The sequence below is a fragment of the Strigops habroptila genome, chromosome 2, assembly GCF_004027225.2.
Source record: "Strigops habroptila isolate Jane chromosome 2, bStrHab1.2.pri, whole genome shotgun sequence".
Lineage (NCBI taxonomy): Eukaryota > Metazoa > Chordata > Aves > Psittaciformes > Psittacidae > Strigops > Strigops habroptila.
In genome coordinates, this window is record NC_044278.2 from 102,455,601 (window position 1) to 102,599,779 (window position 144,179).

Sequence of the window (144,179 nt, forward strand, 5' to 3'; positions counted from 1 at the left end):
AGCTCCACAACTTCTGTGTTGCTGCAGATTTCAGAAAGGGTGCTCTCCCTTCTCACAGAGTAGCACAATTTACATCAACGGTAAAATCTCTCTTTGAAGGGAGGAGACCTTCTGAGGGAATTATTGTATCCACTGTGTGAGATAGGGAAAAAGAGAAGGATGATATGTGTGCTGTGCCTGTCTCTTCAGGACTGTCTCAAGTTTGTCTGTAAATGAGATGCTCCTTTGATGCATGTGTTTGCATTCTCAAGTAGATGCCAAAAATACTTTGCAGACTTGACAGATAATCCAATGTAAAGCATGCTCAGAAGCAGACTGAATGCCTGATGAAGGCTGCTAATACAAAATCATAACAAATGTTTCCATCTCCCTGAAAAGCAAAGTCAAAGAAATATTAAAGATGCCAGTAATATATTTATATAAAAAAATAAAAATCTAAACCACAAACATACACATGAAGATGCAATGCCTGAGGCTGAAAATCACCATTCCTGGCATCATGAAACCTACCAGAATATAATTCAGCTTTTTCTTATATTATCTGAGTATATTTGTCAGGAATGAATACAACATTCTAGTGCTCTTCTGAGACTGGCTTTTTCTGCAGACCCCTGGTGGCTCCAGAAACTGCTGTCAGTGGGATCTTTGCCTGGGAAGCATCACAGGTCCCATCTCTGCCACAGCTTGCCATTTAGCTCTCCTGGCTCCTTATACACTACTAGGATCATGAAACGAGTCTTCTCCAGTCTGCATTTGTGACACTGATCTTTGTGTCCTGTCATTTGAATTTTTCAGATTTTTATTAGCACTGATGCATATTTAACAGAAGAAGAGGTGTGGTGTTTTAGAAAGATGCTCAAATAGTAACTGATACCTGTAGCAAGTGACAAAACTCTTTGGAAATATACTTAATGCATAGTATATACGCATAAAATGCGTCAAATTAGGAAGAAGTGAAAGCCACAGCAAGGTGTTCTGGTTAGCATAGCATTCCAAAAAAAAAAAAAAAAAAGAAGAGGATGGAGAACTCTAAACCAGGTTCTTTTGCAATGAGCTATTTATGTGTGTTAAAATACAAGGGAAAAATCAGGAGCTCAGTGGGTCAGAAGAGAAACCTGGCTGGTTTGGGTTGTGTTAGTCCCAAATATGTGAGTAGGATGTCCCCAGGAGGATGGCAATGCAGCTTCACTCATCACAGCATCTCGCTAAAAGCACAGTGACATGAGAGTTGGAGGAATTCAGGCCAAGCAAAACACTAAGAAATTAGTCTAAATTATTGGGTTTTCACTTCAGTGATGAGGGTCTTCACCCCAGTGTCCCTCCAGACCAGCGTCAAAACCAGTCTGTGCAGTGGAGCAGACCTAGGGGGGGAAATAACTTGCAAGTGTGATATTTCTGGTGGAAAGATACCTAAAATCATAATAAAACTGTTAGAAGATTAGAAAGCTAGCTGCAAGAAAAGATAGGGACCTCTGGTGTTTGTCAAAATAACAGTGAACATACCCTTGCTAATGCTGAGGACTAGACAGAAATGGTTGGTGGCTAAATGTCTTGTTTATCAACAAGTATCTCACTGTTCTTCAACTCATGACCATAAAGAGAAGGAAAAAGCAGCTTCGCTGCTGCACTGTGAGAGGGACAAGCATAGACGCTGCCTGGAAGAGGGCAGAAGGAATGGGTGAGCAACTGTGGTGGGTTGACCCTGGCTGGACACCAGGTGCCCACCAAAGCTGCTTTACCACTGCCCTCCTCAGCTGGATGGGGGAGAGAAAATATAACAAAAAGATATTGGGCTGAGACAAGGGCAGGGAGAGATCACTCAGCAGTTACTGTCACAGTAATTCGACTCGGGGGAATTATAGTTTCATTTATTATCGGTCAAATCAGAGTAGGAAAATGAGAAAAATAAAACCCAAACTTGCCACCACTCCGTTCTTCCTGGGGAATTTTCATTTCCTCCTCCCACCCAGAAGCACAGGGGTCAGGGAATGAGAGTTGCAGTCAGTTCATCATGCATTGTCTCTGCCACTCCTTCCTCCTCAGGGAAGGAATCCTCACACTCTTCCCTTGTTCCAGCATGGGGTCCCTCCCACAGAACTCAGTCCTCCCTGAACTTCTTCAATGTGAGTCTTTCCCATGGGCTGCAGTTTTTCATGAACTGCTCCAGTGTGGGTCCCTTCCATGGGCTGCAGTCCTTCAGGAACAGACTGATCCAGCATGGGTCCCCTGTGGGTTTACAGTATTCTTTGGGCATCCCCCTGCTTTGGCATGGGGCCATCCCTGGGCTGCAGGTGAATATCTGCTCCACTGTGACCTCCATGGTTGCAGAGGAACAGCCTGCCTCACCATGGTCTGCACCACGTGCTGCAGGGGAATCTCTGTTCCAGTGTTGTTTCTCTCACATACTCTCACTCCTCTCTCCAACTGCAATTGTTCTCATGCAGTAACTTTTTCCCCTTCTTGAATACGTTATCCCAGAGGCCCTACCACCACCACTTGATTGCCTTAGCCTTGGCCAGCAGCAGGTCCATCTTGGAGTCAGCTGGCATTGGCTCTATCGGACATGGTGGAAACTTCTAGCAGCTTCTTACAGAAGCCACCCCTGTAGCCCTCTGCTACCAAAACCTTGCCACACAAACCCAATACAGCAATGTCATACCCAAAGGTGTGCATACCCGCCTGCTTGAGCAGAACATCTCCTTGCTGAACCACCTGCATGATGAGCCAAGGTTCTAGGTGGTGGCTGTCTTGGTACTCTAAGTAAAGAGAGCTTGAAATTCCACCAATAGTCTTCACAGCAACAGTAGGTGAACCTGTAAAGGTCCAGGTCTTAACTCATCAAGATAAGGTCTAGCAAAATCAGTAGATGAGTACTAATAATGAAAATTAAATAATGAATATTATTATTCAAAATGTAATAATAATGAAAGCCAAACACCATATATTTCTGAGGCTTTCCTCATGATTTTTCATTGCTTCAGGTTGGCAGCGTTAGCCAGCTTCACAACTGCCAAAAGTTGTTTTTTCCAGAGCTTTCATGTCTTAAAGTTTCTCTTTCATTATAGCTTTACAATATCCCTCCACAAAAAAATGCCGACCAGCACAAACCTCCCTTTTTCAAGCTGGCCATTGCTCACCAATATTCTCCATGTGCCCATCATCACTTTCAGATGAAAACTGGCACTTTGGTAAATTGGACAGTGAGAGAAAAGCAACCGTCAGTTTTCTCCCATTGGAATTTATGGGTTATGCTTTCTTGCAGAAAAAAAACAATGCTCTGAAGAGTTTAGTGGCAAATGAAAATACAATTAAATAAGTTAAATCAAATTAATTAAATTTAATTGAATTTAAATTACCACGTTCCTTACAGTTTCAACAAATACTATATTTACTATTGAAAATTTTAGAGTAAAAATGTGGTAACAATCACGAGGAATTCTTCTTTAGTCATGAAAAAATGTCCCCAGCAAAGTCTCATAGAATAGTTCAGGACAGAGTGGCACATCTTTCATTAGAATTAAAAACCAACAAAGGACACAGTGAACACCCAAACACTTGAAATTTTAAACAAAAATATAACCCATTCATATGACATTTTGAAAAATACAGTGCATTTGGAAAAAATAAAAGATTTTCATAAAATTGTTGTTGTTCACAATGCATATCCCATTTGTTTCTCATTTCTCAGACCATCTTATTGTACCTGCTCTGTGACCGTTCCTTTCTATTTCTTCACATCAGCTTCTGGGCAGCAGGGCATGGTGAATGGCTCCTGCCATTTGTACACCTCTCAGCCTCCAAACAGGATCAGTGCTGAGGGACTGTGGGTCTTTACAAGGGGAAAACCTATCACATCTGTACCTCCTTGTTTCAAATTCAATTTTATTTCTTAAATTTAACCACATCTTCAGGTTCCCGGTCAAATGTGCTTTGAAGTCAGTGGAAGAACTGCCATTGCTTCCAGTGGCTTTTAGATATCTATCACCTTGCAATGCTTTCCAGTGTTTTGTTGTTGTGCACGCTTTAATGGATTTGTTTTGTGCTGTTCTCCACGCCAGCATGAGCAATAAGGTTTAGGAGTCTCTCCTCCTTCCCCTCCATGGTGTATCTTCACAAAGCTTGATTTTGCATTCTGACATGAGGGGGTCCCTGGAGCGGAGCCCAGCCCAGCCATCCTCCCCATGTCCTGAAAGTGCCAACAGCAACAGCAGCAGCTGCTGAGCACTTTAGGGGTCTCCAGACAAGGGGAAGTCTTGTGTGACTAAATCCAAGGTAGGAGCTCATGTCAGGTGATCCATCTTGCTTAGGATGTGTTTACACTAGTGTTTTTGTATAGAGCAATGGCGTTATTTTGCAGTGAACACTTGACCATCTCCTCGTACCACGCTTGGGCTTGGTCGACAGAACAGTTGTGTGTGAGCCAGGTGCCTTTTAGAGAACAGCAAAACAGGAAGCTCTGCCCAAGAAGCACATCAAGTGGGCTACAACCTGCAGATGTGGACCCGAGGATCTGAACCAGTTACTGACTCCTCGAGAAGCAAGAAAGCAGAGGCGCAGTGGAGATGTTTGATCCAGGGGACCACTCCAAAGCTCATTCAGAAGATAGCCCTTTGTCTGAAAATGAACGTAGAAGAAGGGGTTGCAGCACCAGAGGCTTCAGGCTACACACCTGCCCCTAGTACTCTGCATTACTGCTGGAGTGGGCACAGCCGCAGAAGAAGGGCACTCAACCATGGGGACAAGCACATCTTCTCTGTAGCCAAGCCATCCAAATTCAGCATGCTCAGTCTGTGACTCCTTTCCAAGTTATTGAGTGGACAGAAAGCTGAGCTACAATGGAAGAACAATGCATCTAAAACCTAAATACTGTTCTTTCAACTCCTAATAAGTGTCCAGGATTTGACTTTGCTGAACAGGGATCTGAGGCTCTAAATTCATGTTTCTCTGCTGGGAAATCAGTGACAACCATGAGTGTGACTTGCACAACGCGCATATCATTCCTGGAGCAGAGGAAGACACAGCCAGTGCATGGCCTTTCCCCTTCTACCTGCACATTTGTGGTTATTTCCTGGAAGGTCACTTTTCTGAAGATTGACCTCCAAAAGAAGAGTGTGAAGCAGAGAACATGCTCACCGCTATGTGCCATGGTTCTCCTAGAGGACAATTGCCCTGCAAACTGTGCACAATCTAGCATTTCTTCCACCACAGGAAGCTAAATAAATCCCAGAGAAAGAATTATGAGATGCCTCAGTCACGTTTGCTACCTCCCCATCCGTGAGAAAGCAGTGACCTGGAAGTAGGAAAGCGCATAAACAACTGAAGTTCCATTTCCATGTTAAGTCCAATACAATTCAATCTACCTTACTATACAGACTTGGTAAAATAAATAGTGTTTTTGCCTCTGATGACACTAGGAGTAAGAGAAGGCCCTGAATTTACAGGGTTTACATTGGCTGACATTTTAAAGGCTTTGCCTATTAATTTTATCATTAGAATAGAATGAACAGCTTTGTGAGAGCTAAGGACACAAGTGCAATGTAATTAATTATTACAATTAATAAAAAGAAGAGTTGTCTTTCTATAGCACAAGAAAAAACTCGACACAAACATATTCTTGAGCTTTTTTTCTGCATATGAAACTGTCTCGAAGCTGGTTTTGTCTGCTCTCTAGATTGCTCATAAAAATGCCTTTCTCAAGCAGTGATCATTCATGGTTTCACAATAGACATGAAGGTCACTATTAGAATCAAGAAATTAAAACATCCAAATTTTTCTTTTGCCATTAACTTCAAATATGGAACAAAAAAGGTCTTTATTTCCATCAATAATAGATAAGGGTCAAAGGCTGCACATTAAAATCCCCTCCATTAGACACAGTCAATTGAATTTTGAAGTTCGGTTTTCTATTCCGGAGTCTTGGTTGGGAACTCAATATAAGAAGAAGTCACATTTCCTGGAAAAAAAAAAAAAATGCCTGGGGGCAAAGGGACCTGCTGATGAGTGTTCACACGGCTCTGGGCTATGGCAGCAATACGGACCGGGTTCTGACTCCTAGCTCTAAGGAGGCAGTGATGGATGATGTCCCAGTGTGAAGGCTGAGCAGTGATAAATGAGGCAGCCACACTAAGGACACTCAGGGCAGCATGGTAGGTTTACAACACATCATACAACAACGCTAGCTGCTGCTTTGATGGACAAAACTCATGGAGACTGGAGGGGAAATATCAGCTGTCTGTGATAAGGCCTTGGGAAGGTCTGAAAGGACACCTTTGCTGGCACTTCTGTTGGGAGAGCAGGAACAGCCATTTGATGGGTAAAGGCAGCTTGTGCCTCTGCTCCATGGATGACCATAGAGAGGCTATGGGCAAAGAACACTGAGAAACATGGGAGAGAAAGCCTCTCAGGTATTTTGAGTCTTGGACTCAGGCAGGCAGGTAAGGTGAGACATCTGGGACCTTGCTCCTGGACTTTGAAAAGAGACTGATGCCAAACAGGTGGGAAAAAAATTCAGAGGTAAACTGAGTGTTCATGTTTGCATCAGTCCTTTGAGGGGATTTTCCATGTTGAAGATATGGGCCCTCAAGCCTGGGTGAGAGGACAGTGGCCAGCGGGTACATCTCTAGTCACTGGGGGACCTGTCTCTGTGACCTGCAGCTCTGCAAAAGCAGCCAGGCCCAGAGCTGGGACTGGGAGGTGATGTGGGCAGTGGGAGGCAGGAGGGAAAGAGGTGCTGAAGCGGACTGAGGTGAAACCAAAGTAGCAGCCCTTTGCTATTGCCACGCATGCTATTGCCCATGCCAATGTTCAATACAACTAATCTGATGTTCATCTAGATGCAAAAGTACCACAGTCTAATGAGGAACATATTACAATAATTGTCGAACTACCCAAACATGTGTGACATATGTGACTACACATGGTTAAATAACAGCAAGTTGGACATTTCTGAGAAAAATACATTTTTCTGCCCATGTTTGATGCAATATTTTTATTCACTGTGAAGCTGTACCATGTTCTTTGGAGAAAGGACTCGGAGGAAGGAAAAGAAGCAGTGTTATTACGTCTTTGCTCTTTCTATTAGCTATCACCTCATTTTGCCCCAGGCTTTTAAGGAACACATTTTGGACATGCTCAGTAAACTTTGCAGGGTTGAACAACTCTTACTTGCTGAACTTAACTCTGTCTCAGGGCCAAATAGGACCACCCTGGGATACAAGTTCAAAGAGGCTCATTCATGTCTGTGAACTCACTGCTGCATCCAAGGAGGACCAGGTAGAGAATGGATTGGGCAAGAGCTGGGCAGGAGTGGATGGCTGGGAGGAGTACACTGAGCCAGCAATGGTGTGGAGGCGGAACTGAATGTACGGTGGAGATGTGAGGGCAATGAGCTGGTACATGGGACAGCCTGAACGGCTACAGAGTCTGGATCAGAGAGTCCAGGACTTAGCCAGAAAGGCTGGAGAGGAGCCTGTGATGGAGACATTGTCACTAGCCTGGGACAATGACTGACAAGAGGCTTGAAAAGAGGCAAAATGGGGGAAAAATGGCCAAAATATGAATTGGGATGGTAAGGAGAAGTGGGATGAGGAGGATGGTCAGAAACAGACAAGAGCAGAAGAGCCTTATATCCTACCATAGAAGGGAATTCCTGCTCCTTCATTGTGCAAAAGGCACACATTGAAGTGTAAAGCCACCATGAACTCTGAGCATGCCTTAGTACCCTGGGCTCTCATGTATGTACCGCAGAGCTCTCTCTGTGCAAACCAGGGGAAAAAGAAGCATATTTCAGACCATGAATTGCTAAATTGCAATTCGTTGCAAACATTACCCTACGGCTGCTGAAGCTGAATGCAGAGGAATAAGAAACCTGGATCCTGTCCCAGGAAGGGTATGTTTGGTCTGATGCGAACAAACATGTTTGCATTGAGCTGGACCTCAAAAACACAACAGGATAGAAAAACAGTCCCCACACACAAGGACATTAGCCTGCTTGATTCAAGACCAAGATGTAAGGAATGCCAAAAGGGCATTTATAGCAGCAGCTTTGCAAGGCCATGAGACCTCAGAGCTATGGCTGTTGGTCATTGCGTGCATCCCGTTCCGCATCTGTCCTGCTGTGGGTTTCTTGACCTGCCTCTACTGTAACCTTGCAGTGTACCTCTCTGTGTAACCCTGCAGTGTCTGCCATCAAGCTGGACATTTTTTCCCCAAAATATTCAGACTGGCTTTGTAGTTTTCCTTTCTTTTTCCCTTATATTTTGAGAGGCACTAAGGTCTCCTGTGGCATGTTTCCTTCTGATCAGCACCACTGCAGTGAAGCATGCACCTGCAAACTCCCTTTTTTGTGTTCTGGGGAGTTAGTTCAGGTTCCCCGACAAGACTGTCTTTGCTGGTTCAGGATGCTCTTAAGGTTCAGAATGAGGTAGAGATCACTGCTGCATCTCATCTCTATGACAAGTAACACAGAGAGCTCCAGGCTTCTGTGAACAATACGTACAGCTCCCAGAAATTATGTCTGTAATAATAAATCTGGGTTTGTCTTTTTTGTTTCTGCTGTGTTTTATACAATAGTGGCCACCTTTTCCAACTCTGCAATCTGGACACCACACAACATGTTACTGTTGTTTCTTAGCCCAAGATGAAAACACTGTGTAACTCAGAACTGTAGGAACTGAGACTAAGAAGAAATAGGCACCATGACACATTCATCAAGTCTGCCAAACCTGGCAAATGATGAAGTTCACTGTTTCATTTGCTGCTGCTGTCAGATCAGCCTGTTCCATTTGCTATGCTGATCTGGAAGAAAGTAACCCAGATGAGGATGTCCTGTCCCCTCTCAGACTCACTGCACAGGGCTCTTCCTCCAACCTTGTGTCCTTATCTTTGTCCTCTCTGCTCCTTTTCATGTGGTCCCTCCTTCCTGTTACCTTGGACCCCAGGCCTGTGGTTGTAGATTCTTCTGCTTTTCATCTATATGACAAGTCCAGCTCTAACCATCACTCAGCCTCTGAATGAAGTCTGGTTTTTTTCTCCACTTTTCTATCTTTACTCTTCACTTTGTTTTTCCTGCTGTGCTCTAAAAAATATTCAGCTCTTGTTTCATAAAGAAATAAACTGACACATAAAATTAAAAAGCACAACTATTACTGCTTTCACCTTCCCAAGTGAAACAACCCCCAAATTTCCATATTCTGTTGAATGAGTAACAGTGAAAACTGAACCTGGATGAAAACTCCTAGTAACCATTTTCTGTCATAAAGACTGCTTTGTCAAAATCAAAATGTGTCCAAGGAAGATAGTAGATAACTAGAAAATTTACAATTAGAAGAAGTTGCTTTGGTTTGTCCTGACTACATTATTCCATACTAATAATATTGTAAAATATTCCATTTTGATAAAGTCAAAATATAATGGTTTGATGTTTTTATTCCAGTACTGGTGCTATTGTAGCACATATATTTTACAATTACCTGACAAATTATTATAATGCTTTCACTTTACTGAAGTCAAATGAATTGTAAAATTAAAATGTACTGAATTACCGAAGCAAAATCTTTCCTAAATCACACTTTTTAAAATACAAATGCGCATTCAGCGAGACATTCAAAGTGCTGGTTTTGTGTTTGGATATAGTTCAATATGAAATGTTAACCAGTAACATGCGTTTTCTACCAGATTCACTAAATCTGTTTAAATCAGTGTAAACTGATTTCAGGCAAGCTGTTTTGTCAATGAGGAGGCTAAGCTAACACACAGAAAGGAGATGTCTCCAAAGCCTGCAAAGCTGAAACATGAGTGGTCAAAACACATCGTGCTTCCACTGCTCTACCACATATTTGCCTTCTTGACTTAAAAGTAGAAGCCTTTATAGTCAAACCCTTATTTACATGCCCTTAAACAAAGAACCTGTTTGAACAGCACATCTGGGAGTGACGGTACATTTGAGGGGTTTTCATCTATCCTGCAAACACTCACCTGGAGCAACAGGAAAGCCAAGCGTTGAGACGTTTGTTCAGCCGGTGTCTACCACAACATGTGGATTTGTGGCAATAATTAACAAAGCCAAACTAGCAAAGAACAGAATCAAAGCTCTATGGAAGCTAACAGAACATTTCTGACTTCCATAGGATTATGAGAAAAGATCCAAACCATGATTTTAATGTTCATAACCCCTTGTGGCTCAGTAGGAAGACATTAATGTACTATGAACATTAAAACCCCCTAATTTTCCAGACAAGCATTGTGTATCGCTTCTCTGATCAAGATAACATTTGTCCAAGTCTGTCTGTATGAAGCAAAATGAACTCATTAGCTAGTGAGATGGAAAGTCTAGGGAGGAGCCATGGGCAAATTACTATTGAATTTCTTATTCGTGGGATAACCAAACAGAGATTGCCTGCAATATTCTTTGCTCCATGTGACCTGTGAATGGAGATGATGTAGTATTTTTCCTTTTTTATCTCACAGCCTATGATGCCAGCCTGTCTTATGCACTGACTTCACATTTTAGCCCTGCACAGGTATATATCGCTTTGATGAGATGCTCACAGCCCTGTAACCTCTTCTTGCGACCTCATCCAAAGAGTTGATCTGTGACTGAACCCCCTACATTTGCTCACCTGTATCTGCCTTGGCACAGTGGAAGCAAAAAAACGCTGTTTTCTGTAACAAAAAAGCACATCCTTTCCTTCCCAATAAAGTAATAAAATATCTCGTGAGAAACTTGTCAATGGCCCAGTGAAAGTTCCTCTGTCCTCCTTTTCCAGTCTAGCTACCATGAGCAGAAATATTTAACACTGAGGCTTTGACTCCAATCAAATGCATAGGTGTCAGGGTCAGACCTTCACTGACTCTTCGTCACATTCTGGGAGCCCTATAAGAGAGCAGTTACTGTCCATGCCCTGTAGACCCAAACAGTAGGGACAGCATGAGCATTTGGCTATTTCTTTCAGAAACCTGTAGGAGTTGCTGTTCCTTTCCATGCCTCTTGGAAACAGTCCATCCACCTTAGTTCATACCTGGCCCTCAAACATTACAGCAGAGAAAATGCACTGCCCAGCAGACCTGTCTACCCTAGAGCTTCAGCAGCAGTGTCTTAGCTGTGCCACTGCTGCCATTCAGCTAGGATGCTAGTTAGGATACTCAAGAGAAAGGTGAAAGGACCATCCTTACGATGCTCATTTCCACCAGACTTTGGTTCCACAATATTTTCCTTTCTTTAATGTAGAGTTGTGACAGGACATGAAATACTCGGCAGCTGGAAGGTCTATTTCTCCCTGTTGTCGAGCTGTGACTCTCAGCGCACTATAAATTGCTGAAGATGTTGCCTTCTTGAATCTTATATCCTTCTTCTTGCTGATGGATGTGAGGATAAGTATAATACCTCATTGTCTGCAGTCCTACATGATACAGGCGCTTGCTCACTACTGTACTTTGGCTGGATTGTCTCCTCATGCGTAAGATTAATATACACACTGCCGTTATCAGAAGGAAACTTGTTTATACTCTTAACATTTTAAGTGACAAAGTTGTTAAAATGTTTGGGTTTCAGGTTTTTATTTTTTTAATGGAACTTCAACTTGTGAATCTAACATTTTGGGAGAAAGCTCAAATTGTTAAGGAATCAGCAGGACACATCACCGAGCTACAATAGGTTCACTTTCATGTGGATGCTGTAGCAGGCAAGCCTTCATGGAAAAACTCTGAATGTGAATTTAGCTAGTTTTGGATAAAGACGCCTTTCAGCGTCAATAAACACCATGAATGCAGCCACGGTAGAGTTACAACTTAATGAGATGAGGGGAAGTGCACAGGGTCAGGCCTCATCTCCCGGCCTCTGTCATGCTAATCAGCTGGGCAGCCTGCAGCTGAAAAACTGCTGGAATTTTTATTTGCATTTCATTTAGTTGGAAGGAAATTGACCCAGATGGTCCACAAAGGCAATAGAAGGCTGGCAAGCAGTCTAGTGCTGCACACTTTTCCGAGGGGCTGCACTTGTCCGCCCGTCCCTCTTGGAGCCCAAAACATAAAAGATTAAAACAGCGTAAGGGAATTGATTTCATGATTTTTAGATAATTTCCCTAAGATTTCAGAAAAGACCTAAAAACCCTAATTTAATCAGCCAGGAGCTCAATAGTAATTAAAGGGAAGAAAAGCTGAGATAATGAAAGAGGTGGTAGGGATTTTTGCTGTTGCTGGTGGGAACCTTTCTTAATTAGAAAAAGTCTAAAATCTAAATGATGTTAATGACGACAAGCATGAACATTTATTGCAAAGACACTGTATCCTTGGTCAGCTTAGATGATTGATTGCCAAATCTGATAAACTTCCTTAGAAAAAGCTAAAATGATTTGTTCTGCATTTGTCCCAGCTAAATATTTCCATGTGTTTGCTCAAATGAACAATATTGGTATCACACTTATATTCGTTTGGCCAAAGCTTAGATATTTGCAGAAGTGATGTGTAATTCCACCCCATCTGCTCATGGTTTCACCTATTTTGCTTTGAAAGCTCAGCTAAAACTCTAATAAAAATACAGGCTCTTCAGATTCCACCTATTTTTGCATTGTAATCTTAGAGATTACAACATTTCAAATCAAGTGCAGTAGACTTATGGTGGGCCAGCTGATGGCATATCTACTTAATTGGAAGATAGAAAACATAACTGTAATCACATTATATAAAGTCTTTCATAATGTCAAACTTTCAGCCATAAATTACCATGGCACCCCACAAGTGCATGGAGCTGGAGTAAATGGTCAGGGATCCCTTATCTGCCAGTTGCAGCCGCCAAAGTGCTGCTCTTTACCTCCACCCTGCCCTGAAAGCGTGGAACCGACAGGCCTTTCATTTCTACCAGCATCACCCTAGTCAGGGTGAAGCTTCATCTCCTTATATCAATCAGCTGTCTTCCTAGATAGTTCTGTTGCCTCAAACAGCAGTGTGATAACTCCTCTGGTCTGGATAGCTATTGAACACATGCAAACAAGTCCTCCCAGTGCAAGTCTTGGGGAATTAAACCCAGCAACTTCAACGGAATTGCTTCCAATTTCCACATGTATAAAAGTGCGTGGAAATCTGGATTGACTCCCTTGGATAAATGGGCTCACACAGGCTTTTGTTTTCATGACAGGAATTCTGTCTTTGGGGAAATGTGATAAAAAGAGCCTGAGGTAGCCACAAAGCCACACAACAGTGTGGGCACTCTGACAGCTCGTGCATAAACGGAAAGATCTGGGGTTTTTCAGCTCCTTGTGGTGCTCTGAGGACTTGTAGTTGTTTCAACTTGTGGCAGCTCAGCTGCTAAGCAGCTGTGTGAGTACACCACCAAGCTGACCCAAACATACCACCCGGATCCTGCTACAAGCTAGACAGAGGCCTGGTCTTTGTCTTGTAAGAACTCAGCCATGAGTTATCTCAAGGATTGTTCCTTCTGATGGTTATGACAGTCACACTTGAGCTTTGATGTTAAAAACCTTACATAAAGAACTTGTCCACAGTTCTCTATGCAAAGCAAACTGGGATAATTTATATTTCCAGCACCGTCAGAAGTCCCAGACTTCTCCTAATGTCACTGTTAGAAGTTCAGTAGCTAAGAAAGAATGGAAGAAAGATAGGAAGACAATAATCCAATTTTTTTGATCTGGTAGTGGCCTCTTTAGTAGCCCAGAGCAATATTTAGGAGAAACATTTATAACGGACCCAAGATTTCTGTGGTTCAGAAGACCAAATACTCAAGATGTAACACCTTAAAATTGTGCCTGAGAACCATAAGGCAGCGTGCATAGCCACTGTCCACACCGAAGGTGTCTGAAAGAGCTTTTGGCACTGCAAGTCCTTGAATTATCATCTCTGAAAGACAGTAAGAGATCAGCAGTTCCAATGTAGTTTCCAATACCCCTGCTTGCCCTCCACTGCAGGAAGGAAAGATGCTGACTGTGGACAATACCTGTGTCATGGGGATTGAGCACACTATGAAGGAGTGGTCTTGGTTTTCTTGAATGAACAAGCTGGTTAAGAAACCATACATGCATGGTTCTCCCTTTGCATGCATCCTTCTATCTACTTCGGAGCCTGAAGGTGAGACGACTTGATAGAAAATACAGAAAGTTGAAGCATTCACCTGTTGCAGTAACTACATGAAACCTTAAAGCACATGAGAAGCCCCTGTGGAAGTTTAAAACAGCTCTTTCCAGGGGGGGAAGCAATGGCTTCATTGCAGGTTGCTGCCTTGGAAATAGCAGCCGACTCAGCAATGAAAATGAGTTAAGAACTTAGAGATGGACATTCAGCATCACTTGTGCAAACTTACTTGCAGATATGGGTGTTTCTGTTTCCTCTGGAGTCTTCTCAGCGCAGATACAATCCAACTTTGTAACTGAATAGAGGCTCAGTGCTAGAACTGAATGTGACAGGCCCTGGTGTTAAGGCAGTGCTTAAGCTACATTTCGACTAGTGCCTGAAATCCACATATAAAACCAAAATTGCCTCCTCTTCATACCAACAAGGCAGAAGATACAAATTTGAGGCAAACTTGGAGCTTTTTGATTGCAGCTGTACCACTGCTGACCCAGTGCTGTGCCATCTGCAGTGTGGGTGACATGCTCACCACAAAGTTGTCCATTTTATCTTTCAGTGTTGCACGAAATCTCCTTGTTGCCACTGTCTGTCTGGGGTAGCTGTGGTCTGTAAATGGTCTGAATTCAAATCAGCATATATGAGGGCAGCAGCAGGCTGGGCCTCATGAGTCCCACTCATAAGCCCTGAAAGATGTTTACAGCCACATCAGGGCAGATGATGGACAGAGCTGGCTCTCTGGCCCATCATGCTCATGAAGCTCATGCTGGAGGAGTTTGGATGAGCAAAGTAAACACGGAAGTTAAAATCTGGAAAAAAAAAACCACCAAACCCAAAAAACCCCACATGTGAAAACCAGCAATTTCTTTAGAAATCATTCAGTGTGGTTAAAAAGGCTTACTACCTTCTTGGCATGCATTTCAGCAGCTATCGCTAACAAGGATTACCAGAGCATAAGCTGTAACTGCTAGAGGAAATAGAAAGACTCATTTCAAAGTATGAAGTGTAGCCCTCAGAAGAACAGTTAGGAATAAAACTAAGAGCTGTCAGATAAACTAGATGCAGTTCTGGGAATGGTGAGTCCAGTTGGCTCTCACTGCAGGCCCTTGGGTGCTGCTGGTTTCTCAGATAGTCTGTTTCAAAGCATTTTCATGTCCTCACCACATTTTCCTTGAAGACTACAAAAGCCAAAATTTGTTGCTTATGCTGAAATCTTGAGAAGGTCTCAGGCAAAACAGGAAATGTTTATTCAAATATCTGGCAAGGAAACCTACAGTCTGAACTGGACCGTGGCTAACTGCCTCCCTGCTCAGCTCTGGTCCATGCTGTGCTGGGGCTCAGCCTGGGACCTGAATGTCTGGGAAGGTACAGGAAAAACAGGGAGTCCAGAGGAGAACAAAGGAGTATGACAGTAAGCCCAGAAGTGTAACATACCATGAAAGAATAGGGGTTGCTCTAATGTGTGCCAGGGAGTTCCTGATAATGTTTTTCAAATATGCCAAGAGCTGCTGCAAAGAAGGAGCAAAATGCTTTTCATGCCCAAATAGGACAAGAAATAACGTATTTAGGTGCAGTGAGAAGGTTCCAGTAAGGCACTAGAAATACTTGCTAATGGTATGGACAGTGAAGGAGTGGAGCTGTGCTAAAGAAGTATGTGTTGTCTATCATGGGAAATCTTTAGGAACAGCTTGGAGAAACCTCTGTCTGACAGGCAAGGGTGATCATGTCTTGTGGCAATGGTATCGACTAGGAGATCGCTTGAAAACCTCTCCAGCATTATTCTGATACTTTGCTTTTTTGTAACCTTTCAGAGTGAATCTACTTTTATGACTTAAGCTCTCTAGGCTCTCTAGATAGTTTTGGTTTGATTATGTAGAGTCACCTTACGCCACATGTCTGCACTTGTTCACCCCTTTAAAAAACACAATAGCGTCAAAGATGGGGGTATGGTATGTGGACACAACTCAGCTAAACATAATAGGTTTGTAAATTCTTGTCCTAAGTCTGAATTCAATCTTTGTGAACCCAACAGAAAAATTGTCATACAATTAGTAGACTAAAGGGAAATAATTCCAGAAAGCTAAATGATTTTAACAGAAGAAAAATCATGCTACAGAACTCCGTAATTTAGCTTAAAATTCAACAGAAAGTTAATTCATTAATAAAGTCACTCAAGCTTGACTAATAACAGCCTGAGCCAGAAAATCTAGCAATTTAAAGTAAACCTTTGGTTGCAAGCATAACTTGATGCATATGATGCCAGCTGCAGAAATTGCCATTTCAAACCTCGCTCTAGTTGGCACAATGGGAACAAATAGCTCTCAGCTGCAGGTGAAGCCTACCAGACCTTTCTCCTCAATCTCTGTATAGAGTCAGTTCTTCTTAAAAAACAGCCATTAAATTATCGCCATTGTCTTGGGGGAATGGTGATTGATGCCTCTTCTTTTATGCTAACTCAGCTTGTCTCTCTGCTCTAAATGGCCTTGTCTTTGGCGTGGATGTTGGTAGTACATCATTAGGTTTTGGTACGCGTCGTGCCGCTCTCTGCTCGCAGCTTGGCAAACAAGGCTGTCAGACATGGCCGTTCAGAGGATTAATACAGCTCTCCTGAACTCCTGAATACAGAGAGCCACGGGGTCCCACCTGTTGGGGCTCCAACAGGGTGCTGTGCAGGGAGCGCCTTCCTCCTGTGAATGCTAAGGTGGCAAGGTAAAGTGCTTCTGTGGTATCTGTTGGGCTTCATCCCAGCTGCTGCAGATGGGATGGGAGGATGTGCATGGGGGAGTGGGAGCAACAGGAATTCCCACGGTGGCAGCAGAACCCACAAAAATCATTTCAGGTGCTTATGTTGGTATTTAAGTACAGTTGATTTGCTGTTGCACTGAAAATGAGAGATACTCCCTCATGTGTTTGTAAACTGCAAAGGATGGCCCTTTTTTGTACACAGCTGTACACAGCTGATCACTGTTCATAGACATACAACCGTATACCTCTGGAGAGGAACCAGAAAGAGAAGTGAAAACATGGAGAAAGAGAAAGCTCTAAGAAAGAGCTGAAAGTCTGTTCTGCTAACACTGGTACAAGCCTACCGCGAGCCCAGAGACACTGGGGGTGCAGTTATCCCTGCGGCTGCAGCCACGGCCACTAGAGTCCCGTGTGCTGTTTGCCATGCTGAGTCCACTGGGAAGCTCTGCATGGTTTCAGAGGTAGCCCTCACCTTTCTGCTGTCAGAGCAGAGAGGTGGCTGCTATGGCCAAGAGGCACTTCCCATCATGCTGGCCTGGGCTGGGGAGCCAGGAGCCAGACCTGCAGCGCTGCAGTTTTGATGAAGGGGGTTAGCAGTCTGAGCTATGGCTCCACCCTAAATGAGTCATTTTGCTGGGTCTTTCTGCAGAGCAGGAGTAACCGTGGGACACTCACCACGTGACTTCTGAAATAAAATGAGCATTTCTAAAGGGCTGTGGGATGCTTCGACAAGGACACTGGGAGGGAAAAGGTAGGAGCATTTGAAGATACTTTTCCTGTGGGAAAAGTCTTTCTTCTCAAGGCTATAAAATGGGAGAGGAAAGAGCCAGGTTTTACATCTCTCTGGTTGCCCCACATAGCATCACCCTTCATTTCACTGGTCCTCTTCCCCCCCCTTCCTCCCTTGCCTATTTTGGGTGCAAGTTTAAGCACCTACTCTAGTGGAAGGTGTCCCTGACTGTGGCAGGGGGTTAGAACTAGATAGTCTTTAAGATTCCTTCTAACCCAAACCATTCTATGATTCTATGATTCTTCAAGCAGGGAAAGTTTCCTGCCATGTGTTTGAATTGGCATAACATGTCTCTAGTGCCGACTGTGGTTTGTCAGAGTAAAGTGAACTTTAAATGTTTTATTTTTTCCTTTCTGCCCCTCAAACAGCCATAGTTCGAATTAGCTGTAATCTTCACAGCTTGTAGACTTCAAACTCCCAAGTAAAGACAGCAAGTAGTAAAATAAATAGATACATCAAAATTGTTATCTTAAATGGATGGAAAAAGCTTTGTAGGTATACATCCTACCTGAGGAGTGTGTAAGGATTATCCATGCCATGTATTTCAGAGGTGGGTGACCTGAGCTCAGGGGTTGTTACTCACTTGAATATTTTTAAGCCTCTGCCTTGGGAGGCAGCCTATATGTGCTGTGGCTACCAGAGCACTGGCAGGCTTCACAGGGGCAAAACGTCCCACACTGGGAGCCTTGTTTGAACCAAGCCTACTCACTGGACTAGTGAGATTACTGTGGTATTCATGGTATAACATAACCCTCTTTATTTAGTGCATAATATGGTTTACATTTAACTAATTTTATATTCTTTCTCATTTTCTTTTTAGAATGAAGAAAGTGTATTTCTATTCTATTTCACTAGAATGAAGAGAATGTATTTCTCCCGTACATTGAGCATTGAATGCGGTTCATGTCTCTGCATCTCAAGAAGGATGTAGTAAATTCAGAAGATATAGAAAAAGGCAATGAAAATGACTGTGGGGTGAAGTGGCCACTTTATGTGGAGACACTAAAAAGACTCAGTTTAGAGGAGGGAAGGCTGAGGGGATATATTCACGAAACTATGAAGGTGATGAGTAAGGGGAACATGGAACTGTTGTTGGGAAATCCCTTAACACAAATCCCTCAACACAGGCACTGGAGAGCACTCTGGAAACTCTGAGACGCAGAGTTTAAAACAGACACAGGACAGTGCCGCAAAGGTGAACGGTATCAACAGGTTCACAAGGGGATTAGACACATCTGTGGACAGCAGCATGACGAGGTGGTACTCAGGAGCCTATGAAGGTACCTCACACTAACGTGCCATCACTACCCATCACTCTCCCTCACAGCAGCTCCTACTGCTACCAATACAGAGTCAGGCAGCTGGGGACCACTGCTCTGACCCAGCAGAGTGTTTCTCAAGCTCACCTTCTGAAGTTTCTGTCCCAACAGCTTCTTGCTCTCCCCAGAGCCCAAAGAAAGCTCTCTCTGCAAAGGGACCACCATGGGCTGGCAGGAAAGGGGAGCGTGCCGTGGACTAGATGGTTTCCACATCTCTGAATGTGGTCCTGGAGTTACTTTTGTTCTGCTTTGGTGGCCGGGAACAATACCCCTTTAACAGAGACACTGTTTTAGAGGGGATGTTTACAGCCAACTCCAAACAGATTTTTGCAAATATTTTCCCAAATACAAAATAATCAGTCTGCTTTGGTGGCATTCAACTCCTTCTTCATCTGATTCCTTTCCAAAGATGTGAGGGGAATATGGTCTGCTAGGATGTTCATGGACATAGAGCCTCTGGCAAACATGCTCCTCCATGAAGGGTCACAGTAGGAAAGGATCATCTGGTAAATCTTCAAAGCTCCAGGAATTGCCCAATTGGACATTAGGAAAAAAGTGTCTCTAAGTTACCAATTATGTCCCAGTCACAAAAACATACAAAAAAAAGCATCTTAGGAATGCACAGAGCAATAGACAGGGAGTCTGCGGACAATACAGACACTGCCCAACTGCTGAGCAAATCGCTACAGGTGAGTAATAAATAAGACAAAATCCATTTACAGATGATTTTTCAAACAAAAAAAAGTCAAACAAACTGGCCTTGGTTGGGAGTCCTGTTCTAGCTTATAGAATCTCAATTTTGTACAAAATTGAAATCATAGAAAATAATGGCTCAAAAGGCTGGTTTAGATCTGGGTTGTTTGCCTGTTTGTTTTTCCTTAAGTTTGCAATTGCTTCTTTTGAATGAACACTATGCCCTTGGAAGATGTCAGACTGACCTTTCTGGGAACTACAGAATTCATCCAAAAGCTAAAGAAACTTCTATTCTTTCACTTTTTTCCAGTCAGCCTTTCTATAAGATGACATTCTGCCACTACCCAAAGCCAAAGGCTTTCCATGTGTTGTTTTCCATGTTCTTCTCCTCTACATCTTTTAGGCAGCTAGATCTGTAAAATAATAATAATGTGAACCTAGAAATAGAAGTAGGAGCTACTCTTTTAGAGACCTACTGCTAGATGAAGAAAATTTTACCTGTTCCTGAGCTTTCTTTTGACCATTTAAACTATTAGTGATTCCTGTGTGAGCTGCTGTGTATCCTGAGTTCATTCATTTCATGGATTAAAGCGCTTGGTTTGCTCTGGTTCTGCATCAGATCAGAGCTGGATGCAGTCTGCTAGAAGCACCTGAGAAAGTATTTTAACTACTTCATTGCTGCTCCAAGTGGACCAAGAGCAGATAGCTGTGTTTGGGAATGAAGAGGAGAAAGGGTGGGCTGAGCAGGAATCTGAACTTTTGCTGAGCAGGAATCTGAACATGGCAGTAGCCCACTTCTCTCCACTCATTCCTTCTGCTGTCTTCCCACCACCGTGTCTTTGGATTCTGCTCTGCCTTAGCATCTCTTCATAGTTGCTCATGCCTGAAAACAGCTCTAAAGATTCAAGTGGGTGAGATGTGAGAAATGAATGGTCAGGTCTCCGGAAAAGAAAATCAGCTTCTCCAGATCCTGTGGGGGTATACCCCAAGAGCCACCCACTTCAGGCTCCAGCTGATTTCTTCAGCAATAAGGATCACCCACATTTCTAAAATGCATTCATCCCATGCCCATCCTGCTTGTAAGTCCTTCTGTGTGCAGGGTGATGTGCAAGCTGGATGTGTGAGCCACCCCTGCTCCTGGGAGTGGGAATGTCAGTGAGCCACTGGAATGGCTGCAAGGAGGTTTGCATCCACTATTTGGCACAACATTCAGATAGCGAAAAGACTCCATCCCAATGCCTGACTCAGGTGTCCAGGACTACCTGAGAGGCCACTGCAGTTGCCAACACATGGGCCATGAGCATCACAGCTCTGCTCTGGCTGCTGGTGCTCAGACCTCCATGCCCAGAGCCCCCATGCCCAGGAAAGTAGCTAGAAATGGAGTTTAATGAGAAGATGGGACAGACTGCAGTGACCAGCCCTTTTTATTCTCTTTCCCTTTGTTTTCCCACACTTGTTTCCCCAAAGAACCTCCATCCCTCTCTGTCCCCACCTGTAGTCCTTCCCTTACAGGTCCTGCAATAAGTTTTGTGCAATCCCAAAATGTTTCCACCCCTCATCCCATACTGAGACCCACCCCCCTGTAGGCACTGACCCCCTCAGTCCATAGCATAAGCAGGGATGCTCTCTATTCTGGGCTGATACCCCCAAACCATGCCCTGCCTGTGATAGCCCTGGGAAGGGCAGGTTTTCTCAACTAGGTTACCTTGGTTTTCTCCAGTTAGGTTTTGGGAGTTCCTGCATGTCATCACTGTTCCTCTGTGCTTCTTTGTGATCCCAGACATGAGCCTTCAGTCACATAACACATAAAACAGGGGAAGTTAAGGTTAGATATAAGGAAGAAGTTCCTTACTGTGAGATTGGTGAGGCACTGGAACAGGTTGCCCAAAGAAGTGGTGAATGCTCCATCTCTGTCAGTGTTCAGGGCCAGGTTGGACAGAGCCTTGGGCGACATGGTCTAGAGTGAGGCATCCCTGCTCATGGCAGGGGGGTTAGAACTAGATAATCTTAAGGTCCTTTCCAACTCCAACTATTCTGTGATTTTATAACCTAACACCTCTAGGCAGCTGAATCCCACCCCTAATGTCAGTCATGAAAATGATAGTTTCTGGAAAGCTGTGCCAAGATACTTGGATTGTGCATGGTCATTTTTATTGAAATTATAAACTTGTAGATCTTCTCAAGGCAGGTTGTTGTTTTTGAAGATCTGTGTGGCCTATCATTTGTCTAAAACTTACTTTCATATTTGTAATTTATTTTTCTTTCACTCCACTCTTCCTGTTGTAAATAAGCCATGAAACTCAGCCAGGCAGACAAGGTGACCAGCCCACTCCAGCCTCACACAGGGGTATTCCAAAGGCAAGCCAGAGACCTTGGCATTTGCTCTTGTCTACATCCCCACAGGGCAGGACCTGCCTCCCTCGTCAACCTGGACTGCCTCTGGCATTACAAACAGTATCTCTCTTTCTTCTCACAGCATCAGTTGGGTCAGCCTCATGCAGAAACATGTCTTGGTCCAAGACTGTACTCTTTACTAGGGGTAAATGAAACCCCCAGGTTTCAAGCTTTTGATGTCTGAGTCATAGTTGAAAACTAAATTAAGACTTCAACCTTTGTTTTTTATCTAAAGGCCTTGGGTTTCATGCCATGTTACCAGGAAGAGTGAACACTAGTTCTGAAATTTGGTCTTCAAACACAGAAGACGGTTATTTCTTGACATGTAAAAGCTGATTGCTTCTCTTTCCCTGATAGTGCAGTTGACCATGAGCATGCCAAGAGTCCAGTGTAAAGCTGCAAACCTCATCCCAGCCTGTCCATCTGCTACAGAGATTTAAATAATATTTATCTACCTCTGAACTTTGCTATGCCCTGTTGAACGGATGACGTGGAGCAAGAAAAAAACCATCAGTGGGACTGTCTCAAAGCTTCAACTTTTTTGTCCTCATTTAAGAGAGGGAAAGCTGTGATGAATCCCTTCAATGGTCTTGAAAAAACTGGACAAAACTGCCACTCCAGCTATAGCCCACACTTCAAATGGCCGTGAGATGGCCTTTTCTGAATGTTACATAGTTCAAGGAGGCAGTGAAGTGCTCAGTGGAAGATTTTGTATGGGAACTTTAACTTCCCATTCCATTTGACTTTTGGTCTTTAAAATACAGGTCAAATCAATGAATTTAATGAAGGCCGTGGAACACAAAGGCTTTGCCTTGCATTTTGACCTAGATAAAGGAGAGTCAGTCCAGGTCAAAAGGCTTTAGCAGCACTTTAAGTGGTTAGTACACAAATGTGACAGAGTGTTTAGACTCTCGGAGACTTGCAAGACCCAGTGACAAGCCGTTAAAAGTATTTGAAATAGCTGCTTGAATGAACTTTGATAAGGTACCGCTATTGTCTTCTATTGTCTCTTTCTTCTCATACCAAAACACCCCCAAAAGAACAAGAGTCAATGAATGTATAATGCAGTCCCACTTTTACTGGATTTGAGGCTTCTTTCGGCCCTTTGGACTTTTTTTGTGAACTGTTTATGCCATTTTCATTCATTTCCCCACATTAAGCCTTTCTCAGATGCTAGTGATTAATGTGACTTGTCAGCAAGAGCTTTTAAAGTGCAATGATACTTTCAGAAGCTATAATATGTCAATTGAACCTAAGATTAAGAACAAATTAATAGTAAATTTACTCTTACTGAACCTTCTTGCGAAATGGAGCTACCATATGTGGAGGTGGTGGTGAGACTTTCCAGCTCCCACACCACAGATCAGACATCTGATGCAAAACTAGCTCAGAGCAGCAGACCTGTATATTAAATTCTGGATTCATACCTTTCCTCTCACTGGGATTAAATAGCCCAGTTAAACCATCAAGCACTTAGCACACATTCACATACTTTACGTAGGCATCTAAATTTGGTGGTTGAAATCAGCTTGTTGGTAAAGGTAAGTTTCTATTATCAGCAATAAACATATTTTAATGGTGGAAATCATACTGTCAGAAAGCTCACGATGGTAAGATCTGCCAGAAAGCAAATCTCCATTTAAATACATAATTATTCTCCATTACCAGAAAGCATTTGTCTAAGGAAAACTGGTAAAATGTGTAACAGTTCATTATGCAGGACCAAATTTGTCTAGAAAGACCAAAATCCTAGTTAATTTGTGCAAGGCAGAAAGGTTCAGTTTTGTTTTGCTTTTCAATTTTGTTGTAAAAAGTCTGCTTCTTGAAAGCTTTCCAGGCCAGAGATCAGGTTCCTCCTTTATAATGGGAGCTATTAATGCCTGAAATGGGCCACTCTAAAGAACCACATGTCCGTTTCACATGGTTTGATAGCTCCAAGATTTTGCTCACTGTGCTTTTGGGACTTTTCTCAGTATTCTCTATAGTGAGATTTTTATTGTATTTTACTCTTTTGTCTGGTTTTTGTGTTCGAAATTTTTCCCTTATTCATTGACCAGCAACTTTCTGTCACCCATCTTTGACTTTTCTTCTTACATCTGCATTAAAGCTGTCATTTACTTCTGCTTTTTCCCCTCTCTCCATATTTGACAGCAAAAGCCTTCATCAGCTTTTATCCCTTTTTGTTCACATTATGACATAACCTGCGCAAAGTGGCACAGCTCCCCAATTCTTGTATATAAAATTTGCAACATTTTTTGAGACGGGTCAATGCCCATTTTTGGGATCCTTTTCTTTATCTGAGTACCGTGTTAAAACTTTTTGCAGATGTGAGCTATTCAGGAGCAGCCTGCGGCTGCATGCAGAGATGGGGAAAAGAAGAAAAGGCCTTCCTATTTTGTGATTGCCATAGTAACTCAAACATTGCCAGGGTGTTTGTCGGTTTGGTAGGGCACAGCCAGGGAATTTTATTTCCTGTGCAATCAAGCCCTCTACTGGAGATCATGGCTTGTATGACACAGGGTTACAGAGAGGACAGTGGGCTTGTTAGGCCTGGGATTAAGCATTTTGCTTTAAAATAATACCCATTTGTATCCATTTTGTTCAACATAACAACAGCTGCTGGCCTTGGGATGACAGGCTTGCCTTTTTAACCGGAGTCTGGTATGACATTTATGAATGAGGCAGACTCCATTCATTTTCACTTTGAATTCACATTGCTTATTTTTGGTTGTTTGACTCTTTTTTGTTGCTAAAGCATGTGGTTATACTCAACATTGTTCCTGCAATTATATTCATGGTTTATGACAGGGTAAAATCCAGCTTTATTTGGGGCGTCAAATTATCATTTTCATCTGGGGGCAAACGGGTTAAAAAAGAAAGGAGAAAGAAGCAAAGAAAACATCTGAGGTCAGTATAGTGGAAACTTTTTATTAGATTAATATATAGAGATGGAGAAAGACACTTTCAGGCATACGAGCTTTTCTTCAAGCCTGAAACAAGAGCCACAGACTTCAGGTTGAGAAGGCTTCCGTCTCCCTTCTGGGTCAGAAGAAGGACTTGCTGCTCCAGGAGTTTCCCATGTTTCCAGGCTGTGGCAAATAACTGCTCCCTGCAAAATGTGCTTTGTGTGCACCCACCCCAGGCCATCCTTTAGCCATGGCTGCTGCTACTCCAAAGCACCTCAGCTTTCACCTGACCATGGCTTGACTGAGTGGCAATGGCTCTGCTGTCCTCGGCTCCTGATCATCTTCTGCAATAGGGCCCAGCAGAGGACTGGAGACAGATGCGCTGATGCAGGCGTGAGAAGGGAAGTAACAGCTTATAGAGAGGCTCCTTCAGTCTATCAGTTTCAAAGAGAGTTCAATTTTCTGCTTCTCCATGGTCATGCCTGCTGATAACCTTAGTGAAAGGACTGACTCGGGCAAGCAATAATGATGAGGATGAGGGACAAACTTCATCCCTTCATCCCTCATCCCCCCATAAAGAGCCTATTGTATTGCTTTGCATTTTTAACTTGAAGCAAGTAAAAAAGTGAGTCCCACGTTGAACCTGGCAGCAAGAAGCATGGTCCTGGGTAGCAAGAGGAGCTCTGCAGCTCATGGCTTTGGGCCTGATGAGTGTCAAGCAAGCACAGGACATTCCTGTTTCAGTCAGGCAGCAATTGCACTCCTGCCTGAGATAACACAAAGGAGCAAGGCCAGCATGAATCACACCTAGGGCTGCAGTTTGCTACCATAGCTCTGAGAATGGAAGATCATTGGCCCTCCTTCCCCATCCCCATCCTCACACAGCCAGTCCTGAGGCCAGGGCTGTCCTGGAGTCTCCAAGGAACTCAGGACACAGGCATAAGTCCCATGTTCCCACCAGCTCCCCTCCTGACTTTCCTGCTCCTGCAGTAGGACTTTGAGAGACCCCCAGAACTACTTTGATGAAACAATCCAATCTAGGACTCCACATTCACTGGGGACATCCAGGTCCATTTAAATACTAGCCAAAGTACTTAAAATCTGGTACATTTGGAAGGCTGTAAGGGAAGTCTCACTTCTATAAAGCCTGAGGTAGAATTTGGCTTTTCTTCTTCCTGTGGTATTTCCTAGAGAAGACAGTCACCCTGATCTCTCTCCCACACTGAAGCTCATACTATGAGCTTCCCCAGCCCAGGAGAGCAGCACGGAGCAGCGTGGTGCAGGTGACCTCCTGTAGTGCCTCGCAGCTGCCTGGAGAAGCAGCAAGATGGGGTGGGAGCAAGGAGAGTGCTCCTGGCAACAGAGGCACAGCAAAGACCTGGAGCTCAGTATCAGATCCTGCCTGAAGGACAAAAGCTGCCTCACGCAGCATCAGGTCATTAAAAAAGCTCCCTCCCTCCCTCTCTCTCTTCCCCTGCCCTCAAGGTCCAAACTCTTCATTCCTAAGTCATAAGAGAGGTTTCAAGTTAGACAGGAATGGAAAGCTTCCTTTAGTGCTGGTGACTGAGGGAACAAAGAGAAGAACCACTTTGATGATACCAGAGGGGCTTTGGTCTGCCTTAGACACATGAACTGCTGGGAAATGCTTAATTCGTCATGCACTCCACCTTATAAACCTGGCATTTGTGTAAACCAGACCTGCCTCAACCCTGTGTCCTAATACCTTCAGGGTCCAGCTCCTGGCTTGCCAGTGACATGTAGGAAAAGCCAATAAAGAATGCAGTTATCTTTCTATCAACTTTGGAAATAAAATAAAATAATTTGCTTTCATACAGACAATACTCAAAACCATCATTAACTAAACCTGGTGGTTCAAAGAGGGATTTTTGCTGCAAGTAATATGCTGTTAATCAATTTGGAGTCTGGTTTGTTTTGCTTTTTCATGCCATAGTGGATTCACAGCTGTGGTATTGGTGGGCAATGTCCCATATTGCCACATGGATTCAGCCTTAGCCAGGCTGGAGTGCAATGACAGCCATGAACCATTTGAGCTGTTTGACCACGGAAAGCCTGCACAGAGCTGGTGTAGCCCACCAATTGACAACAGCCTCTGCAGTTACTTACTCAGCCAAGCCCCAGGAAAGGCAGCACCCTGTGCCGAGGGAGCTCACCAGCTCACCCCATGGCCCTGCCATGCTCCTCTCAGGCACTTGCAAGTCACACTCTAAGAAGCAGAATGGAGTTTGGGATCACTGGCCACACTGAGTTCATAGATAACACACTGCAAAAATCTCCTTGGTCACATTTACTGAAGATCAGCCTTTTTTCCCTCTCTGAAATAAATGAATTAAGCTGATGCGGAATGAAGAGAAAAGAAAATCACATACATGAGAATGATGGAGTGGCTAGTCTTCTTAAGTCTCTATGATGTTCCACGAAGCACTTTTACTTTCAGATTGAAAAGGTTAAGATTAACATTCATCTATCATCTCCCTGAAACAAACAGAATTGTAGCCCATGACTGTTTCCCTGGTGGTATTTAAAAGGGGTGTAAATGTGGCACTGAGGGACATGGTTTAGTGGTGGACATGGTAGTGTTAGGTTTATGGTTGGACTCGATCATCTTAAAGGTCTTTTCCAACCTAAATGATTCTTTGATTCTGTGATTCTTTAAACATGGTTAAGGACCTTGATCCAGATCATTCAGGTCACAATACCTTAGGAGAAGCCTGAGCATGCAGGACTCATTAACCCATGGAAGATATTCCTCGAGGCCAGCTCTCCTCTGTGCTGCCCCCTCGCTGTGTGCACAGAGGTGGCAAAGCTAATGTGGGGACTTCTGAAGTGGTTGCACAACATGGGCACCTCTTCTGTATGTACTACACAGCTGGTGGGTGGCTCTGCACAAAGCTGTGTTGGGCTGGATTGCAGCAACCTTGCATCCCTTGCCCATTGCATGGGCTTGCTTGCTCAAGAACCAAATCACACGAATGTAGAAACTATATGCAACACAAAATATGGTTCAGATGTGAATCACATCCTCCTGCTCCATGCAAGAGCCCTATTGCCACGCACAGGCAGCTGGCTTGGAGCAGGCATGGCTGGTCACTCTGCTCTGGGACTGGATGGAGCAGCGGTCCATGACCTGCCTTTTCAGTGCCCACGGCCATGCAAAGCAATACTGGAACCAACTGTACCTAAGAGCATCACACACAATAAGGAAGAAGCATCTGGAAATACCACCAAGTTCACAAGTCTGTCTGAGGGCAGGAGCTCTCCATCCTGAAATCCTAATACTGCCCTGCAATCTCCAAAAGTCTCATATGCAACCCAGACTTTCCTTAATAACACAAAGCTGTCTATATCCTGCATTCTTGTGAATTCTCTCTCTACTTTGCCAATAAATCAGTTTTACCTTTTCATCTCTCTCTTCCTCTATCCCAAACATACAACCCTACTGGGAGAGCCACTATTTAGAAAATGAACTTCATCATGCTATCATAATTAACATTACTGTATTCTTTAAATTCTTCTCTGTTTCCACCACCAGGAATTATTCCTCTCCCCTTACAGCAGGTAAAAAACTTTAGGGGGTTGGCTTGCTTTTATGATGTCTATTGTCTACATACAGTGAAATCAGTCTTATTGTTATCAATAGAAGCTGCACCTATAATAAATCATCACAATATGATAATGTAATGTTATGATGCTCATTCATAACTCCTTGGAGATAATCAGAAGCCATCTGGACATGGCCCTGGACAACCAGTAGGTGACCCTACTTGAGGAGGAAGGTTGGCCCAGGTGACCTCCAGAGATGCCTTCCAACTTCAACCCCTCTGTAATGCTAAGTTGAATGCTGGCCATTAAAATATTGCTAAAATCTCACTGTGACATTGGTACACTACAGTAAACAGTTTTCAGAAAGTGAAGATAGCAAGAATCAATGAAGGATGTTGAGATTGAAGGATAAGAGTGACAATGAAACAGCTTAACTTCTAATTTTCACCAGCATGAGTTCACAGGAACTCTTCTGGTGTCTATGGATTTGCACAGATGTAAGAAGGAACCCGGACCAAGTCCTGTAGTTCTGTTATAAGGTGTTTTAAAGGTCAATCAATACAGCAATACACGAAAATCCATTGTTGTAGAAGACTTCGCTTGCAAGCCATATCACTTCTTGCCTACTTACTTTCAGAAGAATGTAATTTCAGCCTCCCCCCTAGGCACTTATTTTATAAGTTTTATATGCCCTATGGTTTGGCGGGATCGTCATCTTTCCTGTGAGTCATGATTCACTGGGCAACAGTGGGTGCTGGGCTCTGGCCTCACCCTTCTTACAGAGTAGGAATTGGGATGGTAGGGGTATACGTTTGCCTTTAGGTTAGAAATATTAAAACCCAGAGGGTGGTGGCCTTTGAAATAGGGAGGTAATATGTCTTTTATATCTATAAATTCTGAAATTTACTCTCCCAAATAAACTCCCAAATTTACTTACACAAAATACCTCCTCAGTTCCCAGAAACAAGTGTCAGGAAAATCTTATTAAAATAGTGCACCACATGCTGCAATCTGCTTCTAGGGAGAACACTGATGTGGCTCAGAGCTTGTCTTCAAGGTGTGCACTTCTAAAACGCCAGTGGAATCTCAATCTTCTTCACTACAGCTGTCATGTGAAAGTTATTACGTGACACCTAAAACACACAGATATACAGAGAAAATCAGTAGACTGCTATTTTGTCGTACAAATTTTGAGCTTAACAGAGCTTAGAAGTTACTTCCATATTTTTATTCTTTGCAGAGAGAAGGCTGCAGTGGGATTTAACTAAACCTCAGTACAATTCTTCACTGTGTTATTGCCTCACCAGGTACTTTAACATGATACAAATAAAAAAAGCCAAATAAAACCTGCAGCCAGCTCCTCCCCAGTAAGGTACACCGTGTACAGGTTTATTGCAGCTGCTGATGGAGAAAGATGCTCAGGCCAGATGCCTACCAGCACAGGAGAGCGGAGGAAAGAGCCTGTGCTAGCCATGGCATGTCTGTAGCTGGCTGTGGCCTGGGAAGGGTTAAACGCTTTGTGGTGAGGTGGGACAAACTTCACTTAAACTCAATTCTGTGGCCAGCCCGATTGTTTTGACACCTGCACTATGTGAGGGATGGCATGGTCTCCTTTGTGACACATAATGGCACATCTTCATTATTGTTCTAATACTCTGCAGAAAAAAAAAGGGAAAAAAAAATCCCTAATCTTTCTGTGGTGCCAGTGACTGTAACAATGCCGGGACGTTTTCTTTTCCTCCTTGCTCTCTCTTTCCCTTAACCCGCTATTGTTGCCATAGCCACGATGGTGCAGTACTGCTGGTTCGGGGAAGTTTCTGTACTGTACCGCCCTGAGCTTATTGTTTAAATCTTTATTATTCAACTGTTCTGAAGATTTACATTTTTAATGGCTCATTTATGTAATCCCATAAATAAAGTAGCAGAAAAGCATCCCACACAAATGAGTGAATTGGGGTTTGAAAAAAGCTGCTGAAGCAGGTCACTCAGGGTCTCAGCTGCGGGGCCTTGATTGGTATCAGCGATATAACCACTGTGGCAATGGACTTAAGACCACCCAGTCAGCCCCAAAATGGTGCATTACCAGGGAATAGTGGAATGGTGCTATAGTTCAATCTCCCCTATTTAGCAGGGAGCAGAGTTCTGCTGCAAAAACCATTTCAGGCTCAGACTCATTTACCTTATTGCTTTGACAGCTGCACCTCTCCCGCCGTAAAGTTTAGATGATTAGCTTTTCCCTCCTAGCAGCTGATGGCGATAGGTCTTTTTTTTTCTTAACCAGTATATTCCTGGGGCTGATAAATTCCCTCTAAAGAGGCTGTGAATTCAAGCACCTGCCCAAAGAATTTGTTTTACAAACTGAGCACTGAGATATGTTCTAACAATTCACTTTAAAGCTTCTCCCCAGTGTTACCCTTGCCAGCTCCCTCCCCACACACACAATCCTTCGGGAACTGTAAATCCTTGGAGAAGGGTGAGTGCCTCCGTAGCTGCAGCCATGCTTATGGAAGTTGGGGAAGATACTCTGTTTCCGGTCAGTTCTCACCCTTCAAAGTTGGTTTTTCGTTGTTAACTCCAAGAGCAGCCCCTTTGCCATGGTGCATCTCAGGGACTCTGTCTTGGGACATCCACCGCATCTCCCAAAGGCATCCTGCTCCTGAGGACAGGTACCAGCGGCCAGCCGTGTGCCCCACACCTTGTACCCACTACTCCACTAAGCCAGAAACCCACCTAACCCCGGTCTTGTCTCTCTGGGTCAGTGCCACCCTGGCATGGCATTGCCTCCGCCAAGCTAGTGTCGCCCAGAGCACCGGCAGCTTGCCTGGGGCTGCCCTGCTTTAGAGGCTGCAGCCAGACAGATGTGAGCTGGCAGCGCCAGGCTGGGGGACTCCACAGACACAACTGTGAAGAGCTGGTCCTCAGCACGAGCCCTCATCACCCGGACTGCTTGGGGCTTCATGGGCACTTGGGCCTCAGCAAGATGGGGTAGCTGGGGCAGAGGGGCAAGTGGTGCTGTTTGAAAAAGGAACACAGGACTGGCTGCTCCTTCTCCTCACCCCCAGGAGGTCTTCTGGGGATCCCAGTTAGAGCAGCACATTTGGAGAACAGTTTGCCCTCCTATAAAATGGGAAGTGGATGCAGCTGCAGAGCGGGAGCTTGGTGACGGCACAAGCCGAGACCCCAGCATTGTGAACGCCTACCCTGGGAGCCAGCAGTGGCTCGTCCCTGCCAGTTCCCACCTCCCAGATGGTGCTGACAGGTAGCAAGGGCAACAGCCTTTCGCCGCCACAAGACAGCCAGGATAGGTCCTCACAGCGCTGCTCCCATGCACCTTCCCTTATCTTGGAGAGCTGTGGCAGCACACGGCCACGGAGGCAGCCCCATCCGTCCTTCCCAGCTCTTCCAAGGCTGCCAGGACAAGCTCTGGCCAAGGCACCAGTTGACAGAGACAATAACCATGCAGTCATAACCAAAATGATGCAACCTGCAGCCATAACCCAAACTGTGATCCGCTGTTACCGAGACACATGGATGCTGCCTTCTCCGTGCACACATATTTTAAGTGCAAAGGAACAACGCATTTCCCCTAATTGAAAAGCAAACAGCTTTTTATGGGGGTACATCAGCATGAAGCTCTGCCAGCAGATACACTGCAGCAGTGCACAGACGAGGGGTAGCTGGACAATAGCCCTTCCTCAGTTTACCTGCTGGATCTCGTTCTGCCCGGCTGCATGGAGTGGAGTCAAAGGAAGCTGCTCGGAGGCAGGGAGCAGGCAGCAAAACAAAGGCAGGGAGAATACCAGCCAGCCCAAAGGAACAGTGGGGAAGCTGGTAATTGGGCCGTGTGTGTTTGGCTTTCGCCAGGCTAGCAGGTTTGTTTTTCCCAGGCTGGAGCCTACGCTGAAAGAGACACGAAATTATTAAAGACCTAACCTAGAAAGGAGAAAAAAGGAGAAAAAGTTGGCAGCAGCGGCTGGAGGTGAATCTCAAGTAATGAGAGCACGGTGGGGGCTCTCTGCTCCCCCCCGAGGGTGGAGGTGCCTGGGAAATCATTTTCAACGGGCAAAGAAAAATGAAGTATAAGTAAAATCCATTCCTGTGGACGTTTATTGCTAGTTTAACTCATTTCTCAGACAGCGGGGAGCCTCCCGGGCAGGATGTGATAGGTCCTGCTATGGAAAGGTAGAGCTGTGGCTTCCTGGTCCCTTTGTTGTTGCAAGAAGATTCCCGCAAGGATCCAAGCCCAAATGGGACCCACTGGCGAGGCAGAGCCAGAGCCGCTCTCGGAAGGGATTCCCCCATGGTGGGGCTGATCTTCGGTCCTTTCACCAGGCTGGCATTGCAAGGAGCTGTACGTCTGCCTGTAGGTCTGTAGTGCTTCTTGCAGGCAGGATGTACACAGGGCAGACCAAAAGCTGCGGTAGTGCAGCACTGAGCTGAGCTGCTTCCCCCTGCTCTGCCCAAACACACTGCTAATGCCAGGTGTTAGCGTGGAGGACTGCCGTGTATTTGCAAAGCACACTACAGATATAAAATCTTCAATAAGGTAACCAACCATAAGGTTGGTGATAGGAGGGAAAACATTTGCAGCCCCTTTCCCTTTTAGTTCAGGGTGAACCTGTACCGAGTGTCATGGTCTTCATCTGCAAGATGGACAGGCAGTTGAGGGCTGTGGAAAGCAGTACCCAAATCATGAGTCGCAGGATAAAAATAGGACTGGTGGGAGCTGCTGGTGATCCCACATTGCTCTTCTGGCTTCAGTCCCCCTTTAACCTACATGTTAGTGCTCAATGAAGACAGAGTGAGGTGCTTAGCTGGGGCACCAGCTGACGGCAGCACAACTTCACTGATTCATACCAGATGATGGTACCACTGACATGGTACCAGCCACTTTCCTGGCAGACTATGCTTTCTCCCCTCGATCTATTTAATGAGAACAGTCTCAGGTGTTTGATGCGAAGGAGGTCTTTGCAGCAGCCAGCACCTTGCTGGGGTCCTCAGGGAGGGAGATGCAGGGCCAGACCATGGGAAACTTCACCTGCCTCTCCTTGAGGCATCCCTCAGGTTAGTAAATCAAGACCAGGAGAGAAAGGAAATAAGTGTCAAACTCTTTTCTATACAAAACATTCCATCCTCCAAGGACTTGGCAAGTCCCTTTTCTGCATGGAAGGCTCAGAGGGACACTAATCACCCAGCAATAGCTGGATGAGCACTAGAAACTGAACCAGCAATGCCATGAAATCCCAGCCACATTACCTCTCTGCTGCTTTAGCAACACAGTGGATTACACTGAAGAGTGATGTTTTAATTTTAACTTTGCTTACCTTGCTTTTGGCTTTTGCTATTACTCTGGTGTCTGTTAACATGGTAGAGAGAGAAAACTGTATTTGCATATAATATACAGAATTAAGACAAAGCAATGGCTCACATAAAGTCCTGGTTTCCTTCATGCATTATACTCCTTTCTTAATATTCTTATTATTGAACTTAAGCGATGGCTCATTACCAGGAACGCTGTCACTGTTGTTCCTGATGGATTGCTGGCACTTTTCTCTCTCTGAGACATTTTGAATGACTAGCGTTGGGCAAACCTTCCCATCCTCATGGGATGTTTTAAAAGACACAGCCTTTCCTCTCCAGGAAAGGCTGGAGAACTCAGAAGACAGAGTCTCAAGCAGAATTTCCATCCGCATTTCCCAAAACCAGACTTTGGTTGTATTTACACAGGTGATATTAAGCTGTGTGCAATACTGCTCCTGTAGCACTTTCTGCAGTCTTTCCCCAGGAAAACACAGACAGCCTGGCTGGGCCATGGGCTTCATGGCCAGTAGAGGACCAGGGGCACACTTGGCAAGAGGGAGAAGTGAGATGACACCACTTCAGCTGCCAAATGCCCAAGCAAACACCAGGACACATTCCTGCACTCTCCCTTTCATACCATGATCCTACGTTCATGCTCCTCTTTCAGATCCCCCAAGCAGGACCTTTGCAGCGGCCAATCCACTGGATCTGCGACCACGCAGGCACAATCCAAGGAATGATCTCCACAAAGTGAACTTTACTAAACATACAATTTAAAAGGAATCAGTGGTTAAGTAGCTACAGCATGGGTTAGTTTTTCTTTATTATTCTAATTACTGCACGTTTGTGATGAGCGCCTGAGTCAACTCTACATAGTTCCAGGGCTTGTGCCTTTAGCCTTAAAGCTGACAAACATTAAGGATCTTTGCCATCTCACTACAGACCTGAGATGGGTCAGGACCGATGAGGGAGCAGGGAAGACTCTGATTGTGCTGCATCTGCCACCCAAGGGAACAGGAACTGTGTGCGATGGGGTAGCCATGGTTCCTCCTATCAAAGCCGAACCAGTGCGGGTGGGAGGGTGGCAGAGAGCAGCAGGATTTCCTTTTCACTTGCTAGCAAGAGTCTTCTTTGGCTCTCCAGATTGTACTTTCAGACTTAGAGTCTAATTAAAACCTCAATTACACTGGTTTTCTACTGCGGTCTAGACAGCCTTTTCTCAACCACACCATTAAAGATGCCATTGCCTTCACTTTCTGACAAAGTTTTGCTTTTTGCATTTGTGACTATCGTGTCATATCCTTGTAGCACTCTTTTTGTGACCATGTTCCAGCCTGTGATGACACTGAGATGGCAGAACATGAGTCTGTTTGTTTGCCATACTTAATACCTTAACAGTGCTTCACATGATGCAGAATGCCTGAAGTTATCAAAATGAGGCTGTGTTGTGATTTTCTTAAAGCATCCCTATGTATCTATGCTGGGTATTCCTACATCTCAAACCCCCATTCACAGAGAAGCTAAGTCCCAATTCTGCCGTGCTCACTGCCAAGACCGCAGCAGCCATGGCTTGTCCACATCCACAGTCAAAGCTCATGGCAGTGATACCCACCAGGTCTAGAGGCCACAGGGCTGCACAAGTCAGTGGGATCTTACCAAACATGGCCACATTAGGAAAAAAGCTGATGGCCATCTGCAGAGCTGCCAAGAGGACAGAAGGTGGGTAAGAAACACAACCTACAGTGCTTATGAGCATGCAAAACCTACTCTTTACGGGTATATCCAGGGAAATGAGAAAACCTACAAGGAAATTGTAGATAGGGAACTGAACTCTTTTCTAGAGACACCAGCATAAGAGGGGACTGTATCCCCTCTCCAGGGCACCACACCACTTCTCACACAATGTTATTGCAGTCAGCCTTATGTGATTGCAATACAAAGGATATGGGATGGTCTCAGGAGTACTACACAGAACTCGCACCATTCCTTAGCCTGAACTATTTGGCTCACTGTTCCACCCGTAACACAAGGCTCAGCATTTTGGGTAGTGGTGAATATTGTATGAACAGCAATTTAGTGTAAAAATAGCATATTCTTGCTTTCCCTTAAAAACAACAACAACACAAAAAAAGTTGCATACAGATGGAGATTCAATGTTTTGAGATTCAACATAGAGGCACCCTTCTAGCCTGAGAGTTACTAAACCCACATTTGGTAAATTTAGAGTCTAAGCAATACTGAACCAATGTAAAATAAATAAGGAAGACACATCACAGTGTTCACTTGAGACTTTGAGAGGCTTCAAAATATTTGGCATAAAAGTATTTGATTTTTTTTTTCTGTTTTAAAGACCACTGTATCTGGAAATGACAGTGTGAATATATATAGTTTACAAATTTTTAAGGCTTTGTCTTTTTAATGGGAGCTATGCCTTCTGACATTTACTCTTGATTATTTCCTACTGTCACTAAAACAAAGAGTGCATATTAATGCAGACAAGAGTTTCATTCATAGATTGTAAGCTACAACAGGATTATTTGCAAGTGCAAAGATCACTCGCATGAATAAAGATCTGGTGGATCAGTGATTCTACTGATAAAATGAATAAAATCCTTCTCTAAACACAGTCCAAATATGTTTTCTTGCTACTTAACCAAGCAAGTCTACTTTTGTGTTGCTCCAGTCTAATTAACTGAAAGCACATAATTATTAATGAGAGCTCTGATAGGGCAGAAGAGGAAACATGCTCCTTGGTGATCAACTTGCAGCCACCACACAAAACCCAGTTCTGTTTGTGCAGGAAAAGCAACCCCCTCCTGCTACATTATTCCATTGATCCACAAACATTTACATCTCCTTTGTTAACTAGTTTGCTGTAGAAATTTCATAATCACTAAGGAACGCTCTTACAACTGCACCTCAGAAACCTTCTGTTTTAGACTGGATCAGTCTAAAAATCAGGGTCTACTTTTGCCTTTAGGTTGTGTTATACGTGATATCTGCTGGGCTTTTCTTGGATGTTCATGATTCATTGTAAATAATTCAAATTGGATTTACAAAAGAGGCTGTACAATGAATGCGAGAACTGCATGTTACTGTTATCACTGACAGTCAAAACCAATACAAGTATTTAATAAAGCCTAATCACAAAATGTTTTCTCCTCCTTTTTCATGTTGTTTTGTGATCTATATTCAGTATCAGGTTGATGAAAATGAACATCGTTGAGGATTTCTGTTCGATATAATAATAAAGTTTAATTAACAAGTTCTGGCTATGGCAACAGAATAGCCTCCCCTGAATAAACTGTTATCTGTACAATGCGCACTGAAAATAAACAAAGACAACATTAGTAGTTCACAGATAAACAAGAAACACCTTTGAAGTATCATTGCAGCAACATTAACATAAGGTGCATCCCCCCCAATGTGAGTAACTAGGTTGCAATGCACTACTATGGGAACCTGAGACCAAGAACACACTATTTATGCCTTTATTTACTTTAACGACTAGGCACCTTAACAAGTAACAAGTGTTCAGAGTCACAGCAGGCAAAAACATTTTGAAAAGTCACGTTCAAGCTTTAGTTTCAGGGTTTAACCCCTATCTGTAAGATACCTTATAAACGTGATGCTGGTGCTGCACAGTATGAACAACTGCAGACGTAACGCAAACCTGGATTTATGCACCCATTTTTTAATTAAAAATAGTGATCAGCAGGTGAACATTTGCCTTAAGAACAGTTAATGAGCAGCGGGTTGTTTTTATTATGTACACTTGTAAAATACAGAATCAATCAATGTAAGATAAGGAATTCACATATGTTCTCGAAGTCAGAAAAAAGCAGAATTAGATCTGAACCACTACTACCACCACTAATTAAGACAGGCTTTCTCCGGCTATCTGGTTTAGGTCATGTCAGATCCTCTAGTTAAGCAATTCTAGGATCTCTCTAGCAGCCATGCAGACTAATGTTGAAAGCGTACTCTACTCACTTTCCCTATCTGAAAGCCTGACTCAAATCAATGTAGAATCAACAGCAGCACTTACCCCTAAAGGGGTGTTTGAAGGCCTGAGTGTGGAAAGCCCTCAGGACATTGTATTATCACAAGCCAAACCAGCAAGAATTCATGGGGATTTGTTGTGGAATACCTCCAGTCCTGATCCTGACCAATGGTGAGATGAACTCTGCTGCAAAGCCACATCTATCCTGCTACTGCAGCAGAGCCCAGCCACTATTATAGTGCTGTCCTTCCAAAAAGGATTATTAGGAACACAACCAGTGTCCAGGAAAATAAGGACTACAAACAACATCTGTTTATTTAAACCAAAGATAGTCCCACATTCTCCAAAGGTACTACTTTTTCATTGATCACAATTAAATCGTTGGAAATTTCTGAACAGCTGGGACTTCTATTCTAGTGCTATGGTTCCTGCAGGGGAATAGAGGAACTGTCCATAACTCCTCACGGAACTGTAAAAATATCCCACTTTGTTGGATATGCTGACCCTGGCAGCCACTGGTGGGCTCAGCACCACTTTAATTACCTTCCCGTTACTCAGAAGAGTAATTCCCAGCTCACGCATCAAAATCCAGCCCCAGCAGATCTCCACTTTGGTCTCCCCGTCTCCTAGCTAACGTGATCTTTCCAAGAGACAGAAAGTACAGCAAGAAGCGACAAGCCTATAGGTGGCACTCTTGCCCTGACACAGCACTGAAGGACCACGAAGCGCAGGTCCTCCTTTCCCTCAGAGGCAGCCCATTTCAGTGAAGAAACCCATTAAAAGCATTAATTCCACAAAGCACTTTTAATGAACATTTTCACTTTTATTGTCCATACACTTAAAACCGGAAACCTATGTTCAAAACAACTGCTTTTGAGAATACTGAAATACAAAATATTTCACATGGAAGTTTGTTATTGGAACACAAACAGAAGTGAGACATAGAATACGCTGATGTGTATTATATGTGCTCCAAGTCACAAGTTTAAGAACTGTACCACTACAGAATTGTCACACAGGCTTGGAACGTGAGCATTTGACTGTTTTTAAGTATCACCTCTGCACTTCTAGTATTACACATTTACTTGGAAACTTCTAGCAGTGAACAGAGAACATGATAATTTTGACTTCAAGGTTTGTTTTGAAAGCACCATGACAACAGACTGTTCAAACTATTTCCTTACAGAGGGAAGTCTAAACAGAGAATTATTGCAGTTATGGCTTTTTATTGGTAAGGTTTACTATCTTTGACAGGTTTGTGAATATACAATAACAAGCAAATCAGTATTTCGTGGTAGTTCCTCTGGAAAGCAAAACAAGCATTGCCCATTTTAAATTTGTTCTTTTTGTACTACAGAAAGCAAATTCTTATATTCTATACAAAATCCATGTGCTTTGCCAGGCACTGACCAGCTCTCCCTTCTTCTAGATTATGTAAAACTAAACTAACTCAAACAGGCAAAACTTCTTCATTGGTTAGCAGCAAAGAAGTTCTGCCAGCTGTGCACAATAAATAGATTTCTGCTCACTTTAAATTTATTTCCAAAGGGTGACATGACTAAATGAGTTGTATCAGACAGTGACACACGTATCATGCTCCATCACCAAGACCCTAAGCTTAGTCAGAAGGGGAAAGAGGAATGAAGCAAAGGGAAAGGAATGTCTGCTCTAAAACAATCGAAAGATTTATGCTGCACTTTGCTTTTCTCTTACAGATCTCAAGGAAGTTTTCTAAAGCTACCTCAAGGTTACTTCTCACACAAACATCTCGGTTCAAAATGCAATTTTGAACAGCATCTTTTCCTGAAAAACTGACACATCCCTGCAGTCTGACACTTAATGATATTCCTGGCTTCTAACAACACATATTCATCACTCTCCTCATCGCTTGCTTGATCGCTTTTCGTGCTTATCCTTTGTGTGCTGGTTCCTGTTTTGGTGCCTTGGAGGAGAGTAGCTGACTCTCCTTCTGGACTGAAAGCTGGGTGTGTAGGGGTGAATTCTGCGTTTCTTTGGTTTTTCTTCTCTCCTGCTTTTGTTTGGCTCAGGCTCTTTACTGTCTTCCTTTTGCTCACGTTCTTGGTCTTGTTCTTTTTGAGATGGTAATGTATTTTTGATGGTATTAATAAGAAATCTTTTATTTGTACCAGCAAGAGGACATTTCAACCTGTAAAGACATTTAAAAGTGATCAAGACAAGATAAAACGATCATGAAACAAGTCTGAGATTTTAACTTCAATATTTTTAAGACAGGTTCGTGCTTTTGGCTTTCCTTGCATGCCACCTAGTGTAAACTCTCAGTACAGAAAGATATGCTCAAGGTAGTCTCCATTCTCCTTTTATCTTACCCTTTATAGAATGAAAATTATTCTACTTCAACACAGTAAAATCCACATGAATTTCACAAGGTAGTGTGTGCAGGGGGAAGCAGAGGACAGCGATATATTTTAAGGTTGATGGTGCTTAACTTAGATATTCAGGAATCAAATATTTAGTATCATATTCTAAGTCAAATTGGAATGGTTTATAAGAACATAATCTACTAAAGTCAGCATTATCTAACAAATTGAGATATTCAGAAAGTAAAAGATATACTTGCATTAAGAACCCAAACAGCTGTAGCAATAAAACATATATATAAGGCATACAAATTTTAACTTGTATCTGGCAACCACCAAATGTTTTCTTTCTTTTGCTTACACAGAAAAGATACTTAGCCAACTATTTTCCAATGTTTCCAGCTTTTGCACATAGTTTATCATCTATTTCCAGCAAACAAGTATTGTATATTTCATTTATCTTGTTGGTATCCGCTGTAATTATTCCAAATTCACAATCTCTTAAAGAATGGAATGAGAAAAAACAAGTTTGAAGATATTCCTGCATTAAGCAGAAGTCACTCTGAAGACTTTGTTTTTGGTGGGAAGCACCGTGGTGTTTGTCTTCAGAACACTTTTGAGTTTTGGAGAAGTTACAGATTACTCTAAAAAAGCAGAGCAGTTTCAGATCACAGTGCCACTTACTGGATCCACTATGGAGTCAATGAATCCTAACACCACAACGTTAGGATCATCTATTCTACCTGAATATTCTGTTCAAGTGTAGAAACTATACCATGATCGTTTAAAAACCTTTGACACCTCTGAATAATCAGAGGTATCGGACCAAGAAGAAAAGTGTAACAAAGATCACATCTGATTATTTCACATACTTCATGACTTTTAACTGACATGGCATTTACAGTGGGATTTTGCTTCAGGTCTGCCTACTAAGTATCACTGATAAGTTCTTTAAGGATTTAGGACTAGAACAATCATGAGAGTAATTTTAGAAGTATACATTAAGCAGCCACAGTATCTTATTTTCGCTAAGTATGTCCTGACACATTTCCACAGCACAGCTAGAGTCTTCTAAGCTTTCTGCATATAAATCTACACTGGTTTGCTCCAATCCTAGTTAAAAAACAAAACAAAACAAAACCCCAACCATTAAAGAATTTCTAGATCCGCATCTAGTATAGCTGTTTTGTAAATTTGGGAGACAGTGTTTATCCATTAACTGTATCACTGAGTGAAAATACAAGACTAACATATGTCAGTATAACAGGCTTTCTATTTCAAGCTACATCACCTATGAACATGGTGCTGAACATGCCATGGCCCAGGTTACACTCAAGGCATACCACAGAACAGCCAACATTTAAGTCCTCCATATGTCTTACACCAACATTGAACTGTTGTATCTCAACATTTCCTACCAAGGAGGGCAGCCTTCTCTAGGCTGCATCCAGGCAAAAAACTATTTCGCATTTGTCCCCTTCCTCTTGCTTTTTCTTAAGAGCTAATGCATTGATTAAGCACTAAATATATAGCACCAGAATGAGACAATCTGCCCTAAATAAATTCACCTTGCTGAAGTATTTATTTCTTTCTGGCACTATGAGTGCTGCCTGAGTTATATTAAGAATGAAAACTGATGAGAAATGCAGGGCTTCAGCGTCAGCTAAAAGATGTCATTAGTTCACCATCCTACAGCGACAAAAGTGAGCCACCGGGCTTTCACAGAGCAGCAGTAAGTTATGGCACTGAAGAGAATTATTAGTCCTTGATTTTAGTGACCTCAAACTTTAACAAAGCAAATTCTGCCTTTAACTCTTACAGGAAACAAGATGCATAGCACATGCTACATTACACATGCACAAAAGCCCATAATCTTTACATATATCCATGGCATACATGGAGCTGTGAAGATTAAAAGTGAATGGTATTAATCCACTGATATCTTTGACAGCATTTCTAATAGTGAGAAAACTGACCTCCCTGAAGACAAGCCTTTGGCTTGCTGTAGGTCTGATTCTGCAACACTCAATTCAATGACAGCTTTGCCCTCAGTGTAAGTTTTGAAGGGCTGGGAGGCAAGCTGAGCCTATGCAAGGTGGAGCGTGATACTGCTAACTAGTAAACAGTGCCACAGATCAGATTTTAAAGCTTTTATTAAACAATCAAACAAACAAACAAAAAAAAAGACAACAAACCCAAACATGTTAAAAGAACATTACAGTTCCAAACTGAAGCATGCCTGAAGCAGGGCTGCAGGAGGAACCAAAGCAAGCATGCAACCTGCCATTCTTGAGCAGTCTGGTCTGCAAAAACAGACTCCAGTTCTGTAGCACTGTATTCACTCAATGTAAGGGTTTGTTTGTTGCTTTGCATGCTCCAATAAGGTAAACCAAGCTATTCTTACCCACAGAACCCTGTCCCCCTCTACAGGCAAGTACCACACACCCAAAAATCTCTCCACTGTGCAATGACAAAGAGCCAATACCACATTTTGAGCAAGAAAAAGAGATTAAATTCATTATTGCCAACATAGGTCAAATCTTAACTCTACTTTTGATATTTTAAGCCAACTTCTGTGCAATAATACAGAATTTCCAGCCAAGACTTGTCATCGAGTACAGCACTGCAGTTCAGCACAGAAGTGTACTATGCAAGCTCTTAACAGTGAAACATGCTGACACCGTTTAAGAAACCAGAATGCCATGCGCCAGTCTTTTTCTCTGCTGAGTAACTGGACGTATCAGACAGGATTGGCACAGCCAGCCTCAGCATACACAGTAAATCACATCTTTCCAGGGAAGATACAGTACTTAACAGAAGAGTGACTTAAGGCAAAAGAAAAAAACCAGGCACCTAGGAGTTGTTTTGCCAAACCAACTTATCTAGGCTGTTACCCCTTCACAAGGGATCTCATAAAACAGGATGCCTGGAGGGACACTGCAAGCTTTTATGTACGGTCTTGGTAGCTAGATACAACTGGCAGGACTTTGGATGGGAACTTGTGCTCTGATCACAAGATTTTAACACATTTACTTGCAATCTCTGTCTGTACCCTGTTTCTCCTCCTCTTTACATTCAAATGAAAGCGATGTAGGGGAACCACACTGCAGTGTTTCTGCACAGTCATGCAACACCCATTCAAAGACAAGATGCAACACAGCATTTTGCAGTTCAGTGCCCTTAAAACACAATGCAAATCTTCATTATTTTGCATTCTGTACTACCTCTAACAAACAGATTTGGTATTGAACAGAAAGCTATCTATAGGAATGAAAGCAATTGTAGGATTGCTTTACAAGAAATAGAGTTAAAAATAATTTAATGCTTCCACAGTTTATCTTCTTTTTGTAGTTTCATCCGTTCTTTCAATGGAGAGCTGAACAAACCATCCCAAAATATCCTGTTTTCCATATCTTATTTTAGGTAAGCTTTTCAAGTAAGCCAAGAAGACTGCATTCAGTTCAGCCTTCACTTTCTTGCTACCAGCATCTTTGAAGATCAGACCTGTACACTGGAGGAAAAATAACAACTAAAAAAGCCTCTAGAACTTTTCCACAAAATAGCTTTTGTGGCATTTCAACTGCCTTTTTCAATTAAAGCAGAACAACCCCTTAAAACAGGACCTAACTCCACTGTTATGGGGAAGCTTATAAATTACGTACATAGGACCAACAAAACCACTTAAAGAAAGCTGAGCTTTTAGCTTCATTTTACCTAGACACAAAAATAGAAAACCCCAAATATCCTTTAGCTTTATTTCATCTGTGCCCAATACTATCTGATGAATGAAGGATAAATTTATCTAACCATTTCAAGTGTTTTTACACTATTTGTCCACAACTTCCCACCTGGATCCAGCTGGCCCTTCAAATGTTAACTTCCAGACAGCTGTTCTCATGTCTTTTCTCATCCCAGCAGTTCTAGCATCACAGCAGCATCACTGAGACTCAGCCACAGATTCTGCTCTCTTTTGCTCAATATTTCTGGCATGAAGACACCTTCAGAAGAGAATCCTCTCATCCTCTTCTCTTACACCTTTTCTTGTTTGTGATTAGTTCCACTAATGCTTGAACCAGATACACCAGCAGCAAAATCTACGTCATGCAGATATCATAAGGATGTAGGAGATCTCCAATGAGAATCACTATGGCCAGAGTACATACAAAAGGAGCACTGCAGGAACTAGAAATACTGCAGTGCTGAGAGCAAGAATCTTGAGGACATCCAAGGAACAAGTCAACACTCAAGAGTCAATAATGCGAAACCCGCAAATGAGAATACCCAGTATTTCTTGGATTAATTTGCCCAGGACCTAGATACTACCAACGTGGGCAGTCCTGATAGCATGGTGGCCAGAAAGACAAGATTCTTAACCAACTCAGACTTCAATACTGACAGTTGCTCCATGGCCAGAGAGTCTCAGATAACTTCCCCTCCTGCATAAGCTCTTTCCTGCGATCACCACCAACCTCCCTGTTTGGGACAAGCCTTTCTTCTACCAACATCTAACCCCTACAGGTTGCAGCACCTACCCTTGTCATCTACAGCACTTATAAGACAATGTAACACTAGTAAAACAAGCCCAAACTGGAAGAAATACTAGCAACACTGGCCCATATTTCAAGGTTGAGTCTTTGTGTCAGAGGCTGTGGGCTACAGGATGACTGCTTGGTACATTTTTCCTGCACCTGTCAGCTATGCTAGCTTGATGCTTGCGGTTTACGCTTATACAGCAGCTGACTATCCATCTCACATGAGGACCCAGCAAAAAGTTAGGTAGGTGTGCTTGGGGAACCTTCTTCAAACAGTGCACTTGAGCTATGGAGAGCTAATCACTCTGGATGGCAACAGAGCAGTGTCTTGAACTTGAAAGCAGTCCCAAAACAGTGTTCAGAGGCTTGCTGACTAGGGTTTTGCTGCCATCAGCACCCACCAGGAGACACTACTCCTTTGTAATGGTATGCACAATATAGATCCCCCCCAGGAATGCCACCTCCCCTCATACCACCCTTTAACCAATTCCTGTCAAATGCCACTGACTCCAGAAATGTATTTCCCAGTATTCAACAGCTGCTGGAGAGCAACATAAACTGGAATCAGAGAAGTACGAGCAGTAGCAGCCTCTGCTTCTCCTTACCCAAAGACAGGTGGCAGAACAAATCTTTTCTTCACAGGCCGAGTTGCTTCAACTATCCAGTATCAATGCAGGACTGATGGCCTTACACTAGATGTCTCCAGGGTTTGTGCATCTCTTCTCCAGGACTCCTCTGACAAAGGGCTGAGGAAATCCCAGAAGTCCTCACGAAACACACCTGTAAGCATTTTGAGTTTGGCAAGGAAGGAAGGTTTTGCGATTTACCTGTTAAGTCTGTGCTTTTAGACAAGTTGGTGATGACCTATGGCCACATACACCAGCTGTACGCTAGCCTATGCCAAACTCTATGGCAGCAGATCCGTGACAAATGGGATTACTACCAGTCTAAGGATAAATTTAGGGAGGAAAAGCTCCCTGGAGGAGCATCATATAAAAAAATCCCCACCATCTGAGTGCAGGATATCCTGAGCTGCAGACTGCCCGAAGCTGGAATTGTACCTTGAGGAAGTACTGCTACCTTACTGTAGTTTTCTTGCTGCAATTCCTAGGCACTGGGTATCGACTACTGAAGGAGACAAGGCACTGCAGAGAGGGATCCTCTGTTTCACCCAGTATGGCTATCCTCATGTTCCTCTGCAGTTACAAGGATCCTTACTTCAACAGTTTCAGTTTAGGATACCACCACACCAACCCTTACGTCAACTGTCTTCCTCTGCCTGAAGCCTTCTTAACTATCCTCTCCTCCACCTTTAACACAAGCCTGGCATAGCCAGACATTATTTCATTCTAGTGGAATCTGCAGCTGTTCTGAAGAATAGGTCACCCTTATCTATCCCCTCCTCTGGCAGGTCTTGGGCATCAGGCTTTAGCAAACTGCATGTTTGCTACCCCAAGCTGACCATTACTCTTTTACAGACAAGGAATAACAAGTAGCCAAAGCCAGGAATAGAAGCCCATACATACTCCTGGCAGGTATTCCAGATTGCACAAGGGGCAGCAAAGTTGCACAGGGACATTTGGTTATTTCCCAGTAGAAATCTTTAGTCTCCATACCTGGAATTAACTTGCAAATTCATAGTAACCGGATGCATGCAACACTTCACAGTGCTAATTCTCTGCACTGGTTTACCTGGCCATTTGGCAAAGCTGACAGGGCAAAAGAACGCTGTGTCAGTATAGCTATAGCCACCCTGGGGAATTAAACCAGTCGAAGTACTTTAACATAAAGGGTATAAACCCTAGCAGAAATACTGGGTAAAATATACAAAAACACCCCAAAATTTGTTTAGAAAACAAAGGATTCACTTTTTTCAGCAGGACACTATTTTGTTGTCTTCAGAGCTACTAAAACAAACATAACTAAGAAACCAGCTGAGAACTTCGTTAACAGTGCGGGGTTATCTCAGGTTGGTGGAGAAAGCCAAACCTTATCTACAAATGAGTTTAATATAGTCAACTGGTGCATTACTTGCACGGACATCCCTAGGTCCAATAGTTTCTTATCAAAGTTATATAAATTATTTTAAGATGAATGACCATTCTCAGCATGTTATTACTTCTTTAATTACTATTACATGCATTACATTCCATGATAATCCAGAGGTAAAAACTGAAATACTGCACTGAAGAATTAATACTGAATTTCACGTAAGATTTAAATACTGTGATTCTTTTCCGACTGGCTACACAAATTAGCCCCTGGGTTATTGGATTATATTTTGAGTTCATTTTTTGCTGCAATTTACAGGTGGATTCTCTGCTAGAGGATCATTTCTTTTTTTCATTGTATTAAGGGTTTAGATTTCTTTGTCAGGCTGTGAATTCAGGCTAAAATTCCTTTAACTTAAACAGAATCTAACCTAGTAACATGTGGCCAGCATGTACATGCACACTGAAGCTACTCGGTATTTTCAAAACTCACAAGGTTCCAATCCAACCATCACAATTCCATCAATGCTATCACAGAAGCTATTATAGAAGCTATTCCCAGTTTTCCAGTTGCTTTGACTTCAAACACATTCAGTCAAGTAATTTAACGCAGGCAGAATTTACTCGAACTTCCTTCTTATCTGGACTCAAATTTTTGCCCAGACAAATTAATACCTGGATGAAGACAAATTATTTAAACATGAAGCACATTAAAGGAAAGAGACTTCTGTCACACGTTAAATGTAAGACTTATTCTGGCATTGGTCATAGCATTCATTTCCTCTTGGCACAACTTACCAACCCATAGCTCCCATTGTCTCAGCTCTGGTTCTCCCACGTTTTGCTTCTTTAAGTAACTCTTCCACAGCCTTCCTAAACACAAGGCGAAAAAAAAGTCACCACTTGCAGAACACAAGAACTTGCCACTTATGCACTTATGTAAATAAAGTGGAAAGCTGCTTCACTGTCATGAATTAAGCAATAAAGAAGCTACCAAAATAATCTTGATTTTTTTGTTAAGATAATTCACATTCCTATGCACTAAGATTAAAAGAAATGTTATGACATATTACAAGCAATTAAAAACTGTTGCAAATACAACAGTTGCAATACTAATTGAAGAGCAGAAATAAAGTGTATAAAACTGATGTACTACACTGAAAAGCAAGTCCCTACCACTTCACCTCAGGAATGCTCTTCCCTGCTGTCACTTCCCTCAGGTTTTTCCTGAAGTCCCTCAACCATAGCAGGCCTATATTGAGCACAGCTCACCACCACCAGTAGAACAGCAAGCAGTCAGATGATAATAAAATCACTGCAACTACCAGTTGTCAGACTGCACTAGCTTTACGGAAAAGTGGAAGATAAGAGCCCACCACTGCGACTATGATCCACCACTATCCAAAACAACCAACCTTTACATTTTCAGCACCTTCTAAAACAAACTGGCCATGCTAGCACTATAGCAATTAAGTAACTATGCTCACATAAAAAGTGATCAGAGTGTAAATTATGCAAATTATAGAGAACTCCTGCAATACCAGTCTTTCAGTTCTCTTTACAAATTAATTTCAACTACTCTACAGTACGTGCTTGAAGTTAATGGGAAAACCAATGAATGGATAATGTGAACCATTTATTATATAAATTGAACGCATAAACTAACAATTTGGTTAGTTAACTGTAAGCAACTATATATGTCAACCAAAAATAACTGCAAGACAGAAAAGGAAAGCTATACACCTGGTCATAATACCCAGTATTAAGACTGAAGGCTTGAGGAACTGAAGGGAGGAGGTAATAAAGAGGGTATTTATTGTTTAGATCTCCCTGCTATGTTGTGCCAGAATGGCTGCTGGCATTTGGACTACATGAGCAACACAGTCATCATACTGATAGTACAAGTGTGTGTGTAGACTGTGGAAAAATGTAACTGCCAGACTTCAACTTAATCTTCAAGGAAGCCATGTCCCATTATGTTACGGTATTATCAGCATAGCAGGATCTTGGGGTGTTGCCACAGCTTAAGAAAAGCCCAAGTATCAATTTTGTTGTCAAGCCAAAATTGAGACTAGAGAAGTCAAGAGTCATGTAACAGCAGAAGCAGGTGTGAGAAGCAAAGCAAGCAATTTGTATTGCAGGTTCATGTGAAGATCTAACAAGTTAATGCTGAGCTCTAAACATCTAGCAGGGTGGTTTATTACCATTTAGGTTATTAAAGTCTACAAAGAAAACACAAGAGGTCTTAGCTTTAAATGCATACATTGCATGCGCATAACAGGGAATGAAAATAAGCAGTATAGAATTTCCTTCAGTAGCTAATGAGAAAGTGTTCTTCAGTTACACAGCAGCCTGCATCTGTCAGTCTAGATCTAACCTTCTTCAGCTTGTTATGGTCTTAACATAAGCCTTGACAGGCTCCTTTCCCATTTGCAATCGTGGATTCATTCATTAGGATATGGTGGTGACATTTTTTAAACACAGACTCACTGTTTCTTCTGTCTGTATTGCTTTTGGGCACACTTCGTTTATCCCTGGCAACAGAAAACAAATTAGGGCTAAATGGGTGTAAGTGTACACCAAGGTATACACTTTTTCTAGCGTAACTCTGCAGTTCTACTTGAATATGGTTTTCATATTTTATACTTACCACCAGCTATTACTGAACTGCTTCCTCACTCTATAGTTATTTCCATCAAGCTTTAGCTAAAGACTCTTAAGCAAGCCTCCCAAATCAGTCACAAGCTCTCAAACAACACATAAATAATCTTTGATCAACTTCTAGTAAGTTGATCAAGGAATATATATATATTGATATATAAAGTTTACAAACCACCCCTTCTAGCAAAAGCTTAGATCTGTGCTAGACAGATATGCAAATACGTCATAACTTCCCTTTGAGAGTTTGCATTTGAAGGGCTTTGCAAAGGAAAGTGTTCAAGACTTCCACAGAAATGATAGTAGAGAAACACACCAAAATTTGCAGTATTGCTTGTCTCTGCACTGTGCATTAATGTCTATTAATGGCACACTGGTGTAAGGTTCCTCACAGAAGTCTCTCTCTTATGTAAGATTCTTAGTACGATCTCAGTAGCACCTGGGCTTGGGGTACCTCAAACCCTTTTTAAGCATACATCAGACTGTGAGGGCATGTTGTATATCCAGTCACATCACAGCCATTCACGGAAACAGAGTACCTGCCCAGTAAGCTGTCACCTGCCTGAGTTTCCTGCATCTAGATCCTAAGTTCAGTATCAGCAACCTCACCAGCTACTCCTGCCTTCCCAGGTAAGAGCAGTGGGCTGTGTGGGACAGCTAGTCCTCAAGAAAGAAAGGGTAGGAAACACAGGCTCTACCACTGGAACTTGGGAGATGTTACATGCACAGGCTTCCATGAAATCATGGCATAATTTAATTTTTCTCCAGAATTTGCTACCTGAGCAGCCTGAGCTTGTTTACAGTGATGACAGCAGAAATACGTGGCTTTATAAAAGCTTGTCCTGAGCCTTCAAACAGCAATGTCAGATGAAGAGGAGGAAAGGGGAAAAAGAGTGTCTGACTTTTACTCACCACAGTTGCCAAACTTGGTGATTCTGTTTTGAGAAACCTGACTAGGAGGGAGATTAAAAGCTTCTCATTAATATTATAAAACCTGTCATTATTTTATAATTAAAATCATAAACCAAAACGTCTGAGCTACAAAGCACTAATAAAACACACATACATTTTTAAACAGCTAAGATTCGGTTTTAGAGGAAACATTGCAATAAATTAATATGGTGACACCAATTCTATTAACTTAGAAAGGAATTATAAGACATTAAGTATCTGAGACTTTTTTTTCTCTGGTTGTATCAAAAATCAGACTGACTTGGCATCCATCTTAGTAGCCTCATAAGTCGACACCCTCCTTTGTAATCAAACACTGTTTCCTAATATTGGTCTTTCAACATCACTCTTACTCACTGCACCTTTACAAAGCCCTTTCGACTTGCACAGACAAATGAAAAAACAAGCTCAGATCCTCTTTGAAAGAATGTGTTTCCACTCACTGAACTTATACCCTCTATACAAGTGAGCCAGAAGCTTAAAAGCTATGCAAACAAGGTTTTCACGTTTGCTTTTAGAGGTCTCTTGGGACTCCGCATTCTTGTTCTCTTCATTTTTACAGCTTGGTTATAATACAAACAGTCCTGTGGCTGCCAGCTTCAACTCCAAGAGCGGCAGCATGAGCAAAGGGAATGCAGCACGCAGCTTTCACATGAAAGCCACCCAAAGACCATGGGACTGATAGGAAGGAAAATTAGGCTCAGGGGCATATTTAAGAACACTGTCATCATTCTGGCATCTTTTACAGCAAGTACTACTTAAAACTTGCTGTGGCAATCCTTTTTGAGCAGTCAAGCATAGCCGCAGAATTACAGTAACACAAAGGTATAACCTGTGGTATTTTTATCTTCCAGAGCATGGTCCCAAGACCTATTTACATTTTGGAGGGATTAGACTTTTTCCTCTATATTCTAAGGTTACAGGTGAAGCTCCTGTTACATAAATCCTAACAACCTGCATCACAAATGCATGTGCCCAAAGAACAGGAGAATGTTAAAGGCTCCAAAGTCAGGCAATACTGGAGGTATTTTCTATTCCTCACTCAGGGAAAGAGCTTCAGCATTTTTTTTTTCCCCCAAAAGATCAAATAGATAGACTGAAAAATGAGTAATTGGTAATAAAGAGTTATGTCTGATACAGTTACAGGCAATGAAAACACCATGTCATTACAGAGACTACCCAATGCTTGTAATTATAGACCACTCTGTTAGCAGAAGACATGAAGACATATCATGCTGGATCTGACAGCTGAGAGGCGGGGCAGCCACAGCTCCATGTCCAGGTCCGACCAGCAGTAAGGCTGAAAATCTACTCCCAGCAGGCAAAGGCACACACCACATGCATATACCACTGGTCACGCTGATCAGAGCACTCACACCAAAAGCTTCACCCTGCTCTTCTCTTTGGCTGGGTATAATATCTGAGGTTTCAGCCCAACTCTGTTGCTGGTACAGGCTGACACAGAAAGCTGGCTGGGACACCCTAGTCCCCCAGAATCCAACCCCACTACAGTCTTGCCTGTAGGGACACACAGGCACATACATGTGTCTCATCCCTGGAGACCCCCTGACCCTACAAGTCTCTCCAGCAGCTGGCCAAGACTCCCCAGTGCCTCCACCAACTAGCTCCTACCACGGTCTTGCTCTTAGAGATATACACTCACCTCCCAGCTCCCACCTTATTCACCCTCTCACCAGCCATACCCACATTTGCTCCGGTACTGCAGCACAGATAAATAGGTCCCCATTGACACTCCAGTGGCTGGCACTTGGTTTTACTGATTCCATGAAGTGCCCCTGGTTGCTGGCACTCAGCCCTCCAGCCCAGCCCAACTGCTGGCATCCAGACCTGCACTTATTCCAGTTGCGGGCACCATAGACACACTGTCCCCGTGACCCATGGTTTGACTCCAGATGCTAGCACCGAGATGTACACCCTCTCCCCGCAAAGGGAGTCCCTCACCCAAGAAAGAGTTGGAAAGGAATTTAACAGAAGGACGGGACAGACTGTGCTGATCAGGCACAGGGCACAGCTAGAGACAAGTGTACCAATCAGCAGCCTATTCACAAATGACTAGACCTTACTATTCCTTTATTCCTCTATTTTCCCACTGTTGCTTCTCCACAAGTCACCTGAACCTACCCCTTTTCCCACCTTTGGTTCCTCCCCTGCACATCCCATAATAAGCCACAAGCAACCTCAAAATGCTGTTCTCACACATCCCATAATGCGTCACACAACCCTAGGCAGCAACACCCTTAAGTCCTAAAGACGCTTCAACATTGACTCATGTTGATGGGTGCCACGCCTGGAAGCTGAGGCTGTCTCCTGCAACCAGCTTGGGAGGGGCCCAGAGATGTTGCTCATTCCTCCTGGTCCTTGCTGTGGGTTTCCACCTGCCATTGTGCCCTGTGCTCCTCTGGGCTCGTGAAGATGGACATCTGACAGGCTGGTGGCTCTTGGGATGGGTTTGGGAGAAATCAGGGCTGGGCACTATCTGGGCTCCCCCATCCACCATGGTCTTTCTTTAGTCATCATAGAATGGTTTGAGTTGGAAGGGTTCTTGAAGACCACTTAGTTGTAACTCCCCTGCCACAGGCAGGGACATCTTCCACTAGACTGGGTATGCTCCAAGCCCCATCCAGCCTGGCCTTGAACACTGCCAGGGATGGGGCAGCCACAGCATCTCTGGGCAACCTGTGCCAGTGCCTCACCACCCTCACAGTAAGGAATTTCTTCCTAATATCTAACATAAATCTACCACCTTTCAGTTTCAAGCCATTCCCCTTGTTCTATCCCTACACGCCCTTGTAAAAAGTCCTTCTCCTCTGTTGGATGCGCCTGGGAGCTTTCAGCACATAACCTAATAAACGCTTCCATCTCCACCCATGCCATCTTCTTGTTAAAGATTCTGATGAGAACTCTAATGAAATTGTATCTACTGGAATTGTTTCACAGCACACAATTGGCTACGGAAGTACACAGAGTGGAGTAGGAGGGCAGCATTCATATTCAACACCTCCCAAAGTCAGAGAAGGGACATCTTTATTAAACATATTTTCATGAAAGACCTTCATAGCATTAATAACCGCTTGCAGTCTATACTGTTACTATTCAATTCAAAGGCCAGGCTGCTCGGCTACTGCAATCCCCAAAATCACACTTAAACCTACCTCCTGAGGCACTCTAGGTCCTGACAGGAAGCTGCAAGCCCAGGAAGGAAAATAGCAGGGTTTTCTAATCAGTTCTCTTAAAGTAGTTTTATGCTGACTACACAACTTCTTTTTAACCATGCATGGGACTGGAAATAGAAGTGGTGTTGGTATTCTGATTACATCTGAATAATTAATATCAAGACCTTCAGTCAAGTAAAGGACTGCAAATACCGCCTTCCACAATAAAGGAATGGTAATGAAGGCCAGTGTTATCTATAATTAACTCCTGTGAGCTGATTTGGCCTATCTGCTCACACTTACTAAGAAAGCTGATGAAAAGGAGTGTCAGGAATAAAGCCTAAGCCACAATATTAAGAGCAAGAATCGAAAAAAAGAGACAAATATGCCACAAACTTCCTGACATTTGTTCAAGGGCAAAGACACACCACATTGGGTATGTGAATGCTCTTATTCTCTGCCGATCAGGTTTCCTACCTACTTTAACATTCTATTTGTCAGTTCCATGAATGCTATTTGCAGCACATTTCTGTGCTGATATTCTGACCAGCTTGAGTAGTGAACATACCACTCCATTTCAGACACGGATTTTAGCTTGCAGAGCACTTTTTTTTTGCCGTGAATAAGGGAAAGAATGGCATACCAAATCCTGAAACTTGGATTTTAACCGTTAAAAACAATAGTAAGAACTATCAATTAAAGTTTCCAAGGCACAAAGTTTGCTTGCTGAAAAGCGTAATTGGGATGCCCATGCAGCAAAAATATTAGACTATAGATTCTCAGCTACAGTTCTCTTGTTACAGAATTACAGCATTCCTTGTGATTCAGAGTAGCACTCCCTTAGGAAATACTGAATTCCAAGTAAATGGTGCTCCAAACAAGCTTGGTAGATACTTCTAATAAGGTATGGTATCCAAGGTTGTGAAATATTTACAGCTATTGAAAGACAGAATGGATTATGGAAGGATTTAGACACATAGTGTAGCAAAGCTACTTCTTTTATATTCACAGAGAAATGACATATTTGCTGGCTTCAAACACACAGAACCACCATGACAATTTAGGGAGGAGAGAGGGAAGAAAGAATTTTATTTTATTTTATTTTTTAGATAGGGATATAAATTATGACCTCTGTAATATCCCAATGGATATTTAGTTGAAATAAATTAGGAAAACGACATGCACTTGCTTGCAGGGGAAACAAACTAAACAGTTCCTAGTAGCTGATTGTAATCTCTTTTTTCCCCCTACTCATTCTTGGGTACTATCTTCACAATATCATTAATTATGTATTAACATAATTTAGCCTAGAATTTTCTTAGAATCACACTGTGTCTCAAGACTCTGGGTCTTCACTGATATACCAGTAAGTTCACAGGAAAACAAATCAGTTCATACTTCCAACAAAGGGTGAAATGGAAGAGAGGAAGTAAGTCAGCAGAATGTAGCAAATATTACTATTTTACACACCTGTGGTATTTACAGCTTATAGAGTTTTAAAATCCAGACTATGCAACAGTCACATGCTAACTTGTGAGTTAGTATTCAGCTCTGGTAGCAACTCTCACTTCCTCTTAAAGTGAGGAAAACATCAAACGCAAGGTCAAGCAAGAGTCAGACACAGTAAAACTGAAAAATAACAGCAGGAAAATGTGCCAGTAAGGACAAAATAGAACAAGCAAGATGAAGAGACCTCTCCTTAGATAATAACAAAAAAATAAGACTTATTTGTCTTAACAGATCACTGCCAGGATGCTGGGGCAGAAAATTCACTTCAGACCTGAGAAAACATGCACGAAAATAGTTACACTCCTTTTTCCCTCCATGGTGAATTAAATAAAACCCATACACCTGTTATTTAAGACCTGTGCATGCAAGGCAAGCATAAATTCAGAGACAGACTACTGAAAATATTCCAAATAAACTCATTTTTTTGGAAAATAACACACTAAAAATATACCTAAAATAGTTAACACTGTGGCTGGAGAAGAGAAATGCCATTATTTGTATGCTAAAGCCATATTATAAAAAGCCTAAAAATTATAAACCTTAACTACCATCGCTGTACTACTCACAGGAGAGTACAGTCCACAGGCCATTGAACAGGAAACTAAGGAGTAATGTCTGTAAAACCAAAGGATAAAAAAGGTCTACATTAGACTCTTGAAGACTGTACAGGGAAGCATATTTGGAGTAAGAAATACCCAAGCATGACATCTACATGCATATAGCATGAGCTGAATTCAGGGTTCTACTAGCAAAGTGAGCTGTTATGAAAGGTGAGGGTATGAAAACATAACTGATCATAGAATGGTTTAGGTTGGAAGGGACCTTAAAGCTCACCCAGTTCCAACCCCCTGCCACAGGCAGGGACACCTTCCACTAGACCAGGTTGCTCAAAGCCTCATCCTGTGATAGGTGGATCAAGGCTAGAAAGTGATAATCATGAAGTATTGTACTTATTATGCATTCAGAGCCAATTAAATGCATACAAAGGTGGATGGTAGCATGGATTGAAGACATCAGACAGCTAAACTCTACTGTGTACCACTCAGTAAGTAATACTGAGCTTCAGCCTATCTACCATGCTGCCACAGCAAAGGAATAGCAAATCCCAACTCCGATTGAAGCTAGGAGGCAGAATAAAACTTTGAATCTGGTTCCTGGGAAGGAGAGCACCAGAACAAGACTGGAGCAGGCAGCTACCATGAGTGAGCAGCTATGCCCTGAACTTCCCAGGGGACCCCAAGTCCTAAGCATGGCCACAGCAGCCAGAACACAGACAGCATGGAAGAACAGTGACATGGTTTCAACTTGCTATGAATGAAAAAGGTTTAAATGTGGCATGCCACTAGTAAAAATAACATTCATGCATATATAGAAAGAAGATTTAATTATTAAAGTGATGATCTGAGAGCACAAGTAGCTTACTAAGAATTAAAGGCCTCTTAGAAAGCATTATGCACTCTAGCCCTTCCACCACCCCAGTGCTATCGCTTTTGGCTCATTTAAAATACTTGACAGATACAAGCAGAGAGAAGTTATTTTCTGTGAGCACTCTCAGACAGGGTTTCTTTAAAGTTAAGGGAGAGAACCATGAGGAGAACAGTTCAGAAAGCTTCTGGTCATCATGTCACTGTAACAGGTTTTTTTAAACATCCATAATAAAAATGCAGTTATAAACAAGCTTGCAAAAAAAAAGAAAAAAGTATTTCCAATAACTACAAATAGGATTATTACCCCCAAAATTTGTGATATAAACACCTAAAGTCTATTCCTTTAAGCAAAAGTAAGAGGCCTACTGTGACTGAGTATCCAAATGTAGAAATCTGAATTTAAACTCTAAGTGTTTGCTTGAGAACACCGTAACTCAGTATGCACAGAGAGATGCACCTTCTCATCCCAAAAAAACACAAAGTAGAAAGCAACTTTATTTTATTATTTTCCACAAAATAACTGCCAAATATTTTGTATTATTCCATACAAGGCACAGAGCAATTTTAATCATTAGCCAACTGGCAGATCTCCAGCACTGAAACTTGAAATTTGTATGAAAATAAGTTTGGGGTTTTTTTAATTTTATTTTACCAAGTATCACCAAATGGTAACCGATGAGAGATGAGCTAGCTAAACCTTTTCAAGCTTGTTTCTCAAAGGTACATGCATGCCTCACAAGAACAGTTGGTTTTGATAATGGATTTCCCCATGATGCAGGAAAATTTGGTTAATTTTCTACCGCACCTCTCTCAGCGAGAGCTCTAAGGTTTTGACCCGAGGACTCGGAGCAGCCCGGCTCCAGAGGCGCACGCACTGTTACCCCGGGGCCGCGGCGGTGCCGGGCAGAGCAAGGCCGAGCTCGGGGTCCCCTCCCCGCCATGGACCACTGGCCGCCTCCCGCCTCGAGAGTCGGGGCCTGGAGCCGGGAGGGGCCGTCCCACAGCCGCTGCCAGGGAGCAGCGCTGGGCCCCGCAGCCCGCGTCCCACTCCGCGGAGCCCGGGGCCCGCTCCACCCCAGCGCTGCCTGGGCCCTGCTGGGCAGGAAATGACGCCGGGCCTTGTTCGGCGGAGAGACCCCACCGAGGCCGTGAGCCCCGGCAGCCGCTCAGCCGTCCACACCGCCACCGCTCGCCTCTCACCTCTCCAGATCTGGGTCCTCATCCATGTTGGCGTTCGCTCTCCCCGCTGCGGCCCGGCTCCTTAGACGAAGGCCGGCGCCATTCCCCGTTCACGGCCCAGAGCGGCGGGGGCAGGCGCAGAGGACGGTGAGGACCCCGGCGGGGAGGAGCCGGGGCGGGGCGAGCCGGGCCGCCGCCACACCCACCGGGTACCTGCGGCCACAGGCGGTCGCGCCCGGCCCCCTGCGAGGGAAGAGCGGTGTCGACAGCCGGCCCAGTGGGCTCCTGCCCGCGCCGCTGCATGCCGGCTGGACGCACCATGTACCTCCGCCCCGGCGGCAGGAGCGCTGCGGACCCCGCACCGGGGAAGGCGGCGTGGCTCGGTCACCGCTCGCTCGTCCATGTCTGAGTGGAGGCGGGCGGGAGCGGGCTCGGCGGCAGCTCCCCGGGGAGGCGGGAGTGAGGCTGCGCCTCCTGTCAGCGGCGGAGCCCCCCGGGGTTTGCCCCCAGCGAGGTTGCAGGGCTCGGGCGGATGGGGACATGTCTCCGTGCGGGGCAGTTCCCCCGCCGACCCCTCCTCCGCCCCGGCCCCGCCCCTCGCGGCGAGCTGCGATCAGGCGAGTGGCGGGGACACCCCGGCCCGGGGCTCCGCCGCGGCCCGCCCCGACTCCGCTCCCATAGGCTGCGGCGCGCCCCGCCGCCCGGCCCCGCGCCCCGGGCTGCCGCCGGAGTGGCGGAGCGTGGCTGTCACTTCGGCTGCGCCGCTGCCCAGGGCAAGGGGCGGGAGCACCGGGCCGGCCCGGTGGAGACGCGCTCTGCCAAGTGCTGCCCGGAGTTTGCCTCCCGCCGTGCGGAGCGGGCGGGCACGGCCGGCTCGGCTGAGGGGCGCGGCGGCGGCTAAGGAGAGCGTAGTGCGGAGCCGGCGGCGGTGAGTAACTTCCCTGCCCCGCCACGGCGCCGGGCGGCTCAGCCGCCCTCCCTTCGGCCGGCGGCGGCCGCACCCCCGCTCCTCCTCGGCCGCGGCGCCGGGGACTCCCCGCGGAGGTGGCGGGGCTGGGCCTGCTGTGGCCACCGGCTGCGGCAGTCCTGTAGGGGCAGCAAGTACGGGAGAGGAGCCGGGGCTGAGGGGCGTGAGCAGCGTCCCTGCCCCGGAGCTCCGACGGGAGCGGCCCTGCGCGGGGAGAGCGGGGCTTCCAGCCGGTCTCCGCGGGGGAGAGCGGGCGCGGCTGCGAGCGGGTCCCTGCCCGCCGGCGGTGAGCGGGGGCTGCGCCCGGAGCCGCGGCGAACGCGAGCTGTGGGGCTGCTCCACAGGCGGCTGTGCCCCGAGTCCCCGAGCGCACCTCCGCTGCTGCCGGGCAGCTCGGTTAACGGAGCCGCTGCCTGCGCTGGAGTCAGGTTACCGCGAGTGGGGGAGGCAGGGGAACAGCTGCGAGCGAACCCCTGCTGCAGGAGCTGGTTTCACGTTGTGTGTCTTACAGCTGCGCCAGAGCAACGCGGAGCTGCCTGTAAAATGTCTCTGAGCCCTGTGTAGTTACTTGGCAGCTATTTCGAAATGTTAACTCCAGTCCTCGCTGCTCTGACCCAGGCTCTCTGGGTTTTTCCCTGTTTTTTTAGCTCTTATCCCTGAAAACGTGGTTCAGAAACTTAAAACCTCGTGTCTTTTCAACTTTAACAAGGCATACTTTTAAATTGTCATTGCTCATGTCGGAATATCAGTCCTTGGTCAACTAGCTGAGAAAGCAGTTGCTGGAGCCGTGGTAGTGACAAATCTGACAGTCCCTTGTGACTTTTCTGACTGTGTTCCTAATGCAGAGAACTGATTGTTTACTTCTGTAGAAATCCACTATTAAGTACTTCTGAGCTTCATTTAATTCCTTTTTTAATTACATGATATCGTGGGTTTGTTTCTGTCTGTGTGCAAAATAAGAAATTTCTGTTGGGGATTAGCTCTGGAGTATGTTTGTTAGTCTCTGGAAATAAATTTCAAATCATAAATGCTTTTGAGCTTCTGTTCAGAAGAGAAACTGGTCTGAGCTCGGCTCTCATTAAACAAACACTTTGAATTACTGATTTTTATTTTTTTTTTTTTATTATTATTATTCGTCTGCCCAACTCCTTTTGGCTTCACGATGCTTTATTCTAAGCTGCAATCCAGCACCAGATCAAGGAGGCTTAGGGAGAAACATCAGATGGTTTTGGTTAGTGTCCCTACCACTTGGAAAGTAAACATGATAGTACCATATGCTGCCCTGACTTTATTAGAACACATTTCCTCATAATGTGAACAAGGTATATCAGTGCACTTTCTAGAGTCGTAAGGTCCTTTATCATTTACTTCTTTTCTTTCTGAATGATAAGCTTGCTGAGCGAGGAATCATTTTTCCTGAACATAGTGCAATATAAAATGATTAGCTCCAAATTCAACAGCTGCAATGTATACCACTGTGCTCAAGTAGATTATTTTCTTAATAATAAAAAACCCCTAATGCAATGTTAAGTTTTAAAGTGCTTGTATTATTACAATTCTAAAATCTCTGGATATTGGGAGAGGGGGGAAGCATAATTTTACAATGAAAGTTTTCAGTCCTGAATTTTTGACTGTACTGACCCTTAACTCTGCCTACTGACTTCAGCAAGAGGCCAGGGCCTTAGACTTGGGTCTGAGATTTGCAAACACAGCGTGATTTCCTAATATGGGACTCGAATCTTCTTTTAAATTAAAAATAAATTAAAATTAAGCTACACTTTAGGGACAAAACTTTACAAGAGGAGCATAAGCTGGTGATTGAGTGGAAAAGTACTGTTCTCTTGAGACAGTTGGGTTAGGTTAAAAAATAAGCTTACAAAAACCTGTCATGCATAATTACAGAAATGTTTGCTTTGACATTGAAAGCTGTGGCATTTGTTTGGAGCCTGCTCTCATTGAAGCCCTGATGACTTTGGTGAAACTTTGTTTTTTCATAAGGCTTTACCTGCCCTTGAACAGCCTGTCCATCTCAATTTCAGTTTATATTTGTGGGGCTGTATCACTAAAAAATGGCGGGAGGTGTTTAGCTGCTAGTTAAAACTGTCTACTTGAAAATACTTCAAAATATCCCCGTCCTTTTTTTTTTTTTAAATCCAATTTTTAGGTACTCTTAAAAAATGCCTTAATACAGTTGAAAGCAACTGTGAAGAAGTGATACCAACCATATCAAAGCGAAATGTATACAGATATGATTGTACTAGAAATCGGATTAATATAAATTACTGTCTCAGATCAGCAAAATTATGCTTGTTTAAAGAGCTAGTAAACATTAAGAGCTGTAACTAATAAGAAAACAGCATTCATTTGGTGTTGAAAGGCACCGGAGGAAATTGGTTGCCTGTTTGATACAGCAGTGGCTTGTCTCTGATACATGAAAATTCTTTATTGATTTGGTTTGCAAAAGCAATTTTAATGTCACATGCTGAATTGCATGCTGCTTAATTGCTTTATTAGGTCAGTGGAGTTTGTTACAGATTGTAGTGCCTTTTGAAGATGAAAATTCTTCTAAATACCAGTATCAAATAATGTAATTGTTGGGTCATGATGTCTACGGAGCAATAAAAAATAATAATCTTGTGGTGTGTGCTTTTTGTGGGGTTTTTTTTTGGCCCCAATTCTGCAGATGTTTGTGCTTACATATGTTTAGTTTTAAACGCCCAAGTATTTCTTTTGGAATTAGTGGGTCTGTTCTTAGGCTTAATGTTAAGCCTGCATGTAAATGTTTTCAGGGTCAGGATTTATGTTCACAAAGTTCATGGGATAAACCTGTTGTGTTTTCATACTGACTGTTCTGTATTCTGCATGTAAGTAGCTGACTTCTGCTTTGGATCTGGGCACTGATTTATCTACTGACATGTATGGATATGTTCCCAGCCCTGCTGCTGCTGCGTTACAGAGGGTAGCAGTGCTGTACCTCAGCTGACTTCATCCTTGCAATGTGCTTTGCAGTACTACAGGTGTCTCTTTAATTTCTAAACTATTTTGGGTGATATGAATTTGCATAGATATCAATCCTTTACATTCTCATAGATGCTTATTTTCAGCAATTATATAATTTATGTTAGTATACAAGTAATTTGGGGTCTGGAAGAAGAAGGGAATCTCTTGCTGAGTCTGTCACATTGAGCTGTGCATTAGATGGTGAAAACAAAAGCTTAAGTACACAGATGTTTGATATAAAATTAGGTAACTTTTGAAAATGCAAGATTTTAAATTGTTTTCTGTGATTTTTCTGCCCAATTAATGGGAAATATTTTTATTTAAAAAATGGAAACTTGGGGTAACATAGCTCAATATTTGCAGCCTCATTTTTGTTTTAAGTAAGCAAGTTGTGATGTTGCTTTGGGGTGGAGGCATTTTTTTAAGAATGTCTAGAATTTTCTTGCTGTCATCACAACAAAACAGCCCACATTGGGTAAGAAAAGTGATTGTGAGGTTATAAATGTATCAGATCAATATTACATAGAAGTTAATTTTTGCCCAGGCAGAGTTGGTTTACTTTGGGATGGAATGATAGATGTTGCATTTTGCTTGGCTGTTTTTTCTTCATTCCACAGAGAAGAATCATAGACTGGTTTGGGTTGGAAGGGACCTTAAAGGTCACCTAGTTCCAACCTCCCTGCCGTTGGCAGGCATGCCTCCCACTGGACCGGATTGGAGATATTCCTATCCTGCCTGGTCTTGAGCACTGTGGGGATGGTACAGCCATGTGGGGTCTCACAAGAGCAGAGTAGAGGGGGAGAATCGCCTCCCTCAATGTGCTGGTCACACTCCTTTTGATGCAGCGCAGGACACAGTTGGTTTCTGGGCTGTGAGTGCACACTGCTGGCTCATGTTCAGTTTCTTGTTGACCAACACCCCCTAGTCCTTCTCCTCAGGGCTGCTCTCAATCCAGTATCTGCCCAGCCTGTATTTTGCTTGGGATTGCCCCCAAATAAGTGCAGGACCTTGCACTTGGCCTTGTTGAACTTCATGAGGTTGGCATTGGCCCACGTCTCAAGCCTGTCAGGGTCCCTCTGGATGGTATCCCTTCCATCCAGCGTATCAACCGAACCACATAACTTAGTGTCGTCAGCAAACTTGCTGCAGGTGCTCTTGGTCCCACTGTCCGTATTGCCAACAAATGAACAGTGCAGGTCCCAATACCAACCCGTGAGGAATGCTGCCTGTCACTGGTCTGTACTTGGACACTGAGTCATTGACCACAACATTTTGAGTGTGACCATCCAGCCAATTCCTTATCCACCAAGTGGTCCATCTGTTAAATCTATGCATCTCCAGTTTAGATTATCTCTGGATGTTGTGTGGGACAGTGTGTCAAACACTTTGCACAAGTCCTCCAGGTAGGTGATGTCAGTCACTTTTCCCTTGCCAATCAATGCTGTGGGCTTATCATAGAAGGCCACCAAATTTGTGAGGTGTGGTTTGCCCTTAGTGAAGCCATGTTTGCTGTCACCAGTCACCTCCGTATTGTCCATGTGCCTTAGCATAGTTTCCAGGAAGATATGCTCCATGATCTTTCCAAGCACCGAGTGAGACTGCCTGGCCTGTAGTTCCCCAGGTCTTCCTTTTTTTGTTTTTTTCCCCCATTTAAAAATGTGGGTTATATTTCCCCTTTTCCAGTCAATGGGAACCTCACCGGATTGCCACAACTTCTCATATATGATGGATGAGGGCTTAGACACTTCATCTGCCAGTTGTCTCAGGAGCTGGGGATGCATCTCATTAGGTCACATGGACTTGTGCACCTTCAGGTTCCTCAAACTTGATCTTCTACAGTGGGCAGTTCTTCATTCTCCCAGTCCCTGTGTTTGCCTTTTGTGGCTTGGGTGGTGTGGCTGGAGCACTTGCTGCTGATGACTGTGGCAAAAAAGTCACTGAGAACCTCAGCCTTCCCCGTATCCTGGGTAACACGTCTCCTGTTTCCCTCTGGAGAGGGCCCACATTTTCCGTATTCTTCCTTTCATCATCAGCGTGCCTATTGGAGCTTTTCTGGTTGCCCTTGATGTCCCTCATGAGGTTTATTTCTGTCAGGGCTTTGGCTTTCCTAACCTGATCCCTGACTACTCAATTTCTCTGTGTTCCTCCCAGTCTACTTGTCCTTGCTTCCACTCTCTATAGGTTTCCTTTTTATGTTGGAGTTTCTCCAGGAGCTCCTTGTTCATCCATGCAGGCCTCATGGCGTTTTTGGACTTCATCTTTGTCGGGATACAACACTCCTGAGGAGGTGTTCCTTGAATATCAATTAGCTTTCTTTCCCTCCAGGGCTTTATCCAATGATGTTCTACCAAGCAGAATTCTAAAGAGGCCAGAGTCTGCTCTCCTGAAGTGCAGGGTAGTGAGCTTGCTTTCTGCCCTTCTCACTGCACCAAGGATCTTGAGCTCCACCATTTCATGGTCACTGCACCCAGGGCTGCTCTTGAGCTTCACATGCCCCACCAGCTCCTCCTTGCTGGTGAGAACAAGGTCCAGCATAGCACCTCTCCTCATTGAGTCCTCTATCACTTGGAGAAGGAAGTAGTTTTATGTTTCATTGTGGAGAGATGTCACACTTTACTGTACAGATGTACAGAATTTTTATGAAGAACCCTTTATTGTAGAGCAAAATACAATTTGATCGAGGAGTATATCCAGTATATGAACTGATCCGATTAAAAAATGTTGTAAATGGTAGTAGTAAGTAGTTCTAGTTAATGAGGAAGGGACTACGACTTATATATCTTTTCCCTACCAATAGAGCACAAGGGAAGTGGTGTGCGTTAAAGGAGAACCCATATGTGTCTGGGCAAAGGGAAGAACTCAGTAGCTGCAGAAAGGCAAAGCAGGGATTTTGGATCAGGTTGCCTGGTGTGGTGTAGTGCTGTCAGATATTATTCAGCACAATGGTGAAAAACAAGCAACAAGCCCTGCATTGGTACGTTCGTTGCAGTAGGAGTGGTTCTGAAGTGTGCTATAGACTGTGCTGCCGACCCCAAATCCCAGGGATAGCACTGCCACGGTGTGTTCCCATGACCATCTCCAAAGAGGTTGCACAAGCCCAGTGGAAGGTATCAGTGTGATGGCATTGTGCATTCCCGAGGATTGGCTGGTTAGAAAACAATTGAGAATAAGCACAGTTTATTGTTGGATTCAAGTCAGTGTTCTTATATATGGAAGTTGACACTTCTATTGATTCTTGCAGTTGTACTCATTGTGTAGATTTTCTTTTTCTTTTGTATGCACTTTTTGCTTGAATCTGAGCTCTCCTTCACAGAGAACCCTCTCTTAATGCAGTGTCATTTTCAAAATATTGCTCCTGAAAGGCCAAAGAATACTAGTGATGGAAGATTTTAAGCTCCTATCTTCCTGTGGCTTGCTTCGCTCTTCAGATGAGTGCTAATCCTTGTTTCTGAGTGTGTATGTAGGAAGAAGAAAGCTGGTGCAGCAGAGGTTTTTGGCACAACAGAAGCAAATGGAAATTCAAGCAAAGCTAATGGAGGTAAAATGTCACTGCCTTGTGTACCAAAAGCAGTTTGTGGAAAGTGGTTTTCAGTGGTTGCTATATTGTGCTTGGATAAACTGCCATGCTCTGCCACAGGAATGTTGTGTTTGCTTTGAAAGGACCATCTCATGGGGTTTTTTCTGATACAAAGCAACTTTTCAGAGTCTAGGCGTGTCGTGATTTTTCTGGCTACCGGGTTTTGGTTGGCATTGCTAAACAAAGTCTTCCTTGTGAAAAAAAACCTTGACTGGCAGCAGCGAGCCTTCTTTGTTGATGCATTTTACTTTGTCATAATGTGAAGGTGCTTTTGTCTGTGGACTTTGTTCTAGTCCCCAGATGAAATGAGCTGTGTCAGCAAGGTACCCTTACGGCAGTAGATTAGAGTCTGTACTGGGGTTTTCTGTGGGTGTAGCGATGTCATTCAAATCATTCCTCTAAGTGACATTGTTACCTGCTACACCAGCAAAAACAAGAAAACTCACAACCCCCACAAGGCTCTTAAGCTACCCATGTTTTGATTTCGGCATAGTTGTTCTCCCAATGCCTTCGGTGACAGTCTGTGCATAACAGTACCTTCAAAGTCCATCTTATGGCTGGGTAGCCTACATAAAAAGCAAGTCACATTTTGGGGAGGACATTGGAGATGTTAATACCTCTATGTGCCTCACGGATAGTGCAGTGAATTTCTGCAATAGATGATATACTTAATATGGACCTTATTAAGTTGCTTCTACATCTCTGGAGATTAAAAGTCATAGAAGAAAAAATCAATGACAGCTATTGCCACTTCGTGCGGACGAGGGTGCCTTATTGTTACTTGCAAGTTTATGCATTTATTTACCAATAGCCCACCCTTGCCTCTCTTTATTAGATCTGCCCCCTGTCCCACACCATCATTTTCTCCTATGTTTGTGGGTTTTTTTAACCAAGTTTAAAATTTCTTTGTAACCAGACTGAAACAACTGTAAGTGTGATCAACTTGTAGACCACATAGATCATAATGTGTTGTATAAACTTTCTGGTTGTGTTCAAAGAGTTCGCTATAAACCCCAGTGTGATCATATTGTTGTAACTGTACCCTTGGTACAGTGTATATGCAACATAGCTATCTTCCAAACCCCCACTCCCTGGGGCCGCCCCAACTGTTAACTGAAGTAAATTGTTTTTTAAACTTTAAAAAAGGCTTTTTCAGTCAAGCTTCCTCCAGAGCAGGTTGATGAGGATTTCCTTCTGTCTGGCGTCTTTTTCCTGTCTTTATGTCTTTTTGCTGCAGAGGGGTTTTCTCAGTGGTTTGTTGTTACTGACAGAAGCTGATGAAGGCTCACCCAGTGAATTAGTAAAATAGTTCCATGTCTGTGCTGCATCTTGCATTTATGTTAATTAAAAATTAGTACAAGTCAATTCCTGGACTGTTTTTATAAGTAGTTCATTACAGCTGTCATTGCTGCTTCTAATGAAGATTGAAGCTTTAAAAATCACAGGGTTTCCTGCCTTACACTAAACCAGTATAAAATGTTGTTCGTTCAGTATTGAATGCCTTCAGAATTTAGGTTCGCTTAACTATTTTAATTCCTTTTAAATGCTAAGGTAAAGGTAATCTCATTCAGGTTATATTAAGCTAAAAATATAGATGTGTTTGTGTACTTGTGGATCTGTCATGCATTTCATCCAAATGTCTTAAAAAGTTGTAAGTTACATCTTTACAAACACATTACAAAGCTTCATAAGAATTCAGTGACAACAACCAAATGTGTTTATTTTTCCAATCATCAGTAAAAAAAGGTATCTTTCTACTTCATCTGGCAAAATAACCACTCTTGATTCTTGTTATCTGAGTCATTGCTCAGCATGTCTGTTCAGCGCTGATACTTTTATGTTCTATAGCTTCTGATATGTGCCTGTCTGTGGCTGGAAGTGACACGAGCTGAATTTGGTTTCACTGCATGTACAGCAGCAAATATACCTGTCGTGGTGTATTTATACAGCATGGGCATACGCTGCATAAATAATACTTGCAGTTTTAGTTGTGTGGAGAGTTTTTTCGGACTTTGAAATTCATTTTGACTGATAGCTGCTGACTTATCTATTGACTGTGGCTCTCCTACTTTCTGCAGGGAAAATAACTTTCCAGTGAAGCAAAAGTGAAGGTGATTCAGTGGTGGTAAAAAGGAGAATCAGCAGCACAGCTTGTCTGTGCACTTGACCTGAGCTGTCTTGCCATGTAAGCAGAAAAAGAGAATCTGTGGGAAAATTAACACCAAAGTGAGCGGTAATGCAGAATTTGGGGTTACTGGAGTGTGAAATGAAACTGTTACAGTTCTTTCTTCTTCAGTAAGGGATGTGTGCTGTTGACTAGTGAAATGCTGTAGAAGTGTAATGCTTTCTAAGTCATATTTTGAAAAGTTGCAAAAGCTGCGTAGCCAGGAAACGTTCAGAACGAAGTATCATGCACAGAAGATATTTGATGAGGAACTTTTGGGCACAGCTTGACGTGTCACCTCCTCCAGATGATCAGAACCATACGGATTTTACAACAGGTGTCGTTTGTCTCTAAGTAAGTCTCAAGTTTAGTGAAGGCAACTTATTTCACACAATAATGTCAACACTGTGCTGGGATTTTTATTTTTCTTTGCCTCAAAGGGTCAAAGAGGAAAGATTTCTGGTTTAGCTGCAATACTGACTTTGAGGATAAAGAAGATGGTTTGTTCTGAAGTCTTAATATAAGTGAGGCCACATATGCCTGAAAACCTGCTAAGCAGGTTAAGTTAAAATGCAGGAGAGAAGGGACTTCACTACAATGCACCCACACGTTAGGAGCAGTTGCTGTCCCATATGTGCTGTGTTTCAGGAGATGTATTACACTCTGAGTTCTACTTAGCCACCCCTACAGCTTGACCATACAATTGAATCTGCAGTAGTGACTCCATGGGGTCCTTTGGGGGCATGAGAGTCCTGCTTGCTTCTGCTCCAGAGGAAGACACTGAATTCGCCACGGTTACAGCAAAGCATCCCTTAGGGATTTCTCTGCCAGGGCTCAGTTGCTGCTGGTACAAATCTGGTTAGCACTCTGCTTGTCATTGAACGAACTTTACATATTTTATATATATAAAATCAAGTTCTATATATGAATGAAAGCAGTATAAAAAGGAGAAAAACCAAACCCTGTACTTAATCTTTCAGCAATTTTTTTGCTCTCTTTTCTTTCTTTTCAGATCTTAACTTAAAAATCCTTCCAAATTTAGCTCTAATATTAAACATTTGTTATGGAAGAATGAAGTTGAAATAGAATCGATAAAGACATAAAAATCTGGTGCAATATGTGCGGTATGTTTTTACTAACTTAATTATTGTTCAATTCTGTAGTTTTTGCTTTTACTTCTTAGTTACAGAGTAACTTTTTCTTCTGGTGCTGTCAGCAGTTATAGCAGTGAGGAGCTTTGATAATGTGTTGTTTAAATGGAAGATACTTAGAAATTTATTGATTATGAGTATTGATTATAGAAAATGTCAAGAACAATTTATGGGTTTTATTTCAGGGATTTTCACATAAACCGCCACAACAAAAGTTTGGAAAACAGTAAATTGGTGATGGGAAAATAATATTTATAAGATAGGAGGGGTTATTTTCTGAATTTTCTGTCTGATGAGTATAAAAAGACAGACATCGAATTGATTTTGTTATCATGTTAAATATTTTTCTGTAGTTGAGGTTAAGTTCTATCCTTATTTAATAAAAAACTTCTTCAGTTTCCTGACTTAAAATTGACCTCCTTCCCAAATTTGAAATAAAATGGAAGCAATCAAAAACGATGGCATAACCAATAATTTAATCAGATATTAAACCTATATTTAAATATTTATTTATAAAATTGCATTTAAATAGATTGATAAAGCTCTTTATTGGAAAAAATGCTCTGTCTTAACATGAATTGAAGAGGATTAGGATTTAATAAAGTGAATTACTGTATTCTGTTTGAGGAGGAAAAATGCTTTCCCCCAAGGTTTTGCTTTTAAAATTACCATCTTTCTTCCTACATGTTCTCGAATACATTCTGCATTGTTTTAAAACAACTCTAATCTTTAATGCGATTATTTGTAAACTTCCTTTGTTTACTGAGGGATTTTTTCAGATTATCAAATCATTTTATATACAAATCCTCCTTTTCTTGGTGAATACCGGAAGTCTTCATTGCATGCCTGAGGCAGTGCCCCAAATGAAGCCGACTGACATCAATTATTGATGATTATTCTCTGCATGCTGGAAAGTGAAATCGAGTCTCTGGTCTTGATTTGTGGTTTGTTTCAAATAGAGGGTAATGAGAGCAGGTGCAGGGAGACACTGGAGTGTGTGCATTGATCTGCAGCATAAGCAGTAGACAAGTTACTTAAGAGTATATGTGATTGGGAAGAGAAAATAGTTGGAGGTGAAATTCTCACATGGTTTTAAAGAACTTGGTCAATATGTTTTCTTGGTACCAACACACCAACATGAGGAGTTATTTTCTCTCATCTTGTCAGTGATATTTCATTATACTGGGGCATGGGATTGCACTTAACAGGAGGGAAGATCTGCTCTGTCCCAATTCTCCATCCCACCTAAGTGCCTGATGTGATTTGCTCTGACTCCGTCAGACAAGCTAAAATTGTACTCCATATTTCTCATGTACCAATAACTTTCTTTCAGTGAGGTGTTTTAAGTGTGAAATCAAGCAGCCTAATGTTGGAAATATGCTTGTGCGTCCCTCATGCCACTCTCTTTTGTGTCCATCCTTTGCATGGGAGTGGGCTGCTGGATAAAAAAAGCTTTTGAACAGAAACCAGCAATGGGTTTACAGCACAGGCTCAGGAGGGGTGGTAAAAACTGACAGGCAGTGGGTAAGCTCAGAAGTGGCATTTCTTAATTCTTTAAATGAGCTTGCAGCCTGAATCGTCATGTTTTAACATGGCTACGTGTAATTTTTCATGTTGTCTTTTTAAACGACTGCAACAGTTGGCAGCAACTCCATCATTAGTAAAACTCTTATTGCTTATGAGGTTTAGAAGGAGCTGGCAATACTGCCTGAGCTACAGGACAGCTTAGAGAAAACTTTATTATCCCGTAGAATAAAAGTAGTCTGTTTGGTTTTGTTTTTTTCTGAAGGACAGAATGATCAGTGAGGATTTGGGTCCCCCCAGTTTTCTCCCACTGCAAGTTCTTCCCAACGCAGGCAGCCTCTCGTGGGTCCAGCTGCCTGGGTTTCCCTGCAGAGCGTTAGCTCCTGGGTGTTGTTTTGGCAAGCTGTCTTCAGGCTTTCTGAAGAACAGACAAAAGAAGGAAAATAGAAATTTCCTCAAAACCCAGTGTAGAATTTCTGGGGACAGAGCAAGCTCTGCAAGAACATGAGGATTTCTAATGTTTGAAGTTGTCAGAATCTGCTGTAGGGAAGAAGGTTGGGTGTGAATGCAGGAGCCTGATGTTTCTCTGTTGGGTCTGTCCCTCCATCCTCTGGATGCAGGAGTTCAAATGCCAGGTGTAGTAGGGGGAACTAAGTAGTAAGCAAAAGAGGATGCGTCTTCGAAGGACGAATCAGTGGGGTGAGAGCTTCCCTTGATGGCAAAAGCCTGAGTAAGCAGGTGGGGCTGGCAGCATGCCCTGAAGGTTAATGCGGTCAGTCACCAAGCTGGAGGGGGAGGTGAAGCCCTCCGTCTGCTGGGGTTCTCAAGAAAGATGCTCTGAGAAGGCTTCTGGCTGCTGTCTCTCATTTCACCTTGGGTGCTGGGAGAAAGAAATGGTAGCTGTGACAGAGACAATGAAAGGCTAAAAATAAAATAAATAAAATCAACATATGTAGTATCGGTGGCATTTAGAACCATTTTGTTTCCTTTGGTGAGCTCCAAGCAGCCCAGGACCAGTGTTTCATTTCTTCTGCAGCTCAGTGGCCCAAGAGGCTTCCATGTGCTCTCCCATCCACCCAAGCTGCACTAGCTGAGGTTTTATGGTGCCTCTGAGGCTATTCCTGGATGTCACATCTATGTGGGAGAAATACTGCCAAATTTTTTTAATGCTAATGCGGGAGAGGTCTAGCTGAGCACAGACAGTGATATTGTTAATTTTCCAGGCTGTTGCTATCTTATTCTCAGCTGTCCCTAGACATCCTCACCATTTTATGTTTCCTCTCTAATGGCATGAGCCAGGATGTCATAATATCAAAAATCAAATGTACCAGAAAATACAATAAATATAAATATAATAAATTAGAGTTGGGCTAGCAGAGTAATTGAAGAATAAAATGAATTTTAAACACCACCAGACTGCGTTATGAACTGATTGCTATGCACAAAATGCATCAGAGGAGTGCAACTTCATGTAGATTTACTATTGATGGCAGCATTTCCTAGATTGCTACTGGTAATAAAGAAATGAAAACAGGTTGAACTTTTGCGTTAGTACCACAACATAATATTGCAGCGAAGGAGAAGTACCGTTCTAGTTACACCGCAGAGTAATTCAGGAAGAAAAATTTTCTCAGTGCTTTACTTATTTATTTATTTAAGAGGTTTATGTGTGTTTAGCAATTCTGGAGTTTCTAAAGCCACAAAGTGAATGCAGTCTTTTGCACAGAAAGAGCTAAGTTTGTCCTCAACTCCTAATATAATTCTTCCTTTCAATTCAGAAAATTGAATTTATGGACATTTGGTGTCCTTGAGGAATTCTAAGGTGGTTTGCCAGGTCAGTTTTACAGCAGATCGTCTGCATATTTTGTTTGAATAATTTTCTTGTATTTATTATTTCATTAAACCTAGGTAACACACATATGTAAGACTTGTAAAAATAACCCTCTAGCTGTGATGCTAGTAAAGATGTTGGGAGATGGTGCAGGAAGTTCTGGTCTTGTGAGCCAGAAGTTAGCTTGGCTGAGCCCTGAAAGCTGAGCATCCATGATCTCCTGGTCTGTTGAAATGTGAAATGAGATAGTGCTAGTGAAAGCCTCCCTGATGGTTGCTCTTAAAACCAGAAACTATGGAAAAGCCTGTGAAATGGAAAGAGTCAGTAGCAGGCATTTGCTAGAAGATAACAAATGTTGTTTGACTGCTGGGTTAAAAAATCTGAGCAGGCTGTGTGAAAGTGGGTTCTATGCAGAGGTGTCGGTGTTGAGGTTGTCTTGCTGCTGATACGCAGAGAAACCTGAAAAACACTTTTGATCATACTTTATTTTCTATTCATCCTAATTTTGAGAATGCAAAGGAAATTTAAGGATGAGATTTTTTTTTTTTAGGTAATAATTCAAGCTCAAGGCAAGACTGCCACTCTGAAATTACATTCTGTGGTGAAATACAAGTGAATAGAAGGGCTGTTCAGTGGTGGAAATCAAATGTAAGTCGTCTTTGGTGGCAGGGAGGGCAGAAGGGCAAATCCCTGATATTACTGCACTGAAAGAATCTAATTTCATAGTGATAACAATATGATTTTTTAAAATGAATCCTTTTAAGTTTAAAGTTTTATGTAAACATGAAATGGTATTGTTTATTTTCATTATTCTTATAAAATTACTACCAGAAATGGTAATGAAATACGTTTGATTTTTAAACTAATTTATAAAATAATGAAAAAAAGGTAGCTTTTGTGAGTTAAATACTGGAACATATACAGTAAGCTTTAGGATTATTAAACTAATTCAAAGTGCTGTTAAATCCCTTGATTTAAATTACTTCACTGTGTCACTACCTAATGGAAGCAGAAATTAATCTAGAAGATGCAATTAATAAACTACTTACACCCCCAATGTAATATTTAAAATGAATTGTTTTTCTGTATGTATTTTGATCACTTAATAACTTATCTCCTTGCATCCATCCTGCATCTCCATAGAAGTGGGCTCAGGGATCACCGGGAGGCAGGAGGGAGGCCATCTGTGCCTGCTTCTCCAGGCTGCCTGGAGAGATAGTCAGGGACAGTTTCATAAAGAAGCCACAGACCACCATGGCACTGGCTCTTCTGCCTCGTTAAAGTGCCCACTGAAGTGAAAAATTTAGAGCTTTCCTGTGCTGCTAAGGATTCCCTGTTCCTTTTCCCCTGTCCCGCATCCCAGGTGACTTTTGGCAAGTTACACAAACACCATTTATCTTTGAGAGCTTTCCCCAGCAGGATGTGACACTTACAACAAATACTTGTACGATTAAGCCTTTCTCTAGCTGTGGTCAGTCTCTTTTCAAATGCTTGTTACCTACTTAAACTAGCCCGTGAAACCTCTGTACTATGGACATGTTCTTACTACAGGTAAGACCACTTGAGAAGCTTTGAGTGCAGTTATTATGGAGGAATATCATGGGTAAATTGAGTTCTTTCGAAGCATTGTGGAGTATCATATTCTTTCATAATATACTAGTGGCGTGGAAGAAGGTGAGTGTTTCTGGTAAAGTTTATTGCAATAGTAAATGTTAGAAACAAGTCAGCAATATTGAGCAGTCCAGATTGTTTCGGAAGCTGCAGGCAGTTGAAAGATATATTGCAATTTAAGCAATATATTTTCTGTAATGTTTAAAAGCAGAAAATCTAAGTCATTTTTACAGGGTGAATCAATCCTGGAAACATGAAGCAGTCATCATGATTGACCATTGGAAAACAGTTCTGTATTTAGTCCCACGGTAAGATGCCTAAGACTCCTTCAAGGATGGACACCCAACTAAGGGAGTATTAACAAGGAACCCAAAGGGGCTGCTGTTGGGGTATGGGGCACAGGTGGTACTGGGGACCTGCCAGTTTTTGATGTGAATGCTCTTAAAGCATTCACATATGGAAGCTCAAAAAGACTTTAAAAAGAGTTGCAAAAATTGTTAGAGGCTGCTTTATGGTATTTATTCAAAAAGCCTTCTTTCCTAATCTAATTGGTAAATAAACCATAGTGCATAAAAGTAATGGGAGGTTTCATCATTTTAAAGAGATGTTTGCATATCTGGTAGTATCACTGACAGGCAGCTAATACAGCTGGGTAGGCCTGGTAATGGTTTGCTGGAGACTGAGTAAATATCATAAACACTTAAGGATGGGAAGCCCTCAGGAACAGTAAACATGACTAGCTAAAACCAATAAGTAAAGATATTGCTGTTGGATGCAAAATTGCAGAAATGTGTATTTAATGTGAACACACAAAGTAATCGCTTCAGCTAGATACATTGTACAGTGATGCTGTTGGGATCAGAGGTTAATGATGCAATTTATATTAAGGAATGCTTTTCCTGTAGTAGGTGGGCAGGGAGTCGGTGCTGTGTAGATGTCATCCCAGGGCTGCTGATACAGGGGACTGGTGGGACCAGAGATCCTGAGACCAATGTGCAAGGCAGCCGCATCCATCCTTGCATGCCACTGCTGCTGTGGTCTCAGACCACTGAGGTTCATTTTATGGGTATGTTGTTGAGTCCTGTAAGGAAAGACTTTTCGTCTGGCAGTCTTCTTTCTGGTGGAGACTACTATGCTTGAGGATTCTCTTCAGTCTGTTATTTTTAATTATGTATGCCCTGGAGCAGGTATAAATGAATGCTCCGAGTGTGTCCTAATGATAGGGAGATGGGCAGCTCATAAATTCAGATGTTGCTCTGTTGCGTGTTCAGTCAAATAGACTTTGATGGTTGTAATGCAGCAGCACAAAGGCATTTTGAGTTTTGTGAATGCAGGAAGGAATATTAATTCAGTTCAATGTTATTCCTGAAATGTCCAATGAAAAATATAAGGAAGAGCCTTTCACATACTTTGTTACGTTGTTTTCCTACTTCGGTAAGAGCTGCTTCTCTTCAGCTTTAATAAAGGATGTAGTAGCTGAAAGGAAGCTTTTCCCATGTGAAGGAAAAGGGTGAGAAATTGAAAAATGAGTTTGTAAGATCATCAACAGCAATATTTCATGGGGTTGTAGAGGATCCTGTCAGATGAAAGTGGGAGAACTACAGATATAAACTAAGTTTGTGCGTGAGGTGGTAGTTTGTTTGAAGTGGCATACCAATAAAATTGGGGTTTTTTTCCTCCCACCTCTTCTGTGTTGTTGAAGAGGGCATGGAAAAAGCCCATAAAAAGAGTTCATAAAGGTAAGACCTTTATGGTTGTCAGTGACTTTGAGGTTCTTAGGTAAAGGCATCAAATAAGTGGAGTATACAGTGACTGTATCATGGACAGTATGTTGTTCTGTCACACCATACAAAGTTAAAAATGTCATGAGTTCAAGATGTGTTTCCTCATATTTATGCAATTGCTCAGCTAAATAAACAGGACATTTTCAATTATAAGGTGCCATTACCTTTGTGTGTTCTTGTCATTTATGAAATCAGTGGGTGGTTAATTAAATTGCTCCTTTGGACTCTTCTGAAGGATGTGTATTAATTATATTTTAGTGGTGGTATGCACATTTCTCAACTTTTTAATGAGGGTAAAAGTTGCTTGCCTCTTCCTTCAGAAATACATGTTGATTTTGTTTTGTTTTGTTTTCCTTGAGGCTAGTGTAATATTTTACGGTGGGTTTTTCTTCCTTTCCAATAAAAACTCATTATTTAAGTGCTCCTTGCGACATGTGTCATCATTATTTGAAATCAGATCTTAAAATGTTAATTTTCCTGGTGCAAAGAGCTGCTAAACCTACTAAGTCTGTGCATCAAATCCCATGTTGATGGAGTGAATAAATTCCTCATTCAGGAGGCGAATAGGCTGTCTTTTAAAGACATGGATCCTGAATCTTACTACCTTCATCAGTAGTGGGAGCAGTGCTGGTGTTTGGGGGTATGGAGGGAACCTTGCAGCAGCAGTGCTGGGCAGCAGCTTTGCTTTTACCCCCTTCCTTTGCTGTGTGGCATTTCACCACACCATTTCACAGTACTGCTAAGATCCTTGTGTTAAAATGTGTGTATCTTAGCAAATGCCATTTCCAGCCATGACTTTCTTTTTATTTTAATTAATGGCATTTGTGTGCCAAAGGAAGGTGTAGTATTGCTGTGTTGGCAGAGGAATGCTGTAGCCACGATTGGTTTGTATTGGTTCTCCAGATGAAATGGTGTGTTAGAGGCAAATGCTCAAACCCGAAGAAAACACCCCAAGTCTAGCATAAATATCCTTGACATCGTCATTTTAGTGCCATTGGGAATATCTCTAGCAGAGGTCAAAAGTTTCCATAGCTCTCTCTAGGTCTTTGAAATACCATCGCAGGTTTTATCTCATGGGAAGGAGCAGAATGGTCTTTGCTTCTGACCGGATAATTTATTTAACTGGTCTGGTGGCCTCACCAGGGGTGATGTCTTGTCTAGGCCACGCAGCTCTCCTGTGAACCAGAAGGACATCAGTTCTGTTCATTACACTGTTTATCCAAGCCCGTTTTGTTTAAGGCCAAGCCAAGAATAGTCAAGAAAAAACAGTTTTGGTGCTTTTTCAGGTGGGTAATTTACTTTGCAATCATGTTTTCTCAAGTGGAGGGTGGTATAAAGACCACCCTGAAGTCTTCTGAAGCATCCACTGGGACCTCAGTCTGAACCCTTTGCAGCTGGACCATACTTGTCTACTGCTGATTTATGGTCTTGTCTGTAGGTTTAGGTTTTTCTTTCATCCACTTCATGGGACTAAGTAAGTGAAAGGAGAGGATGATGTCTTGAAGGATATGGTGGTTATCGCATTTAGCTGGCCATAGACTCTCCTGCGTGTCATTTGTTTTACATCCAATATAATGGAAAAAATAATACTTAAGTATTCAATTTGAAGTGAGGTTATTGAAGTCCAATATACTGGACTTCATAAAATCTGCTGTGGAAGAGAGTGGCTTGTAGTTTGAGTCTGCAAATACGCAGTATATCTAGTAGTCAAAATGCCAGGAAGTTAGTTAATTTGAATGAAAACCAGAATACTGTTTTGTTGGTTTTTTTTCTTTCTTTTCTCCTATTTTAAGTGACACAAACAGTAATTTCAGGATGTAGAACTGACTTTCTGCACTGAATACCCCTCCAGATACTGAATTATAAAGCTATACAGAAATTTAGAGTTTTACAGAAAGTATGTGCAGTTTCAGCATTTCCTTTTATTTTTTTTTAAACCAGAATTTTCTTAAATAGGAGAGAGGAGGAAAGAAAGATAACGTTATTTAACGCCTTTTTTTTTTTTTCTTGCAAACATTGTGTTGCTTTACATGATATTCACAGCACATGGAGAGCATGACAGATACTGTATGTTTTATAAAACCACTATGTACGTGGAGTTATTGTAAGTATTCCTGTGTGTGATACCCACACATGCTTGCCGGGTGTGCTTACAAAACTGTGATGTGCTTGATGTAGTAGCACTGTTTCATTATGCATTCATGAGAAATTGCTGGCGACATGTTAGCCTGCAGTTAATTTTAATATTAGGTTTAGGATTTGAAAAGTGTAAGAGAGTGCCTGCAGATCTTTTATGCTGGCTCCAGCTCCGGCTAGTGTTTACTGAGCCACAGCTATTAGGGCTTTGCTCGCATTTGTACGAGGTTAGGTGATTAAATGAATTTACTGCTGTAAGTAAATCAAACCCCAAGAGCTGCTTAGTGGTTATAGGAGGGGCTGGTCCTGTTTTAATTACCCACTGGTGAATTAATTTGTGTACGCTGGCATGCCGACAGCCTTTTTCCTTGAAGTTCCTTGTTGTCATGTGATATCCCCTCTTCCAGAACAACAGTATATTCTTCTTTTCCTGTATGTTGGGCAGGTAAGCTGTGTGCCCTCCTCGCCTCTGCTGGGATGGAACGGTAAGAAATGTAGACTAGAAAGGTGATGAAGGGAAGGGGCTGCCGTGCTCTGCGCTGCAGGTTTTGTAACACATCCTCGGTGCCAGCTGCTGAGGAATCGTACCTGGGTGTTTCCGGAGCTCCGCTCAGCTTTTTAAAGGCGCTGCTGTTCAGAGGCTGGGCGCCGAGTGCTTAATTGCAGGCTAGACCCTGTGACAAGAATTACAAACCAGAAACGATGCGAAGGCTTTTGATTCGGCTTGTTTCAAATGCGTAGTCTATTCTAACCCGCAGTGTAAAGTGAGTCTCTCTTCAATTAGCTGCTTTGTGCTTTATATATATATACATATGTATATTTTCATTTCTCTTTCTGAGGGTTTTTCCTAAATTGTATGGTTCTCTGATATGTTGTATTTAACAGGTTGATGCTTTGCAAAATATTGTGGCCAGGAATCTAAATTTCACTTGCATGAGTACAAAGGCTTTTTCTGGTGATTTGCGTGTGTGCATATGAATTTTTAAAGATTAAAATTTTAGCTCTGCTCAGTTGTAAAATTTAAGTTTAAAAGCACATTTCATGAATTACATGAGATTTCTGACATCTTTGTAATCAGAAGGTGAGAAAGAAGGTGAACTGAAATAAAAGGAAACATTTATGCTGATACAAGCAGAGGTCAGTGTATATTCTGGCTGATATTAAACCAACATCCTCCTTTCTCATGGCTATCTGTATTATTTATAAATGCATGAGATGTGTATTGAGAGGGTGGCTGGGAAATAAGCTCTTAAATGTGAAAGCTCTTTGGTCTCCTAGGATACGTATGTAGTAATAGTTGTACAGTTATCCATAAGGTTTTCCAGTAGGCATTCTTCCTTCCTAAGGATCCTTCCTTCGGATCCAATAGGCATCCAGGTGAACTTCCAGGTAGCCTTTATAAGCACCTTGCAAAAAAGGCTTCTCATTTCGTTGAGCGTTGTGCAGGGCATGCAAACTTATAAGTAACACAAGTCCTCTGGTTTAAGCTTTTTTAAAAACAAAAAAGGATGATTATGCTTCTGAAAAACAGGATGAAAAGCAGAACATCAGTTGTGCTTTTGTTTCTTCTTTTTACTAAATCGTTTGCTTTCAGGATTTCTTGGTAGAAAAATAGAAGCTAAGAGCTCTAGTGTGTAGGTATTTTGAAATAACTGTGCTTAAAGTTTTCAAGTGGAAATGTGAAATGTTTTCCCAGAAAAATAATTCCTGTTTCACTGTTTTTCCAGGATTTGGGGAGGGGAAGGAGGGAGAGAGAAAAATGGGAGAGCAAGTGAGGCATTAGGTCTGTCTGTTATGAGGGGTTTTAATTGAAGATTTGAAATTGTTGGTAAGGGTTCAGTGGTTTTGTTTGTGTATTTTCTTACCCTGAGCATGCTGTGTACCAGTGTTTACAGTAATTGTTTGGGACAAGGTTTTATAGCTAGTTCATTGCCTGCTTTGACCCCCTATTTGCAGCTAAATAGGAATCTTTGAGCCAAAGCATCCGCTTGGTTACAGTCACAAGTCTGAAGGGAGTCTGGAGGGCACTGGAGAACGTGGGTCTCCAGCCAGCCAGAGCCCCAGCAGACGTGCTGTTCCCAAATCCAGCATCCAAAAAAATCCATCTTGTATTGCATGCGGGAAAGCCGCTGTGATTTATTTTCGTTTAATTAGTGAAAAAAAAACCAACAACAAAGAGTCATTGTAAACCCTTTTAGCTTTACATTTACTTTCATTTAGTAGTAGGGATTGGCTGAAGCTAAAGCAACACAACATGCTTTAGCAAGAAAATAAGTATCAGTTCAGAAACTGACCTTGTTGAAACTTCATGTTCAGTTAAACCGGTCTGTATGGACAAGCAGTAAATTGCAGCTCATATATTTCCAGTTCTGAAATTTATAAAGAGAAATGTATGCAAATGGCTCCTTTTAGCCAAAGTGTGCTATATTACTGCAGTAGCTTTCTGGTATAACTTCTCGGTTCTGTGAAAGGTTTCACCTTTTCCATCTTAAAATTGTTCAGCTACGATGGCCTTTTCAGGACTCTTTCCTTTTCCCTGTATGTTTCCTTTACATTCACTAATGTATGGAGGCAGACTAGTTGCCTGGGATTTTATCGTTTCTGTGTTCTCATCCCATATGACTGATAATAAGAGACAGTGTTGCTCATAGTTAAGTCTACTGCTTTTAAACATTCTCCTGTGAATGAAAGTCTCATCATGTTCTTGACCACACTCTTGGTTTTCAGATTGCACACAAAAAGGACAGTGTGAAGGCTTTTAATTACCCTGTTTGCCCACCTCTTGCAGGTGGATTTCTAACTAATTCCTTGAATCCCTGTTGTTGCTGATGGGAGCAGAGAAGCTTGGAAGTATGTTTTTTCCAATACTCTATTCATTGCATCCTAATGCCATTGCATTAAGGTAACCTGGTCTTCTCAACACAACTGCTATTACTGCCTCTTCTGTACGAAGGGTAGGCAGGGGTCTACAGCAGCACTGGAGTCTCATCGTCTTGATACACAGCACTGCTCCCCTTTCATGAAAAAGAGATATATCCCATGGGAATGTGAGTCTTTATCTCAGAGACAGCATAATCTGTTGGGTTTGTTTGCATGGCTCCCAGTGCAGTAACAGCGTTGTCTGTGATGGTTTCTGGCTCTTGGACAACAAGCAATTTAAAAAAAAAAAAAAAAAAAGTAGTTTATAAAGTTTAAAAAAAAGTTCCATCTAAGTATCTGGCATAAAACATGTGAAAGTGTTTAGCATGGGTTAGGTTAAAAAAGTATGGAAATAAATGAGAGTTTGAATTTTTTATGTCTGTGAACCTAACCTAACTTGTTGAGAAGTCCTTGGTTTGGGAAAATGAGCATTGTGGTTAGGGAGTGCAAAGAAGATAGGTGCTCCGGAGGCTGAATCATCTGGCTCTTAGAGAACTTCTTCCAAAAGCACTGCTAATGAAGTAATACCCTTCAAAGCAAGACTGGTATTATAAGTGCTAGCTCATAAGGGTTGAATACATAGAATAAATGAGGAAGTTAAAATTGTATCATCCCCCACAAAATCTCAAATGCAAAATTTCAGTGTGCAGAGAAGAGATTGGACAGGGAGGAGGAGGAGAAGGTTGGCTCCTTCCCAATGTAGTATGCTTCTGTCAGCCTCTATTGCTGGAATCGTTTTGCCCATGGATACAGAAAAGTGGTGCCTGAAGTTAGGAATCTGAACATCCTACCTGGTCGGGCTTTTCAGCGCATCACTCCTTTCCCACTCTCTTCCCAAAATGTGGTGAACTAGAATTCCCTACTGACGTGAGTAAATGTCTTCTATATTTTGCAAATTCATGATTAAGTATTTGAGAACTGAAATGCATTTTTCTTTCTTAATGTTAGACCTTCATTTTTCTAACAACTCAGCTTTTGTTAGCTAGGCGAGCATACCAGTTGGAGCCTGGATGCCTTCCCATCCCAGCAAACTTCTCTTGACCCATCCTCCTGTTTACTTGTAGGACAAGTAGCATTTCTGAGCACTTAACCCTCTTGTACTTCTATTGGATAATTTTATTCTGGTTTATTTCTTTATATTAATATACCTGTTATATATAATTTATGCATATGGCTACCAGTTTGGTGTTTTACATACTTACTTACATGTCTTTACTATTATTTTTTTCCTTTGATTATATTTTAATTTGTACTACTCCCTTAGAAGGCCGTGATTTTCATTTGTCTGCCTTTGTTTAGGAGTCATATTTTTTTAAACAAAGAGAATGAGACTACCAAGGAAAGCAGCCAGAAATGCTGTAACAGCAGTTCAGCTCTCACTCCTCCACATTATTCATTCTGCAAGGGAGAGGTAGAAGATTGCTCCTTAATATTTAGCCCCTGTCACTCATTTGAGAATACATACCAGGACCTGTTGATCTACTGTGTGTTACAATGCATCTTTGCTAACTTTGCACTTGAATCTTAAAGGAGTGTTTTTCAACAGTGCTCCTACTGAAGTGGTTTCTTTCTGAGAGCACTAACAGGATTCAGGGCACATGCTGCAGCAGCCAAACTTTGCATCTCAGGCAGATAAATAACTGCCTGGTAAAAGCCTCCCTGTCTAATAGGAGCTCAAATTCTGCTTTTTAAATATATATATGTGTGTATGCCTATATGTATTTAGCATGCTGTCATAAACAAACAGCTGGCAACCATGATTAAGGCACAGAGAAATGTTTTAGGAAAAGTGTGGGGTTTTTCGTTGGCTTTTTTCATTCAGCAGGCATTGTCTCTTTCTTGGTGGCTGTGGAATTACAAGGGTTGAACTGGAGAATATATAATTCCTACAGCTGGACTAAAACCAAATGCAGTGCTTTCCTATTTTTTTTTTTTTTTCCCCCTCCATATTCTTTGTCTCTGTCAAATCTGTCTAACCAGACTTCATTTTACATAGTCAACGTCCACTTCCCTTTCTGAATCCTGTCTGGAGGCCCCATATCAAGTACTAGTCTGTTGTGTATGTAAAAACCTGTTTACATACAAAATATTTAAATGTTTTTTGTTTTATTTAAGATAATATTTTTATATGTAAGACTACAGCTTCTAGATCTAACATGTTCTTGTTATGTAAATTCCAGTGATGTGCAGAGCCATTTATTTTCATGATCTGTGTGCAGAGTACGTCTGAGGTACAGTACATGTAGATATAGAGAGTGTAAGCAGAAGGTCTTAAAGTTTTTATCTTCTGACAAGCATCCTACAAAATATTATGGGGGTATTTTGTATGAATATAAAAGAGCACGAGGACTGGTTGCGCTCTGCCTTTCCTGTGTGCTCAAAGCTCAGTCAGGCAGCTGGCTCTGAAAATAACCTTTTTACACAGATCAGAAAGTAAGTTCTCACTGGAAATTAGGTGGAAATTAAGTTATGTACAGCAGCAAAGAGAAACGTCTTCAGCAGAGTTAATAGGGAGAGGAACAGCCATCACCCTGAAGCGTTACAAGTGAAAGAACTTGTGGAGTTAATTCAAGTGACAGCTAGCGGGTGGCATCCTAACATCATTCCCAGGCAGAGGTAGGGACTACTCATGCATGGCAGTGCTTTCAGGCTAAGTCACCTGCTTGCCTAGGGGTGGCTGGAGCCAGCACAGCTTTCCCTGCTCCCTGGTTGCCCTGGGCTGCAGACCAAGCAGGGTAGTTGTGCAGGTGAACCAGTCACTCTGAGTGCAGTATCCCTGCTCACGAGCAAGTCATGTCTCCTGGATAATTTGGTCTGCATGTGGGTAGCCTGAGTTAAACGCTTTTGACTGTGGGCCCGAAGGCTTTTATTTTCTTTTTTGGAGACTCCCCATGTGGTGGTATTTGTTTTCTCTCATTAGGGAGAAAATAAGCAGTCTTTAGGCAGAGCAGACCAGTTTAGGGGGTTGTCTTAGCTCTTCAAGTGATGCTCCTGAGCTGCTGGAGTGCAGTTCGGCAGGTTGATGCTGGAGGCTGAAGCTGCAAACCTTCTGTCTAGACCATCCTCCATATGATTTCAGCTGTGCTGTCAGGTTTCTTCTTCTGGCCATTGGTTCTCATGGATTCCTCATAACTGATGGGCACTTGCTTCCATGGAGGACTCTGCCTGCTTTCCTGCAGAGCAAGGACAGCATGTGGCTTATCATTTATCTGAGCCATCTCTAATGCATGTCCTCTTCACTCCATCTCGCACAGTTCTTGGAAATCCTTGTTTTGAGAGAGATTGTCCTTTTTTGTTAGCTTGGTAGGAGGTAGCTTCTTTCCCCCCCCCCCCCCCATGATGTTTTTGAGCTAAAGAACTGCCTAGTAACACCATAGTTTACCTTTCAAAATAGCTTTCCACCATCACTCGGGTTGTGGTTAATGGGGGAAACCAGCTGTAACACGTTAGGCAAGGTAGCAAATGCCTGAAGGAACAGAAGGGGCTGGTGTTTCTCCCTGAAAAAAAGTTAGTCCTGTGATTTAACTACTCAGAAAGTGCTTTTATCCTTCTTTCCACCCCTCCACCCCCAGCTTCTCTCAGTCATCAAAGCCATTTTGTGATTAATCCAAATGTTGTCTCCCTGAATTTTCTCCACGCACACCCTTAGCGATGGGGGCTGGTGATACAGAAGAGCATAAAAAGGGAACATAGCTCACCGCTTCCTTCTTTATTTTCTTTGAATTGCTTCAGCTCTTTAAAATTTGAATTAATCAAATCAAATTCTCTTTGTGCATATCCAGGAATGAGCTACGTTTAATCTAGTTAAGTGTTTTCTGTTCATCCACAAAAGTCCCCATTTCACGGCAAAGTGCGCAGGGGAGGGCTTTCCAGAAGGTTTAGCATCTTGATGGACAGCTTTCTGCTGCCTTCATCTCTCCGAACAGAAAGGGTGGCACATATGGCAAGGGCTGGTGGACAGATTGCACTGCAGAAAATAACCATGGTGGATACGCAAATGTTTTACTCTTTCTTGCCTTTCTCCTCTGCTCCATCAGTGAGAAGAAAGCCTCGCTAATTGCCTCCTTATGTGGATTTTTGGCTTTTGGGGTACTTTTTTTGCTCTCTCTGGGTATAAAAACCCACCTGTTACAGCAGCAGGAATGGGGTATAGCTTTTGTTATTCTCTTTGCACGAGGAAAGAAATTTGTCTTTGGCTCTACTGACAGGTAAGTGTGGATTATTTTCACTTCCATTTCATTTTGTTCTATTTATTTTTTTCACTGCTGCAAAAATCCTGAAATGGGTTTAGGAGCTCGAAGGAGGTTTCATGCAGATTTTTTCCGTATGCTCAGGCTTCAAAGTTGCAAACCTGCTTGGTTGATGAGAGACTTGGGAGCATCTCAAGCACCTAGGCAGTTGTCTCATAGTTGGGGGGTTTCTGTGGGGTGGCTTCTGACACCAAGCAAGGTTAGCCTCCAGAAATAGGGCCTTCTCTTTCCACTTAGCAGAAAATCGAATGTACCTGCAGAAAATCAAATGTACCCACAGAAAATGGATCTTCTCGCAAATTGTAAAGACAGCCCCTGCCTTTGTGGGGGAACAGGATGGCATAGAAGGGCAAATACGTGTGAGTGAGGCTTTGAGTTGGGGGTAGCAGTGACTGCCGTGCCTGCAGAGGAAAGGGTATAAGTTCACGTTCTTTCTTCTCCAGGGTTCAGGCTTTCTGCAGGCCAGGAGAGTGGCCTGGCCATCCAAACCTGGGTGGCTCTTGTCTAGCTTGGCTTGTGTGTCTGTCTTCTTCCTTTTAGAATGCTCCTGTTGTTTAGTAACAATATGCAAAATTTAATCTTTAGGTGCGTAAATGTATCTTCATTAAAGATTCATACTCTTGTCTCTTTTTCTTCTATTCTGAGATGATCTATCAGATGGGACTCTGTATTTTTTATAAAGAATGGATATTTCATTGCAGAGACCTCCATAGGGTCACAGTCCTCATCTTCCCTGTTCAAGACCGATTTGACTATAGTAAAGCTATTTTAATCTCCTGGTCCCAAAATAGAAGCTATTCCATTTGTGTCGTAGGAAATGGCTGCAGGATGATCTTTGCATGTTTGAACAAAACCTTCTGTCCACTTATTTTATCGCTGGGCACTGTATCCTTCTCTTTCCCCCCATCACCCCCTGATGTTGAGCATCCCTGGGTTTGAGGTGCTGGTTCTGGGAGGTGGACATCATCGATCTTCTCTTCTGAGTTGGATGGTCTTGTGCTTCCCCTCTGTTTACGTCTCTTCGCTCCCTGGTGAGATGGTTGCTCGGACCCCTTACATTTCGGGGCGCAGGGTAGGGCAGAGGTTCTTTGTGCGGGCCCTCACACTGGGCCACGTCTCTCGCACATGCCGATCTATAGCTGCGGCCCTTAATATTGTGGCAGTAATTAAAGCTCATAGCCCCCTGTTGCCACGGAAACGCAGCACTCCACAAATACCGAACACAACTTACGGTCCTGTTAATTTTCCCAAACACTGCTTATTCACCAGATTTAAGCAGGGGTTTGTTTCGCAGCCTTGAAAAATGCCGTACTCCAGGAATACCCAGCGAGGGGAGTGCACATGCACATCTGTTTTAAGATACTGCATGTAAAACCCCGCATCCGTGGGGTGGGGAAGGAGAACCATCACCTGCGACCTGTTGCCTTTGCAGTGATGGTGCCACATCAACATCTGGTGTAAGGCTGATGCCTTGGCTGGGTGGACATTGCTTTGATGGAGCAGGACAAGCACAGAAGCAAAAACAGGCTGCAGAGAGATGGTTTTACTGCAAGCGTAGTGTTGCCTGGTTGTGGTTCAGTGGAACAAAGTTACTATTCAGGCAAAATATTATTTAGTTTGAATATAGAAATTCCATTCATTCTGCTGAATGACTTAAGAAAACATGGAAAAGAGTTGCTCATTGGCACATGAAATAGGCGTATTGGATAACTGGCATGTGGTGACAGTGTGGCTGCAGCATTAGCAGAAATCTGTCCCAGTTTAGTTGCTGTTCTCTGCCCATCTCTTATAGTCTTTTTCCTGACTTTGAGCTGCCAGATGCCATTTTTTGACAACACTATCAGTTGTTTGCATTTTCAAAAGACAAAGAGTCTTAACAGGATTGCTGTCTCCTAAACTTGGACTAGAATCGAATTGGGGTTTGGTGTTTGAAGACAGCGCAGCCCTCAGATATCGGTATAATTAACATGGATATTGTAAAGTCAATACAAGTTGCTAGTTCTGCTTCACTTGTTTGCTGTATGGCTTTGATATTAAAGCAGAGATTGTATCTAATTAGCTAGGTCACGCTTATTGGAAAATGTGGAATAACACTTTTCCCCTCTAGTGCTGTGCGCCAGCTATTTATTCTCATCATGTTTTTTATTACAGTTTCTGCTGTCTTTTATTCTTGCACTTGAGCTAGGGTCTGCTTTGAAAACAGTTATGAATCATCAGTCTGATGCTGTAATTCCTGTGAAGGATACTGGACTGGGAGCTAAGGGCTACTGTTTAATTGGTTATGATGGGTTTTAAGCAGTGTATGTAGCCACTCCGTAGTTTCCCTCTCCTGGGGCTTGCATTGATCCACTCCTGGCTGCTAAGAGATCCTGTTCACAGCCCTGGTGTTTGGACAAGGCAAGGGGATTTGAGTACCCTGAGATCGTTCCTGGCTGGCATGGGAGCTCAGGTGCTGTGGCCATGGAGAACGCACCTCAGAGATCCTGTGACATTTTAAAACTAAGCCAACCTTTTCTGAAATCCGGGATGATGACTGTACTGTTGTTTAGAGTTATTGATCCATATATGCTATGTGTTGCCTTACAAGTACAAATCTAACTGGCCAGAAATGGACTGCCTGAGTTTAAGGGTCATATGAAACCTCCACCGTAGCTGTTACAACTTCTTTCCATGCCCTTGCTTTCTCCCCTGTGGAGGGTAAGAAAGAGATATGATGAGGCATGCCTCTGCCTCTGGGATGAGAAGCAGCCAGCACCCAGTGGCCTTGAATTGAGAGGAAGTACAGGTGGACATTTTCTCATCTGCAATTGGTTTAAGCTACACAATGGAAATTAAACATTGATTTGGTGCTTAGATAAATCTTGGTGGGAAAATGTCCATTCTGGCATAAAGAGCTGTTATCCACAGAACTGAGAGATCTGCATCCCAGGTGTTTTGGGATAAGGAAGACCAGAGTCGAGCAAAGGAACAGGGGTGTCATTCATCAGAGGGTGTTCCTTTGACCTTTGATTTTGATTGAGGAAATTGCAGAGGGTAGTAAACAAAATAGGAAATTGTGGTATATTAAAGATAATTTTTGGAGAGATTAGTTTGCGAGACAGGTTGTTTGCTTCTGGGGTATAGTCAGAGTTTTTGGTAAAATTTTGAACAGTCACTTATGGGCTCTAAATCTCTGGGATTTGAATAAAAGAATTTAGAAATAGATTACTTAAATCTCTGAGATCATTCATTGCAGAATACATATTTCCATTAACTTCAAACTGAAACCAGTGTTAATTATTTGTGACTTATATATAAAAAAGACAACCATAGCAAAAAAGGCCAAGTTACTGCTACAATTCCGGTTTACCTGTGCTTTGGGGTTTTTTTCCTTCAGTGCCCATTCAGACAGAAGGAATAAACATCGTGAATCCTGATGTAGGTATAAAGCCTGACATCTTATGCTTCTGTAAAAATGTGTCAAGCTTCTCCAAAGAGTATTGAATCAATAAGTCAGAGCTGGCAGAGGCCTAAGGACAAGGCTGGCTCTTCCAGCCTAAAATTGCTCTCATGCACACTCCATTTCAAAAAATAAAATAAGAATTTGCACAGTTGGGTGTCCAGTCTTGCCCAGTTCCCGAGTGGATTGTGATTTAAAACTGAAAGTGTGGCACCACCTGTACTGTTTGGCTGTTGTAATGAAGTCCCGGGAGAATTATTTCCTAGGGAATTATATGACTTGAATAACAGGCCTGGCTGGCTCATTTACTCTCTTTATATTTTTAATAGTTCTGACTATTTTTCCTGTTTACAGCTTTCTTGAGATGATATCGTCCTGTGGAGCTGCGGTGATAAGAGATACAGAACATAATATAAGGGATGCATAAAGAGAGTTGAAGTAGGGTATTATAAATGGCAGTGCTCCAGTATTGTGGGTTTCAGGGATATAGTTCTTCACATCAGTGAAATGTCTGCCATCCCAGTTGTTGCTCAGACCGTAGATACTGTGTTTGTGAACTTTGTAAATCAGTTGATGTTTTGTACTGGGAACAGCCTGTAAAAAGGCTTGGCAATACAAATCCTGGTGACTGATTCCTCAGTTCAAATGCAGCACAGCAGTGAAGGAAGCAGACAGCAGTGTGAAAGTGGGGGAATCTTGATGGGCTTTTTTTGGGTGATGGTAGCGGGTGGGTTGTTTGTTAGTTTTTTAATCTTCATGTTGTAATCCATGATCTATTTCTCCTGCAGCTTAGCAGGCAGTGAGGTGGTGGAAGGGTGATCATGTCAGTTGCGGAAGAAGTGGTAGGATTAGTTTACATAGTATTTATTGATGTTTAAGCTAACAGGGCACTGGTGGCCTTCGGGGCAGCTGAAGGTTGTGCCAACCACCAGCAGAAACAGCCTGTCCCTGGCCTGAAGTGGGACCTCTGCAGCAAAGCAAAGCTGAGGGCACTTGTCCCTGCACTGGGGATGTGTTCCTCTCCTGGTGTTCTATAAGCAGCAAAATAATTTGGTAAAGTCACAAATTAACGCAGTGTTTTTCTAGAGCATTTATCTGATTTATGTTGCATTACATAAAGAACAGCCATTAGATGGGTCTCATCCCTTCTGCGTTAATCCAGTAGCATGAAGGCAGAGTGAGAGCGCTGTGGGTTGAGCACGAGGGCACCCTGCGCTGCTCTCCTTATCTGCTCTCCAATCTTTGAACTCTTACATAATACATTTAAAACTGGGTTTTTCGTAATCTCTCTTGGAGTCTCATTTTGCATTCTTAGTCTCTAGTAACAAAGAACTGCTGTGCTTTTCCCTCATGGAAATCCTTTCCAGAAGGTGCACATTATCTCCTACAAGTCAGGACAACGATGAGCATCAATTTCCACAGCAGAATAGAATCCTGGATTACAAATTACTATTTAATCCTTTTTGCGTCAAAGGATATAATAATCCTTGTAAAATGTGCTCTAAGTCTTGTGCTTGGCTGTATGAGGTTAAGGCGCAAAAAACAAACCAGGGGTTCTCTTAAAAAGTAAGACCTAGTGAAATGCATGTGTTCCACATGAATTTCAGAATATATTTATGACTACATTTCAGCAGCTAAAAATAAAAACGATGCGCTGGTACCTAGACTAGCAGTTTTCATTGCTCCGTATGTTTGCTACTACTCTGGGAGAATACAGTAAGTGTCTGTGATGAGTGTTGTTTGCTCAATTGCAAGAAAGAATTTAGACACGAAGTAAGCATTGCTCAGATTAGATTTCTCTTTTTATCCCCCACTGATGAGAACATTTACCAAAACTAACAAATGAGGAGGTCTCTTAAGAATGTGAGGAAAAACTGTTTCATTTTCTAAATCATTATGTTAGGAGTTTCAAGCAATGTGATTTTGTAAGGGAGAGAAGGGTAAATAAGGTTGGGAGGGGTAAGGATTTAGTGTTTGAAATTGCAGATGGTGGCTGCAGAGTTTCCTGACCACACAGCTATTTTAAGAGGGGCAAAGTTTAGTAACTTACAAAGTTTAGAAAATAAACCCCACAGTGAAAGACCTACAGTCGTTTGACTGACATGATTGTCGTCACATGCAGTATGTTGTCATTTTGTTAGATAACAAGTAAAATAGGTTAGTTGTTAGGAACCAGTAGCTTCATATGATTAGTTTATTCCATATTTTTATTATGGGTCTCAGTACTAAATCAAATGTGGCATATTGGATAGAATCAGTCCCTCTTTCTGTGAAAACTGGAAGTGGTGACATATATGCAATATTACTAATGGAACAAACAGGGTAAGCAGTTTGTTGCTGTTATTTTTAATGCATTGTATTTAGAACTTTAACATGTAATATTCTACATTAATAGTCAAAATCCCAAGAAGAGACTAGGACCAGATTAAAATCATAATCTCATAGTAAAGAACACATTTAATTACTTAGTCATATAGTCATTGTTGCACAATAGGGTATTTTTTCACTAGATGCTAATTGCACACTTCTACTGTGACATTGCATAATGCGGTGTCCTTGCTGTCACAAACTGGTCATCTTGCAGGTGAAGACTGTGCAGTGCAGCAGCTGTTAGGAAGCCATAAAACCTTTATGTTGTAAAAGGAAAAATACTAATAGATTTTTTTTGTTGCTTTCTTCTGTGACAAATTTACACAAAATAAGGATATTCTTTTAATGTATCTAGCTGTTGTGTTTTGGTAAACCCAGATGAAGTCAAAAGTTCTGACAAGAACTTCCATAATTAATGAAAAATGAATAATTCTTATTTCTTTATTTGTTGCAGAAAATGACACTTTACTGAAGAGCGTAAGTCACCCTGGAAGAAGTTCCTTCCGTCTGAGCTTTACGTGAACAACTCCATTTTACGAGGAGGAGGATCTGTCAGCCGCCTTAGCTCTACAATGGGGACTACAGGTGACGACATGGCTTCAGTGGAGCAGAATGCCTCCTTGAACCCTCTGTGCTTCGAGTGTGGCCAGCAGCACTGGACAAGGGAGAACCACCTCTACAACTACCAGAATGAAGTGGATGATGACTTGGTCTGCCACATTTGCCTTCAGCCCTTGTTGCAGCCGTTGGACACTCCCTGTGGACACACTTTCTGCTACAAGTGCCTAAGGAACTTTCTGCAGGAGAAGGATTTCTGCCCGCTGGATCGAAAAAGACTGCATTTTAAACTCTGCAAAAAATCCAGCATTCTTGTTCATAAACTGTTAGACAAGCTGTTTGTTTTGTGCCCCTTCTCTTCTGTGTGTCAGGAAGTCATGCAGCGATGTGACCTGGCAGCACATCTCAAAAACAGGTGAGTGGTTCAGATGCTTGCATTGCATATTTCTTACATGCTTGGTAGGCCAGTTTGTGTAGCAATAGGAATTGGAGGCAAGAGGGAGGAGAGGGTTGTTGGTGGTTTTTAAATTCACGGTAGAAGACCGTAGGAAATGATCATAGAATCATAGAATGGTTAGGGTTGGAAAGGACCTTAAGATCATCTAGTTCCAACCTGATCAGTCTGTAACTGCACAACTAGAGCACTGGATCCCCTTCTGGACATCACGCCAGAAATAGTGCAGAACACTTGGAGATAGCCATGGGGAGAACAACATCAGAGGGCTCAAAAACGTGGTTTGACAGGAAAAGTTACAGAAAACGGGAGCTGTTTATGGTAGAAAAAAAAAAAGCTGAGGGAGGGGGAAAATGAGATGTACAAACTCTGCCTGCAAAGAGGAAGGAAATAGTGCAATAGGAACAAATGAGATTTAGTTCGGATTTTAAGAAAAAAAGCTTTATAATGGTCTGGCACTGGCATGGATTGCTTGGGTGGTGGCTGTATATTCCCCACTTCCGGAAGTGTTCATAAGCATGTTAAACCAGGCTTTATCAGGAACAGTTACAGCAGAATTGATTCTGCTTTTAGGTAGGTAGATGGAGACAAGGTATCTCTGAAGACTTCTCCAGGACCTATTTGTTTTTAAAAAATACCTGTTTACTGAACAGGTTAAGGGTATGTCCTGCAAGCATGATGTAGTTTCCAGGGGTTTTTGTTTGGTTGTTTTGACTGCTTATAGAACACTTCCAACACCCTGTTAATTCAGTGGAAACTCATCACTTCACACCAGTGGGAAGTTTTCGTGCAGCTTTAGTGAGTGTTTTTGTGTCAGAGAGATACGTTCCAATGTTACCTGCACCTAAATGTTTAGGACCTGATTTTGAACAGTTAATAATTTTATATTCCTTATGCTATGCTGTCCTACCCTAAATATTTAAATATTGAAAGGAGGCCATTATAGAAAGAGGGAAATAGGATTATTATAAGGTGGGACCAGATTTTCCTATGGTTCTCTACTCTGAAGCCACCTGGCTCTTGCAGGCTTCTCATATAGTTGGGTGTGAAAGAGAAATGTGCAACAAACCCACTCTTCTTTTCTTCTGCTTTTTCCTGAGTCTACTCTGATTCCCAAACCAGATAACTCCTAGTGCCTCCTTTTCTTTTTTTTTTTTCCTTTCTTTTTGCTGGCAAAATTAAAACCAAGACCCAAACACTTCACTTTCCAAAGCAGTACTTGTTTTACTTTGAATTGCAGCTGTAAATCTTGCCAGAATTACTGCGTAAGGTCACTTTGCTGGCAAAGTTTTATGAGCAACAGCAAAGGCATTCGGGTTGCTTCTCTGCAGTCTTTGCTTAAGTTCAGCTCCTGCTTGGAAAATGATTTAGTGTAACTGGTTTGAAGCTATTTGGTGTGCTTGCTTTTATCAAACCTCTAGACTGGGTAGAAGCTGATGGCATGAGTTACAATGAAATCTTTCTTTTCAGTAGTCAGTGAGCAAATGTGTTTTTTGAGCCCCTACTGTTATTCCACAGAATACACTGTAAACTACATCTTAATTTTGTATGAAAGCTCTTTTTATCTGCAGAGAGGGATTGCTGCTGGTGTTCCAAGAAGTCAGCTTTTAAATGAGAAACCCAGCAGACTTGGCTGTAGAAAAAAAAATTAAATCATAAACCATTTTCTTCTCTGATATAGGTTAAGAGAAGACGAAGGTAAAAGCTTTGCTTTGTCACCATCCAGAACTGAGCAAAAACTGGTGCTGAAGGGAGGAGAGGAGGGAGTCGATGAAAATAAGCAGAGCTCATTTTACATCCCAACAACTGCCGTTTGAGTTTCCCAATGAATAACATCTCTCGGTTGCTTTAGCTGGTTGTTTCAGTATTTCTACTCTTGAGCATCTTGGTGCATGAAAGAAATTAAATAATTTCTGGAAATTCTAAAAAACATTCCTGCTTTTCTTCTCGCTCCTAGCCAGGATATTCTGGCTTTGTAGGTAGACATGAAATGCTGTTCCTGTAAGACGCATTTCGGCCCTTTTTATGCGAGTGGATTCCTGTACCCATAAAACCAATCTTCAGTGCTTGTTTTGATCCTGAGATGCCCATCTGTGTACATAACCTCTTACAAGATTTAGTCCAAAATACTCTTTATCCCAGGTATTTGGCAGAAACAGTGTTAGTGAAGGTGTGAACCTTTAGGGATTTTTTGGCACTTGTTAACTGGTACAATTGCTGTATGGTTTTACTGTTTGTCAGTAATAATAAAAATCTTCTTACATTGCAATTGGAAATGAAAAATCTCCTTTATAGATGTGCTTGAATGCCAATCTGGGCTTTGCTGCTTCGTAGGAAACATACAGGATTCTTCACTATGAGGGTGTGAGCAACTGGCACAGGTTGCCCAGAGATGTTGTGTCTGCCCCATCCCTGACATTGTTCAAGGCCAGGCTGGACTGGGCTTGGAGCAACCTGGTCGAGCGGGAGGTGTCCCTGCCCGTGGCAGGGGGGATTGGAACTGGATGAGCTTTAAAGTCCCTTCCAACCCAAATCATTTTGTAATTCTGTGATTTGGCATGTCGTGAATAATGTCTCCACCAAACAGCTACTCTCCTGGTGATGCAGTTGCATGATACCAAGCTAAAGTTGTAGTCTGTTGCAATTACTGGTTAATGTGGGGAAGAATCTGAAGTTTTTTTCTTTTGTGCCTTGTAGAGCCCTGCACAAAAGGGATTCCACTGAGCTGAGTCGGTGTGCTCAGGAGCCTGTTTACATTTCTTGGTATTAGCCTTTGAAATGATAATGAAATATCACTGGCAAAAATAAACCTCAAATCTATTTATATTTCAAGCAATGACTTTCATCAGCTGCCAGGTAACGATGTGCTCTGTGAATGAGGGTGGAGGAGGACCTGGCTGTGGTTGGGAAGCTTTTGACAGAAATGGGACACTTCCAGGGCTGATTTTTGTTCCATCCTGGTTTCATACAGTTTGAAAAAAAAAAAAAATCCAAGGTTTGCTTTGCCAGATCCTTTGGGCTCCACAGGCCTTTTGAGCTGGCTGAGTAACAGCCACAGTGTTTTGGTAGAAGACACCCAAGTATCTGGTTCACAGAAGCAGTCCAGTAAAGCTGGACTCTGCCATTCAAGCTCAGAGGGATGGAAGCATGGTCCTCTGGCAGTGTTGGTTTTGAGTATTCATTCACCTCTGCTGAAAAATCACCACTCCTGTAGCAGAGCAGTTCAGGGACAGCAAGGATGCGCAGCTTGGGGAGGCTTTGTCCTAAACTCTTATGGATCAGTGTGGGAGAGCACATCTGCCACAGCTCCCATTAGACAAGGGGTTTCTTCTGCAGGAACATTTACCCCTTGCTGTGTTGCTGCAGAAGTGAGGGATGTTGGAGATTGCTCCTTTTATTTTTCCCTGTTGCCAGGGCTAAGATCTGGGGGAGTGTGAGGCTAACCCATCAAGTTAAAGCATTTCAGACATTTTGAGAGAAGGGATTGCATCTCTCCTTTTCTTGGCCTTTTGGGATCTTTTTCTGAGGTTTGCATTTTGAAATGGTCAATGATAAAAACTTCCTGATGAGTTTCACGTGTATCTGTGTGTCTCTGGCCACTAGAATAAATTGAGACTGGCCAGATTTCTTTGCTGATCAGTCCCACTATGCCAGTGATATTATGTAATAAATACTACCTGGGCAAAACCAAGAAGTAGGGTCGTGTTCCGTCGTTAAAATCAAGGAAACTTTTTCACAAAGCAAAACCTTTGAAGTCATTTTCATCTTTTATGCTTGCACTTTCTTAACTTTGAAGAACAAGATGACCATCAGTGTCTTTGGGGAAAGCCCCAAGAAATGTTTTCTTAAACATGTAATTTCATAATGTGAACTGTCCCTAATTTCTGTATTTCTGTATATTTTACAGCACATTTGGATTGCCTTATACTATTCTTCTAAACATGTATATCACGACTTTAAGATATATATATAGAGAGAACTATATATATAATCTCGCTTCATGTATGTATAACACTGCTGGGGGTCACAAAAGCTATACAGGTGTCTTTATCAACATTCTTCAGAGCTGAATAACTTCGTTAACGTTTCTTCAAAATCTCTCAAGCCAAAACAGTCTAACCATATAATTATCAAATGACCTTCACAGAATGTCAGAACAGAATTGTGATTCTCAAAACATTCTTGTTTAACAAGTCAGGACATCATTAGACTTCTGCTGTCTTTTACTCTCTTAATGCATTTCTTCTCCTGTTGCAAAAATAAATCATTTCTTCTTTTGTTACAACAATCTGTCAAGTTCCCAAAACAGGGAGTCCTTTCAAGAACACGGTTCCTTTTTTCTGCCACAGCCACAGTACAAACATCTTTAGGTGGTCAGCAGCTCCAGAAGCAGGAAATTTAAGGACATCAAATACTGTAAGAAGTGGAATATCAGACACTGGCAAAACTGTCACACAGGCAGAAGTAAGATTGATGTCCACATCCAATTATCTACACATAAATGTAAGACCATTCGACTAATGAAAGTTTTCTGTGACTTTGCAACATTGTAGCCCTTTTTTGCCAGAAACTATTGTAGGATTTTAAACGTAAGCAAAAAAAATATTGCAGTAAGAATAATGGGAACTCATAAAAATCAGTATATAGTGAAAAGAGCCAAATGCTGATGGAGCATTGTTGCATGAGGGAAAGCAAAAAATTGCACCTCCTGTGTGAAGTCAGGAAGAAAAAAGGGGACACAGGAGGAGGACGAAACACTTTCTACCGATTCAAGAGATGATGAGCAGAGCTGTTATTTTTGCTAAACTTTTCATACAAACTCCTAGACAAGCTTCCTCCCCTCCCCCCCCCCCCCAGTATCTTAACACTTGGATTCCAATATAGGTAAAATTTTCATCTCTTTCCTCCCCCAAGTGACCCCAGGAAAATATGATGTTTCCTTCTCATGGCTTACTAAGGTGAAAGGAGATTGCTTCAGTGGGACACAGTCTTCGTGTCTTTGAACGGGGCTTTTTTTCTGTGGAATTTTATGCCAGTCCTGTTTAACCTTTTCAGTGAGGTTACCTTCCAGAAACTGGAATGTACATAACAAGAGTAAATCCACATTCTGAGTGTTTTACAGCACATTGCAAAAAAACTATGTAGTAGAAGTTTTGTGAAGGCAGTTTTGTGAAGAAGGCAGTATTGTTTTGGGGTTCTATCCATTAAAACATACTCAGCGTGTTTAATAATTTTTATGATTAGTTTAAAGCTGTGGCTTTGAAGAAGACTGATGTCATTTGATGGAGTACTTGAGCGTTTTATGCTCCAAACATTGCTGCAGGCTTGAACCATGATGTAAATGTTGTCTTCACAGGTGTCCTGGGGCTTCTCATCGAAGGGTTGCTCTAGAGAGAAGGAGAACAAGCAAGCTGCAAGCAGAAGCAGAGGGTGAGAGTGGTCCTGGTGGGATGGAGCAGCCTACCAGTTTATCTCCGGATGCAGATCAGGGAATAGTGCCAGCCGAGCAGAGCTTCACCTCGCCTGCCCTTCCTGCATGGACAGATGAGCCTAGCATCGACAATCCACCTTTTGAGGAGAACACTGTAGCAGACAGTATGTCATCACTTATCTTCTTAAGTCTCTTTTATCAGATGTGGAAGCATTTGTGGTGTCAGAGCTTGTCTCTTACCAACCGTGAATGCACATCTTCATCTTCTGCTCTTTTCTTTTGCAATTCCTGGATTAATCTTAGTGGGTTTTGGTTATGTGCAAGTATACAGCTGGGATATGGTCACAGTTAGGAAGGAAAGAAATATCTCAGTGTGTGCCAGGTATCATGGTCTTGTATCATCATTTATCATATCACGGTGCACAGTAGTTCATGTTAATCTACCAGTAGCACTGGCCTTGCGGCGAGATTGAAGGACTGTGATTTCTAAGGTGTTTTCTAAGATTAAATTTCTTTTCACCTCTTCCCCCCCTGGCATGGATCAGCAGCCTTCCCACACATGGAGTGCTGTCCTGCTCGAGCAAAAAGGCAGCTGAGTAACTCCTGCATCCATCTACACCGAACAAGCAGTAACATCTCTAGCAACTGGGATTTCAGAGAGGAAGCGCTGAGCCTTACCACGGAGGAAGGTGGTCTGGTCCCCTTCCTTCTCCTCTGTATTTGCCATCCTTTAGTATCCACGTTTTTCCTCTTTAGTTGTCTCCATGTTTGCTTCAGAAATGGGCTCCTTCCCTTGGCCCAGTGACTCAACAACAGCTCTGACTGCAGTTATGAGTCCAGGTGACAAAGAGGCATGACCAAGTCATGGTCTGTGGTGTAACTCCTAAAACACATATTTATCATCAATACCAAGTGAATACGCAAGTGGCCCAATTGGAAATTAACTGTTTGAAATTTATTATAAAGGACAGGATTCAGAGGGTTCAGAATATCCTTTTGCAACCCAAATGGCCCCATTTCAGGAAGCATGGATGCTACTTAGTCATTAGAGAGCTGTTTTAATAAGCTAGGTATTCCAACAAGTAGTGAAACTAATCCGATTGCACTTGTTTTAGTTTGTTGCTAAACTGTTGTCATGTGGCCTGTCTGCATTGTCCTTTGGTGATTTGCTTTATTGAAAGCGAATGAGGTATAAAGGATATTAATCATCTTTCTTTTTAAAAATAATTGGCAGCAAATCAACAGCCACCTACCTTGCCTGAAGGAGAGATCACTACTATTGAAATTCATCGGTCCAATCCTTATATCGAATTAGGAATTAGCATAGTGGGTGGCAATGAAACGCCTTTGATCAACATTGTCATTCAGGAGGTTTATCGAGATGGGATCATTGCCAGAGATGGAAGACTTCTTGCTGGAGACCAAATACTTCAAGTATGAAACCTAATTATGTATTCTGTCTGCTTGCTTTCCATTCATTCCTTGCAGAACTGCCTGTTAAATGAGATGGGAGATTTTCCTTGTCAGACTATGTTGTGTAAATGTTAGCTTTGCAATTATCAGTTGGAAGGCAAATTAATATTCGAAGCAGAGCCTGTTCTAGCATTTTTGGCTATCTTGTTTTATGCTGTATGTTGGACCAGTCCCTGGAATTAGTTTTCCTCCTTAGCATCTCTTATCAATGTTTAAAATATTAGTTTATTTTTCTGTTGTTAAATGTTGTGGGACTTAGTCTGTATTTCAGCTTTATGCATGCTTTCCGAAGGAACCCAAGGTTACTTCTGGCTCACAAGTTGGCATAATTTGTGCTATGTAAAAAGTGATTCGTGGATTGTAAGCTTTTTTCTATTTTTAATCATTCTACCTGAAACAAATATATTACCATCATTTCAAAACTACTTTCAATAACAGTCTTTGCTTTTGATCTGATAGTCTAAGATCAGTCCAAAAGTAGTATCAGCCTTTTTCATTTCACTTTCTTGAAATGAAGCCAATAGAAGTAGCTTAACTACCATAGTTACCCTTAGAATGAAATAAGTTTGCACTTCAGAAAATAAAGTCCCTTTTGAGAAATTGTGCCTTTTTCCTCTGTTGAAGTGTTAGCGTAGCAGCTAGCCAAGAAAGCAACGCAAGAGGTTTCCAAAATGCTGCCTTTTTAACAAGCAGTTGCAGACACTGAATGCTGCCTAATTTGTTTTGATACTCAAGGGTTCTCCTTGGTTGCCAGAACAGGGAGCTTGAGCTCCAGTGAAGCTTTGGAAATTCTTGCTGTTTGGGCAGGTGTCAGTTACAGTTTCCAAAGCCATAAGTGGCAATAAATTGACTATCAGTAGGATTTATAAGCTGCAGTGTCTTCTCTATCAATGTGCTGGCATTGGGGCTCTCAGATGCTAGGGTGGTATCCATGAGGGTCCTTCGGTCACGCCAAGGGAGGAGTAGAGGAGGTAAAAGCCAAACTTTTTGGAAGATACAATATCTTCATTGCTTTGAATTTACCTGTGCAGGTGCCGAGCTGTTGTGTTAAAATGACCAGGCTCGGTCTCTGCTGGCTGTAATTAAGTGCAGAGTTCGATGCAGCTCAGCATGCACATTCAGTCAGATATTTCTGCAAATGTCTTCAAAGGCTTTTATGAGCAGTGAAGAATATAAAGAAAGTCAGAAAGGACTGCGAGGTGAAACTCAGCATTTTCTTGCCCAGTCAAACAAGAAGTATTACCCTTCTAAGATCTGAGAGAACAGCATTTAGTAGCAGCTACATAAAAGCGCATGTTTTCTGCAGGGTATAGATAGGTGCCTAACATTTTCAAAATGCTCTACAAATTGTCCCTTTTTTTGCTGGATTGTGACTGTAATTCATGCAAAACATGTCCTAATGAGAATCTCCTTCCCCCAGAAATGCTAAGGCTGTTTTATTCTGAAATTGTGAACTGCCTTGAAGAAAGATTACATATTATCGCATATATTCTTCTGTGCCCTTTAAATACTTCCATATTTTATGTATTTACTTTAGCTAGTGATAGCTAAAAATAAAACTAGAATTAATTTAAGGGCTCTTGACGGGTGAGCCCAAATTGGTTTTGCAGGTGGCAGCTCTAAATGTTGTTTCTCCTAGCTGAGCCTCTTTTCTCTCTGCCCAGGATTGCAGCCTGTCTCAGGGCAATAGCAGACCAGGATATGGCCGTAGTTCGGTGTCTGAGCTCACAGTGCTGCTGGGAGTAGCAGCTTTGTGCTGGTGTTGGGCTGGAGGTGGAGGTGGCTCAGCGAGGGTACAACTAACCCTTCACTGTGCTGAAACCACCATGGCTTTATGGCTTGACATTGACCTCTCGGAGCTCCTCCACTCAGATGTGCGATATAAATGTGGTGGCTGTTGTACATAGATTGGGCCCTTTCCCTTCCTATTTTTTTTAAGTGTTAATATTGCTATTATATGGTGGGAAGCTGCAAGTTTATGTTTTAACTGAGGTTGCGCTGCGGAGCATTAAAAGGCTTAGCTAAGGCGGGTCACTATAGTTCATTTGGTGTTAGTTTCTCTCTGCTGAAATCACGGGCCAGGGGTTCCTCCATCAGAGCACAACAATACATGCTAAGGATGAAGTTGTACTGTTAACTTTGAACCCCTTCTTACAAAACAAGGTAAACACAGCTTTTGTGCTGGATTTTGTGGCTTTCCTGTTTTCTGCCCAATCTCATTGCACTATCAATTTTTATCTTAACTTTCTAGCATAAGAAATGACTGAAGATTACTGATCTTTGTATCAGTTGGCGACCTAACAAATACAGGAGGGAAAGAGGGAGGGAAAGTTTAATCGGTTTTTCATTTACAACTAAATTTTGAGTGATAATAGGTTATAAGTCTGAAACTGACCTAGTTGAAGTCAGTGAAAAATGCCCTAATTTCATGTTAGGACTTGAGAACTAGTACAACCTCTTTTTTTTATTGTCTTAATGAACAAATTTAATTATTCTGAATTTCAAGGTGTTTGGGGTTTTTTGTGTGGTGGTTTTTGTTTTTTTTTTTTTTTTAGTTTTTCACATCATGGAAGTACTGCATATTGTTAGACATAGGCTTTCTTCAGAGATTTTGGCATATTCTTTTTATAGCTATTGTTATATAGTTTTAAGTGATGCTGGGCTTTATACTGAAAGCCCATGCAAAGTTCTTGTTGTGGAGAACAAGCAGCATAAAAATCTAACGAAGAGAAGTGTAGGACACCAGGAGAACAAAAACCCTGGAGTGTGATGACAGAGGGGTGTTGACTGTTAGAGAGATGTTGTCACCTTTGTGGGAAAAGGCCTCAAGCTGCACCAGGGGAAGTTTAGATTGAATGTTAGGAAAAGCTTCTTCATCAAAAAGGTTGTCAAGCATTGGAACAGGCTGCCCGGGGAAGCGGTGGAGTCACTGTCCATGGAGGTATTTAAAAGATGTGTGGATGTGGCGCTTCGGGACATGGTTTAGTGGTGAACTTGCCAGTGCTGGGTTAATAGTTGGACTCTGTAATCTTACGGGTCTTTTGCAACCTAAAAGCAGGTTTGTAGATTGAGAAACCAAAGTGGATTTGCAGGAGAGGATGGAATGATGAGAGAGGAAGCTTGGTAGGGTCAGGTATGTAGGTTGCTCCAAGGTTGGTTTCGCAGTGAGCTCTGAATTTAGTTTGGAAAGGACATAACCAGCAACAATTAAATATGTGAAAATATCATTCCAATTTCATTGTTGTTGTTGTTGTTTTTCAGGTCAACAGCTTTGACATAAGCAATGTGTCCCACAACCACGCTCGAGCTGTGCTCTCCCAGCCTTGCTCAGTGCTGCACCTCACCGTGCTGCGAGAGAGGCGGTATGGGAGCCGCACGCACAACCACGCGGACACCACCAGCTCCTTGCGGGAAGACAGCTTTCAAGTGACACTGCACAAACGCGACTCCAGCGAGCAGCTTGGCATCAAACTTGTGCGCAGAACAGATGAGCCAGGAGTTTTTATTCTTGACCTTTTGGAAGGGGGGTTGGCTGCTCAAGACGGCAGGCTCTGCAGCAACGACCGCGTACTTGCAATTAATGGGCATGACTTGAAGCACGGGACACCTGAGCTTGCTGCTCAGGTTATACAGGTAATTTGTATTCCCTACCTGAGTCCTTAGCTCAGCTTTATTTCTTGGGCAAAGCCTGGGGTAGAGGCTGTCCAGACAGAACAGCTTGTGTAGCTCCTAAAAGCCTGTAGCGATGCAATTTGCTGTGATTTATGTTCTGGAAATAATAGTGCAAAACAGGGCCTGCTTTGGCACCTAGCAGAATGAACTTTACCTCCTCAGAAATGAAAAGTGTTTTAGTCTTCCCTGGCATACAGCCTGAAGGTTAGAAGACTGATCATTTGAGCAAGGAGTTACTATAAGCAAGCATGTAGCTTTTAGCAGAAAAGAGGAAAAAAAAGAGGATTATTATTATGTTTATGTATATATCATAGTTTAAATCTCTCAGTAAGGTCTATAAAAGTGGGGCTTTGTTTTGTATTCATTTGCCTGCGCATGGAATTGAGGTTAAAACAAGGAAATGATTTGTCAGACTTCATAGAGGCAACAGATAGCAGCTGGGAAAGAAAAAAATAGGTCTTACATGAGTCCCATGCGGTAAAACTCATTTTCTGAGTGTTCCAGAAAGGGCTATATGAAATGTCTGGCTCTGAACTGGACACAAATATTACCCAAAGCTTGATGCAGTGTGGCATACGACCCTTCTCTGTTCCCAAAGGAAAACCTTTCCTCCATGCCTTTCTCCCAGTCTGTAAGGAAACAGCTGCAGCACATTGCTGCTTCCTGCTGATGGGATGTTGGTGAAAATTACTCTGGTTTTAGGAAAGTTGGAATAGACCAGTAGTAGTTTCTTGCAGTCTGGTTGAGTCATCTTTGCTTAGGCCATCACCACATAGAGAATTACAATACAAATGAGTCGTAAATATCTATACAAATGAGTAGTAAATATTTGTTTCTGGAATCATTTCAATAACTTCCCTTGCAGTTAAAGGAAAATAACAATCTTGAGAATTGTAATTTCAGTTTCCCAGTTTTTTGATAAAGTGGTCAGATTTTTATACTGGGTCACTTTTATCTATCAAAGTGTGGTTTTGCAGCAATAGAAAGAGTTGATATTTTATTTAACATCTGGTAACTGAGTCTCCTGATACCGCCCAAACTCCAGAGTCTAATGGCCTGCACTTACATGACAACTTTCTTGGAAGTCTCTTAAGGAAGTACCAGAGGTGTTCAGAGCTTCTGACCATAATCTGAAGACTCTGGAAATTTCCAACATATTTCATTATATATTTTCCTCCCTCTCTGCTAATAATCAATATCCTATCAGCTTAATTACTGTGTTTTATGTATTTGACAGGCTAGTGGGGAGAGAGTGAATTTGATCATCTCTAGACCCCTGAAGTCACAGACGGTCAGTATTATCCGAGACACTGGGACTCACAACAGCAACCCACACCAACACCAGTCCCAGCAGCTGTTTCACAGCAGACCTAACTCACATAAGGTTGGTGTTTCTCCTTCTAAGAGGTGTAAATACCATTTTACTCATGTAATGGTCTAAGTGCGTAGCAAGGTAAGACTGGAAAGAAAGGGTTTTGTCTTCTTTTTTACGTACTTTCGTTTTTAAAAAAGGCAGACAACTTCCAGGTATTCAAGTCCTGCATCATGTCTGGAGTAGGAGCAAAAGATATGCAAAAGCTTTTCAGTGTTTTTCTGGATTTGCTGACTGCAGTGAAAGCAGCAAGTTCTCTGAGCTCATACAGCTGTAATTGCATAAGTGGCTCATGTGTTCCTGCTGCATGGGAGAGCTGTCATTCAAGAATGTTAATTTTTTTGTTGCTGCTATGCTGACTGCAACCAGCAAGGACTTTAAATGATGTCTCTTTGTCACCATGAAAACACATGTATTTCATTTCTCAGGAGCTTCTTTGTAGTTCTAGGCCATATTCTACTGACAAATGAGATAGTGCTGATGTTCACCGAGACATCAAAAGATTTGTTTCTGTTTTGTGCCTAATCTTTTGACCATATGGTTTTGTAAAGCAATCCTAGAATTTAGCCTACGCCAGTGCAGGACGCGAAGAGAAACTGGAGTGAGATTTTCAACATGGGCCTTTATAAACTTTGTGACTATATTTAAGTATTTCATGAGTGGCTTTTTTTTGTTTGTGTGTTTTGTTTTGGGTTTGTTTTTTTTTTCCCCTGACCTGGAGGAAATCCAGCCAAAGCTGATTTGAACTACTTAGTGCTTTTAAACCATTCCGTTAAAGTGCCAAAATATAGCATTGGGGTGTATTTAGGTGTGTTTTCTGTTTTTTCTTTAAGTTTAACAATGTTATTTATCCTTGTCAAACAGGATCTCTCCCAGTGTGTTACATGCCAAGAAAAGCACATTACTGTGAAAAAAGAGCCACATGAATCTCTGGGAATGACAGTGGCAGGAGGCAGAGGCAGCAAAAGTGGCGAACTGCCCATCTTCGTGACAAGCGTACAGCCTCACGGGTGTTTGGCAAGAGATGGCAGGATTAAACGAGGTGGGGCTCGGCCTCCCTGCTGGCACGGGTGGCCTCTGATTGCTTGTTGAATAATAGGGTCTCTGGAGTCAGGTGGTGTCAAAAAGTCTTCTCACAGATGTAAGGAAGCATCCATCTGTGGATGCTTTTCTTTATGTTTCAATAATGGAAATACAGTATTTAGTATCACACTTCCACCTTTTCTAGGAAAGGGATGTTTGCAGAACGATAGCAAGGGAAGCGGATGAGACCAGGAAATGTCTGGTTAAATTCTTTTACCTTTAAAGGTAATCCCCTGAGCTGAGGGTCTGGTGTGATGCTTTGCACTGTAGTACATGCATCCTGTTTTTGTGCTTAATTGGGTGGGCTGGGCCCCAGTTCTGCCTGAAGAATCTCTGCTCCTCAGTATAGTATCTAAACAGCAGAGATGCTCTGATGACAGGCCACAACTCACTCTTGCTAAGTTTACCCCCAGAGCTACGACAGTGTTCATCTTGGCTCCTGAATGCTTTCTTATCCTTTGGGACAGCTTGGGTTTGCCAGTCTTCAGGGGTGCTATAGCACCCGTCCTTGTTCCTCAGCTTTGCAGAAGGGAACCAGGAGGTGGAGGTTAGACTCAGTGTAGGTGAAGGCAGTCCTGCCTGGTTGACAGCAAAGGATTTGATGATTAAAACATAGTGTCATATGGAAAACAAAGACTGCCTATGGGATCTCTGCGATTCAGGGTTCACAGAATTACAGATTGTTTTAGGACAGAAATTTAGGAAAAGAATTTCACAGATTGCAAGTTTAAAAAGAACAGTGTGGGAGCATCCTTATACGCTTCTGAGAGAGGGAGATTTACACCCACATGCCAATGGGTATGCTTTTTCTGTACTACTATGAAACACAAACTTGATGGAAGAATCACAATTGCTCTTGCTTTGCATAACATTAAAGTAGCCATAGCAGCAACAAGAGTGATTTCGAATTAAGCTGCACCTCGACTTTAGCTTTCCTTGGGAGGAAGAAAAGCTTTTCAAATATGAGTCTCGTTCCAAATGTGACCCAGGCATTTGCACCTCTGCTTTTATCAGTAAGCAAGGCATTGTGTGAAAGAGAAGACTGTCACTGTTTGGGCAGTAAATAAAATCCTTGTTTTCATCCTGAGGCTTTTAAAAATATTCTGAAATAAAATAAAAATTGTGGCAGTTTTCTTAGTGGCTTTGACTTTTTCCAGATTATCTTTGTAGAGATGCTTTTTCTTTCTTCTAATGGACTGGGTTTTTTACAAATCTTTCCGGTAAATTTTTGTATTCCTTTTTGTTCTTCTGAGTAACAGGTTAGAAAAAGCAGAAGACCTAAAATGCTCTGTGGAGCCTCACTTACCTACGAGAGTTGGTTACTTTGCAGTGCCTGTACTGTTCCTTCCAAAATTCTTCCTTCTCTTTCAAAGTTAGGGTGGACCTAAGATCCACCACTGGAAATGATTATATAGTGGCAACTGCAATAGCAGTTGCACCTGAGATGATGAGGTGTTTAGGTAATTTCTATCCTGAATTTTCAGGGCAATACACCATAGAAGCCACAGCATTTGATGTGTTATGTGGAAATAAATGATACTGATCCAACTTATTAGTTCAGTACATTAATCTTTCAAACCAGCCGTGTAAGGTATTCACATTCCCAGGCTGTTAGTACAGACTGTCTCAGCTCCAAAAAATACAGTATCAAATGAAACTGTGGTGGGAGGTGCTGTTGGTAGGAAGGACTCTGACAGACCGATTGATGTGTTCTCACTTGCTCCTTTGAACAGGTGATGTGCTGCTGGACATCAACGGCATTGATTTGACTAACCTAAGTCACAGCGAGGCGGTGGCCATGCTGAAAGCTAGTGCTGCTTCTTCAGTAGTCGCCCTGAAAGCCCTGGAAGTCCAGATTGTAGAAGAACAGCCCCAGGCTAATGAAGAGCAATTGAGTACCATCAGTGAAAATGAATATGATGCCAGCTGGTCACCATCATGGGTCATGTGGCTGGGACTTCCAAGGTACAGAATTAATTGAGAGAGTAATTAGTTACCTGGTGCAAGTTAAGTCCAAGATACAAAAGCAGAGAAATTGTTAGTTGCAGCACATCTGCCTTTATTTCTGCCTGACAATCTCATAGAATCACAGACTGGTTTGGGTTAGAAGGGACCTTAAAGATCATCTAGTTCTAACCCCCCTGCCATGGGCAGGGATACCTTCCTACTTGGTTGGCAGTGTGCTTACGAATTGTACTGTGAACAGGAGCAATGTTTCCTTAGGAAACTGGAAGATTAATAGACTTGGTTTATCCCTTCACAAACCGTAGTAACTACCCATGTGAATTCTTCTCATTGAACACAAGCCATCTTTTCTTGTTTAACTGTATCACAACTGTCTATAGAATATTTAAAACCAGAGAGATTATTAACAAAACCATGAAATATATACCCACATGTCTCTTTGCTTACCTAAATTTACAAGGCCAAGTATATAACCTTAGGATATTGGATCAGACTTGCTATCCTGATGGACACGGGTCTCTTACAAATTCCCATGGTTTTTTTTTTTTTCCCCCCAAGAACCCATTACCATCTCTGCCAAACACAGAAGCTCTTCAAGATTTGCAGTGAGCTCCCTCCCCTTGACTGCAGTTCAGTCTGCAGGACATCGCAATGTTTAATATTTACTCTTCTATTTTTCACACTCTTGTAGCTACAGATATAAGCTTATTCCAGCACTGCTTGCTTTCCAGAAGAGCTCCCACTTACAGCAAAGAGTGTAGTTGACTTCAGTCAGGGTGTGCAAGTTAATTCCTCCCTCTCTGATGGAGAGAGTTACCAGGCTCAGTTCTGTAGTTGAAGTATAAAGCCACAATGAGAACCAGGCATATTGGTAGCAAAATGCAGTTGAAGATAACAGACCCATGCATTGGCCCTGTAAAGATTTCACACTTTTTCTGAGTTTTGCTATCAGTTAATTTCTCTTCTATTCAAATACTGAGTTACCAAATCTCAATAAACAGTTCAGTTTTGGTAAATGTACTTCCTTTCCATGCTTCAGCAGTGGCCTATTGCTTATGTGTGGCTCCTAAAGTTATGCTGTGTGTTGTGCTGCTATTCTTTAGAGGAGTGTTGTACTTCAATAAAACACTTGCCGTCTTTTTTACCCAAAAGTTAACGTTTAGGTTGTTTTGGTTTTAATTACAGTCATTGCCAACTTATTTGACAAGAATTAATTTTCACTGGGGGATATAACATATACCAGTACAGTTGGTGAAGCATGATCTAAATTATTTACATTCTGTGTAATAAAATGGTTAAGCATTTATATTTCCATTACTGGAGGTACATCAGTTCAGAGTAGAAAAAGCCTAAACTGACCGGGTGTGGAAGTAAAACACACGGCATTTTTGGCTTGGAAATTAAACACATCAGGTATCCATTTTTCACCCACATTCTTGCCACTTGTGAAATCCCTGAAATGTCATTCTATTACTGACAGATTACAGAGTTAACTGTGTTGAAGTAATTATTCTAGTGCTGCATTATTTCTTCTAAACCACTTTTATGTCTCAAGATTGTAGGGGTTTTTTTGGTATTCAGTTTAAATATAGCGAAATTACTCTGGGAACAGAAGTCTAATCACCATTCCTCCTCCTCTCTTCCATGCTTGGCACAGTGGTAATGATGAGACAGCAGGTGTTGTGCCTACTACAGAAATATCTATATGTGCTATACATGGCTTTTTCTCTTGCTATCCTGTGCTTCCATTCCACAGCTGCCTCCATAGCTGCCATGACGTGGTACTGCGGCGGAGCAATTTAGGGAGTTGGGGTTTCAGCATTGTCGGTGGCTACGAGGAGAACCACACGAACCAGCCTTTCTTCATTAAAACCATTGTTCTTGGAACTCCTGCGTACTTTGATGGAAGATTAAAGTAAGCTAAAATAATAGTAGTAGTAATAGTAATAATCAACACTTAAATGGTGACATGGTGCAGCAATTAATTGCTTAAGGAAATACACTGCAGCATCTTGTGCTGGGGTGGGGATCATGCAGCTCAGTAGTGCGTAGCCTCTTCTTTAGGCCAAGAGACATTGCAAATGTGTATGTGCAGAACCGGCTAGTTTGTAATGCTTTTGTCTACCTAGAGAACAGCTGAAAAATTAGAATTTCCATAAAGTGGGGAAAACTGCTTTGTCCTTTCATATAGCCTTGTGAAGCCACTGCTGGAAACTGGTGCAGAAGATGTATGCTGCTGCTTTAACAGAAAGGCAAGAAAGTAGATGAAAAAGATCTCTGAAAAGATCTTTAAGGAACCAAGTCCCCATGCCAGTGCCCTGAGAGTCATTAGTTGGCAGGAAAGACACTGAAAAATGAGGCAAGTTCATTCATGAGGCAATTTGAGCAGAGGCCCCTGAGGTGGTGGGAGCTGGAGCATTTGCCTCACGAGGAGAGGGCTTCAGGCGCAGCTTACAGCCCCTTTGAGGACCTGCAAGGAGATGATCAAGGAGACAGAGCCCAGGCTTTTCACAGTGCTATGGGGCAAAAAGAAACAGTGGGCATATGTTGAACAAGAGATTGAGATTGATTATAAGGAGAAACTACTTCCCTGTGAGGACGGTCAGGCAGTGGCTGTATGGTCTCTGCTCTTGAAGGTTTCTGAGACCAGACTGGGCAAAGCTCTGAGAGACCTGGTCAGATCTCACAGCTGACCTTGCTTTGAGCAGAAGGTGGGACCACAGACTTCCTGAGGTCCCTGCTGATCTTAAAGATTATATGATTTTACTTACACATTATGTTTGGATGCAACCGCCAGGTCTAGTATCCATATATGCAACTTAGCCTCTTGTAGGGTGACTTACAATTCCTATTACATGTTCTCTTATTCATTTTTTTTTTTTTGTGAAGGTGGTAGTAGAGAATATGCAACTTGAAGTTTTATGGCATGATTTTTACACATAAATTTACTTACAAAGTAACTTAAGCAAAAAATGTACTTATGCCTACAGCCTTGACAGTAATTGATTTTTCAGTTCAATGACTAAATAAATAAATGAAAAAATAGCTTGGCTGAATAGAAAATTACATTTCTTTTGCCAACTTTGGAACAGTTTGGATTAATTTAAAGATCTCAGTTCAACCCAAAGTAAATAATTTCAGATTGGGGACTTAATAAGTAGGAGTCTTCACACAAATGGAAATTCAAGCATCATTCCTAAGAAGGGGGGAAGAGTGGTTGTGGTCACACTTATCCCCTTGTAAGGAATGGAAAAGATGCTCTTGAGTGATGTTTGAATGTTCTGAATCACTGAGAATATGGACTTAAAAATGGGCCATCAACAAGGGAGAGCTCCTTAGAGCCTGCATCATGAGTTATTGTGGGGCAGATCTTTTTGAAGCTCTTCTATTTTGTTTAAATTATCTAAATATTTTGTTAGGCTAGGGAGGAAAGAAGTAAATAACATCACAGTTCAATAGTTAAGACAGTTTTCTGACATGAAGTAATCTGTCTGGTGTGGTTTTATAGAAGATGAAATTACTTCAGCAGAAAGGCTGGGTGAATAAGACCCCACTCAGTGAACTATAGCACTGTGGTTTGGGTGAGAAGTACCTTCTTTTAGGCAGAGAAGGCCTTCTGAATGCACGTTTGACTGGTGTTGGTCACAATGCCTCTTCTTCCTCTGCTCTGCCCTGGTGGAGGGCACCAGCAAAGCATTGTTTTGCCATCTGTTTTGGTGCTGCCAATAGCTGGAAGGATCACTTTCAGGAGAAGTCCTGTGTGATCTCCAGAGTTGTGTTTGACTGCTCTGGGGGGTGCCACACACTCAAGTCACAGAAAGGAGATGCTTAGAGATGGGGCATGCTCAGTAGAGGAAGGTGCTTTTTTGAAGTTTTTCTTGAGCTTGTAAAAACTGAAACTTAACTCTTTGAGGTCACTTTTCTCAAGGCTGACAAACAGCACCCTCCCAGGTTTCTGCTCCCTCCTTCAAAACACAGAGATGCTACAGCTGCTCAGTTGAACCATCTGCTGAGGGAGTTTTCAAGCCAAATGGTTATGTTTGACAAAATTGTAAGCCCCTGAAAACAAGGTTTTCAGTCGGTAACTATAAGTATCTTTAGTTACACCTCCCACAGTAAAGGCATGTTTGGTGTAAATGTGCTATAATCCACACAAACAAACAGAAATGGTTCTGTCATGCACATGCTATCTCATTATCTTCTCTCAACTCCAATAGGTTTTTCCAACTCTTTCTTTTCACGTTTCCCTACAGGTCAGCTCTTAATGCAGAACTATCTTGGCATTAGAATTGAAATGCAGCGATTTGGGAATTTCCCAGATGAGTCTCAGTAGTAAAACAGACTTAAAATTGAACCTTTTTGGAGTTTTTTTGGCTACACTTCCAACCTGATGCAAAACCATCACCCCAGCAATGAAGCGTTGTTTGTTGGTGTGTGCTAGTTACTGCAGAGCTGTAGTCATAATTTGGGGTTTTTTTCTTCTTGTGTTTTTTAGGTGTGGTGATATGATTGTTGCTGTAAACGGACTATCCACAGTTGGAATGAGCCATTCTGCCCTTGTTCCCATGCTGAAGGAGCAGAGGAATAAAGTAACTTTAACCGTGATTTGCTGGCCTGGAAGCCTCATATAGATTTGTGAATCGCTTTGGTTCAAGCAGCATCTTTTTCTTAGATAGCTGGCACAAAAGTCTCCTCTATCTTCTTTTTCCCTATTGATACAGCTGGTTATAAGCAGGGCCAAAACTGCTGTATTTTTCTTTTTTTACGGGCCTCTCAGACTTAGTCTATATATCTTTCTATCCTGAAATAGCCATTTCTGTTTGCTATGTATCTATTGCTGACGCAAATGCAAATATACACGAGCCCACGGAGAAACTCCCACGCTGATACGGCTGCCATTGAGCTTTCCCCATCAGGCTTGTAAAGTTAGCAGAAGAACTTAGTGGTTCTTTGGGTTTCTCTGCACAGTCCTCAAATGTATATAGAAATGTAATAGCCATGTGCCCGTTCTTCCCTTCAAAAAGAACATGTGTCAGTACCAGAATGACACATCTATCTGCTGCTATGAATCAAAATCCGTTTCCAAAGGTACGTCTTTTCATTTCGTAAGCCTTTCCAATTTTGATTCAGTATTTCAGACTGATTCAAGCAATCCATCTTACCAGAAATTACTTGGTCCCCCAGATTTTTCATGCAGGGCATCAGTGTTCATAGAAAAGTAGGACAAAAGCCTGATATTACTGGAATTTTTATAAAGTGCAATAATTGGACTCTTTGTTAGGAAACTTTAATATATTACAGAGTTTGTATCCTATAATGACTAGAAATATGGAAGTAATTACTGTTGCAACGCTGGCAAGAATACACATGCCCGAGGTCGCCTTTGAGTGAGTGGCTTGCGGTATTAGACTTTACTTTACAAATGAATGTTTTGCTATGTCAGAGAATTTTGATGAACATTTTTACAAAGATCATTTTTACCGTTTCTATTGTAGTTGTCAGCTCCCTTTGTTTGTGTGTGGAAAAAATACTTTGACTTGTACTTTCTAAAAGAGAGAATTATTTCCAGGGAAAAAGCAAGCTATTAAGAAACCACACGCTATGGTTTACAAGTGGGCAGGCTAGAAGGAAGGCTCTTTGAATTCAAGGCTGACTGCAAAGTAAGCTGCAAAGTTCACGCTTATTCTGTCACCCCCTGGCAAATGTGCAAATGCCTTGATACCAAATGCTGGAACCATCTCTCTTGCATTTCAGGATATTATTTTACTTTCCTTTAGAGAGCACCTGCTATTAAGTTGTCAGTAGAGTAATACTGTTTCTCTTGGATTGTATTTAGTATTTTTACAAGCCAACCTGTAACTTCTAGACTTTGCCTTTCCATGATATTTGCAGGCTAAGCACCCATTTGTTTAAGAAAAGAGGGATGGAGCACAGAAAGAAACGTACTGACCTGGAGCTAACCCTGTGTGTTGTCAGTGTTCTGCATATTTGAAAAAGAGCTTCATTTATAAAGCAGGTTCCCAACCTGAACTGATTTTATGAATGACCTCTGTATCGTAGTGTTCATTACCAGAGAATGTATTTGAGAATCACAGCATATTACAATTGTGAAGCATGAGCTTTATTTTCCAATTTAGCTGGTATAATATTGGGGCATATTATCGCATGTCATTAATCCTGGCAGCTTTGTTTTCAAAAGAAATAAAGTTACTCTGTTGCAAAAAAAACCCCTGTACAAATCTCATACGAATGAAGTGGTTTTATTTCTCTCTATAATGTATCAGTTTCATTTCATAACATTAAAACACTAAAGAATGTCCTCTGCAGTATATTACTGTACCGAGAATCTTTGTTTCTGAAGCAAACACCAAACTTGATACTCTTAATTGATTTGAGAACCAGTTTCCTCCCATCCCCACATGCTGTTTAACTGTATGCTTTGCTGTTAATGCAGATTTTTTTTTTGGTAAAGTACATCTTAGTGTAGAGTTTAGGGAAGATTTTGACATATGTACTAGATCTAATGTTGTTTTGGGATTTTTTTTTTTTAATTTTGTTTTTAAAATTACACTTCTCATTCAAAACCCTGCAAAACTCAGATTTTTAGGAATTTTTTTGTCCTCTTTTATATGTGTATGTAACAAAAGCATGGGTTAGCTTAAACTGTGCAGTTTTGTTTCTGTGTGCTGTAGCTTTTGATCAGAATGTTTAGCGAGAAAACCCTTCTGAATTAATTCCTCTCCTGAATCATTTTCCCCTCTTTCTCTTGTAGCTGCATAGTTGGGTTTGATTTTCTGTGCCTTCTGTTTTAAATTATTTCAAGATTATTTTTCTTTCCAGATATTGCTATCTAATTGTATGGTATTAATGAAGGATGAGTGAAAATAAAAGTTCATTCTGCTCATTGTAATAACTCAAAGTATTGTCTCTTTGCAAAAGATACCAGGCTCGGTTTAAAGGTATTTTTATTTCCTGCTGTGGTTTATCATACATTACAGTTAGCAAATGTACCAAAAGAGTCTGAGGGCATGCTCATCCCAGCAGGGTAACATACCAGCTGTTTAACCAGTAATTCCAGCACTGAGGAGTGTTTCTAAAGCAGAGGCGAGATGTGTGCCTGATGGTGCTTTGCCGCAAGCAGCATTTCCTTTCCCCCTCAGCACCAGCTGGTACCGATCAGCTGGAGGATGTTTTCACAGCACAGATTTGGTGCAAGGAGACAGTCTTGCTGGAAACATCAGTTTTACAGCTGAAACTTGAGCCTCCTGGCAATCAGTCCTCTTCTCCATCTCCTGCAGGCAAGTATGCGCTATCTTTAGATGTCTGCGAAGCTGGAATGAGTCTAAAAGCAATTTCTTAATGATTAGCAGTAAAGTTGCCCAGAACCTGGGTTCTTGTTCCTTGCAGTAGTTAGTGAGTTACGAATAGATGAGTTCCTTTAAAACAAAACCATGCCTATGTACAGAAGCACAGAAGAAACCGGCCACATCTGCCAGTAGGTTGTTAGTTCTTCTTATGAGGTAAAAGCCAGATGATCAGAGTTTTGATTTACAGACAGATTAATGAATTCATTGTTGCAGCTGAAGGTGCGCAGAGTGGTTGCGTGAGGTGGTGGACCGAGTCATCTGTGTGCTGGAGCTTTGTGGGAGAAACACCTTCCGCAAACAACCCTAGGCATCCTCAGTGAAGAATGTGAAACATTTTATTCTGCTTCACAGCATGTCAGTGAAGTGAAATCTGAAGACATTTAATTTGCCGCTCTAAACTTCCTGTTTAGAGTTCGCAACAACTGAGGGGAAAATTCAACATAACAAAAGAATTACAAATTCATTTATTTGTAAATTCCCTAATAGATCTGGGTGGGTATAGTGAAAAATCTAAGCCTGGTTCTCAGATACAGTGTGACCCAGATAATATCAGAAGCAAGGCAAGTTCCTTTTAGAAGCAACTTGCCTATTTACTTCTGAGGTAATTTTAATGCATCATGAACTAAGTTAGGAGATCTTGATGAATTAAAAGGAGTACACCAGGCAGGGCAGCAATGATGGCACACATGGAGTGAAAGCCACACATGTCTGATACTACAGGGCCCCAAATGTATAACACCAAGGAAGGTCAGTGAAACATCCTTACCCCAGTTGTCTCTGGCAACTTCTAGGCAAGCTTACTTAAAAAGTGGATCTCCTCCAACACATAGAAGGAGAAACTGAAAATGATTTGCAGTGACTTCATCACACCTGACACAAATCTGTCCAGCTGGTGAAGAACAATTCTTAGACTACCTGTTGCCCAGAGGATGGAGAAGGCTTTAGACTTTATCCATCTGGGACAATTAAAATAATGTTATATTGGGTAAGAAAGCTTAATATTAGCTAAATGTTGATGATGACCTCTTTGTTGCCATATCATGTGGATGGGTCCCATGAATATTATCAGTGCAATATAGATGTAATGCACATGTCAATGATGGATTGCAATTGATATGATGGTGATGAAATCCCTTCCGTAGAGTGATACAGAAAACTTCAGACAACTCAGAAATCAAAGAGGCCTGAGAGTCCAGTCAAAGGAGCCTGCCTAGCATTCACTGTGCCTAAAGCTGTTTTAGGAGAAGGAATGTGTTTAGGTTTGGGGGTTGTTTTTGTTGTTGAACTGTGCTGATAAAGGCTGTCTGAAGGAATCTGTGCATTGCAAGCATAGCCAGGCACAAACAGCATGCTCCTCAGCACGAAAAGCCAAGTTTGTTTTGCCAAAGGAGGAATGAGAGCAAACCATTCCCATCGCAGGAGGAGGACATGGGCAAGAGATGGAAGGGGAGAGCCTCCTCTTTGACTCCTAGGGACAAATATCTAGGAGTGGCTACCCCTCTTCACCCTCTTTCCCAAGTAGTAGTAGCTACTTTAGAACACCTCAACTCCCTTCCTGGACCTTTCCTGCCCTGCTTTAGCCACAGTGAGACCATGGCTTGGGGCTAGAGAGAAGAGGCAGTGGCATCGTGACCACTTTGCATCCTGCAGCAGCCTGCTGTGGTGTTAAACACCAGCTTTGGCTTCACGGGAGTCAGAGGCTGTGGTCTCAGAAGTGACTCAGTCTTAGGTGTCTTGCAGGGAGGTGGTCTGCAGAACAACCATCCCCACCTCTTCAGAGGTAGCTGCAAGTGTTAATGTAAACACATCAGGAGCGCTCACTAACTCTGGTCTCGACTCTAGGCTTGCCTAGTGCTATGGAACCATAGCTCACAGGATAACCTCTGCTGTGTAGGGGGTTCATCTAGCAGCTCTGCTTTACCCCTGAAGCATAGTGTACGATGGTGCAAAACCACCAGACAGCAAGACCCAAAATGCCTTTTTTCTGCTCATAAAGCATGCAGGTATTGAACCTCAATCAACCTCAGGGCAAGCTTGGGCATCTGACTGTCCCACAGCCCCTTTCTCAGTGAGCAGCTGCACTAAAGCCAAACAAACTGGGTCTAGTTTGGATCCAGCTTTGTATGGTGATGGATGAAGTACACAATTAAGGAGCCCATTTGGTATTTTGATCTGGGACAAATCAAAGTGCTGGTGGCTTTGCTCCCAGGTTTTGCTATAAAACGATTGTGGAAAGCTACTGAAAAGAAGCATTTTAATCAGATTAGAACAGATAAAGAGTATAACCCCTTGGTTATACAATTGAGCTTTCTAATCATATTAAACTTTAATACTGGCATCAGTGCCATATTGGAACAACAATCGCAAAAAGCTACAAGCATAAAATATTACAGATCCTTAAACATATTATGAAATGTCATCCACTGAGGTTAAAAAATGTTATCGTGTTTGGGGAAATGTGCCAGCTAAAAAAGAACCAAACAAAACTGGGAGCCTGGAGTCCTGTGTACATGTGCAGATTAAATGGAGCACAGCAGAGGCAAGGCTTGACCTTTCTGTTTCTTGCATTTTTATTAGTTAAATTGCTTCCCCAACAGCTACTTCTGCCACCACTCTTACCCACCTTAGTCCTCATCCACCAACATGCTAAGTACACTCAGCTCTTTTTGCAATCAATTAAAGGGTCCCTTGTTGTGGGGCACACCTCTTTACTGGTGAAGCATCCCCGGATAGAAACAGCTTCAGCTCTCGCCCTCCTCGCTGCTGCAGCCACTGCTCAGCATCCGTCACTGCTTAATGCAGGAGAGGACTGAAGCCAAGAGCTGAAGGAAAGGGGCTGTTAATGCACATCAAATGCCTGACTTAAGTGGGCTGGTCTTGTGGCATCCGTGTCTTCCCACTGATCCAAGTTCCCTCAGTGAGTCAAGCTTGCAATCACAAAGGACCCCGCTTGGGAACGGTGGCCTTGCACTGCAGCTCTGCCCGCGGCCGCAGGTCCTGCCGGTACGCCTCTGAGCTGCAGCAGCCTTGGATCCCAGCAGGGATCACGGCTGGCCCTCCTTGAGTGGAACGGCCAAGCAATAACTCAAACACAAAGGTTTTCCTTTCTTCTCCACTCCAGCTCTTCCCACAGACGTGCCGGAGGTGGTACACAACCTGTTTTGGTTGAACAGAGTCAAGGTAACAAAGACGTTGAATTTAGACCACGCAGTCCCTTCTGGCAGTGGTGTGAGCATGGCTGGCAGCTTGTTGTGGGGTCATGCCCATGAAGGCAGCCAGGACAAGCCAGGAGCCACCATACTGCTGCAGCCCTCATCCTGTCCAGGGATCCTGGGTCAGCCATCCAGTTGTAGTAGGTTGTCCTGTGCCCTTGGGGTGGAATTTTATTCAGCGGAACATTCTGCCTTCACAGAGTCTTTCTCATCCTTAAAATAAACAGCATTTACCCTTAGATTTTTCTTCCCAAGCTTTCCACTGCTTTTTCTGGCCCTTTTATATGTTCCCTGTCCACCATCCTACTGCAGTGATGCTTGGCCACTCCCCTACAACCCTTTAAGTGCTGCTTTTCCCAAGGCAGCTTCCAGTCACTAATGCTTCCTCCAGGCTCCATGTCTCTCTGCTGTAGCATCCTGTAGCCCGCAGTCTGTGGCATGGGGAGGCATAAAGGGTACTTTGGGTTTTCCATTGCTGCCGGCACCACTGGCACCGAGGAGGGCAGCCTGGCACCGGTATAGCTGCTGGGTTTGCAGCTCCCCACTGCAGGGAAGCATCACGCTATGTCCCAGAGAGGTCTCACACCTCCGGTGCCTGTCTCAGCACCCCACAGACAGGCAGCTGGAGGGTGACAGGAGGGAACTGCTCTCTAACAGCCCGGGAAGTTTGGCTCTTTGTGATTGACGCCCTGGTCATTATGCACCTTATGAAGATATGCGATGTAATCAGACCCGTCTAAAAATGCCTTGGATTAAAAGCTTTTCCTGGGTCTTTAGGTGATGGGCCTGCAATTACAGAAAATGAACTGCATTTTAGCTTCCCACTGAAATTAATAATAGTGGTTCTCCAGTTGACTCCGAGAGTAGTTAATGGAACAAACTGGATGCTCACTACAATATGGGTTTTAAAGCTATTTGAGAGAGATTCTGTGTTTCAAATAGGAAAATAATTCACACGATGCAAAACCATTTTGTTCACATCTTCGGGAAATAATGGCTCTGTGTAACTTCGAGATGTAACTGCTTATCAATAATGATTTCAATGTGCTCTTCCATCCCCTGCTGCACCTCTGGGGGAATGACCTGTGGAGAACTTCGGAGAAAGAAAAACAAGCCAAAGAACTAATGGTGCAGATAAGAGCTTCAGCCTAGCCTGAGCGGCACGAATGGGTTTTACCATGAACACTGAAATACAGATCTGTGTGAGTTCATGCAGGGCAGAGCAGCACGTATGCCAAGACTTGTTGAATTTCAGTTACCCCATCTCCAGCTCGGCTCAGTTGAACTCAAGCTGTGATAATCAGTAAATTTTGGAGTGCTGCTGGTGGATTGCAACCCATCTCATGGAGAGAGCAGTCAGCCCCTCTCCTCCATCCCAGTTAACCTGACCCATAGGCTGGAGTGAAATAGCTCACGTCTTCTGCTGCACCCATCTCCTTTCATAGCTCCTTGCCCATCGAGCAGAGGTGAATCTAGGGCATCACTCTCTGGGTGAGTGGAAAAGCAAGAGGTCCCTCCTTCCCTGGTGCCTTTTGCATATGAACTGGGCTGAGGATGGACCAGAGTCCAATTCTGCACCTCCCACAGTGCACCCAGTCCTGTTGCTCCTCTACCCTGGGTATACTGGAGATCCAGCGCAGGCTCAGACCACTCTTCGAGTGGAGCAGGTATTCCACAGGGACGCTCTCTCTCTGCACCATCAGCCCTGTGTGCCACCAGCCCTGCCCGCTCCTTCAGTGCCACAGTTCACCTGAGAAACATTCTGACACCTTTACTCCCAGCCAGCAGGTTCGCTCTCACAGCAACCGTGAGTAGCTGCTCAGCTCTCACAGGCACTGTTTGTCTCCTACAACCAGGAAGCTTCTCCTGGCACTGGCCATTGAAGGGGTGATCACCACTAGCTCGTGCTGCAGCCGCTGCATTCCAGCACTGGTGAGTTTGGGAACCTGTGACCCTGTCCCTTACTCCTCTACAGACACTATTTTAGTGTCCCATCCAGTGAACACCTTTGCACTGTGAAGCTGAAGCAGAGCGGGTGCTGAGTGCCATGAGGGGCAAGAAGAGCCCCTAGCACATCTGCCTCCTCCCCTCGGGCTGTCCTTCCCAGGGTGCATGGCTAGTCCTCGCTTCTACACACTACGCCCCGCCAGGGGCTGTTCATGTGTCAGTGTTGCCAGTTTACTGCCTTTCCCTGGATGACAGCATCATCCAGGTGAGTTTTAGTACCTTCCCTGACATCAAAAATAGTGTTTTTAGGGCATATCTCTCAGCTGTCCAGAGCAACCTGAGGTGCAGTCTGAAGGAACTGTATTTCACAACGAGCTTCTTGAATGAAACACCTGCTTTTTTCTTTTTTCCTGTCCAAAAGCATCTGTCAGAAATCCAGTGAGACATCAATCACAGAAAAATATTTGTCGTCAGCTGAGTCTCCTGGGACTCACCCACTCACAGGAAAATGCTCCCTCAGTCAATGGCCATGTATGTGAGCCTGCACTGCAGTGGCCTCCTCAGGTACCCTCTCAGAGGATGAGTGGCATTTTTATGACCTATGTATTATGTATGACCCATATAATTACCCATATAACTAACTGTAACTCCCTATATGTTATAGATAAAAAGTTACAGATACTTACCTAAAAGTCTGTAGCCTTTTGGGTGGCCCAGTGTGGGCAAGATTGAATGTCACTTGTTTGTTCTCCTTCCAGACCCACAGCTCCTCGAGGCAGAGCTCTGCTTCCTTACACAGCTGTAAATCCATCTTAGCGAGGTTTAAAAAACCCAACCCACACTCATTTTTCCTTTGTTTCCTTCTCTCCTAATTCACTTTCCCCTCACTATTTATATAGTCTACTTTTCCCGAAGTACCTGGGAAGGGCTGGCCCTACCACCCTGGCCCAGAGCTGCTGCTGCAGGCTGCAGCCAGGACAGGGGGTTCAAACCCAGGGCAGACTTTGAAGGCATCCAGCAGCTATGCTTCTGTCTACACTGATTTCATTTTATTTCTGTGTGTTGTTATTTTGTTGGCAAGGAAGTTATGGGGAGGGATTTCTTATCAGGAGTGGAATCAGTCAAGAAGCACCACAGAAACATCTTTTGGCAGATGGATGCTGCACACCATCAGGCAGAGAAAAACTTGCCCCAATCTAATGAAGTCCAATGCATTTGTCTGCTTTTAGAAAATCCTTTGTTTATTGATAAATTGGTTCATTCTATTAGCAAATAGATCAGCTATGTCCAGGTCTTTGTGTGTATGTTATGGTCTCCTGGGCTACATGACTACGCTGCACATGGACCATCAACAAGAGGTCTGTAATGGCTTGACTTTGCCTTAATTTGTGCTCTGCTATCACAAGAAGCCACAGGTCCTCAGCTATTGCTGTTGATCATGGCTGGAGCATTCAAGTACCTGTTCTTTGAAGTACAATTAAACCAAAACCTTGCTCCCTGAACAAACTCCTCTGTGCAGAGCCCCAGAGCCATGGTTTCCTCCCAGGGACTCCATGTAGAGTCAACCGGAGTAAGATGTGAAGCTCGGTTAATATTGTACAAACAAATAGCCAGATGGACATCTGTCTTGGTTTGGGATAAGTATTTTATCACCCATATCCTTCAGACTCTGTGTTTCTCTCCCACTGTTTCCCATTCTCAGCGAAGAATAAGGAGCTGCTCACCTGGGCTCAAGAGTGTCTTTTTACACATGGTATGTGTTGCGATGCTGAAATGAAAAAGCTATTGACTTTACCATGACGGCAGGAAGCTGAGCACAGCGATGCATCTTTACGATGCAAATTTCCCCTTCCTTCAGCGTGATTTTTCATTGTCAAACGGATAAAAGCTAACCAGGGAGCAGGGAGCAAACCTGGCATGTTGTGACAGGCACCTGCAAACAACAGATAAACTGCGCCGTTTCCAGCTTCAGCCAGGTGTGTCTGACTGTCACTCAGCGACTCTTCGGAAGCTTTGAACATCAGATATTTTAATTATAAATTCTCAGTCATGTCGATGTATTTCTCAGTGCAGGAGCAGCAACAGACAGAAAGGATTTTCTTAAAACCCAGCGTGCGCAGCAGCAGCCCCAGGATTGTAAAGTGAGACAAGCACAACTCGAAAAAATAAAGGTTTAAAACTCATATCCACAGAACAGGAACAACAAAATAGACCTTTGGGAACACTGCTGGTAAGCTTCAGCCCACATTTGGAAGGGAACATCAAATTTAGAAGTCTGGAAGGACTCCATGATATATAATCAGGTTGCACTTTCATACTTTGAAGTAAAACACAGCTGTAGCTTTGCAACCTTTGTGCTACCCAGGACCTGCACAATGGAGGAGAATTTCACCAGACGGGTGTCTCTCCCACCAACGGTCTGGATGTGAGGTGTGATGATAGAGATGCTCTGCCCGAGCACAGATATCTGTCATTTGATATCTGATGTTTATACCAGGGAGCATGGTCTCTCTTTCTCCTTAATGGAGAGAAATTGGCACTTTCGGGGGCTGTTCATCTCATCCTAATGTAGTTGTCTGAAATAAATCAGATGACTCACACTGTGGGCATAGCTTTTTTCCCCCTGTCTTGAAAGGGAGCAGCTGAGGTACCAGCTTTCACAGAGTAATGTCTAGAAGCAGGTGAGGTGAAACCTTCCATAGACAGGAGGAGGAGTTTCACAAGTGAGACAGACATAAAGCCCCTGAGATAGACTGGTTTTCAGAGCAGACAAGGAATTACACAACAAAGATTTCAGCTCCCCTCTTGGGATGCAGGTGGCATCGGACAGCATTCAGCACACCCAAAGGAGTCCCAAGGGGTGGGGTACTCAGAGAGGTCCACGCCAGAGGAGCCATCACCTCCTCCACCTCCTGTAAGGTGCTCCTGGGTTGGAAATGGTGCATCTCAGACAAAAACCAGCCCAAAGCTTGTGGTCTGGGGGCTGTAAGGGAAACGTGACCTCGCTAGGGGTAACATCGGGTAACTCAGGAATGAGCCACCCCCTGCCAGTGCTTCTGTTTTTGCTGGCTACTGCCAGCAACTCCTATCTTGGAAATACTCACAAGCTGTCTGGGCATGGTCCTGGGCAACTGGCTGTAGGTGGTCCTGCTTGAGCAGGGAGTTGGACCAAACATCGGTCCCTTCTCACCTCAACCGCCCTATGATTCTGTGAAATCTAAAAATAATGTAGAAATGGTACAGAAATGAAGAATGTTCTCAATGAAGCTTTTCCTGAAAGGCGACCCTCAGATTTTATGAAATGGCATATTGCAAATGTACCTTCATCACTCAGGAGCACTTTCACTTTGAAGTTTCATCAAAACAACACACTCTGGTGGAAGCATTCTTGTTGGCCTGCTCACTGAGCACTTTCCAGCAGAAAGGAGGTGCCCACAGTGTCACCCCCCTCCCACCTGGCTGAACACCACCATCACCATCACCAGTGAGGCACCACCAGGGCATCCTCGCCCAGAGCAAAGCCCCTCTCCCCTCCTGGCCTGCCCGCGCTCCCCTCCCACATGATGGGGATGTGGCCATGGTGCTGGGCATCCCTCCACAGTCACCCCATTGCAGTCAGCCTCATGTCTCACTGCTGCTGCGTGGGTTTTCATACATGCTACGTACACACCAGTGAGATAGAGACAGCAGAACCTCATCCCCTTCCTCCCCATCCATTGCTCTGCGTCTCTGCACCTGCAGGGGAAGAGGCTGCCTACGTGGGTTAGATGTAAATGTAAAAAGGGAGAAAAGGAGAAAAAGGCAAAATAATTCTCCCCTGATGGGAAGCTCTCCTGTTTGTTCAGATCATTACTGTATCAGCAAACCCACATAAAAGTACCATTAATTTTACTACCTTCCCAAGACTAATTAGGTTTAAATTGGGTAGAAAATATTACACAAATAACTAGCTATGCATAAAACCCTCAGTGAAGTTTAAACAGGAGTGGTAGAAAACAGGGAAAATAGTTTTTATTAATGCATTTACACCATCTTAGAATTTCCCTGAATTGTATTTTACCTTGGCTATAAAAATGAAAACATTTAAATTTCTTTAAAATTACATTTGACTTAATTACAGCCAATCCCTAATACCAGCAAACAACCCATTTTGCCTACTTTGCAGCATAAATAGCCACCAGCCTCATCATTTCATAAAGAGTTGTTTTTCTACATGATGTTCTCTATGTGCAGAATGTTAATAGCTACTATAGCTGAATATGAATAGGCTTTGTAGCTCCACTTGAAATATAGAAAAATGGCCCAGACATTAAAAAAGATAAAAGGGAAAAGGGCAGTAATGAATTTAGAGGAAAATGAACATTAATGGTACTAGCATTACCTCATGTTCCACATAACAAATTATTGGAAATCTGTCAAGCACACCAAATTATCTACTCATCTGCTGTTGTGGGGCCCTTTGGAGCCATCCAAAACCAGCAAAAGCAAGACAATTTAAGCTAATTTTACTATTTATAACAATAGAACAGACCATTAAGATAAATTAATGTCATTATCAAGTTTCTATGAAAATGACAAATACCGCTATTTCAAGCAGCTTTAGAAGCTGTTGACTATAATGAAATCTGCTGTACAGGTACTAAAAAGAAACACTCCAAGTAATTATTTTCTAGTAGCTTGTTTGTTTCCTTCACATTCATTTACTTTCACCACAATTAGTTCTGTACACAATATATGGTAACTAAACAGTCAACACTACGCAGCATTAGGACTAATTGGGCAATTACGATGCAGTTTTCAGCCTTTTAGGTCCTAAAGAGAGCCAGGAGTAAACATTTTAGAGGCAACAATAGCAGCACCGCATCGATTTGTGGGGTTGGAGTTTGAAGGAATACAAAGCAATGCAAGAAATAAAGCCAGGTAAAATGCTTTACACAAAACAGCCTGAAATGAGATGGTTTATTAAATGATCTAATTGCTGAGGCTCCGAGAGTGAGGATGGACATGGATGACAGAGAAGCCACCGAGGTGGGATTTGGAGCAGGCGGCTCTTAGGGTGATAGCAATGCCGGGTCGGTGCTGGCAGCCCCCAGCCTCGGATGGGTGCAGCCATCCAACCAACAGCCCGCGTGACACCAGGCAGGGGTGGGGAAACACATGTCCTGGGAAGGTTTATGCATGTTCTTCCAGGACTTCCTTGGCTTTGCAACTCCAGCTGTCTCATATGTACATTCCCATCCCTTTCTGACCCCAGCACTGCTGTGTTACACAACAAATTCTGCAATAAACCAGTATTTTCTTACTGCCACTCTTGACTTTTTGCTTTGAAGGATAAAGAAAACAGAAACTCCTGGTTCCTCCTTCTCCCTCCTCTCACCATTTATTAGATGAGGCTGGGAAGAACACACAGGTACTGCAAACATGGCATGGATGCGGCTCGGTGTGTGAATAAATTCCAGCCAAAGTGTTCATGTTCAGCTGCATTAACCAAGCATGATGGAGGTAGCATAGAAAGCTAGGTGGAGATGTCACGCTTTCCCAGGCCAGCCTGGAGGATTTTTCCCCCCCTCAGCTTGCTCACACAGTGGGCAAAAGGAGGACAAGGGAGCTAAGCATCCCTCTTTGAATTCCTTTTTGCTTTCCCCATTTCTGTAGCTGCCAAGTTTTCATCCGCTCTGTGTGTGCCATTTCATGCCAGCACTATAATGACATAATTTGCATATTTGCACATAATTTCCACACAACCATCTCCAACTTTAAATCCCCTGTATGGCTGGGGTGTGGGATGCAGGCAGAGCTCACTGCCGTGATGCTGGGGAACCAGCAAAGCAAAGCTCTGCCCGCATCTCTGCCCCATGGCATGCGAGCTGGGCCAGGAGCCTCCTCTTTGAACACAGCCGAGGGGTTGAGCTGGGGGTTCCCCAGCTTGCCATGGTGGAAGCCAAAATCCTCATGCTCAGCTCTCTGCTGCAAGGGTAATGCTCTGCAAGGCAGAAGGCGGACTGTGCATGGGGACAACCCATGTTAGTGAACTCCCAAGGGCCTGGGGAGTTCCAGGCCCCCTGTTCCAGGGGCCACGAGGTGGTCTCCAGCCCAGAGTCAGGGGAGGAAGGTACCAAACCCAGCCACTGAGACCAAGACCCCTCCTTTCTCCTCTTCCTCTTGGCCAGTCCCTGTTCTGCATCTGACAATGCCACCACGGCACAGCGGTATCTTTGCTGATCAGTTCTGCGCTAATGATAATGAAAGGCAATTAGTCTCTAAAAGCATTATCACAACATTCATTGCATTTATGACGTTTTATTAGTACTATCACTCAGGGATTTTATGAAGCAGAGGTTTTCTTTTTCCTTAATTAGACATTTATGAGAGAATATCAAATCTGACGATCCATTTAGGAATTTATTACAGAATAAAGAGACTCCAGCTGAAATTCAGCTTTGGTTTATATGCTTGGGTTTGCACTGAATTCATCAGGAGCTGCATCTATTTGCACCAGTGGAAATTTGGCTCGATGTCCTTGTAATGGACTATGCATCCATCAATTTAGAGGAGGCTGAACCATTCACTCTGCTCACAGCTGCTTCCAAAGGCTGGAGATGCTCAGGCTGTGGGGGGATGCACAAGCTAGAGCAAAGGTCCTGTGAGCTTTTGTGCCAGGATGGTTTGTAATGGGTTTTTACAGTAACCTTCTAAGTGAGTGCTTTGGTGCTCAGAGCAGGGGCCTGATGTATGAAATGCAGCTTCTGAGGGCAAGTATTCAGGCCCTCAAGACAGATGTAAAATCCAACCAGGGGAGTGTGCTGGGGCAGGTCACACCATCCTGTGTGGGCTGCAGCAGTTTCCTGGCCCTGTTGTCCCACCACTCATGGAAGGTGAGACATCATGGTTGGGCTGGGCCTTTGTCCCTGCTGATGCCCATTGCCTCACCTTGCCACTGCCTAAAAGCTCGCCCAGCAGCCAGCACACAGCAGGGGTTTGGTGAGCTTGGTCACTCAGTTGTACGCCTGAGCCCTTGGACCTTCACTTTGGTTTCTGTCTCTTTACTGCCTTTGGCCCTTGTGCTTTGTCTTGCATTTTCTGTTATCTGGCCAGATTCTTGCATTGCTCCATCTCTAAAAGGCACTAAAAGGAATTTCTTAGGGATTATATTCAACATTTCCCCCCTGAAAAGAATGAAGCTGCTGACCCCTCAGCAAGCAGTTGTCACCAGCACTGAAGCACTCAGCGAGTGCGTGCAAGATGGGATGGCTTCACCAGGCGTCATCAGGGTCTGGTAGTCTCCTTGGTGGCCAGGAGAGCAGCACCCTTCCAGGTGGTCCAGGGACCAGTGAAGGGCACAAGACAGCTGTGCACCATAGGCTGGATTTCTTATGTCAAGAGACCTTCTTCTAGACCAGGTTGCTCCAAGCCCCATCCAGCCTGGCCTTGAACACTGCCAGGGATAGGGCAGCCACAGCTTCTCTGGGCAACCTGTGCCAGCGCCTCACCACCCTCATAGTAAAGAATTTATTCCTAATATCTAATCTAAATCTCCCCTCTGTCAGTTTAAAGCCATTCCCCTTGTCCTGTCACTCTGTGCCCTTGTAAAAAGTCCCTCTCCAGATTTCCTGTAGACCCCCTTTAGGCACTGGAAGCTGCTCTAAGGTCTCCCCAGAGCCTTCTCTTCTCCGGGCTGAACAAGCCCAGCTCTCTCAGCCTGTCTCCTTAGGATGGGTACTCCAGCCCTTTGATTGTTTCTTTGGCCCTCCTCTGGAGTCACTCAAGCAGGTCCATGTCCTACAAAACATGTCCCTTGTGTACCTAAAGAGCTGTTGTGGTCCCTGCATATCCAAACAGGGCTGAAAGGTATTTTAATTGTGCACACCAATGATCTTTATACTGTATGCACTTCCAGCCTCTGCAGTTTTGGAAGGTGTTCAATATTCAAGAACTTACCGAAACCCTCCCACATTTCAAGACTTGGAGGAAATGCTGCTGTGAAAACCTGACCAGCTTATAAAGGATATTGAGAGCTGAGCTAGCTACAATTTGTACTAACTTGTTCAGAGAGAAAACAGGTTGCAAAGGGACTGTATGATACAGAGAAGAAAGTCATAGCAAGAACTAAGGAATGAAGCTGTAGCCACACAAATTCAGCTTGGAAGTGGAGTGCAGACCTCCACCAGCCAGGGTGCTTAACCATTAACTCTCAGTGCCAAAGGCAATAGCTATCGCCAGCTCAAGGCCGGATGCTTGCATTCACACACAAGTAATTGGGCTCCAGACAGGAGTAAGCAAACAAAATGTAATAGCCTGTGATGGACAGGCAGTCTGCCCAGGCGATTTGAAGTTCCCTTCTGCCCTTAAATACTGCAGATTTACAAGAAGGATGTGCAGGGTGAAGAGCTAGGTCAGCAGGGAGCTCACCTGGGCACCTAAGATAGATGCCAAAAAGGACTGTGACGGAGAAAACGTTTAAATAGCACGTTAGTGCATTTGCTGATTTTTCCAGGCTTTTAGTTCTGTAAATAAAATTGACCCTAGAAAATTGCCAAGAAAATGGGATTTTTTGTGAGGCTCTTTGCTTGCACAGGAGTGTGGTGGAGGCAGGAAGGGAGAGATTTATCACCAGAGCCAGTTACATCCTTATACACCAACTCTTCTTGCTCCACTATAAACAGATGAAGCCCCACAGATATTCACACTCGTCTTTGTCTCAGATAAAGACAGATCGAGGTTGTCTCCGGCTCTGGCAGTCATGGATGCTGTGTGGAACAGCAGACCCAGCCAGAAAGCATCAGCCGCTCAATAGGCGACCAGCCCCATGTCTAGCACCTCAGCTGCTCTGCCACCAGCCTGGCTTCTGCTGCTTCCTCCATGGAGGCTCTTTAGCATTTACTTTATGGAATAGGAAAAAAAATTAACACTATTTTTGCAAGAAGACACTCAAGTAGGGAAAGGAATGTGCTTTTTAGATCCTTCATCCTGCCTCTTGCCAAAAATGCTTTTATCTGTGTCTATGTGTTAAGGAAAGAGACACACACACACAGTGGAAAAGCTGCAGGCATGCTGGCGAGGGTACAGAGAAAGATAGAACACAGCTTTCTCCCTTTTCTTCATGCTTCAGCAGGAGACACAGGACAGCAACATGGCAATGGCTGACTCTTCCCTCCTGCCCCTGCCTTTGCCTGTGCAACCCCCAGAAAGCCCCAGTTGACCTGGCAGGTCCCTCTGACATGGCATACAGCACAGAATATGATGATCAGATTTCCTGCCAATTAAGCTGATGCTTTGCCACAAATTCCAGCCTGGATCATAGAATCACAGACTGGTTTGGGTTCGAAGGGACCTTAAAGCTCATCCAGTTCCAACCCCACTGCCATGCGAAGGGACACCTTCCATTAGACCTGGTTGCTCCAAGCCCCAGTAACCCAGGAAACCATGCGGTCACTGGTTTAGGTTGTTCTGAATTTTTCAGAGTTTGGGTTTAAATTTTCCCTCTACACCCCAGCCGCACAACCCGGGTCATGACGAAGAAATCCTTCCTCCCACCCCCATGAGTATTTTCCCTTCCCCCCGGCAAACAGAGAGCGCGTTAAGACCTGATGTAAGCATTCTGAGAGAATGACAGTGTCTCAGAAGTCTGCAAGCAGCCTGGCACAAGCCACTCCAAGGTGTGGGCTAGCAGGGTAATTTAAGCAGCAGCAAACCAAAATCCAGTAATCAATGTTCAGCTTACTGAAAATGGAAGTTTGAGAGCACAGAGACACTGCATTAGTGCACTAGCAAAACAAACACCACCAAACTGATGCTATTACACAGTTGTTATCAGATGAATTTCATCAAATCTCTCCATTTTAAGAAACAGATGCATTTTCAAGGACTTTTCCACTCAAAGACCACAGATAGCAGAAACCTTCTGCAGAGCTGACAATGAGCTCACTGCAGTGCTCAGCAACCTGCAGGCACGATACTAATAGCTGTTTATTACATTTTTCTCCAGGCAGGATGAAAAGACACAGCATCTTTCCCAGGAAAACAATCCACAGCACAGGGTGCACCAGGTTGTACTGATGGAAGAGCTATCGCTTCCCTAATTCTCTCTAAGCATCAGTCCTTCCCCCAGGAGAAATCCACCACCATTCCCTTCTGAGGATGGACAAAAGCATGTTCTCTTCCATAGCAGCAACTAAAAATAACAACTAGCTCACACAGTTGCCCCCCAGATGAATGGATTATCTGCCAGTAATTACTGTCCCTGCACTGATGGAGTTTTCTAATCCCAGCAATGTTTCCTGCTCTCTGCACAGCTTTCTCCAGAGGAGATCCTGAGAAGGCTGCAGAGTGGCGTCCAGAGGCTGCAGTCCACAGTTGTTTCCCCTGTGAATATGTGTTCTTGGAAAGGCTTTGCCATGGAGCATATTTCATGCCAGATGGATGACAATGGGCTGCTTTTTTCCTTTTAACCCTGTGCACACAGGCAGCAATGGGCTGTGTGAGGCTCCCTCCAGTGCCCTTGGTGGCCAAGCCATGCCCAGGATGGCCCAGCACTTCACTCACGTTAGATGCTACCAGGTTCTGCTGCCTTCAGGGCTGGGGACACTTTCTGAAGGATGGTGCTCTGCCCACCTGGGTGTTCTTTGCCTGAGAGACCTGGGGGAAGACACATTCAACCTGTGTGATTTACAGCCAGCTTGGAACAAGCTGCTTTAAACTGAGAAATTACTTAGTCCAACAGAGTCTCGGAGCAGCGCTGGTGACATGGGGATATTATGACTTGTTTCAGCAGGTTAAGGAAAGTAACTGGAGCAAAAGTGGACTAGAGATCTAGATTTCTGATTCACCTGCATGTGGGGAGATCAGCAGCACCTGCAGTGCCAGAGGGGGCCCTGACCTGCTTGCTTCAGGGGTGCAGGAAGGACCTGCTGGCCCCTACCCTGCAGAACCCTGGTGGCAAGTGCACAGGGGACAGCCACCTCACCAAGACAGAGGGCTCAGAGGCAGTCACAGGCTGTGTACTCTCACAGTTTATCTGTCACATGTGCCCTGAGCTCATGGAGAGGGCTGGAGCATTGGCTTGTTTTGGCCCACAGGGAGGAGAGGAGCACACAATGGAAAGTTGACATGGAAACCTGCTAAGCAACACTGACTTCATCTTGTGTCTTGTATCCTGGAAATGGCTCTTAGCTGGAGACCAGAGGGAAAGGTGTCAGCATGAACACAGCATTGTGCCACTGTGGTCTTTGATCTGTGCATTTTAATACACAACAGCCATGGGGTCTACGTGTGCATAGAGGGTCTCAGATGTCAGGAGAGGCCACTGACTCTTCTGCCTGTGTGTTTGGGCTCTTCCTTTGGCTCCAGAGTGGTGATGGGGGCACACCGACACCCTAACAGTATCACAGTCCAAACATTCACGATACCAGACAATCAGACCATCAAGCTATGGCAGTTTCAGCAACCCTACCGAGAACATGTGTTCCTCTCAGGAGACAGGCTCTGCTTTGTGCTGCTGCCTCCACCATTAGGTGCTGGGTCAGTCTGGAGACAAAGCAAGCTCTCTGTCCCTACCCACAGCCACCCGAAACACTTCTGCAACACCTTGGTGACACTGCTGTGATACTGAGGCATGGTTCTTGGTATTGCTGGAGTTTGACAGAGTCATCTATCCCACCACTTCAAAGTCAACACCACCACTGAGTGTGTTACCACCAGGCTGATCATGAATACCTGCCCATGCAAGGGCATTATCACAATGCTGGTGGGGTGAGAGATCCTGGTGTCTGGACGTGCAATGTGTGGTAGGACCGTGGGGCACATGACAAGCAAAGAGTCTGATTGTTGGGCTGTATGCATTTCAAATGTATTTGTATTGTGTACATTTCTACATTGCCACTAACAAGACAGTCGATCTGTATTTCCTCCCAGCTCCATCTTCAGCAGCTCCTTCTGCTTCCAGTCTGCCCACCAACTGTGTCAGCACTGTCACTTGTGCCCACAGGGTGACCGGGACCACTGTACTTACTTGGATGAAAACACCACACCTTTCTGAAAAGCCATTTTTCATCTGTTTGGCTCAGCAGCCACAAGCTGCTTGTGTCAGTACAGCACAGGTGGCAGCATGGTGGGTGGGAATGAAAGGGCAGGGAAAGGAGATGGCAGCGGTGGCTGATGGAGAACTGTCTCCACATGAGGCTGTGGCTTTGTGGTGAGCAGCGATGCATCTGTGCCCCCTCGCTCCTCTACCACGTTCCTTTGCCCACCTGGTACTGTGTTACATCTTGGCTCTGAAGCAGCCACGTTGTGAACTGAGTCAGGGCTCTTGGCCTCGCCTCTAAAATCCTGCCAAACATTTATTTTTAACCCAGATCAGGTTTTCAGTCATGACTCACAGCACAGACATAGCTCCTGCACAGTTCAATGGGTGGTATGACAAAACATGAGCTGGAACAAGAGAAATGCAATTTACAGCAGCTGCTGAGGCTGCTTCATACAGTAACACCATTGAGCAGTGTAAGTCAGGACCAAAGTGGGATGTGCATCCACAAAAGACTTCACAACAATAGCCACAAGGTTTTTCAACTCCTCCTTTAAGCTTAGCTAGAGCAATCTGTTGAACTGCTAATGATGTAAGACTTCTTAAAAGAGTTGGGTTTTCTTTTAAGATTGGTATGACAAAGACAAAGGAACTATGCAATGTACATTGTTACATATTCCTCTGGGATGAAGACTGAGGAGATAAACATGAAATACAAATAGTTTTATGATGTTGCGGTCCATGACCTTTATCTCCAAAATTAAGCTCCATAAATAAATAATAAAATGAGCACTGTAAATGAAATTCTGAAAATTACCACTTTAGGTATTTGGGGAACATAAGGAATACTTATATAGATATTTTTAACCCCTGAGACTGCAGGTCTTTGAAGCCTGAGCAATGTTTTGAGTTTGAAGGAAAGTGGTGGGCCCCAAGGAGAGCAAGGTGGGGTTGAACACACTGTACAGCAGCTCGAGTTTGGCTCAGGGTCTTGCGCTGAGCCCAGGGGAGCTATTGCCAGGGTAGGTGCACAGAGAGCAGAGAGAATCAGAGACCACTTTCCTCAGTGGGCCTCTCTGCTCACACTGCTTTGCCTTTTTGGTTGGGAAATACATCACCTTCTCTATTACCAGGTGTATTGGGGTGATGAACCGCTCCCCAGAGCCCCAGTTCCACCAGGGGAGCTCACTGCACTTTCCAGACAGAGCAGCTCATGCATCACTTTTGCCGCTGGCCTGAAGGACACAGACAGGTCATGACTAAATCATGAAGTGGCAGCTTGAATTAAACAGTGATTCACTTTTTGCAGCCTGTTAATAGCAAGCCATGTCTAATTACAATAATTTGTGGTAATAAGTGACAATTAATATCAGATTTGTCTGGAAGAAAGATAATTTGCTATCTAAAATGAGGGACACGAAATGATTTCGTATGCAGGTGCTGCTTAAAGACATGATTTGGGTTGCACACGGGGACCATCGCAGAAGGTTAGCCTGATGCTGTCTTTGGCCAGGACAGTTACAGGAGAACTTGACAAATAAAATACCTAGAGTTGCAACTCCTGTGGATGGAGGTTTAGGACTTTGCACTGACTACAGAAAAGCATGATTTAAACTGGATCGGGTTTCTTAGGGCCTCCTACAGTCAAGGTCTGAAGCCCAGTGAGGACTGAGATTCCTTGGCTGCCAGGAGAACACCCTGGCTCAATGGAACATCTTTTCATCCAAAGAGTTGCCTCAGATATTTCATTTCCCACTTGCTTGCATCTTACCTCCAGGTACAATGAGGACAGTAGGAGCTTTGCTTCACTCACCCACATAAGTACTTTTTCCTCTGTACTTTTTCCTTTGTAGTGTTACTTTTTTCTTCTTCTTCTTCTTTTTTCCAAAAGCTCTCACTCAGGTCCCTCATGAACGCCCTTACAGAAATGGAGCTGTCATGAAAGATCCTCCTTTGAGGATTAATATCTAATCTAAAGCGGTTAAAGGATGTGAAACAGAAGGTGGAAAAGATGAGGCAATTTTTCACAGTGAAGGAGATGATAACTATTGGGAACTGTGCTGGCCAACATTTCCATAAGTGATTTGGACAAGGGGGGAATAGTGAGGTGACAAAGTTTGCTAATGTTGCAAAATTGTCAGGGAGTAACAATGGCAACTGGCTATGAAAAGCTGCAGATGGATTTTATTCCGCGGAGTGACTTTCTGGATAAAATGGAAGATGAAATCCAACATTGATAAATTCTAAGTAATGTGCATGGGAGAAAACAATCTCAACTATGTATGCTCAGTGATGGGCTCTAAATTAGCTATTATCACCAGGGAAGAGATCTTTGAATAGCTCTCTGAAATACCAGCTCATTACTCAGTGGTGGTCGAGAAGGTAAATATGATGTCAGGAGTTATTAGGAAAAGAACAGAGTACGAAATATAAAACACCATTATACCATAGCATAGATGTGCTCAGACCTTGAATACTGTATACAGTTCTGGTCTCCCTAGCTTAAAAGAATGTGCTAGAAGTGACAAACCATGAGATAAGAATACTAAAAGTATAGAACGACTTTTGTGGGAAGTGACTGCAAATAAGACAGGTCTGAAAAAGGTGAACATGTAAAAGGATGCCATATTTCCAAACTGTTGAGAAATGAATAATGCACTGGGAAGCAAACATAAGCATTATTTCTCTTCTAATCAGTGATGAGTTGACCCTGGCTAGAGGCCAGGTGCCCACCAAAGCTGCTCTATCGCTGCCCTCTGCAGCTGGACAGGGGAGAGGAAATATAATGAAAGGTTCATGGGTTGAGATAAGGACAGGGGGAGATCACCCAGTGATTACTGTCATGGGCAAAACAGACTCGACTTGGGGAAATTAGTTTCATTTATTACCAACCAAATTAGAGTAGGAAAATGAGAAATAAAACCAAATCTCAAAACACCTTCCCTCTGTCCCACCTTCTTCCCAGGCTTAACTTTACCCTCAAATTCTCTTCTTCCTCCCCCTGAACACCACAGGGGTCAGGGAATGGGAGTTGCAGTCAGCTCATCACACATTGTCTCTGCTGCTCCTTCCTCCTCAGGGGAGGACTCCTCACACTTTTCCCCCACTCCAGCCTTGTGTCCCTCCCACAGGACTCAGTCCTCTATGAACTGCTCCAGTTGGGTCCCTTCCATGGGGTGTAGTCCTTCAGGAACAGACTGCTCCAGCCTGGCTCCCCTGCGGGGTCACAAGTCCTGCAGCAAACCTGCTCCAGCGTTGGCTTCCCATGGGGTCACTGCCTCCTTTGGGCATCCTCCTGATCCAGCGTAAGGTTCTCCATGGATGGATATCTGCTCTACCATGGACCTCCCTGGATTGCAGGTGGGTATCTGCTCCATCATGGACCTCCACGGGCTGCAGGGGCACAGCCTGGCTCACCGTGGGCTGCACCACGGGCTACAGGGGAATGAATCTCTGCTCCAGTGCCTGGAGCACCTCCTCCTCTCCTTCTGCAGATCTTGGTGTCTGCAGAGCTGCTGCTCTCACATATTCTCACCCTCCTCTCTGTCTGCAACTGTACAGACAGGCTTGCCCTGGCCAGCGGCTGGTCTGCCTTGCAGCCAGCTGGCATTGGCTCTATCAGACATGGGGGAAGCTTCCAGCAGCTTCTCACAGAAGCCCCCACTGTAGCCCCCCCTGCTACCAAAACCTTGCCACGCAAACCCAGTTCAGTATCATGAAGCATATTGCAAATTAACCGCTTCCCCAGAAACTTACTGTATTAAGTAGCTCTAGGCTGAGCGCTGTCAGTGTGGCCAGTGCCATCTGCATTTAAAAATTGCCCGTACATTTATTAAAGTGAAACTCATCCATTAATTAATCCTGCCAGTGTTTTCCCTGGAAACTCTCATTAGCACATTGAGCTAATTACTACAACTAGCAGAACTAGGAGGTGTGTGTATGTGCAGGGTGGGGAGGAGGGAAGGTTCTCCTAACTTAAAAATGGGAAGAATACCTCATTCTCACATTTACATTAAAATCAAATCGCCAAGGTCAGAATAATTTTGGAAGGACATAAACCTGCCATTTTATTTTCCTTCCATACTGGAATCTTTGCTATAGGAAGAAAAATATCATAAAATTGACTAGTTTGGGTTGGAAGGGACCTTAAAGACCATCTAGCTCCAACCTCCTGCCATGAGCAGGGACACCTTCCACTAGACCAGGTTGCTCAAAGCCTCATCCAACCTGGCCTTGAAAACTGCCAGGGATGGGGCAGCCACAGCTTCTCTGGGCAACCTGTGCCAGTGTCTCACCACCTTCATACTAAACTTCTTTCTAATGTCTAACCTAAAACTACCCTCTTTCAGTTTAAAGCCATTCTCCTTGTCCTATCACTACCTGCCCTTGTAAAAAGTCCCTCTCCAGCTTTCTTGCAGCCCCTTCAGGCACTGGAGCTGCTCTAAGGTCTCCCCAGAGCCTTCTCTTCTCCAGGCTGAATAGCCCCAACTCCCTCAGCCTGTCTTCATAGGAGAGGTGCTCCAGCCCTCTGATCATCTTTGTGTCCTCCTCTGGACTCACTGCAACATGTCCATGTCCTCCTTATGTTGGGGGCTTCAGAGCTGAATGCAGTACTCCAGGTAGGGTCTCACAAGAGCAGAGTAGAGGGGCAGGATCACCTCCTTCGACCTTTTTTGGACACAGCCCAACACATGGTTGGCTTTCCAGGCTTCAAGTGCACATTGCCAGGTCATATTGATCTTCTTGTCAACAAACATCCAAGTCTTTCTTCTCAGGACTTATCTAAGCCATGTTTGCTGCCATCAGCTACCTCTTTATTTTCGATGTATCTTTGCATAGTTTCCAGGAAGATCTGCTCCATGATCTTGCTGGACACTGAGGTGAGACTGACCAGCGTGTAGTTCCTTGGGTTTTCCTTTTTTTCCCCATTTAAAAATGGGTGTTGTTTCCCCTTTTCCAGTCAGTGAGAACTTCACAGGATTTCCACAACTTCTCAAATGTGATAGATAGTGGCTTAGGCACTTCATCTGCCAGTTCCCTCAGCGCCCATAGATGCATCTCATCAGGTCACAGAAACATGTGCACCTTCAGGTTCCTGAGATGGTCTCAAACCTGATCTTCTCCTACAGCAGATGGTTCTTCATTCTCCCAGTCCCTGCTTTTGCCTTCTCTGACTTAGGCAGTGTGACTGGAGCACTTGCCGATGAAGACAGAGACAAAAAAATCCCCTGTTTCCTTCCGGAGAGGGCCCACATTTTCCCTATTCTTCCTTTTATCACCAACATACCTATAGAAGCTTCACCCTGAAGCTGTGGACTCTTGGTGTGCCAAAACCAATCAACTACATTAACTTAAACCTTTTTCATTGGGGTTTCTGTAAAAGATTTTCCTTGTATGTCCCCACAAGCCAGGAGTAGCTGTGCAGTCAGGGAATATGGCTCTGTTGATGGACAGTCCTTTTTTTATGCCATGGTAGCCGTATCCCCATGATGAGTGTCACTGTATGAACATCAAGTGAAACACAGTGACACCTCCTCAAGGAGTCTGCTAGTTAACCAGATGAGATGCCAGGTAGGTGGTAACATAGAGAAATGAAATTACTTTTAAAGGTCTCAGATCAGGAGTCAGATACTAAATCCAGGAATCTGAACTCCTCATTGAGTTGCCTTGCCAGCATACACAGTTGCCCACACTAAACAACTTACAATTTCTTCCTTTCTTTACAAACTCACCATATGTTGCATGCTGATACAAAGGAAAAGGCTCCTTCATCACGCACTTGTAGCATAAATGCAAATACAGCCATTGCTGCCATTGCAAATGGCAAATATAGCCATTGGCAGCCATTGCTGCCAATACTGCTCACAACTTTTCTACATGGGCAGTCCTTCACCTGCAAAATGGGAGCAGTTAGGGAGGGGAATGGCAATACTCAGGTTATGCACACCCAAATGCAGCTGGCAGACAAGCACATTATCCATCTGACAACACCAGGATACACATGGTGGGACTATCATAGCAACACCCACATGTGGCTTTCCGGATTCACATAGCAAAGACAGTGGGATCTGAAGGCATGTGCTGAAAGTGAATATTGGGAATGCCAGGATTGGGAACTGCAGTGGCTGCGATGTCCAAAGACAAGGTGAATATGCCACACAGATATGTACAACTCTTCTTGAATTCTACAGCAGGAGGAAGTGGTGGTGCTTATGGCAGTCAGACGCAATGGTCGAGGAATCGGAAGGGGTAGTCCAAGATTGGAACACTAGCACATTGCCAGGAAGCCAATCCAGTTACGGCAGCCCAGCCAACCAGCAGCTGAGCAGGGGTTATGGCGGATATGGCAGCCAGAGCAGCATGAGTGGCTATGACCCCAGGAGCCAGGGCACCATGAACAGCAGTTACTACAGCAGCGGGAATCGCCTGTCCATGGGAGTGAACGGCACGGGCGGCACGTCCGGCATGTCCAACATGAGCGGTGGCTGGGGAATGTAACCGAGCACTGACTTTTGGTCACATTCTTTTTTAAAAAAAAAGTTTTTACAGGTTCAAGCTTGGACAGGGGAAGTTCAGGTTAGATATAATGAAGAAGTTCTTTATTGTGAGGGTGGTGAGGCACTGGAATGGGTTGCCCAAGGAAGTTGTGAATGCTCCATCCCTGGCAGTGTTCAAGGCCAGGTTGGATGGAGTCTTGGGTGACATGGTTTAGTGCGAGGTGTCCCTGCCCATGGCAGGGGGGTTGGAACTAGATGGTCTTAAGGTCCTTTCCAACCCAAACCATTCTATGATTCTAGGATTCTAGGATTGATGTGTGTGCTGAAAAGGAGGTCAAGCTCCAGAGGCCTGCATCCCCAAGGGAGAGGAATCAACTGCTGGTCATACTGCTCCTGCATATGTTATACATGTATAAAAATTGAGGGTCCTTTCTTCTCAAGATACTGCAGAGCACAGGACACATTTGTAAGTGAGAGACTTTACATAAGGTCATTGTAAAAAACCATTCCACCCTAATTAAACATGATTTGCTTTTACTAATTTTGCTGTAGTACAATTCTTGTAACTATAATTACCTAAAGCTCTAGGAAAAGATACACACAGGTACTTGCTAATGAGGCCATCAGCAGCCCCAGTTCCTAAGCACTCTCCTGCATACACAACTTTTCTCAAGCCTTTTATCCCTTCAAAGTCAGTAGGACAATCCCTACGTATAAAGCAGCTCTTACACACACCTTCAAAACCAGACCTTAAGCAATGCTTTGTAACCCCAAAAGCCTTTTCTGTTTAATAAAGAATAAGAAAAAGTGTTTCTTTTTCAAAAAGACAAAAATACTTTTAATGAAATTGGGACTGGCCTCAAATACAGAACTGGATTATTTCAACTTGCTAGGGTTTTTACTCAGTCTTTTTATGATATCCTTTCCTGCTTTCTAATTCTGATAGACTTCAGCTGTATTCCTCTAGCAACAAATGGATTCTCCTGTGGCTAAAATAATTGTATAAATAGTGAACCTAATGTACTCTCTTCCACTGATTAGTATCAAATTGTGGACAGTGAGTTCAGCTTGTACTTGTATTATAATTTCTATTAACTTCTGCCCCAATCTCTATGTAAAGATACTCTAGCAGAGAAGTCACATGAAATACGCACAAGGTGCAAAACAGTTTTGGTGTTGAAAAATGAAAAGAAGAAAAATCTGAGGAAAAACTTCATCTGCGTTATTCATGCCAGATGGCTGCTTATTTAAGTAATCAAGTTAAGCAAGATGCATTTAGAACTATCGTGTTTAATTTGATTATTTAAATGAATAAACTGCATGTAAGGCAGTGGTTTTCTGCACATATAATCAGGTCACATTCAACTCTGTTTCAGATTTGCTGATTTTGATATGGTTAGATACAAAATGAATTAGTTCATCATTTCAGTGTAGCTGAACTGTTTTGCTTACATGAGGAATGTTTTGGATCAGATGAGAATTACCCTGATGCACCAACTGATATTATGTTAATGCCAGGCAGATTAATGCTCTAGCAAATTTGCATATAATGAACAGGGACCATAACCCTTCGTTGAAGTGCGCGTCCCTGTGTGTCTGCCCAGATAATGGGCCCTTTCCCTATTGACTGGGAACCGAGAAGGGAGGACAGGCAGATTCTGTAATTCCTCTTTTATGCATTCAACAAAACTACCGCCATAACCACGGAAGTATCAAGTAGTTACTGGTACAGGAATGATTATGCAAATGACATTATGCAATTCTAGCAACTGAACTAACACCACCCTGAGACCTCGACATTTGTTCAGTCTACAGTGGATGTTTCCAGACCAGAGAGACTCCAGCAAAGATTAAGTGCTTATATGGTCAATAAACAATGTTGTTCTGCCCTTTTTCCTGGCAAACTTTGGGAGTGGTTATTATTTAGGGCTTGTTCAAAAATTTTCCACTGAAACTGTTTTTAAGGAAAAATTTATTTTAAAACTGAACAGCTTTTCATTTTTACTGAATGTCTTCTGTTTGTGGAATATTCTGCCCCTTCTGTCCGAGGGACCTGTGTCCCAAACACAGCACATTTTGATGGGGACATGCCATTCTGAACACTCAGAGGAACTCAAAGTGTAGATCCTTTGGGTTGGGTGAGTTGACCTACCACGGGATGGTCAAACATAAATGAATAGGCTTCCTAGAGAGGTGGTGAATGCCCCAAACCTGTCAGTGTTTAAGAGGCATTTGGACAATGCCCTTAATAACTTGCTTGAACTTCTGGTCAGCCATGAAGTGGTCAGGCAGTTGGACTGGATGATCGTTGTAGGTACCTTCCAATTGAAATTATTCTATCCTATCCTGTCCTGTCCTGTCTTGTCTTGTTCTAGGCTCAGCTTAACTGCTGAGGCACAGTTTACTAAAATTAATAATAGAAAACCCAGCCTGGAGAGGGCAATGAAGGGATGAAGCACCTCAGGGCATTTCCATAACAAAGCATTAGGGTCCAACCAAAAGCTAATAATTGAATTTCATTGAAAGTATCCAAATTTGGAAATTTTGTATGCTTCTTCCATTTGTCCTGCAGTCAATTTGCACATGGCTGGGTAGGACTGCTTGGGAAATGTGGAAAACCGGGTTCACAGATCTAGCCTGGAGTGATGTGAGCGGACAAATTTTGATATGAAGCTGATGCAGTGAACACTTGAACTGGTCTTTCCCTCTTCTTGAGCCAGGATCCCAGAGCAAAGCCTTTGGCTTCAATGAAATGCTACATTTTTTCCCCCAAAAATTAGTTTTATTGAAAATATTCCAAAGGATCTACAATTAATACTTTTAGAATAAAGGAAGGGAACAGTAGGATAGCCTTTATATATTTACTCAGACATTTGTTACAGTTACTCTATAAAAATCATTTTGCTTGGCTCATAGCTGGTTTTTAGACATAATCAGAAGAAACCATTTACCTTTTAGAGCATCAGTTAACTATATTTCAAGCTCACAAAGTATAGTTGTTTTTCATTACCCACATATGTAACCGTAAAAGCAAAGCAAATGTTACTGTTACAACGCAGCATTCCTCTCCAAAGTTTACAAAAGCAGGGTGAGCTAATGGAAAAAGAACCACTAAATAAAGCACCAACTGGCCTGGTTTTTAGGCTTCCTTTTAACTTTTTCCCTTTTTTGGACATTTAAGAAAAGATACTGTGATTTTTCCCCCTTCATTTTCATGCAGACATGAAATAGCAAACAATAACTTATCTTTTCCAGTGGCATGTTGAAACATGTTGATTCAGATGAATGAGATTTGGGTGTTAAAAGAAGTAATTCCAGCTCTGTTGCTCTATTTCCTTGTAAACAAGTAGACAAGCAAGAAACTTCAGTTTCTCTACGTATACTAGTTCCTTGACTTGTTATGACCAGACACAAATTTAATACTAACTTGAACATGGAGAAACACTATAAAGCTGCAGTTTAGGAAATTAAGATTTTTTTAAGAGATCCCTTTATGGTTAATAATACTTGCAGAGGTTCTCATTAGCATGTTTTGCAGAATTATTTCCTTTGACAAATTTAAATCAAATGAATGCACGTGAGCCTTTACAGCATGAATAAATTCTGCTCAGTCCTTCTAGCACCATCTACGTTTGTGAGTGACTTGATCTTAGCTGAATATGGCAATAATGAATTTGATTTCTGAGTACAATTCTGTGTTAATGCAGAGCTGGTTTCTGAATTCCTTATCAGAACAATTACCTCCTGCTGCTCTTTATAGAAAAAAATATGACTCATTTCTTGTGGCTCCATCATCCATATTTAATTTATGTAAAACAAGTTGAGGTCTGATATCACATAAGTCTCACTGGTGTATGAATCCAAATAAATATATATATTGCTTGAAATGTAAAGATTTCTAAGCACAGTTAAAGTGCTTTAAAATTCTTAACAAATTCTCAACCTTCTACTCAAATACAGATTATTTCCTTATATTTCAAATGGACTGAGCTTGTAGGATTGCAATTGCTTCTAAGAAAATGTATTCATATGGGTCCCAATCCTTCATTAGAAAGGGCAGATCCTGAAAATCACTTAGGTCCTGCTAATTTCTGAAGTGATTCACAGATAAATAAGAGCTTTTTTCACCCAAGTTGAGGTAATAATCCAAAATTCTTGGTATGCCATTGGGGTAACTGACCCACTGAGGTCCCTTCCAACCTGAATTATTCTCCGATTCTATGCTTCTGTCACAATGTAGTAAATTGTCTTTGACAACCATTCCTCCTGGAGCCAAAAATTTGTTCCTATAACCCTATAGAGCACGGGGAGGGAGGGCAGAAGGGAAAGGGGAGGGAGACTGTCGGAATTAAACATGAGGTAGATAACGCACTGTGAGGTCTGGAAGTCACCAATGTACAAAGTCTGTGATCAGACAATTTAAAAGGAACACTGAAAGCTGGCCTAGCTGTGAGAGGTTTGTTGTAGATGCTCTCTGAGAGCACATCTGATATAAAGACAAAAGAAAGGGAAAAGGTGAAATGCAAAACTGTCATTATGAGTTTTCCTTATGTATCTGCTGGAAGAATCCAGTCCTAATTCTGGTTGGAACAGAAGGAGCTGCAAAGGTAGGTACAGATTGATGTGAATGCTTTGTTGCTGAAGGATGTAGATCTTTTTTCTCAAGGGTATAGTAATTATTTTTTAAAGATGTTGACATCTTGGACCAGGTAGAGGAGCATTACAGGGAAAGCTGAGCTTAGAGAACATACCCCGTTTTGCTGAGCCAGTAATCCTGACAGTGGTCGCCATCCTTACGCAGATAAAATAGATTTCAGAGGCAGTGCATTATTAATTCTGGAGGCTTCATCCCTAGCCTCAGACACATGAACTGCACCTACACAAAACAGCAAAGTCAAGGAAAACCTAACAAAATAAATAAGATCTATAACACTATGTTGTTTTATAATTCAGTTTGACAAAAATTTGGCACAGTGAAGTATTGAAGCTACTGCTGAGATTTCAGGGAGAAAAAATATGTTACCAATAATCCAGGAAGCATGAAATACTATAAACCATCACTTTGTGACAACTCAGGGATCATAATTGATGTTTTTTTCATGTTCAAGATGCTACACAAAAAGCAAGCAACTGGGTAGTAGGCAGGAGTGCTCAGTCTTTTGAAGGACTTTTATTTGATTAAGGTGATTGGTGAAGCCTTGAGATAACAGGAAAGTCCTAGTGAAGTACTCAGTGCAGTGTTTCTTTGTTGTTCATTCAGACTATAGCAGTGCCTAACTTGAGAGCACAGCTCCATGCTGCTAGGCGTGGTCCAGATGTATAAATAGGGAAAGACCCTGAAAGGAAAAAGGGAGAGAGATTCTAAGTGGGCAAAGAGATGAGGGGAGAAGCACAGAGACGAAGTGACTTATTCAAGGTTACAGGGCACGTCACTCACATCTCCTGACTCCCAAGCCAAGAATCACACGGCCAACAGAAACATGAGGCATAAGATACAGCTGAAATCCGTCTGTATGAATCCAGGGCTCTGTGGGCTGCTGCAGTCCTCTTCTCTGCTGCTCCATCGTTGAAAGCAACCCATGATCACTGACTTGTAATGAACAAATAACCTTGCTTTGGTGTGTCAGCAGCCATCAACCACACAACTTACTTTGCAATCCTCCTCCCCAGGCTTCCACTCAGCGTGGACCATTTGATGCCTGCTGCCTTTGAGAAGCTTTTGAAATTAATGTTTTAAAGCCTGTAAAAGCAGCTCAGAAGGAAGAAAAAAAAAAGCCAGTTTTACATTTTTAAAATGATGCTCTTATTCTCCTCACAGCTGAGTTTTGGTGGCAGCTTATGAGCAGAATAGTAAGCAGGAGTATTTGTTGTGTTTTCCCTGGCCAGTTTTGTCTAGGCTGTGGAAGCCATACTTTTTCTCATTTCTTTTTTTGCTGCAGTTAGGCCATAGGAAGTTACCTCCTCAGCAGAGGCTGCCTCTGTGCGTGTGTGGACCAAAGAGAGGATACACAGCCCTCAGCTATTTGAGCCAATATCATGCCATTTTACCTGTCTCTGGGGACAGAGAAGGCCTTGTATTTCTCCACTTCCCTACTCCCCTTCTCTAGTTTTTTGCCAGTCAAGTGTCTATATGTATGTGTGTACACCATGACAGTACAAACACTTCTATCTGAACAGACTTTCTCTGTATCTGCTAGCTGTCCCTTAGGATAAAAGTTATCCTACACCAACGAAGAAGTTTTACTGATTTCAAACAGAACCCTGCCAGGATTGTCAAAATGATGACGTGCATCTCCAAGGACTAGTCCAGCCCTCTGGAGAGCAAAATCAGCTCTCAGTCATACAGCTGGAAACCCAGCACTAGTCTGAGTTAACACAACAGCAAGTGAATTCAAAGTTTGAAGCCTTGGTCACACGGACTGCAATGACATCACGAATCAGATGAAATTTCTCCTGTCAGCAAACACAAGTTGTCCCATGAGCACTGAAATAACTGATACTTAAACTGTCAAGGTTTGTGTGTCTCTCAGTTCCACTTAATCATTCCCACTGTTCTTTCTATCTCCTGCAACAGACTTACAATATCAAATACCAAAATTAAAGGTGTCAGCATCACCTCACCATGTCCCCTATGCCTCTCCATTTCTCTCAAAATATCCTAGCTCCTTCTCCCGTCTCTAAATCCCCACTGCAGCAGTCTCTCAGCCTTCTGTATCACCTACACAGCCCCCCTCGGCAGCAGAGGAAAGGCAAAAGACACCATAGACTGTAGTTGATAGGGTAATACCTGTGTGCAAACTGGGCAGCCCATACGCATACGCTGCCTGATCAACTGGACAAACTTTTGCCAGAAGAAGAC

At 42.9% G+C, this 144,179-nt stretch overlaps 2 protein-coding genes and 1 long non-coding RNA gene across 11 annotated transcripts; 2 read left to right on the forward strand and 1 right to left on the reverse strand.

The window, feature by feature from the left end:
• The first annotated feature begins 2,158 nt into the window (after positions 1 to 2,158).
• Positions 2,159 to 23,420, forward strand: LOC115604505. The gene is made up of 3 exons (XR_003990286.1): positions 2,159 to 2,239; positions 17,225 to 17,230; positions 23,409 to 23,420. It is a non-coding gene; the product is annotated as an uncharacterized LOC115604505 (long non-coding RNA).
• Positions 23,421 to 38,590: 15,170 nt separating this feature from the next.
• Positions 38,591 to 57,732, reverse strand: POLR1D (RNA polymerase I and III subunit D). 4 transcript variants are annotated; one of them, XR_003990057.1, is made up of 4 exons: positions 57,569 to 57,732; positions 47,449 to 47,523; positions 45,265 to 45,439; positions 38,591 to 39,955 (listed from the first exon to the last, which is right to left on the reverse strand). XR_003990057.1 is itself a non-coding variant. In XM_030476468.1 (3 exons), the coding sequence occupies exons 2-3, from the start codon at positions 47,463 to 47,465 to the stop codon at positions 39,670 to 39,672; spliced, it is 303 nt and encodes a 100-aa protein (XP_030332328.1). In that variant the 5' UTR covers positions 47,466 to 47,519; positions 57,569 to 57,715; the 3' UTR covers positions 38,591 to 39,669. The 4 variants fall into 4 exon arrangements, 3 of the variants coding, with proteins under 3 accessions (XP_030332328.1, XP_030332327.1, XP_030332326.1); XM_030476468.1 differs by lacking the exon at positions 45,265 to 45,439 and having other exon boundaries at positions 47,449 to 47,519; positions 57,569 to 57,715; XM_030476467.1 differs by lacking the exon at positions 45,265 to 45,439 and having other exon boundaries at positions 57,569 to 57,715.
• Positions 57,733 to 58,254: 522 nt separating this feature from the next.
• On the forward strand, positions 58,255 to 113,188 carry LNX2 (ligand of numb-protein X 2). 6 transcript variants are annotated; one of them, XM_030476438.1, is made up of 10 exons: positions 58,255 to 58,475; positions 90,725 to 91,243; positions 96,639 to 96,877; positions 97,948 to 98,147; positions 101,448 to 101,819; positions 103,096 to 103,242; positions 104,095 to 104,272; positions 106,047 to 106,278; positions 108,035 to 108,193; positions 110,774 to 113,188. In XM_030476438.1, the coding sequence occupies exons 2-10, from the start codon at positions 90,843 to 90,845 to the stop codon at positions 110,907 to 110,909; spliced, it is 2,064 nt and encodes a 687-aa protein (XP_030332298.1). In that variant the 5' UTR covers positions 58,255 to 58,475; positions 90,725 to 90,842; the 3' UTR covers positions 110,910 to 113,188. The 6 variants fall into 6 exon arrangements, with proteins under 6 accessions (XP_030332298.1, XP_030332296.1, XP_030332300.1 ...); XM_030476436.1 differs by lacking the exon at positions 58,255 to 58,475 and adding an exon at positions 66,046 to 67,276; XM_030476440.2 differs by lacking the exon at positions 58,255 to 58,475 and adding an exon at positions 77,143 to 78,056.
• Positions 113,189 to 144,179: the final 30,991 nt, after the last annotated feature.

Coding starts and splice junctions, on each gene's coding strand:
- POLR1D (XM_030476466.1), bottom strand. CDS start 57,139: ATGGGGAAATCCATTATCAAAACCAACTGTTCTTGTGAGGCATGCAT. Junction 47,524..57,092: donor TGTTCTTGTGAGGCATGCAT/GTACCTTTGAGA, acceptor CCTTGTGTTTAG/GAAGGCTGTGGAAGAGTTAC. Junction 39,956..47,448: donor ACAATGGGAGCTATGGGTTG/GTAAGTTGTGCC, acceptor ATGTCTTTACAG/GTTGAAATGTCCTCTTGCTG.
- LNX2 (XM_030476438.1), top strand. CDS start 90,843: ATGGGGACTACAGGTGACGACATGGCTTCAGTGGAGCAGAATGCCTCC. Junction 103,243..104,094: donor GCAGACCTAACTCACATAAG/GTTGGTGTTTCT, acceptor CTTGTCAAACAG/GATCTCTCCCAGTGTGTTAC. Junction 108,194..110,773: donor TACTTTGATGGAAGATTAAA/GTAAGCTAAAAT, acceptor TGTGTTTTTTAG/GTGTGGTGATATGATTGTTG.